Source organism: Chlorocebus sabaeus, chromosome 10, assembly GCF_047675955.1.
Source record: "Chlorocebus sabaeus isolate Y175 chromosome 10, mChlSab1.0.hap1, whole genome shotgun sequence".
NCBI classification, from domain to species: domain Eukaryota; kingdom Metazoa; phylum Chordata; class Mammalia; order Primates; family Cercopithecidae; genus Chlorocebus; species Chlorocebus sabaeus.
The window spans coordinates 118248186-118392364 of record NC_132913.1 but is presented as its reverse complement, the minus strand read 5'-3'; the positions used below and the strand labels follow the sequence as shown (position 1 = coordinate 118392364).

General features: G+C 42.4%; 1 protein-coding gene and 1 non-coding gene across 4 annotated transcripts; both read right to left on the bottom strand.

Moving 5' to 3' along the window:
- Positions 1 to 27683: 27683 nt before the first annotated feature.
- On the bottom strand, positions 27684 to 135278 carry CAB39 (calcium binding protein 39). 3 transcript variants are annotated; one of them, XM_007966597.3, is made up of 9 exons: positions 135172 to 135278; positions 88802 to 88958; positions 57689 to 57853; positions 55422 to 55540; positions 49823 to 49991; positions 38398 to 38457; positions 34629 to 34694; positions 30834 to 30977; positions 27684 to 30227 (listed from the first exon to the last, which is right to left on the bottom strand). In XM_007966597.3, exons 2-9 carry the CDS (start codon positions 88913 to 88915, stop codon positions 30039 to 30041), a joined length of 1026 nt encoding a protein of 341 aa, XP_007964788.1. In that variant the 5' UTR covers positions 88916 to 88958; positions 135172 to 135278; the 3' UTR covers positions 27684 to 30038. The 3 variants fall into 3 exon arrangements, with proteins under 3 accessions (XP_007964788.1, XP_037857328.1, XP_037857327.1); XM_038001400.2 differs by lacking the exon at positions 135172 to 135278 and adding an exon at positions 134600 to 135115; XM_038001399.2 differs by lacking the exon at positions 135172 to 135278 and adding an exon at positions 110786 to 110893.
- Positions 96585 to 96691, bottom strand: LOC119625395 (U6 spliceosomal RNA). The gene has a single exon (XR_005241603.2). It is a non-coding gene; the product is annotated as a U6 spliceosomal RNA (small nuclear RNA).
- Positions 135279 to 144179: the final 8901 nt, after the last annotated feature.

Genomic DNA, 144179 nt, shown 5'->3' with positions numbered 1-144179 from the left:
GCAACCGGGAACATCCTTTCCCGCACCTGTGCGTGGTTGACTGACGTCATCCAGGTCTGGGATCCCCCCGCACCCCTGCCTTCCCCCCCTCCCCATCGAATGGTAACCGCCTCAACTCTCTGCCCCTACCGCGTGATTTTTCTTTATAGCACGCATTGCCCGCTAGTGTGTGTTTGTGACGCATTATCTGTTTTGTCGCACATCTCCGCGTTCCCACCTTTGTCCCGGGAGTGTGGGCCCCAGGACAGCAGGAGCTTTGCTCAGCGTTTTCGCTGCGCGTCGCCCGCGCCTGGGAGCGAGCCCGACCGTGGGAGATGCGAGGTAGAAACTGGCTGGAGGAAGGTATCTCCCAGGTTCTGGGGCCATCTTTTTAGTTAATATTTGCCTGTTCGGTAGGCAGAAGAGAGCGTCATGGGTTTTTGGCGGGGGTGGGGGTGGGGGTGGGGGTATTGTTTTGTTTTGTTTTGAGACAGGGTGTCGCTCTACGGCCCAGGCTGGAGTGCAGTGGTGCAACCTTGGCTCACTGCATCCTTGACCTCCTGGGCTCAACCAATCCTCCCACTCCAGCCTCCTGAATAGCTGGGACTACAGGAGCATGCCACCACACCTGGCTAATTTTTGTTTGTTTGTTTTTGTTTTTTGAGACGAAATCTCCTTCTGTCGCCCAGGCTGGACTGCAGTGGCACGATCTTGGCCCACTGCAACCTCCACCTCCCGAGTTCAAGCGATCCTCCTGCCTCAGCCTCCAGGGTAGCTGGGATTACAGGCGCCCGCCTCCACCACGCCCAGCTAATTTTTGTATTTTTACTACAGGCAGGGTTTCACCATGTTGGCCAGGCCGGTCTCGATTTCCTGACCTCGGGTGATCTGCCTGCCTCGGCCTCCCAAAGTGCTGGATTACAGGCATGAGCCACCATGCCCGGCGTTTTTTATATTTGTTGTAGAGACGGGGTTTCTGCATGTTGCCCAGGCTGGGCTCGAACTCCTGGCCCCAAGTGATCCTTCCACTTCAGCCTCCCAGAGTGCTGGGATTACAGGCGTGAGCCCCTGCGCCCGGCCATCATGTTGTTTTAAATTGCACCTCTCTGATTACTGGGAGGTCTGGAATATTTTCCTATGTGTTTATTGGTCAAATAGTTCTTTCTGAATAGCCTGCCTGTGTCCTTTCCCAGTTTTCTATTTGTCTGTTGATCTTCACAAAAAAGAGAAGACCCCTGTGTATATTAAGAATATTACCTGTGTCCATCAGAAGTCACTGGTATTTTTCCATTTGGACATCTGCCTCTTCATTGCATTCATGGGCTCTTTTGATACATAAATCTATCAAACTTTTCTATTATGGTTTATTCCTTGCTTGTGCACGCAGAAAGTTCCTCTCCTCCTTATATACTGACCGATATTTCCTTCCAGCACTGATACACACACACAAACATCAAAATTATTGATCATTATTACTTTCTTTTTTTTAATGATCTTGACTATTGTCGTGTGTTGGTTTTTCAAGACAAATTTTAAAATGGTTTTGCTACTTGTTTGTAAAAACCTATTGGGATTTACATTGGATTTGCTTTAATTTGGGGGAGAATCAGTATCTTCATAATCTTCCCATCCAAGAATATGGTTTGTCTCTCCATTTACTTTAAGCTTTATGGTCCGTAGTAAAGCTTTGTGCCTTTCTTTAGGGGGATTATTAATTTCTTCCTAGGAATTCTGTATTTGTAGTTGCTGCGAAGGGAACGTTTTTGTAGCCAGCCTTCTTCCTGGGGACGCCTCGCGGGCCGGGCCTCTCTTCCCGCGGTTGGGGGAACCTGCAGAGGGCAAGAGGCATGTTCGGGGACCGCAGGCCTGGAGGTGGTGGCGCCCAGCTCAGGGCCTTTGAGGCCTCTGGGAGTCCCTGCCGGGCCTCGCTAGGGGCGAAAACCCCGAGAGAAACTGGGTTCCGGCGGCGCCCCCTTGTGGCAGTCTGCAGGGCCGCGCTTCTGCTACTGTTCCGTTCCACCCCGACCTCCCCGCCCCCGCGTTTCTTCCCGGCTACAAGTTTGAGTTACCGCCCAGAAGGAAGGCAAATGATTTTTAACCACTTTAGACTCAGAAAAAGACAAATACAGTTGGGAAGATGAATATGAAAAAGTCACTTGAGGCCAGGCGCGGTGGCTCAGCACTCTGGGAGGTAATCCCAGCACTTTGGAAGGTTGAGGCGGGCGGATCACTTGAGATCAGCAATTCGAGACCAGCCTGGCCAACATGGTGAAACCCCGTCTCCACGAAAAATACAAAAATTAGCCGGGTGTGGTGGCGCATGCCTGTAATCCCAGCTACTCAGGAGGCTGTAGTGAGAGGATCACTTGAACCTGGGAGGGAGAGGTTGCAATGAGCTGAGATCTCACCACTGCACTCCAGCCTGGGTGGCAAAGTAAGACCCTGTCTCAAAAAAAAAAAAAAAAAGAAGAGAGAGAGAGAGAGAGAGAGAGAGAGAGAGAGAGAAAGAAAGAAGAAAGAAAAAAGAAAAAGGAAAAAAAAGTCACCTGAAAGTCAAACCTATTCTTGAAAGTGCAGCAGCATCTTATTCATTCATTCAACGCCTATTGATTGAGTGAAGTGTCTCATGCACCAGGCCGTGGGGTTTCAGACCTGAACCAAGACAGACAAGGGCCCTACTATTCCCTTTCATCTATGCTCTAGTGAAAGGAGACAGGCAATAAGCAAGTAAGTGTGATTATTTCCAAGACTAAGTGCTTTGAAGAAAATAAAACAGTGATGTAAGCAGAATGAAGGGTGGGGGGTGGCCAGCATTGGCTAGGGTATTCAGGGTGGGCTTTTCTGGGGAGGCATCGCTGAAGTGATGAGCTGATGAACAGGAGTCAGCTGGGGCAAGATGGGTCAACTAGAGATCACCCACTCTTGTCAAATTCAGAGTCTATTTGTTGGAGAAGTGGAAATTCAATCAGGAAAAATCGTAGCATGTGCTGGGTTGCCTTGTCTGTTCTTTCACATTCATGTTTCACAATGTAGTTGTGTTTCACCCACAAGATTAAAGTTCAGGTTCGTCCACAGGGATAAGGGTATTTGGTTTCTCCTAGCAGTTTGTACTTGTTTAGGGAGTGTGGACCTCTTTGGCCTGGGTATGGGAGGCATTTCTTTTTAGAACTTGAGCTGTCTTTTGGACTATGCTTAAGGACATTTTTTCCTCTGTAATTATTGTTGTCAATAAAAAAAGTGTAAGTCTAGGAATTGGTGACAGTTTAGTGGGCTAAATTGTACCCTATCCTCAATTCATATGTTGAAGTCTTTATCTCCAATACCTTAGAATGGGACTGTATTTGGAGATAGGGTCTTTAAAGAGGTAATTAAATTAAAATGAGGTCATTAGAGTGGGTCCTAATCAAGTGCTGGCCACCCCCCTCCCTTCATTCCTTTTACGTCACTGTCCTTATAAGAAGAGGAGATTTGGACACAGACACACAAAAAAGCGGGACCATGGGACCCCTTGGGAGAAAATGGCATCTACAAGCCAGGGAGAGAGGCCTCTGGAGAAACCAACCCCGCAGACACCTTGGTCTTGGACTTCCAGCCACCCAGTCCATGGTACTTTGTTACAGCAACCTTAGCAAACTAACACACTTAGATAATGTGATCCTTAGAATGAAATTAAGAAAAATCAAAGTATAATGGTTGAAAGGAATGACCTACTCTAAGACATTATTTGTAAATAGGCCTTAGGCAAGCTGAGGCCTAACTAGTCATGCTGTACCTGGTGTGAGGAAAGAATGTGTTCAGAGAAGGAGGTGGAACAGGGAGCTCAAAGGATAGGGACTTGAAAGCTTTCAAAAACTCATTCATTCAACCAAAAGTGAATAAGCACCAGCTGCTTGCTAAGGGGTGGAGGTGAATCAAGCCCAAGGAAGGGACACATGAAGTTCAGAGCGAACCAAACAACAAATCGAGTCTGCAGGTCTGGGGAAAGTCATCGTGTATTTCCATCATCTGCTGAAACAGTCCTTGAGTCACCCCCTCCACTGTCCTGCCTGCTGCCCTATCAGATGTCTACTAGACAACCTTTTGGTTTCTAATTTCACTTGACTTAGGAGTGGGTGTTCACCACCCATCTGAAGTTTCATTTAATGAGCACCTACTGTGTGCCAGGCACTGGAGATACACAGTGAGGGATTGACCGGGTCCTTGCATTTAAGGGAGGCATTATATTCTGGGATACAGAGAGAAGTGGGTGGAGTTGCGCTATGTTTGTAAATAGAGTCAGAAGAACTTGGAAAAGAATTGGATGTGTGGGGAGGTAGGAAGGAAAGAGAGGATTCCAGGATGACTCCCAGGCTTTTGGTCTAAGGAACAGGGTAGATGGTTGTGAAATGGAAGCCCGTGGAGGGAGGAATAGGGGAGAATTATCTCAGTTGTGTTGGGTTTGAGATGTCCTTTAAAGTTTAAACATCCAGGAGACATTAAGTAGCAGTTTGATACGTGGATCTTGGGAGGAGGCTGGGCTGGAGATACAGATTTGGGATTCAGCTTACAGGGAATTGAAAGTCATGAGGCTGAACGAGGCCACCTGGGAATAACCCATAGAAGGAGCAGTCAAAGGCCAGCATGAAGCCTTGGGGCTTGCGCACATTTAGAGGTTGAGCAGAAGGCAGGAAGAAACCAGCATGGAGATGAGGAGGCCTCCTTCTATCAGGAATGTGTGGTGCACAGAAGCCAAGAGAGGATGATGCTCTAACAGGGGAGGTGTTGTCAACTGTGTCACATGCTGCAGAGAAGCAGGGTGGGATGAGGACAGAGACTGGAAGTCTTGGGTGTCCGCCTGGCAGCCACGGGGAGAGGTCTGTGGGGACGGTGCCACTCTCCACTGCAAACTGATTACCTTGTGAGATTCCGTAGTATCGGTCAGTCACTGGTCACTGGGATTCCCGCTCAAGAAATGGGGAATGTTTCTGGGTGTCTGTCTAGACAGACCCCCACCTGTCAATGCCAGTAGACGTATCCAGAGACCAAAGTACATTGTTAAGGTATTTTCTGTCTTTGAATAGCTAAATTATCTTCTTAGACATGAATGGGAAGGTATAAAACACCATTAAAGATTGGGATGGGGGCCTATGAGCAAACCTTACCTGTAGTCTTTCCAGGATGAACCACACAGTCATTAAGGTAAATACAGAAGGAATAAGTAGATAAAGGTATGCCTGGATGGTCAGATGGCTGGCTGGATGCAGAGTTTCACACCCTTGGGACCATTGGTATTTTAGGCCGAAGAACTCTCGTTGTATGGGCTGTCCTCTGCATTAGTAACATCCCTGGTCTCTAACTACTGGATGCCAGAAACGCCCTGCCCCCCACCACCAATTGCAATAACCAAGAATATCTATCTCTAGGCATTGCTGGAAGTTCCTTGCAAAATTGCCCCTGGTTGATAGATGTTTGAATGGCCACATGGATGGCTGAATGGATGGATGGATGGATGGATGGATGGATGGATGGATGGATGGATAGATGGATGAGGATGACAAAGGCAATAGAAACTAGAGATCCTCCAAGGGAAGGAGGAGGAAACCTGGGAGGTAGAATACAGTCTGCTTAGCCACTGGGGACCCTCTGCTCCTAGCAGTTCTTCAGTGCTAAACTTTTACATATTAATTGACTTGGTTACTTAGAAAGGAGATTGGACAGGGACAGGTATCTGGAAAGGAGGGTTGAGGAGTCCAGAATAATTAGTGAGTGGGAACAGCACAGGCACAGAAAATCTACTCATGCTTTCCTCTCAGCAGCTAGGACAGAACTGTTGTGAACGAAGTCTACCAGGAAATGACTTAAGATGATTTGGTTTCCCAGCATAAAACAGGGCGGACATGGTGAGGAAGGTGGTTCCCCTGAGGTATCTATAGTTATTCATATATCTAAATCTGTGTCATCTTGGAAGATAGAGATCTAGAACTATATTAAAAGCAGCAGCCACTAACATGTATTGAGTATTTACTACTTTCAATACAGGCATAGTGCTAAGCCCTTTATGTCCATTACTTAATTTCTCCCATCTCTATGAGGTAGTTATTACTATCATTACTATTGTCCCCATTTTATAGACCTGGAAACTGAGGCATTGAAGGTATTTAATTTTTGCAAAGTCACGAAGCTGCTAAGCGGTAGAACCAGGATTTGAACCCAAGCAGGCCACCTCCAGAATCTGTACTGTCTACTATCAGCATCTTTAATGATTTGTCTGTTCTGCTGTCTATATTCTCAACCTCATCTCCTTTAGCGACCTCGAGCCTTTAAAACAGCAATGCCTATTACCAATTGCTAGGGGTTCAGCCTAGGTCCTGCTGCTTGCCACACAGAAAGCCAGTCACTGAGACAATGAGTATGGCCAGGGAAAATGGCTTTATTACAGGTGACATCAGCTGGAGGGATGGGAGGCAAGCCTCAAATATGTCTTTCCCTCGCCAACTAAAGTTAGGGGTTTATATTATAGCAGGGGAAGGAAAACAGGTGGGGCAAGAAAGAAGAGTTGCTCAACAGGGAGCAGCAGGTAGTTAGATGAGGGGTCTAGTGCCTGTCTCATAACCACGTGCAGGAGAACAGGAGTTAGGAAGGGGCAAGGAAGAGGAGCTGGTCAACAGGCAGCAGGTGTGACTCACTGTACAAATGGAAGTTTCTCAAGCTTCTGTTCTATGGGCATCTGGCTTGTTGGAAAATTGAGCCTGTCTTTCCTCTGTTACTTCTGCCATAATGGCCTCCTTCTCTTCATGAATGACTGGGTCAGGGGTCTCTTACTGGACCCTGGAGAGAGCAGCTGCTGCTGAACCCTTACTTTATGATATGATGTTCCATTCCATCATATTGCTTATTGTTTTCTCATTTTTCTTCCTTTCTGCATGTAGAGACCCCAGTGACAGCAACCTTGTCTTCATTATCTTCATACACCCAGTGGTTGTTACAATGCCTAACTCAAGAAACAGTTGTTCAGTAACGAATAGGAGGTTATTGTGCTTTATCATCTTTAGTGCTTACTAAATTCAGTTGAATAAAACAGGTAGATACAGCAAGATTTATACGACAAGTATAAGAATACTTCCAAGTGTTTGACATACTATTTCTCTTAATTTGAACATATCCCTTATGTAAAGGTACCACTTTAATCACGGTTTTACAGACAAGGAAATTGATGTACAAAAGGTTAAGGTGGCTGGGCAAAGTGGCTCACACCTATAATCCCAGTACTTTGGGAGGCTGAGGCAGGTGGATCACCCGAGGTCAGGAGTTTGAGCCAACATGGCGAAACCCCATCTCTACTAAAAATACAAAAACTAGTGGGGCATGGTGGCGCACACCTGTAATCCCAGCTACTCAGGAGTCTGAGGCATGAGAATCGCTTGAACCCAGGAGGTGGAGGTTGTGTTGAGCTGAGATCATGCCACTGCACTGTAGCCTGGGTGACAGAGTGACACTGTGTCTCACACACACACACACGCACACACACACGGTTAAGGTACTTGCTCGAGATTACACATTTAGTATATCAGGCTGTCTGAATGCATAGCCTGGAGCTCTTACTGTGTAGGCAAGGACTGTGGGAAAGGAGCTGTGGAGGACAATTAGAAAGAAGGGAGGTAGAAAGTTGGGCAGAGATGGCTGGGCACGGTGGCTCATGCCTGTAATCCCAGCACTTTGGGAGGCCGAGGTGGGCAGATCACCTGAGGTAGGGAGTTTGAGACCAGCCTGACCAACATGGAGAAACCCCATCTCTACTAAAGAATTTTTTAAAATTTATATATATTTAGCTGGGCGTGGTGGCACATGCCTGTAATCCCAGCTACTCGGGAGGCTGAGGCAGAAGAATCGCTTGAACCTGGGAGGTGGAGGTTGTGGTGAGCTGAGATCCCGCCATTGCACTCCAGCCTGGGCAATGAGAAAACTCCCTCAAAAAAGAAAGAAAGAGAGAGAGAGAGAGAGAGAGAGAGAGAGAGAGGAGAGAGAGAGAGAGAGAAAGGAAAGAAAGAAAGAAAGAAAGAAAGAAAGAAAGAAAGAAAGAAAGAAAGAAAGAAAGAAAGAAAGAAAGAAAGAAAGAAAGAAAGAGAGAGAGAGAGAAAGAAAGGAAGGAAGGAAGGAAGGAAGGAAGGAAGGAAGGAAGGAAGGAAGGAAAGAAAAATTTGGGCAGAGATAACTAAAATCCAAATATGGATAAGTCTTTAAAGACAGCTTTAAAAGATAGTTAGGTTTTTTCAGTAAAGATCAGAAATAGCCCAGTGCAGTGGCTCACACCTGTAACCCCAGCACTTTGGGAGGCTGAGGCAGGAGGATTGCTTGAGCCCAGGAGTTCGACACCAGCCTTTACCACAAAGCGAGACCCCATCTCTAAATATAATTTTAAAAATTAGCTGGGTGTGGTGATGCCCGCCTGTAGTCCCAGCTACTCAGGAGGCTGAGGCAGGAGGATGACTTGAGCCCAGGAAGTTGAGGCTGCAGTGAGCTGTGATTGCACTACAGCACTCTGGCCTGGGTGACAGAATGAGACCCTGTCTCAAAGAATAAAATAATAATGATAATTTGTGTAGTATGAGTCTGTCAAATTTAGCTGGGTGTCCTGTGTTTAACGTGGCAGCCCTGCCTGGTGGTTCTCTCGGCCTTGGTCAAATGCCCATTTGGAACATCAGGGTTGCAGGCATACTCTTGAATGCATTAACATTCTTCTCCAATAATTTTTACTAAAGTATAATTTTTCTTAAGTTTCTAAGGCCTTTTTTTTTTTTTCCATCCAACAGAGCTCTCAGCCCATTATCGTGGGTTTTTTCTCTCACAGGAAATAGGCTAGCTTGAGTAATAGCTTATGATTCTTCTGCATTTTTCTGACAGAATTTGGGCTTGTACTTTATAAGTCTCCAGCATGCTTGATCTTGCTATCTGCTTCGGAAATAGTATCCTCTATCATTAAAGGGCAAATTCTCTCTAAATTGGCTATTTGGTGCACATTGATTTCTTTTTCTTGATGCAATTCAGGAAGGACTTGGCGTTCCTGCTGGAGCTGTTGCCTCCCCTTTCTGTGTTTGCCTGACTTCAGTGAGGCTGGCTCAGTTTGTAGACTTTACATATGAGGGCATCGATCATTTCTTCTCCTTCAGCTAATTTAGCATACATTTGATTTCTTTTAAGGTGTTTTAGCTGGGCTCAGTGGCTTATTGCCATCATCCCAACACTTCGGGAGGCTGAGGCAAGTGGATTACTTGAGCCCAGGGGTTGGAGACCAGCATGGGCAAGCTAAAAAGACCCTGTCTCTACAAAAAATACAAAATTAGCTGGGTGTAGTGGTGTGCGCCTGTAGTTCCAGCTACTTGGGAGGCTGAGGTGGGAGGATTGCTTGAGCCCAAGAGGTCCAAGCTGCAGTGAGCCATGTTTGTAGCACTGCACTGCAGCCAGGGCGATCCTGTCTCAAAAAAAAAAAATTAATTAATTAAAAAAATAAAGTGTTTTATAAGAATTCTTTGAGTTGTATTCCCTTCTTCAAAACTCCTTTTGAATAATCTAGGAGCCGTTGGTTTTCAAATGCAGTTGTTCTACCCAGTTCTGAGCTCCCACCATCCATGCTGCCTTCTCCCAGGAAGGCCATCCAATCACTCCTCTTTAAGCAAGTGGCCACTTAGAGGCTTGATCTGATCTCCTTTAGAGTTTTCTATATTTCATTCTACTTAATATGCTCACTCACTCTTCCTTCTCTTCTCGGGTTTCTTGCGAAAGCAGCCTCACGCACCCCTGAAGACCACCATGGTCATCCAGGCCATGCTTCACGCTGTCTCAAGGTACTCTGTTTCCTTTGATGTATTTTGAAGGCTGTTTTGGTTGCAGATACTTGATACTGGATATATTTGGTGCATCTTCTAAAGACCAAACGTTTCTTGCAATGCCAGCCGTCAACTCAACTTGTTCTGAATGTTTAAATTTCTCTTTATGTCCTCTTTTAAAAGCCTCTATTTTAAGCCCAAATAAAGAGTTGGCAGTTTCCAACTCTTGATTAATAGCCTCCAGTTTTTATATTTCCATGTGGTTGAGTTTCCAAAAATGTGATGTTTTCCCCCTAGAAGGATAGAAATGTCAGTGGCCAATCTGTCTCTACTTGCATAAAGTAGGCTCTCAACTAAACTCTGACTATGACTAAAACTGCCCTCTTGCCCAACAGTCTTTGGGGAGCTGGTCCTGGTCCTGAGCATTGCTCCCACCACCTGGCATGGGATCTCTAGGACCAGTGTGACACAGAGCATCATGGCCATAACAGACCCTACATGGCCCTGATGCCACCGTGAAATCCCTCAGGTTGTCAGGACCCTGCCAGCTACAACAAACTGAGGAAACCACAAAGACTGAACCAAACCAGCCTTGGCAACCAGGGCAGACTCCAGTGGAGATGGGGCAGGGGACAAGTTAGTGGACCTGGTTAAAGTTCTTTCTTCTCGTGAATAAACTTTTCATTCTGAGGCCCTGAAGGCTTCATCTTGCCCATAAAAAGTTACACAAAACTCCTGATGCTCAGTCCCTCCTTGGTCCGGGTCTGGCCACCCTTGAATGTGTGTAGGGAGGGGTTCAGGAGAGGTTACTGGGGGTCCTACAATGAGGTTTGGCTTACTTCACTAACTTCATCTTTAAATTATTAAAGTAAGTGGGATTTTTTGTCCTAATAGTATAACTGCCCAAGGGGTTCACCTTGCTTGCTGCCTAGACAGAGCCAATTTATCAAGACAGGGAATTGCAGTAGAGAAAGGGTAATTCACATAGAGCTGGCTGTGCAGGAGACCAGAGTTTTATCATCTCAAATCAGTCTCCCCCAGCATTCAGGGAGCAGAGATTTTAAGGACAACTTGGTGGGTGGGGGGAAGCCAGTGAGCCAGGAGTGCTGATTGGTCAGAGATGAAATCATAGGGAGTCGGAGCTGTCTTCTTGCATGGAGTCTGTTCCTAGGTGGGGGCTGCAAGATCAGATGAGTCAGTTTATCAGTCTGGGTGGGAGCAGCTGATCCATCAAGTGCAGGGTCTGCAAAATATCTCAAGCACTGATCTTTGGAGCAGTTTCAGGAGGGACAGAATCTTGTGGCCTCCAGTTGCATGACTCCTAAACCATAATTTCTAATCTCGTGGCTAATGTTAGTCCTACAAGGCAATTTCGTCCCCAGGGAAGAAGGAGGTCTGCTTTGGGAAAAGGCTGTTATCGTCCTTGTTTTAAGCTATAAACAATAAGTGAAGTTTCTCCCGAAGTTAGTTCAGCCTACGCCCAGGAATGAACAAGGATAGCTTGGAGGTTAGAAGTAAGATGAAGTCTATGAAGTTAGATCTCTTTCACTGTCTCAGTTATAATTTTGCAAAGGTGATTTCAATCGTTCAAGAAATGAGCCGGCCAACATGAGCAAAGAAGACATGACATTCAGCTCTTCTTATAGGAGTGAAGTGTTTGATGAGTCAGAAGCCGTTAGAAGGTATTAGATGCTGGATGGAATGTGTGGCAAGAGGTTTGGGCCACCTGAGCACTTCTGCAATGTAGAATCTGGTCCCTGGGCTATGGGGGAGCCCAGCCTTGTCTAGCTTAATGAGCAGCCGGGTGTTGATGATGAGGCTGCAGGTCAGCTGGAGGTTGGCTGATTTGGCCTGGGCATGGCTGGGAAGTTCTGCTGACCTTAGCTGAGCTCACTCTGGTGTCTCAGGGTCAGCTGAAGGTTGGCTGAGCTTGACAGTCCTCTGCCTGACTTGCTCATATGTCTCAGGGGCTGCTGGGGGTTGACCAATTCTGAGATTGAACCGTGGGGGACATTGGTGATCTTGGCTAGGCACGCTCATGTGTCTCAGGGTTGACTGGCTGTCTGTTGATGTAGGCTGGGCTTAGTGGGGTGCTCAGCTCTGCCCCACGTGTGTCTTTCCTTGGAAATGCCAGCGCTTGTTTTGATGACCGTTTCCTTTCTCTTCCTGAAGTCATCCTTGTCAGGAAGGCTGTAGGTTTCCACAACCAGGATCTAGAATAGGAGCAGGTGTAGTCATCTATTGCTTATTTTGTTTCTACGGCTCGCTTCACCTCACCAGCCACTGAATAATAGAAAATGTATGGGAAAAAAATCTCAAGTCTGGTAGGGCCCCATTTAGTGTGGACGGTGCATGCTTGGCAGAGCTGATGGAGCTAGCTTTCGACCTCTGTAGGGTTTTCATGAAAGAATAAACCAGAATCCATGTTGTATGGATGCACCAAGTTATTTCTCCTATGGCCTTGTTCAAAGGCCATGAGCTTTTAATTCTTGGTCTGGAAGAACAGCTGCAACCAAGAGCTCCAGAATCTCAGTCAACCTGGCATTTTGGTCTTTATCTCTCCTTTCCACCTCTGAGAACCACTGGCCCTCCTGCTCCTTGGGGACTTCCATGACTGACTTCCTTGGGCTGGGCAGTGGCAGCAAAATGTAGGGGGGTATCCAGATGAAGCTGCTGTCTTCACTAGGTTTTGTCTGCTTATTCCATCAATGACAGAGAAAGGCATGTTTCGTTGATAGATTGCTGCATAGCAAACCACCCCAAAACTTCATGGCTTAAAACAATTCATTATTCCCCATGAGTCTGTGAGTCCACTGGGTCATTCGGCTTGCTGAGGTCTCAGCTGGTATCATTTAAACAGCTGCAACCATCCGGAAGCTCAGCTACTGCTAGCTTCACTTACGTGTTGGGGCCTTGGCTTGGATGCATCAGTTCTAGTCCATGCGGATTCTCTGTCTCCATGTGATCTCCCAATTCTCAATAGTCTAGTCCAAGGTATTCTCCATGGAAACTGGCTTCCAAAAGAATGAAAAAGAATCTTCCAGCCTCTTAAGGGCCAGGCTGGAACTGGCCCAGAATCATTTCTGCTTCATTCTGTTAGTCAAAGCAAGTCATAAGGACCATGCTGATTTAAAGAGTAGGAAAATACAGCCGGGTGTGGTGGCTCACACCTGTAATCCCAACAATTTGGGAGGCCAAGACGGGTGGATCACTTGAGGTCAGGAGCTCGAGACTACCCTGGCCAATGCAGTGAAACCCCATCTCTACTGAAAATACAGAAATTAGCCAAGTGTGGTGGCACATGCCTGTAGTCCCAGCTACTCAGGAGGCTGAGGCAGGAGAGTCACTTGAACCCAGGAGGCAGAGGTTGCAGTGAACCAAGATCACACCACTGCACTCCAGTCTGGGCGACAGAGCAAGACTGTCTCAAAAACAAATAATAATAAAAATAAGTTAAATAAATAAAGAGTAGGAAAATAACTCTTGTTGGGAGGTGTAGTGCGTGATGGGATGATGGTGGCATTGCTGGTGGCCATCTTTGGAGACAATGTGACAATGATTACAGAGTCATCTATTTCTCTATTGAGTTCTGTCAATTTTTGTTTCATGTATTTTCAAACTGTCATTAGATACAGACACATTTAGGGTTGTTATCTTCTTGATAAATTGACTTGATTATCATTAAGAACTATCTCTCTTTATCTTTGGTAATGCCTCTTGCCTCAAAGTCTATTGATATTAATATGGTTATGCCAGCTTTCTTGTGATTAGTGTTTGCATGTTTTTCTTAATCCTTTTACTTTTTATCTTTGTATCTGTATCTTTATATTTAAAGTACATCTTTTGTAAACAGTATGTAGTCGGGGCTTGTTTTTTATTCAGTTCAACAGTGTTTTTTGTTTTTTCCTCTTGTTCTTGCTGTCATCTTAACAGCTTTTGTCTTTTAAATGGAGTGGTTACCCTGTTTACATTTAACGTAAGTATTGATATGGTTGAGTTTTAAGTCCATCATTTTGCTATTTGTTTTCAATTTATCCTATCTGTTATTTGTTTGTGGCTTCTGATTTTGTGTCTTGTTGAGGATTAACCAGGTACCTTTCGGTATTTTATCTTATCTCCTCTGTTGGTTTTTCAGATACATATCTTTGTTTCCTTTTATTTGATTTTTTCAAAGTGGTTGCTTCAGGCAGTCAATAAAGCATGTATCCTTAATTTATCACAATTAAACCACTTCTGTATAATACAAGAACCTTACATTAGTATAATTATTCCTCTGTTGTCTTTGATCTATCTGTGTCATAGACTTTGTTTCACATTTGTTATAAACTCCATAATATATTTTTGCCTTTTAAAGAAATGAAGAAAAGAGATAAAATCGTCTTTTATATTTACCCATAGATTTGAATTTCTGGCTCTCTTTATGCTTTCCTGTTTTCATCTGGATCTTTTCTCTTCAGCTAATGAGCTCCCTGTAACATCTCTTGTCTGGTGAGTCTACAGGCTATGAGGTTATAGTTATTATGAATAACACTGCTCTGAACATTCAGGTGGTGATTCTACCACCTCAGCCTCCCAAGTACCTGGGACTATAGACATGCACCACCATGCCTAGCTAATGTTTTATATTTTTAGCAGAGATGGGGTTTCGCCATGTTGCCCAGGCTGGTCTCAAACTCCTAGGCTCAAACGATCCATCTGCTTCGGCCTCCCAATATGCTGGGATTACAGGAATGGGCCACCGTGTCTAGCCTGGAAATTATTCTTTATTTCCATATTATAATGATATTTTACCACTACTTTGTGCTAAGAAAAATGCATTAGCAATTATTACTTTATTTATCAATAGATTATATTTATTCAATAAAAAGATACAAACTTTTTTTTTTAACAATAAAGTGTTTCTAAACTTTAAGATAGCTGGGACCAGGCACGGTGGCTCATGCCTGTAATCCCAGCACTTCGGGAGGCCGAGGCGGGCAGATCACTTGAGATCAGGAGTTTGAGACCAGCCTGGCCAACATATAGTGAAACCCTGTCTCTACTAAAAATATAAAAATTAGCTGGGCATAGTGGCACACACCTGTAGTCCCAGCTACCTGGGAGACTGAGGCAGGAGAATCGCTTGAACCTGGGAGGCAGAGGTTGCAGTGAGCCAAGATGGCGCCACTGCGCTCCAGCCTGGGTGACAGAGCAAGACTCTGTCTCAAAAAAAAAAAAAAAAAAAAAAAAAAAAAAAAAAAAAGATAGCTGGATAGAAATAAAACATTGTCAATTTTTTTTTTGGTTAAATTATACTTTTTTCATCACTTTGGTTAACTGCTACTTTTTCGTTATTTTGGTTAATTGCTACTTTTTTCAATTTAATGATTTTTAGTAAATTTATGGAATTGAGCAACTATCTTTATAATCTGGTATTTGTTAGAACATTTTAGTCACCCCAAAGTGTTCTCTCACGTCCATTTGGAATTAGTTTCTGCCCCATCCTCAGCCCTAAACCACCACAGATCTGCTTTCTGTTCTCATAAACTTGGCACAGTTCATGTAAATGGGATCATATAATAGGAAGTCTTTCGTGCCTGCATTCTTTCAGCTGGCATAATGCTTTTCAGGTTCACCCATGTTGTAGTGTGGACCAGTAGTCTCTTCTTTTCAATTGTTGAATGGTATTCCACCATATGAATCTATCAGACTTTGTTTTACATTAGCCTGTTGGACATTGGATGGTTTCAAGGTTATAGTTATTATGAATAACTCTGCTCTGAACATTCAGATACTGGCTCTGTGTGGCATAAGTTTTCACTTTTCTTGGGAAGATTCCTTAGAATGGAATTGCTAGGTCATATGGTAAGGTTTTTTTGGGTTGTTTTTGTTTTTGTTTTTGTTTTTTGAGACAGAGTCTTACTCTGTCACCAGGCTGGAGTGCAGTGGTAAGATCTCAGCTTACTGCAGCCTCCACCTCCCAGGTTCAAGCGATTCTCTTGCCTCAGCCTCCTGAGTAGCTGGGACTACAGGTGTGCGCCACCATGCCCAGCTGATTTTTTTTTTGTATTTTTAGTAGAGATGGGGTTTCACCATGTTGGCCAGGGTGGTCTTGAACTCCTGATCTGTGAGCCGCCTGCCTTGGCCTCCCAAAGTGCTGGGATTACAGGCGTGAGCCACCACACTCGGTGCTATTATTATCATTGATAGTAAATCTATATATTATAGACATAACACTACAGCTATACTTATTGCTTTATACAAACTTATGTCTTTTGGAAGTTAAAAGAAGAAATAAAAGCAAAACATGTTTATCTGTTATATGAATGTATATATGTATGATTTCTAGTACTATTTACTTGGATTTACCCTGTGGATTCAGCTTAACCTCTGGTGTCCTCTCCTTTCACCCTAAAGGAGTTTCTCTACTATTTCTTTTGAGTCAGACCAGCTAGCAATCAAGTCTCTCAGTCTTCATTTATCTGAAAATATCTTTATTCAGCCTTCATTTCTAAAGTGTGGTTTTGCTGGATATAGAATAGTTGATTGACAGTTTTTTCCTTAGCACTCAAAATATGTCATTCCACTGCCTTCTGGCTTCTATAGTTGCAGATGAGAGAAGCCAGCCAGTAATTGTATTATTGTTCCCCTGACGGATGGTCGTTTTTCTCTTGCTGCTTTCAAGATTTCCTCTGTTAAAAGAAAAACTTTGGCCGAATTAAATTGAAAGGAATTGAACTGAATAATGAATGATTCATGAATTGAGCAGCCCCCAGAATCACAGCAGATTCAGAGAGACTCCAGGGGTATCTCGTGGTCAGAACAAATTTATAGACCAAAAGCAAGTAAAGTGACGTACAGAAATCGGAAGTGAGGTACAGAAACAACTGCAGCTTAGCATTTGCCTTATTTCAACACAGTTCGAACACGCAGCCCTGTATGAGTGGTTGAAGTAGGGCCACTGGGATTGGCCAAGACTCAGCTATTGTTACAGGTGCATACTCCTAAGTTAGGTTATCAATCTTGTCTACCTGTTAAGTTAGGTTGCAGTTCATCCACAAGGGCTCAAACACGGAAGTACCGAGTCCTTCTCAGGCCATAGTTAGTTTGCTTTAACAATTCTTGGTATGGCCGGCGCGGTGGCTCACGCCTGTAATCCCAGCACTTTGGGAGGCTGAGGCGGGCAGAACACGAGGTCAAGAGTTCAAGACCAGCCTGGCCAACGTGGTGAAACCCCGTCTCTACTAAAAATACAAAAATTAGTTGGGCATGGTGGCATGCGCCTGTAATCCCAGCTACTTGTGAAGCTGAGGTAGGAGAATCGCTTAACCCTGGGAGGCGGAGATTGCAATGAGCCAAGATCGTGCCATTGCACTCCAGCCTGGGCAACAAGAGCAAAACTCCGTCTCCAAAACAACAACAACAACAACTCTTGGTAGGTTCAACATATTTGAGGACCTACCATGTGGATCTCTTTGCATTGATCATACTTGGGGTTCATTGAGTTTCTTGGATGTGTGGGATAATGTTATTTCACGTACAATCATATCGTCGATGGTAAGTCTTTCCCTCCATATGGTGCAGGGATGGATCTTTCAGATTCCTTCTAGGACAAGATAAGTTTGACTGGGCTGCAGCTTTAATCAGATGCATTCTCTATGGGGAGCCTAGTCCCCAATCTCCTGAGCCACTGCCTTTTGATCGTATAGACAGGGAGCTGATTGTCTTCAATTTCAGTTATTTTTGGTTCACCTTTGGATTCAAGGCTGGCAGAGCCCCAGGATCCAATCACTGCAAGAATGTTTCAGATTACACAGTTTCTTTCTAGTTATCATCCTCTGTCCTATTGCTGTTTTCTTAGCAAAACTCAGAGGAGGATATTTCTGGCCAAGTGACCTGTTCTTGTGTTTGAGGCTCGTCCAGAGTCCAGTCTGTCCCACAACCCTGTTTTCCAAGATCTGACTGATTTCCCCTAAAAGTCTCTCCATCCTCAGCAGGACTGCTCTCACCCAGAGGAGGCATCACCTCCAGGTATGGAAGCTGCCTCAGCTTCCCATTCACCTACAACAGCCTCAGGATGCTCCAGAATTTACTTCCTCCAGGTTCCTTGTTGCTACCACTTTTTGCTAGCTTCATAAGAAGCAAGCTGTTTCTTATTTTGCTTGTCGTCTTCTTGTCACCACAAGACTGAAGTCTCTTGTGACCTAAATCCTAGCTGGAAGCAGAGGCCAAATCGGGAGTGCTTTCTTGGGTGCCCTGAACTTCAGGGTGACTGCTCTTGAAATCACCATTACAAAATTATCACTGAGACACGGAAAGAGATCCGACCTGACCAACTCCATCTTGCTTCTAACCTCCAAGCTGTCCTTGTTCATTCCTGGGTGTAGGTGGAACTAACTTTGGGAGGAGCTTAGTTTATAGTTTATAGTTTAAAACCAAGATGGTAACAGCCCTTTCCCAACAAACCCCTTTCTTGCCTGGGGACTAGACTGCCAAAAGAATAGAAATTATGGTTTAGGAGTTATGCAGCTGGAGGCTACAAGATTCTGACCCTCCCCAAATCGCTCCTGGGGATAACATCAGTATTGTGAAACCTAGGATCAGTGCTAGAGCTGTCTTGCAGACCCTGCACCTGATGGATCAGCTGGCACCACACAGATCGATAAGCTGGCTCATCTGATCTTGTGGCCACCATCCAGGAACTGACTCAGAGCAAGAGGACAGGTTCGACTCCCCATGATTTCATCTCCTACCCAACCAATCAACACTCTCGACTCACTAACTGCCCACCCACCAAATTATCCTTAAAAACTCTGATCCCAGAATGCTCGGGGATACTGATTTGAGTAATAATAAAACTCTGGCTTTGTGTGAATTTACTCTTTCTCTGTTGCAATTCTCCTGTCTTGGTAAATTGGCTCTGTCTAGGCAGTGGACAGGGTGAACCCATTGGGCTCTTACCCACTGTGCTTCACTGTCCTGGCAGTCCTGACCTCACTGTGTGAGGGTGGAAGGACCAAGACACAGCCACACTCAGCACCGCCTGGGCTGGTAGCAGGGTTCAGCAGGCACTAGCTGTAACAGTGGCTACAAAGCACGGTGGCACAAGCAGGGAAGGTACCAGGATGTTTCTAGCACTGTAAATGCCAGTGAGTGGCTGTGCTTTCATCCATCAAACAGGGTGATGAGTCAAGACAAGCAGTGTCCTGAAGGTCATGCTACACATGTGACACCCAGTGGTTTTTCCAAGCAAGCATGTGTTAAGCCAGGCACTCTCCAAGGTTCTCACAAACCCTGGCTTATTTAGTGCTCACAGAAGGCCTAGGAGGTAGCTTTTACTCTCTCCCGCCTGCACAGAGACAAGGAAAGCAGGCTGGGGAGAGGGGGAAGCACATGTCCTGCCATTGCACTTGGCATCAATGCCTGCATGAACTTGACATTTCATCTCTCACATTTTCAGAATGTAGTAATATTTAAACTGACAGGTTCTTTCACTGAGACAGTCTTAAAGCTTTGTCCTTCACAATTGCAGGTCTGGGTCAAAGAGCCAACTCTTACATGAGGAATAAAGGATTTGCTGTCTTCCTGGCCTCAGCGACGTTCCCATGTATGTCAGGGAGAAACCATCCGTGGTGTCCATAGGGATAGCCACTCACCCAAGCTTCCTCCCTCGCACCTAGGGTGGTCTCAGGGACCCTTTCCTCAGGAACTGTGACAGGATGCAGGTGACAGAAGCCATGTGGCAGTGGCATGGGGTTCTCCTCACTTCACAAATGCTCCCAAGTGGGGAGTCCAAGCCTGGGCTGGGCTGTGTCCAGGTTGGCACCAAGCCTCTAGGACGCTTTCACCCGCACTCAGCAACCCCAGAGCCCAGCAGTTGTCCTCCTGGTCCTGTCTCCATGCCTGGCTGGTGGTGGTCTGGGGCAGACTGAGCAGGGTGACACCATGTGTATTGCTTCTTCCCTTGACTCTCTCCGGGGGGCCGGCCCCACCAGTCCCTGTACTGGTGTCCCTTAGAGTCGCCCAGTGAAGTGGAAGGAGTGGTCACCACCTCTCTGGGCACCAGGCTCAGCCAGTAGCTGCCTCTTGCAGAAGCGCTTCCCATTCTTTCCAGGGCTCAAGGAGTGCCTCCCTTTGCGATGCACCCCAAGCCAGGAAGACCTGAGTCCTGCACTCAGCGAGGGAGACAGAGGCTGCTGCCGCCATAGGAACAGAACAGCTTTCGGGCAGAGGGACCCCCAAACATCACCTAGGGACTCTCGAGTGTCCACTTTCCAGGCTGAGGCCCTGCGGCGGGGACAGGCCCTAGGGGCAGCAAGGACAGGCCCTCTGAGTGGCAGACAGGGCCTCAAGTCCTGCACAGGCCTTCGACACAGCAGGGACAGGCTCTGGGGCAGCAAGGGACAGGCTCTCAGGGCCGGGCCGCAGGGACAGGACCTCAGGGCAGCAGGGACAGGCTCTCAGGCCGCAGGGACAGGCCCCCTTGGGAGGTCTGAGGAGGTCTGGGCCACGGTCTTGGCCGTGGGCAGGCGCCTGCTCTCAGGACTCCCCAGGGACCCCTGGTTGCTTTCCCAGGCTCCAAGACCCCAGCCCTGGGGCGCCACCGCCTGGCTCCCGGAAAGTCCGAGGCTCTGGGGTCTCCTTTGGGTAGGGACAGCCTGGGGCAGTCGCGGGCAGGAAGGAAAGGGCGGCCTCCTCCCCAGCCGCCGGGGCCCTCTGCAGGGACGCGGCCCAGTGAAAGCCGCAGACCTGGGAGCCCGGGCCCGCCGCTGCGCTGGGCTGAGCCCTGGGTGGGGCCGTGGGTGAAAGGCGCCCTACGCAGGCTTCCAACCTGGCCACGCCCTACCTCGGGGTGCGGCGACGCGTGGACAGGCCGCGGGGATGCAGGCGAAGCCCACAGCCCAGGCTCCACGCGGGTGGCCATCGGCGTGGCCTCGGTGAGCTCCCCGGGACCTGGCAACCCAGCGACGCCGCCGTCCGTCCGGGCGCGCCCGGGAGAGGCCCACTTCGGCCGGGGCACACCTCGGCGCTGCGCGCCCCGGCCCCGCTACCCTCCAGGAGCGCGCGCTTGGCCCTTCTCCACCCCAGCGGCTGGGGTCGCCCGCCCCGCAGGGCGCCTCCCGGTGTGGTCCCTACGGCAGCCCCATCTGGAGTCTCGGGCCCCACCCTAGACCGCCGGACCCCCGATGGGTGGCGTGGACCCTGCAGTTTGAGAAGCCTGTTCCGAGCCTGGCCCTGGGCCCAGCAGGGAGGAACGTTCCGGTTCTAACCTGTCAGGGGACAGTGGCAAATCGCCAATTGGCGGTCCTGTGACTGTTGATCAGAGCAGATGGGATTCCAGGACCCTTGGCACTGCTCCTCGGGCCCCAACAACGTGCTCTGGAGGTTCTGGAGGAAGCCATGCATTTGGAAGAGGGCGCAGAGGGCTGGACTAATGAAAAGAGATGTCGGCTGGGCGAGGTGGCTCACGCCTGTACTCCCAGCACTTTGGGAGGCCGAGGGAGGGCGGATCACCTGAGGCAGGGAGTTCAAGACCAGCCTGGCCAACATGGAGAAACCCCATCTCTACTAAAAATACAAAATTTAGCTGGGCGTGGTGATGTACGCCTGAAATCCCAGCTACTCGGGAGGCTGAGGCAGGAGTGAACCCAGGAGGCGGATGTTGCGGTGAACTGAGATCGGGCCATTGCACTCCAGCCTGGGCAACAAGAGCGAAATTCAGTCTCAAAAAGAAAAGAAAGAAAAGAAAAGAAGGAAGAAAGAAAGAAAACAAGAAGGAAGGAAAAGAGATGTTGCAGCCATCTCTCTGCTACCTACTGCTGTGTGGTCTTGGCTTAATCTCTCTGTGCCTCTGGTTCCTCCTCTGCAAAATCAGAATAGAGTACCTGTGCTTCTGAGTGTCCTGAGGACAAGACCGCGAAGCCTTGGTAATCACTCACCAAGCATTAATGAAGATTTTTGGCTGTTAATGAAGAACTTGAATGAATGGGGAATGTGCTGTCATGGGTGCTTTAGGAAGATGTAGTTGGATTTCTCAGATGAATAAGGACAAGGTTAGCAAAGATTTACCTATCAGTTACCAGAACACTTAAATGAAATCTGTACGTATTCTGCATGGTTTCCTCAGAAAACTGCATTTCTGTTTCCTAAGAAGGGAAACGAGCTTTTTTGTAATTTTAGAAGGCTTGCTCTAATAGTTTCAAGGATGTTTGACTTGCAACCTTGAAACTAGAGTGTTTTAAGGCAGAACATGATTTGCTTTCAATTGGATGGGGGAGGAGCCCAGGTAAGGGTGATTCCCACATTGCTGGCTTAAGACACCAGGAGGCAGTGGCACCCTGAGCTTTGGGGTCCTGATGGGTGGGCCTCCATCTAGTTCTGTTTTGGACACAGTGCAGGTGAGATTGTTGTTGACATCTGTGTGCTGTGGCTGCTGGGCAGTTGGTGTATTAGTCTGTTCTCATGCTGCTAATAAAGACATACCTGAGACTGGGTAATTTATAAAGGAAAAGAGATTTAGTGGACTCACAGATCCACATGGCTGGGGAGGCCTCACAATCATGGCCAAAGGCGAAAGGCACATCTTACATGGTGGCAGACAAGAGAGAACTTGTGTAAGGGAACTCCCTTTTACAAAACCATCAGATCTTGTGAGACTTACTATCAGGAGAACAGCATAGGAAAGACCCACCCTCATGATTCAATTACCCCCCACTGGGTCTCTCCCACAACACATGGGAATTATGGGAGCTACAATTCAAGATGAGATTTGGGTGAGGACATAGTCAAACCATAACAGTTGGGAAGTGAATTCTGGAGAAGGTGCCGCGTGTGCTGCTGCATCCCCAGATGGCCCTGAAACCCCCGTGCCCTTGTACTTGGTAGCATGAGCAGGGTGTATATCATCACCCCCACCCCAGCCATTTTTTCCCACCTTTTCATTATGAAACATTTCAAGCATATAGAGAATTAAAAGAATTTTACAGGAAAAAAAAATAATGGAAAAGAACAAATCTTCATGAAGAAAAATTGTAAATAATTTATGTAGATACTCCATTCTCAGGAAGGTGGAGGATACCTCCCTACTTGGTAGGTGTGGGCTGCGTAGAGTGACTTCCTTCCTTACAGAACTGAAAGAGGGAAAATAAAAAGTAATTGTGGAGAAACCTGACCAACATAACCTTAGCCGGGCGATCAAGGTCAACATCAACAGGGAGAAGTCATGTCCATAGCGTGTACCCTTGATATGACGTGATGAAAACAGCACTTTAGGCCGGGTGCAGTGTATCACGCCTATAATCCCAGCACTTTGGGAAACTGAGGCGGGTGGATCACTTGAGCTCAAGAGTTTGAGACCAGCCTGGGCAACATGGCGAAATCCTGTCTCTACCAAAAGTACAAATAAGCCTGGAGTGGTGGCACGTGTCTGTAGTCCCAGCTATTCAAGAGGCTGAGGTGGGAGGATTGCTTGAGCCTGGGAGGCGGAGGTTGCAGTGCGCTGAGATCACACCACTGCACTGCAGCCTTGGTGACAGAGTGAGGCCCCATCTCAAAAAAAAAAAAAAAAAAAAGCACTTTATCTGTATGGTCTTCCTCCCAAACCCCATAATCTCATCCTAATCATGAGAAAAACAGCAGACAAATCCCAGTCGAGGGAGATTCCACAAATACCTGACCAGTACTTTTGAAAACTGTCAGCAAAAACCAAAGTCTGAGAAACTCTCAACTAAATAGAACATAGGACCTGGATGGGATCTGGAAACAGGAAAAGGACATCAGGGAAAACATAAGGAGCTCAGAATAAAGTATGGACTTTACCTAATAATAGTGTATCCATATTGGTTCCTTAATTTTAACAAATATACCACAGTCATGTGAGATGTTAATAACAGGGAAGATGGGGTGCAGAGTATATGGGATCTTTCTGTGTCATCTTTGCAATGTTTTCTGTAAATCTAAAACTCTTCCAAAAACTGAAGTTTATTAGCAACCAAAACAACCATATACCTACCACCTAAACTCTACCTTTCATATGTTACTCTCACACATCTGTCCCGCCCTGTGTCACTCTTTTCTTCTTTTTTTTTTCTTTTTTCTTTTTTTTTGAGATGAAGTTTCGCTTTTGTTTCCCAGGCCGGAGTGCAAAGGCACAATCCCGGCTCACTGCAACCTCCGCCTCCCAGGTTTAAGCGTATCTCCTGCCTCAGCCTCCCGAGTAGCTGGGATTACAGGCGTGCGCCAGCACGCCCGGCTAATTTTTTGTATTTTCAGTAGAGACGGGGTTTCTCCATGTTGGTCAGGCTGGTCTTGAACTCCCGATCTCAGGTGATATGCTTGACTCGCCCACCCAAAGTGCTGGCATTACAGGCTTGAACCACTGCGCCTGGCCTCTGTCATTCTTTTCATAACCCCCTTAGACTATCCCTGCCTTTTTGCTCAAAACGGCGTCCAGGAAGCTCAGGGTAGTTGGGTTCACGACATCCCAGGGTCTCTGTGGTTGCCCAGATTTGCCCTAGGAATGCTCCATTCCCTCCAGCTAGCTCAGTGCCCGCTAAAAACAAGGAGCTCTACTGCCACCCAGTGGGCTTTTAAAAAAATGAAAGCAAGTTGACTGCAGGAAAAGCTGAAGGGGACCCCGCAAGGCAGAGGGGCCGCTTCAGGTGTCTTTGAGCTGTGTCAGCACCATTAGGTGGGCTCTACCTCCACACAGACCCTCGCCCTCTCTCCACTATCCCCATCCAAATTCTTATCTCAACCAGGACGTTTCATAAAATTCTGGCACCAATTCCCAATTGTGCAATCATTTTGTTGGGCTAGACTATACCTTTCAAGTCTTTTTTTTTTTTTTTTTTAAGGGGGCAAAACGTGAGAAAATCTGGAGTTTTCCAGTTTTGCTAGCACGTTTATGACCATGAAGAACTATCTGGGAGCAGATGGTGTGTCTTATCCGGCTGCTTTTGAAAGGATACGAGTCAGGGGGCATTGGCTGACTGGGGAACAGCAAGCCTATGTCGAGGGTCTCAACAGCTTCTTCAGGCAGCAGGAGCTGTGGTCAAGAGTGGCTCTGCTGAGCTGGGCTTCTCCCTACCTGGTGTCAGGCTTTGATGCATACTTGGGGACCAGCCTCTCTTAAATATTGAGGCGAGAGACAAGAAGGATGCTTCCAGAAGGGCAGGCAGCCCTGTTTGTTGTCCCACTGGCCTCCTCTTTCAGGAGACACGCCTCTCACCTGGCTGACCACGGGAATGGCTGTGAGTTAGAAGAAACAAAACAAGCATGTCTTAGTTTGGGTTACCCCAAAAGCACACCCTCAGATAAGGGTTCCAATGTTGGTTATTATTTCAGACATGATCCCAGGAGACACTACAGAGTGGGATGTGAGCCGGGGATGGAAATCATCTGACGAAAGGTTTCTAACAAGTTGGTTAATGCAGTGGGCGTCAGAGCTCAGCCCTGCTGCAGGCGCTGGAAGGCAGGAGTGCAGCTGTCCCAGCTGGGGGCCAAGGACATTGGGGTATTTATCCACCAACCATTGTCATCTTCATCAGCTAAGGGCTGCTTCTGGGGACAGTCACTCCTTTATTTGGGGCCAGAGGAGAGCGCTGAGGCAGGGTCACAGGTATTCATAATAAGCAGAAGCGAGTGTCAACGACAGGGTGTGGGGCCCTGACGGGGCCCTCTTAGTGTTTAGATGACACAGGTTGGCACCCAACCCTACCTCATGCCCCGGATCTTCAAAGGAGCGAGATCCCAGAAACCAGCAGGTCCTCGATGTCTTAGATTGAGCCCAGGACCACACAGAGATTCAGCTAATCATGAAAAGGTGCTCCTTGGATTAGGAGGGGACTTGGTGCAGAGGGACCCTCACTTCCTTTTTCTCCACACAGGTGAGGACTTAGTTAAGATGATGGGGATATATGCAAAGGTCCCCACGAATGTGTGTAAGCAGTGTTTCCGGGGAGGGGTATTTGTTCCCTGGGACTGGTTTAGGCTAGAGGGGACTTGAGGTCTTCAAGCTGCAGCCCATGGGGAAGAAGGAGGGAGTCACCAGTGGTGCAGTCTTGCCTGGAAACTTCCTCTGGGCAGAAGCCTCTCCAGCTGGCCTGCGGCTCTTCCTGCCTTTGCACGCCCGTTGCACTTCAAAGAAACAAGACTCAGCTACCAAAACTTAGAGCTAGACCACGCTGTTTCCACAGAACACCAAGATTTAGGTGATAATAAATTATTACCAAGGGAAAGGGGTTCTTATGAGCTAAAGGTCATCTGTAAAACCTGTCAATCTTGTGCAGAATGTTGAAAAAATGTCAATCTTTTCCAGAAATCTCTGGGGTCTTACTACTGAAGTGCTACCTAGAAAAAATAAAGTTTTAACAAATTGCAAAGGATGAAGTCCTCTGCATAGCAACCAGGGGGTCACCGTCCTTGGCGATTTAGCTCCAGGTGAACGGGCCATCAGGTGGAACCTGCCCCACCTGCCAGCCACAGTGGGGACGGGCACTTGGCTGCCAGTTCTCAGACATGAGCAAGGTACACTGTAAGGGCACACACAGCATGAAGCCCTAATACAGCTGTGCAGTGACACAGCCTTGTGCAACCACCACCATCCTCTTCAGTGTGAACGCTGGCGGCAGGATTCCCGGAGGTTCGAAAGCTTAAGGTCCTTATTAGGCACTTCTTGGGTCTTCAGTGCTTGGTGGCAGAGGTGTGTTGGTTGACCGCAAGCGGACTGTCAGCGGGTGAAAGCGGACGGTATTAGCAGTGAAAAGCTCCAGTGGGTCTTTCTGCAGGACTGAGATTGCTGAGTGGGGAGAATCTTACCGTCCTTCATGTCTTCTGGAAACCAGCTGGTCAGTGAGGACACAGCCATGGCCAGGGAGAAGACTCCTGACACATCCCAGAGCACCTAAAGGGCGGTGTGTCCTGGGCCACCCACTCTTCCCGTAAAGGACAACTTTGGCACATCGGCAGGTGGGCTTTCTTCATGACCTCGAGCGGCTCTAGCCTCCAGCAAGAACAAGGTATTGGATACTTACTGCAGCCTCAGAGCACTCCCCGATCAGGACCTTGCTGGAGCCTAACTAGGAAGGCTGCGTGAGAACTGCACTCCTCCTGAACTGCCTGAAGCGCAATGTTCTGGGGCTTTTTTGGCAAGGGGAGGAGGGCATTTGATTGGTGATTGTGGTAGGAAGTGGAATTTGAGCTGAAGCATGAATCCAGTCCTCAGCCTGGTGATCCTTGGAAGTGAACAAGTCACAAGTTATGACTTAATGGGCCCTTGTCACCTTTGGGGAACTACAACATACAAGTAGACCAAACTACTTGGCAGAAATAACAAATAGGACACTGTTACTTAGATGAAGTGTTTTTGGCAAGAGCATGTCCCTTGCCTTCACTCCAGAAAATAAAGATTTCATTTACTGACAGGGGTTAAAGTCGAGGGCAGGGTTGTGCACTACGGATTACGAGCCACCCTGGAAGACAGACGAGGGACATTCTTTAAAGTGCCAGAGTTCTTGTTCCTGCTTCCATTGTCCCCTCGCCTTCATGATCATTTCACATCAGTAACCTGTGAATACTCCAGGTCGAGTGTTCTAGTTTAGCCTTGCAGTGTTGGTAACAGCGGGACACAGAATCAAAGAGAGGATCCACTCCTCAAAATGCTAGGGTCTAAGAAACAGTGCCATTAAAAGGTATAATTTTACTCAGGAAGGGTAAGGAAAACATGAGCATGAAGGTGGTTGGGGGGCAGGGGTGGCGGCGGAGTGAAGCCCCTGAACAGAGAAAAAGGCAGACAGGAATGGGTGTTAACTGTCCCTCCGCTTTCAGTTGGTGACAAAATTCAGGCTTGTGTGTCTCCTGATGAAGCTGTTCACAGTAACACAAATGCAACTGTCTACAATACATCATAAAGACAGACAATGCTGTTTCTCCAAAATTTTATTTTAATTTAAATTACAGGGCCAGCCAGATATTCTGATAAGAAATTCACTTTTCCTTAGGAGAAAGAAAATGCTTTCATGGCATTGTTAACAAATGTATACATCTCCACTTTTTTAAGGGTTAAAAATCACATTAAGTAACTGCCTTATGTAAAATTAAACCTTTATAACACAAAAAGAAACCACTTCCAGTATAATAGTCTTGGTAATATGAATATATTAAACGATCATAACTTCAAATGCAACATTACAACCTTAAATGTTTTCACATTGTTTTGCTTAAAAACAAAACCCAAGAAGTCTGAACTACCTTCAGATTCCAATGCAAGAGTAACACATTAATGTTGTCTCTGACACACTGCACCCCCTCACTGTCTTCCACCTAAAAGGCTACAACATCATTGCCAAAGTGGAAGCTGTTTTATTGTGTAAGTTCTAAGAATGAGCTTGGCAAGAAGACATTTCTTCCACTTGGTGTAATCCATGTTTTTACACTAACTCCATACACACAGCACTATACCACAAAAGCCAGGACACCACATCACGGCCAAGTCTGCCTTCCTAAACATCTAAGAGATTTTCTTTTCGAGAAGACTAGATTGCCTTATTTCACACAGATTCTGGTAAAGACAGTCTCAGAAAACGCCAATTATGATGCAGACTGCCATTTTAATAAAAATAAAATATATCTGTATTTTCTGGAGCTATTTTCCTAACTGATGTTCTTGAAGGTTTTAAAACCTGCTGAAACAGCAATTGGGAGGCCCATTTTACCGGCCAATATATAATTCCATTAGTAAGAGAGGCTAGCAAAGAATAATCATATCAATTTCTTCAGCTGCAGCCATGCTGAATTTGAACTGGCAAACTCTGATTTGTAAGTTGTTAGTTGTGATCTTCGTATCACTAAAATGAACAGATACCATTCTAATAACTTTACATAGATATAGTCTAGAAGACATTGTTCTGCCGTGGTCACAGTAACAAAAAAGTGGTGCAAAATCAGTTACTTTATAAATACTGATAATTTGCAGCATTAAGGAACAGGACATAAAAAAAATAAATTTCCCCATAGGACACCTATGACTAGGAAGTCTTCTTTTCCTAACAGAAGCCAAAGTTTTAATTATTCAGTTCACAACTATTGTACTGGATTACTTAGTCTAAGAAAGAAAAGGTGCTCTACAGAGGTTTCCCACACACACAAAGAATCAGCATTAATTTAGCATAATCTCTATCATTCACAGATCTGGCGGATTCATGAACTCATTTTAAATGAATAAGGCCAATAGGATGCAGGAAGGTGTGGCTGACAGCTCCAGGGCTGTCTCGCAGCTTACTGATGGCACCCCATTAGGTAACTGAATACAAAGGATTGGTTTACTTTTTTTTTCTTTTAATGCTGTGATACTTAAATGTTAAATCAGCATTTTCATGTGATCTGAAGTATTTCAATTACATATGAGCATTCATTGTTTTTTTGCAAAAACTCAGTATTAGGTAATAGTTACATACTACTACAGTAACATTCCTCTGCTGTACAAATTAAACCATTTAAAAGAAATGAGCATTCTAAGAATTATATACAAAAGAAACCTGTAAGCAGTGTTGAAATGAAATGCAAGGTGTCATTGCTAGCTCTACTTTTTAAAATATCTTCGAAAAGTAAAATTAACAAATACCCTTCAACATATCCAGGTTTACAAGTCTCAAGAAAATCAAATGTCAAAAAATTCTAGAAAGCTGTGAAAAGCATATATACATTTTCCTTATGATCTTATGAGGCTTCTTTACACTTTTGAGAAGTTGCTAAGTTTCAGTATCAATTTATTCGCATGTCAACTTTATCTGCCCCCAAACTCCCATTTTGGATACAGTTCCCCTCTGATTTCAGATAAAGCTCTGCGTCATTTTCCTTCAGCGAAGGGGTACGATCTGACGCAGGGATGCCAGGTGTGCACTTGCCACACTGCACTCAGATCGCCAACAAAGATGGGTGCAAACACATAGGTCTAATCTGGTATCAATGCCCTCTCTCCTAAACCACACTCTCATCCATACATTTGCCTTCATGAATCCAGCCATGTTCAGAACTCCCGTAGTACTCTGAATTCTGAAATGACACAAAGATCAAGAGAAAGCCCACATGTGCCCTAGTGTGCAAGCAGCAGCAGCTACGATCTCCAACCTGGACTGAAAAACAAAAGGGTAAAATGAAAAACCGTTCACTTAACAGCAGATTAGCAGTAATGTTCCTCATGAATCAGTAAGAGTGCCTGATGCTGAATAGCTAACAGCAAACGCTGAATTTGGATTTAACATAGATGTTTATTGGAGATTAAGCTTCTTGCTGAGCTGGTCTCTTCAAATCCCTGATCTGTTTAACTAAATAGGTCTTCTCGTCGTTAAACTGCTCATCCTCCGTCCTGTCATTCTGAAACTTGCTGAGGAACTCTATGAGTTTGGTCTGGTTCTTGAGGAGGATGTCTAGGATGGGCTGTGTCTTGTTAGGATTGGCTACAAACACCTGCATGGAGAGAAATGCACATGAGGCACAGAGAAAGAAGAAAACGCAGCCACACCTGAGCTGCAGCCACAGCGCAGGAAAGCACAGAGCTACGCTCTCCTGGGGTGGCGCTGAAGTCAGGGTCGTTAGGTTTTGCTTTAGAAGGCCTTATTTTACAACGGACAGAAATAATTACATGTTTTAACACTAATATGACTGATAAACTCATTCTGCCATCCCTGCAACACAGTGTTTAGTATTAAATAGACTCTGATTTTAGAATAAAACGGGCAGAAATTATTTCTCAGCACAAGAGGTCAGACTGGATTTTAAGAATGACACCTCCACAGCAAGCATTAAGAAAAGCTTTTGTTTTGCAGTTAATAATCTTCTAGGCCAAAGATAAATGACACTCCTCTATAAATAAACTTTCTTGTTCCCAAATCCAAATAGTAACCCCTGTTTCCAGGTCTACCTTTCTGTTTAAAAGTCATACACACAAATATGAAAAGTGACTGAATTTAGTCACCTGGATTACCAAAGTGAGGCTAATAATTTCCGTCATCTGCAAATGAAAGACGACGATCAATTCTAGCGGACAGTATCACTGATGGTTCTATACTCTACCTTAAAAACGTGAAAGGCCTCAAACTGGATGTTGCGACTTTTGTCTCGCAGCAGGTTCATCATTAATTTGAGGTTCTCAGGTTTACTGATGTATTTTGTCATAATTGTGAAGTTGTGTCTATCTAGTAGTAGTTCACCGAGAAGCTGAGAAGACATTTAAACAATTACTCTTACATTGTTATTAAAATTTAAGGAAAAATCAAAGTTTAAAAAAATAATTTATTTCATAATCATCATGAAGTATGGCATATTAGTAGGCACTCAAAAGACTGAAGAACTGAACTGAATTACAAACTAAAAGCTATCAAGGGCCTTCTCTCTGCCACCTGAATGCCTTCCTACCATTCCCTGAGGAGATGAAATCTACAGGATGCCTGACGCTGCTCTCTGCAGAGGATGTTCAAGATGTCCCCTTAGCCCTGAGTTGGAGACTCTCGGAGCCTCCCCTTTAAGCATGCATTTGTGTTAGAAACTATTCAGAAAATGGTCAAAAGCTATTGATTATTCCTGTTAACTAACCACAAACCTTAGCTTAATTTAAAATATCTATTTAAAAATTTTATTTAGCGGGACTTTCCAGGATAAAGGGTTTTGTGTCCCAAGTTTTCCATACATTAACCCTGCACATGCCACAGGTACCATTTTATCACAGCTAATTCAGAAAGGTTTACACAAGTGAGTATTTTTCTGCTCCTTCTTAAGTCTCCTGAAGATAATCCAGGGTTTTCTTACCGACCCTCATCATCACTAGTTATACCAATTACGCTAAAAAACATCTGTTTACTTCAGGGTTTACTAATTTCTGGAAAGTTGGTTGTATCATGTAAACTCACAACTTTTAAACTGTCATTGCTTACTCTTTCCTAAAACCAGTAGTCACTTCTTCAGGTTGTCAACATGCCAACAACCTGGCCAAAGCTGAGTGTGCAGAGCCAGCAGTGGGGCTGCCCAAGCTGCGGTCCTTGTGGGCAGAGGCAGAGCAGTGAAGAGCTTGGTCCCTGGTGCCAGCCTGCCTGGGTTCCAATCCTGGCTCCCTACTTCTTGTGAGCTCTGTAATCTTGAGCACATTTTATTGAACTCTTCTGTGCCTCGGTTCCATCATCTGTACAATGAGGGTGGGCAACAGTGCCTCTATCCCAGGAGTGCAGTGAGAATCGAGCGTCAGTATGTGCAAAGCACCCATCAGGCCTGCATCTGCAGAGACGTGAGTGAGTGAGGGCTAAGGGAAGAAAAGGTGCGAACAGCGCCGCTGTGTCTTTGCTTTAATTGCTTTTGTTGCTTCCTTTCTGGGTTTCTGGCTATGTTCTATATACTTGAAGTTTCCAGATAACTGATCTCTGGATAAGTAACTTGTCATTATATTAAATAAAAAATAAGGTGATGTGCAAGAAAACAAATCTATTTTACTTAGGCTTTATAAGGAACTCATAGGAAGAACTCAAAAGATTAGGTTTCATATCAACATGAATCACAAAATCTATTCTTACGGTGAGAAGCAACCAGCATCTACTCTTACAAAGACTGAAAAGTCAGTATTATGTGATTTATAGCTTTCGTGTTCTTTTTCTATCACAGAAACCAAAGAAAATCTGAAGGAAGATGACTTCAAACACGTAATTCTTTTATTTTTTGAGATAGTCTCACTCTGTCACGCAGGCTGGAGTGCAGTGGCACAATCTTGGCTCACTGCAACCTCCACCTCCCAAGCTCAAGTGATTCTCGTGCCTCAGTCTCCCAAGTAGCTGGGAATACAGGTTTGTGCCACCACAACTGGCTAATTAATTTTTGGGGGTCTTTTTAGTAGAGACAGGGTTTCACCATGTTGGCCAGGCTGGTCTCGAACTCCTGACCTCCATCCATCCACCTGCCTCGGCCTCCCAAAGTGCTGGGATTACAGGCGTGAGCTACCGTACTCCGCCCAAAGATGTAATTCTTTACTAAAAAACTTGGAGTCTTGCATAGGGAATATAAATTTGCTGGCAACATAAATATGGGAATAAATAAATGCCAATGTGGCTACAAAAAAGAGAGTATTAATTAAACTCATCTTTAAAGTACGGCTGGTGCTGAAGCTGCTCCATGTGTTCATGGGGCACTCACTGGCCCACCGCTAACATCAACTGCAGGAACCAGCGACTTGCTTTTACATTCATTCCTAGGGGCTTGGAAATGGCGGTCTCAGCCTTTTATGTTGGTAATTCTGAATGGCAGAAGGGTCTTGAAGGCCGTTCTCCTTACTTATCCAAACAGCCCAAGAATCCAACATTTGGTCAAAGTTTATGGATTTGCCAATAACCTCCCCAATACCTCCGCTTCCTCCCACAACGGCCCTAGAAGCTACTAACCAAGGCTATCCTGTCTGGCCTTTGTGGCCTTAGAAGATACTGACTCCAGTGAACTGTGCGCATCTGTGTAACCGCTGGCAAGAATAGTACACCTCAGCCCTTTTGAGAATCACAGAGCAGGAGAGGCCCCAGAAACCTCCACTCTCTCACACACTGATGTCCAGGGAAGAGAAACTCCTCCCACAGCTGCCAAGAAGTTCTGTCCAACCCCCTGAAGATAGCAAATGATCCTCTAGCCAGGGGAGGCGGGGAAAAGAATCATTAGGGATCCCTAACACTAGATGAAGAGGATGGCTGGGCCCAAGCAACAGCAATGAATGGAAAGCAAGGGGCCTGGCTGGATGGTGCCCATTCCCCAGCTGTGGCTGTCACGGATGCCCTGCTGTAGGAATTACAGCCTTACACGGAAAGAAGGAATATGCTGGTCTGAAAGAAAGTGCTGATTGAAAATGCGGATGCTGGAGTGTTCCTATCAAAGGACACAAAGTATTCCAGATGCTCCTGGTGTCCTTTAGTCTTTCCACAGAAAGATAAGGTCTTCAAGGGAGATTTCCCTACGGTAGGAAGGGGATGACTGGATGGAGTCTTGGTCATTATTGGTCCAGACACGTATGAGGGGAAGAACTCTGGGCAGAGTCAAATTTTAAATGGACCTGGCAAAAAACTGAATGGAATTATGATTTTTCCCCTCAAATCCTTTGTGATTTCATCTCCAGTTCCTGTCGGGACTGCTTACTGACAGAATGGAGGGTATGCACTTATTAACTGCTATAAGAATTTTCTTCAGCAGGGGTCAGCAAACTATCAAGGGCCAAACACTGAATATTTTAGACTTTGCAGGCCATAGGGTCTCTGGGGCATATATTTAATTCTGTTGCTGAAGCTCAAAATAGCCACAGACAATATGTAAATAAATAAGCATGTCTTTATTCCAGGCTGGATTTAGCCCATGGGTTGTAGTTTGCCAACCCTTGGTCTAGAATTTAAATCTTAAATTTAACATTCTAAACTTGCAAAGGATATCCTACTTTGATACAAAGCAGCCAACCCTGTCTGTGGTCCACAGCCTCACACGCACATCGCCTCCCTCCACCCTCACACACCTGCCTGTGCCACCCAGGCCACGGCCCAGGAGCAGAGCACCTGGGTGCCTTCATCTAGCTGGTATGACTACGGCCCAAAATCTCAAAGAAGGCACTGCTAGGAGATGAAGTCTTCTTCAAACTCCTGTTTATTCCCTTTCCATGTCTCCACCTTACTCGGAAGCTGGAAGGTACTCCACATGGATCACTGTCCAACTCCATCCCTTTCCGCAAAAATCTTGACCCTCGGCAAAGGTATTTATTTCCCCTAAAGGTCTATGACCCATCCTGCACATCTCCCTTTCCCCACATCCACATTTCAAACACAAGGTGCAGAGAAATAAGCTATATAAAATGGTATGTCGTACCTTCAGTGACTGTCTTTTTGTCACGTAATTTTCTGAATGAAGTAACTTCTCATATTCACTGAAAAACTAAGATAAGAAAATATGTATCAGGATTATTGCAAGAAAAAAAAAGACTGGTAGGTAACATTGTAAATTAGCTTAAGGACACACTTCTCACACCATGAAGGCCAACAGCTGCCCTGGCTCCCCTGCCATTCTCTTTCATGTCTTCCTCTGACATGTTTGCTCTAAGACCCTCAGGTGATCCCACCAATCCTCTCCATGAAGAGGGCTCCTGGTACTGAGCCCCTTCCCAGTTCCAGCCAGGACCGCAGAGAGAGCTGAAATCCAGGCCTCTCTGTCACCTCAAGCTCCCTATGCACAAAACCTAACTTCCTTACCCCTCACACTTCTGCTTATTGAGTCTGCTCTCATATCTTGATGTCAGATTGAAAAACTTGTATTTTATATAAACAAGAACTCAATTTGTTTAAAGCACAACCATAAAGAGAAAAGTTACCTGCTCTTTCAACGTATCAGGCAAAGAGAGAAAATAATTCAGAATAAAAATTAAGGGAGGAGAAATTCAGCATTGTGTTAACCAGGGCAACACTGAAGGTGGGGCTTAGGCTCAGACCCGGCGGATGGGAGGGATTTCACTCAGAAATGGAGGGGAGAACAGATTCCGGGCAGATAAAAAAGGAAGGGCATAGCATGAATGAAGCCCTGGGGAGAACAAAATGCCGCAAATTTAAGAACTGACAGGTCCACTAGATCTTCAAAACAGCGGTCACTGGCAAGAGTGGCACTGCTGGCATGGTAAGGGCTAGAAGTCCATTAAAGCAGAGAGTTAGAAAACCAAAATGACGGGAACTCAGGGGCCAAGGCTATCCTTCAAAAAACATAGTAGACAAGGCCAGCTAGCCTTAAGATTTTATTTTTTGTCTGTCTGTTTAAACCACATATGGGTTTAAAACATTCTAAAAGTCTGCAGCACTAGTATGACTGTTGGATCTTGGTGCTTTCCTGAGACTTTCCTTTGGTCCTGGCGAGTGCCAGGGGATGCCTGCTTTGTCATCTGTCCAAGAGAGAACTACTGGTGTCCATGCTTTATGATGGGTCCTTATTAGCCATATACCTGTGGTCTAGAGCAGGAGATAGCAAACTATGGCCTGCTGCCTGTTTGTGGAAAGTTTTTCTGGAACACATCCATGCTCATTTGTTTACTGAACATGAATTCATTGAAAAGTTTATGTATTATTTGCAGCTGCTTTCACAGAACAACAGACAGGAGAGTCAACAGAGACCACATGGCTTACAAAGCCTCAAAAATTTGCTTTCTGGCCTTCTTGGTTTAGAGCTAACACAGAATTATACATTATTTCTTTTGCCTACCTCTTGGCAGAGGTGAGCTGGCCATCTATTTAGTAAGTATTTGAGTTAGATTTCTCTCTTTTCAGAAAAAGTTGTTAACTCTACCTTCTCAAATGATGATCAAACTGATGACCAAAACAACTGGACCTGCTTTTAATCAGTAACAAAATAGACACATCTCAAGTTCTTGATAGAAAATGCAAGTTGATTTTCTGCTGCATCTTTGGATAAGTTTGGTTGCAAAAAATTTTTCATGGAGAACTGCCTGAAGAGTATGTATGTGGCCCCTGTTTCCTTCAGATTATGTTAGTTTTTTTTCTCTGAATTAGGACAGACAAAGGATAAGTAACAAATCTAGATACCTGTCCTCCCACCCACTTCTGGGCTCCTCAAAGACTTGCTTTCAGGGAACTGCATCGGAGTTGAGCATTTTCTTTACTGCAATGCCATGGCAATGACAGTCCACTACATGACACTGTAACTTGACTCTCCTTTAAGAATGCCAAGGAGAGAAATCTGTTTCAGGTCCCAGTGCTAGGAAAGCTATGTTTCTTTTGAGCAGCCAGTATATATTTTACTCTACAAATACTGTCATCTTTTAATTGCTTTTATTTCTTTCTACGCTTTGGTTATTAGAAAGCTCAGAGCCAAACTGCACCAGAATTTAGAGCATGCATTTTGGTGTAATAACCTCACCTGTGGCTTTGAATTACCCACATCCCCCACGGTTTCTCCCTCTGTAAGATCTGATTGCTTTCTATATATTTATTAATTGCCTCACATACATTTTTCTAAAATCCTGCTAACTGATGTCATCTATTAACAACATGTAGGAAGCTATTTTACTGCAAGATTAAATAGATTTCACTGTAGCAAATGTCTTGGAAATTAGCTGGTCTGTGTCTCTGGTAGGCCTTAAATTACTAGTATGTTGAAAAATCTTTGTGGTGATGATAAATGAGCTAACATTTACTAAATGCTTCCTGTGTTCCAGGCACTATGCCATGCATGTCACATATGCATTCTTATCTAATCCTCATGATGATCCCAGTAGACAGGTACTATGAAGAACCTTCTTCAGGGTGGAAGACCCTGAAGGCACAGAGGGTGCATGAAGGCAGTTGCTGAAGTCTTATTAGCCCATGGTAGGGCTGACACTTGCAGCCAGAATCCAGGCAGTCCAAGGCTCAAGTCCATGCTTCTGTCTACTGTAAGAACACCCTGATGATGACAGGGCTGCCATTTTAAAGCAATGAACATACAAGAAGAAACACACCCATATTGAAATATACATGAGCTGAAATAAAAACAAAGGACCAGCAATTTTTAAGCCATTTATGAGGCTACTTATGAAGGACTTGTGTCATCAGTGTTGTGTTATGTTCTTACTGGGAGTGGAGGGCAGGGGAAAAAGACAGGAAAAAAAAAAAAAAAAACCAAAACACAAAAGAATGAGAAAGCATAGATTTTTGCCTCTAAGAATCTCATAATGTATTTGAACAGCAAAGTGAATAATGAAGTGTTAATAATACGCAGGATTTCAAAAATTTGAATGAGTAGTAGAAAAATTAAAATCTAAACCAAATCTTGCAGGATAGATAGGAATTTTAAGTGGATTGTCATTCTTCCAACCTCTCTAAGGGCACCTATCAGAATCTTCAGTGATGTGTAGTTAAACCAGTACATCACAACAGTGCTTGTGGGTATTGCGGAAGATCCTCCCGAGGCTGGCAGAACTGGCAGTAGCGGAAGACATCATTTCACACGGCAGCCCTAGAGGCAGTTGTGGGCGTCTAGGGAAATCAAGCTATCAAGCACTCTGGAAATCATTGACAAATCTCTGGAGGACACTATTACCAGGAACATCTGACATTGACTCAGTGCTGGAAGGGACCTTACCGACAAGCTAGTCCAATGTCCTCATTTTACAATAAGGACGGACTTCTAAGTCCCCAAGCGGTTAACTGCCTTGGCCATGGCCACAAAGGAGTGAGCAGTAGAGCAGGAGCAGAGCCGGGCTCCCGTCCCCTCTGGCCAGTGCTGCTCTCATCCTATCAGCTGCTGCCTCCCTTTCTCTCTATTTGTATGCAGCAGAAATGTGGGGCAACTGATGGAAAAGGAAGGAAAAGTTAAAAAGTCAGATAATGTTCCCACTATCTTTACTATCATTTTAGCAGCAAAATGCTTTCTTTTCCTATTTTAAAGCAATAAAAGCTTCAAAGGGCAGTATGTCAATAAAAAATATCTACTTCTGACCAAGTAATATTCTATAAGCTGTTTAAGAAGAGAAATAACTACAGCACCATTTATAAACATTACATTTGCAAAATAAATATTCTAGTACAAAAACCTAATTTAAGTCTTTCTGGTAACAAGTTACAATTTATTATTTAAAAATAATATTTCATATACTTACTCTATCATAATGCTGTTCCAAAAATTCTGCACTGAGCAATTTATGTCTTGTAAGTAAATCCTAAAAAAAGAAAGTTGTTTATAGTTGTTTTCCAAGTTTTCAAGAAAGAGAATCCTAAAACATTCCACACCATTTTATCTAATAAAAACTGTTGTTAAAAATCACCATACTTAACATTTCAGCATGAACTGTATTAAAAACGTTGATTCTATAAAAGCAAAATAAAATCATTAATTATTTTGAACTGTAATTTTAGTGATTATGATGAGTCATGGATCTATAGCTCTTAGAAGGAAAAAATGATAAAGGCAATGGAAATATACGCTAAAGAAAAAGAATAAGGAATTGTAGTTAAATTAAAAGTTAACACTCCCCAAGTGGGCTGGTTATTAAAAATAAACACACAAAAACAAAGCTAACAGTAGTGGTAAAGTATCAAACAATTCTACGCCCACTTAGCGCTCCTAGTGGAGAAAGAGGAAATTTCTTTTATTAGAAAAAGGATTAGAGGCTCTATTTTCTTCCCCCTAAGTTCAATCACATTCAGGTTCATAGCTAATACAAATTTTTTAGAGGCAGAATGTGTTTTAGGTAAGCAGAATGTTGGCATGATAATGTAGAATTAACAATGACTGTGAACCTCCAGTCTGATTTAGAGTATTACCATGAAATAGAACCTATGCCTCACTCTACAGCTTTCCCAAGGAACAATCATCCAGATATATTTACTATGTGCCAGGTAAAATTCTAGGTGCTAGGGCTTCAAAGACAAAAAGATATGATCCCTGCCTTCCAGGACCTAGACGTTAGCAAAGGACTAGCCTTGGTCTCACTGGGTGGGAAAGAGAATGGGAACGAGTGACAGCAGGAAGGCCTGGCTAGTAGCTGGTAAACTAATGGATCAAGGTCCTTCATACCACTGCTACAGATAGTGTCAATAATCACCTTTCTCCCAACCAACTTTCCTAGTTTTTGCTCCTGTTTATGTTTGAAGGTTGCCCAAGTTACTACAAAGAACTAGTGTTTCCTGAAGTATGCTGAAATGAAACATTGGTTCTGAGAAATGCTTTTAAGAATGCCCCATAGTCAAGCAAACGAGGGAAGTGCCATAGCTCACTCCAGATGTCAGGTCCCAGACTCCACAGGGAGCTCTTTTGTCACCTACTTTCTGTGAAAGTCCTTCCCGAAAGGGCCTCTGTACAGGCTTTCCCCACTGCCTGGTAACCTACTGTTCATCCTTCGGCCCTCGACTCCTCTTGATTGGTCACCAGCACAAAAGCACCGGACATAGCTGTGACTTTACACTGGTTGTGGGATTATTTGATTCAAGTCTCTCTTATACTACACTGTAAGTTCCGTAAATACCAGGATCATGTCTATTTTTATTAATCTTTGAATCTCTAGCACCTATGCAGTGCCCAGCGCATAGTAAGAGCTTAATATTTAATAAATCAACGAATGAACCAATAAAATCAGGGAACATGTCTGGAAAAACATCACATTCAGCAATCTTCAAAGTATGCTTTTGAGAAGGTTTCTAACCCCACCCCAAAGATTTACAGTTGCTCAAACTGCTGGATAGGGTATAATCAGGTATTTCCTGATTATAACAGGGATGCCCAGGAAGGACCTACCCAATTTTTCCCAAATTCTCCTTGAGGATTCAACAGGACATATTAGAAAACGTGGAGTTTATTCTGAGTACCCTTGAGTTTGGCAAGAAGTGCTACGACGTTTCCCCTCCAGGTGAAGGAGAAGAGGAAAGTGGTAAGAGAATTTCTGTTATCTTCCTACTGGGGTCCATGGGGTCACAGATGCAAAGGAGAGAGGAACGTGAGGAGAATGTATCAAGTACGGACAGCACCATTTAACATACTATTGAGGTGTGTTTATGGCTGATGTCCTGCTTGTGGAGGTGCCACAAGGCAATGCCTGTCTATAGGGTTCACTGCTGAATCTCCCACACCTAAAGAATAGTGCACCTGGCTGAGGTGGGTGGATCACCTGAGGTCAGGAGTTCGAGACCAGCCTAACATGGTGAAACCCCATCTCTACTAAATACAAAAACTTAGTTGGGTGTGGTGGCGCATGCCTGCAATCCCAGCTACTCAGGAAGCTGAGGCAGAAAAATCGCTCGAACCCAGGAGGCAGGAGCTGTAGTGAGCCGAGATCGCACCACTGCACTCCAGCTTGGGCAACAAGAGTGAAACTTTCATCTCAAATAACATAACATAACATAACATAACATAACATAACATAACATAACATAACATAACGTAACATAAGTGCCTGGCACAGAGCAGGCACTGACAATCTTGGTGAATAACAAATGAGTATGTTAACTTAGGAATTCATGTGTCAGGATCCCTGTCAGACAGTGTTGCTTCTACCTTTTTGCGACTAAATCGTTCTGGAGGCCAGTGTGAGGAAGTACAGCAGAAGGAACCTGCTGCTCACTGTTTTGTCATGACATAATGAAGGGAATGCCAAGCAGGAGGGTCCTGAGAGACACGGCTCTCAACTGGGGTTGGATTCTTAGAAACAGGTAGGAAGACAGTATCTACTTTATAAAGCAAAGGCCCTCTAGGTGTTAACATGTTGCACAACAGATTTTTACTGAAAGTTTGAGTGAAGCGAGTATTCACTCTGCAAGGTATTTCAAAAGGAGCCAGAGGCTCACAGATGGGCCATGCAAAGGGGGACCTCTAACATCTTCCCATATAGGGGAGATTCTATGTGCTATCATCTGGAAACTCAGGACACTGCTGCCAACGAGAAATCAAATCTCAATGGCTTTGGGGTAGGAGAGATTGAAAGGGGGCACTCAGAGTCTGCCCAAGGACCAGTTGGACCCAGTACGTAACAGGATGAAAACCCTTTGTTAAAAAGGGTGATTCAAAGGCCTGGGGAGGGGGTTGGGGGGGTAAAACACTAGTAGGAAAAGAGCAACTGTTAAGAGCCAGCACAGAGAAAAAGGTGAATACTAAGCTGGGAAAAGGAGAAGATGAGGACAATCAGCAGTGCCTCTATCTACCGACAGATGAGAAGGAACCTTAGCCTAGTGACTGCAGCTAAAAACTTTGGACAGCTCAAACTGGTGTGAGTGTGGGTGGGAGGGGCTGCGTGTAGACCAACAGAATAGAACATAATGGGCAAAGGGCATGCAGACCTGCAAAGTTTAGGGTGCATGTGACCTCAGAACAGCAGAGTTGCAAGGTCAGTCAGCAGAGGTGAGAATAAAGGGATTCCTGATCTTCCATCTATCTGAATTCCAGTCTATGGCAGGCCCCTGCATAATGGAAGAAAGACTAGGGATCATTTCCCAAGTCCAGCAGACTGAGCAGCCAACTTTTAGGGGGGGCTGAATTTAAAAGCTTCCTAAAAGCTTGAGTTTGGGCCGAAACATCATGTGACTAAGACAGCCCTGGGATCCCTGAAGAAATCCTGCTAACCCAGGGGGTTTATTTTCACATTCATCTTGATAAACCATTTGGCCCCATTTCCTACTTGATGTTTGATTATGTCTAAGGACAAGGAACTCAATTCTCCCAGTTGTGTGGTTCACCTCTGGAGCTCTTACAATGAGAAAGTTCTTCCTGTGCTAGGGTCAGACCTATCCCCAAGTACTTTCCAGGAACCATCAGAGCGGACAGATGCATGTTTTGTCCATTTTCTATGGGACCCCACTTCAAATACAAGTAGCGCTCTCATGGCAGGTCCCTACCGAGTCTTCTCTTCTCCAGGCTAAATATGTCCAGTTCCTTTAACCACTCCTCGAATGACAGGGTTCTGAGTCTCCCTCACCAACTACTGTCTTCTGAAAGTCATCTATTTGTCTATGTGCCTCTTAAAGTGTAGCGCCTGGAATGGAACACATTTATGTGTTGTTACCTGATAAGCTCATAGCAGAGTGAGACTATCAGTTAGCTCCTTAGGTTACATACTACCTGGTCACATGGAGCTCTGGGGGATGCATTATCATACTGCTTAATTGTATTGGAGGTATTCAAAATTGTTTACTCAAAGTGGGCTCTAGTAGCCTGCCTGCCTGCCTGGGTCCAAAGTCTGACTTCCCCATTTATTGTCTGATTTCAGTCAAAATCTCTAGCCTTCACTTTCCTCATCTGTAAAGTCAGTAATAACAACACTTCCTTCCTAGGGTTGAGTATGATATGAAATTATCTACATTCTAGTAATTATTATACTGAGTATCTCATTTCCTATTATTGTTATTCCTCCATCCCATATTTTATACAGTTGAGTCCTCAAGTGGAAGACTTCAGTTACTGCATTTAACTTCATCCTGCTATATTCTGGTCTCTCTAACCTTTTTAAGTTTTGGGGTCCTCTGTTATCCGCTCTCCTTACCTTCATGGCTAACATCTACACATTTGATAAGTATGCCTTGTCACCCTTTACTTCAGTCACTAATAAAAACGTTCAGCTGGGTGGGGAAAGCCCCGTGGAAATTCACTAGAAGTTTCTCTGCAGGGTGACGGCAATTTACTTGCAAGTAGTGTATGGATATAACATACAACTGGTTGTGAATCACTATACCGAAACTCCATCTAGCTCAGCCTTTTTACTGTTTCCATGAAAACAGATTTGTAGAATTATACAACATCTAGCATATCCTTTATTGTGATGAAGGAGTAATTCTAACAGCTAATGTTTATTGCACAGATACTGTGTGAAGGCATAACAACTGATATGGTCATGTTATTACCTGCATCTGAACAGATGAAGAGACTGGAGGTTAAATCAGCAGCAGAGCTGGTGTGAACCCAGGCAGCCATGCCCTTTTACTCCCCCAATCCACCAGTACCTATGAGATCAATATGACTGAACTTCCTTTTAGTGAATCCATGATGGCTGTGGGTACAGTTTCCAAAATGCTCAGAAGCCATCTTTTTTTTTTTGATACTTTAAGTTCTAGGGTACATGTGCACAACTCGCAGGTTTGTTACATATGTATACATGTGTCCTGTTGGTTTGCTGCACCCATTAACTCATCATTTACGTTAGGATTTCTCCTAATGCCCCACCCCACGACAGGCCCTGGTGTGTGATGTTCCCCGTCCTGTGTCCAAGGGTTCTCATTGTTCAATTTGCACCTGTGAGTGAGAACATGTGGTGTTTGGTTTTCTGTCCTTGTGACAGTTTGCTCAGAATGATGGTTTCAAGCTTCATGCATGTCACTACAAAGGACACGAACGCATCCTTTTTTATGGCTGCACAGTATTCCATGGTGTATATGTGCCACATTTTCTTAATCCAGTCTATTATTGATGGACATTTGGGTTGGTTCCAAGTCTTTGCTATTGTGAATAGTGCCACAATAAACATACGTGTGCATGTGTCTTTATAGTAGCATGATTTATAATCCCTTGGGTATATACCCAGTAATGGGATCACTGGGTCAAATGGTACTTCTATTTCTAGAGCCTTGAGGAATCGCCACACTGTCTTCCACAATGGCTGAACTAGTTTACACTCCCACCAACAGTGTAAAAGTGTTCCTGTTTCACCACATCCTCTCCAGCACCTGTGGTTTCCTGACTTTTTAATGACTGTCTTTCTAACTGGTGTGAGATGGTATCTCATTGTGGTTTCGGTTGGCATTTCTCTGATGACCAGAGATGAGCATTTTTTCATGTGTCTGTTGGCTGCATAAATGTCTTCTTTTGAAAAGTGTCTGTTCATATCATTTGCCCACTTTTGATGGGGTTGATTTTTTTCTTGTAAATGTGTTTAAGTTCTTTGTAGATTCTGGATATTAGCCTTTTGTCAAATGGATAGATTGCAAACATTTTCTCCCATTCTGTAGGTTGCCTGTTCACTCTGATGGTAGTTTCTTTTCCTGTGCAGAAGCTCTTTAGTTTAATTAGATCCCATTTGTCTATTTTGGCTTTTGTTGCCATCGCTTTTGGTGTTTTAGTCATGAAGTCCTTGCCCATGCCTATGTCCTGAATGGTACTGCCTAGGTTGTCTTCTAGGGTTTTTATGGTTTTAGGTCTAACATTTAAGTCTTTAATCCATCTTGAATTAATTTTTGTATGAGGTGTAAGGAAGCGATCCAGTTTCCGCTTTCTACACATGGCTAGCCAGTTTTCCCAGCACCATTTATTAAATAGGGAATCCTTTCCCCCATTTCTTGTTTTTGTCAGGTTTGTCAAAAATCAGATGGTTGTAGGTGTGTGGTATTATTTGAGGCCTCTGCTCTGTTCCATTGGTCTATATCTCTATTTTGGTATTAGTGCCATGCTGTTTTGGTTACTGCAGCCTTGTAGTATAGTTTGAAGTCAGGTAGCATGATGCCCCCAACTTTGTTCTTTGTGCTTAGGATTGTTTTGGCAATGCAGGCTCTTTTTTGGTTCCATATGAACTTTAAAGTAGTTTTTTTCCAATTCTGTGAAGAAAGTCATTGGCAGCTTCATGGGGATGGCATTGAATCGATAAATTACCTTGGGCAGTATGGCCATTTTCATGATATTGATTTTTCCTATCCATGAGCATGGAATGTTCTTCCCTTTGTGTCCTCTTTTATTTCACTGAGCAGTGGTTTGTAGTTCTCCTTAAAGAGGTCCTTCACATCCCTTTAAGTTGGATTCTTAGGTATTTTATTCTCTTTGTATCAATTGTAAATGGGAGTTCCATTGGCTGTTTGTCTGTCACTGGTGTATAAGAATGCTTGTGATTTCTGCACATTGATTTTGTATCCTGAGACTCTGCTGAAGTTGCTTATCAGCTTAAGGAGATTTTGGGCTGCGATGATGGGGTTTTCTAAATATGTCATCTGTAAACAGGGACAATTTGACTTCCTCTTTTCCTAACTGAATATCCTTTATTTCTTTCTCTTGCCTGACTGCCCTGGCCAGAACTTCCAACACTATGTTGAACAGGAGTGGTGAGAGAGAGCATCCCTGTCTTGTGCCACTTTTCAAAGGAAATGCTTCCAGTTTTTGTCCATTCAGTATGATACTGGCTGTGGGTTTGTCATAAATAGCTCTTATTATTTTAAGATACATTCCATCAATACCTAGTTTATTGAGAGTTTTTAGCATGAAAAGCTGTTGAATTTTGTCAAAGGTCTTTTCTGCATCTATTGAGATAATCATGTGTTTTTTGTCTTTGGTTCTGTTTATGTGATGGATTACATTTATTGATTTGTGTATGTTGAACCAGCCTTGCATCCCAGGGATGAGGCCAACTCGATCTTGGTGGATAAGCTTTTTGATGTGCTGCTGGATTCAGTTTGCCAGTATTTCATTGAGAATTTTTGCATCAATGTTCATGAGGGATATTGGTCTAAAATTCTCTTTTTTTGTTGTGTCTCTACCAGGCTTTGGTATCAGGTGGCCTCATAAAATGAGTTAGGGAAGATTCCCTCTTTTTCTATTGACAGGACAGTTTCAGAAGGAACGGTATCAGCTCCTCTTTGTACCTCTGGTAAAATTTGGCTGTGAATCTGTCTGGTCCTGAACTTTTTTGGTTGATAGGCTATTAATTATTGCCTCAATTTCAGAGCCTGTTATTGGTCTATTCAGTGATTCAACTTCTTCCTGGTTTAGTCTTGGGAGAGTGTATGTGTCCAGGAATTTATCCATTTCTTCTAGATTTTCTAGTTTGTGTAGAGGTGTTTATAGTATTCTCTGATGGTAGTTTGTATTTCTGTGGGATCAGTGGTGATCTCCCCTTTATCATTTTTTATTGTGTTTATTTGATTCTTCTCTCTTTTCTTCTTTATTAGTCTTGCTAGCGGTCTATCCATTTTGTTGATCTTTTCAAAAAACCAGCTCCCTGGATTCAAGGGTTTTTTGAAGGGTTTTCTGTGTCTCTATCTCCTTCAGTTCTGCTCTGATCTTAGTTATGTCTTGCCTTCTGCTAGCTTTTGAATGTGTTTACTCTTGCTTCTATAGTTCTTTTAATTGTGATGTTACAGTGTCAATTTTAGATCTTTCCTGCTTTCTCTTGTGGGCATTTAGTGCTATAAATTTCCCTCTACACACTGCTTTAAATGTGTCCCAGCGATTCTGGTACGTTGTGTCTTTATTCTCATTAGTTTCAAAGAACATCTTTATTTCTGCCTTCATTTCATTATTTACCCAGCAGTCATTCAGGAGCAGGTTGTTCAGTTTCCATGTAGTTGTGCGGTTTTGAGTGGCAGAAACCATCTCTTTAGAAATACTTTCTAGAACGTTATACAGGCGCAGTTTGGGGAAGCTACCTTCATTTATTCTAGAACATTGGAAACATATTTTGGCTTTCTAATGCCCCTCCCCATCTCCTTAATTCCTCAAAAAAGAAAAAAAAATTAACAAATATTTGGCCATCTGGTTTACTGAGTAGGCATTTATTCAAGCTATGAATTTTGGACATATTTAGAGCATTTTTTTTTTTTTTTTTTTTTAACAGAGTCTCACTCTGTCGTTCAGGGTGGAATGCAGTGGCGTGATCTCTGCTCACTGCAACCTCTGCCTCCCGGGCTCAAGGGATTCTTACGCCTCAGCCTCCTGACTAGCTGAGACTATAGGCACACGCCACCACAACTAATTTTTGTATTTTTAGTAGAGATGTGGTTTCATCATGTTGGCCAGGCTGGTCGTGAACTCCTGACCTCAGGTGATCCACCCACCTCAGCCTCCCAAAGTGCTCGCATTACAGGTGTTAGCCACTGTGCCTGGCCTAGAGCAGTTTTAATTTCCTTTTAAGACTCAGCACCTGTTCCAGAGCTATGGATGAGCCACATGTATTTGGAAATTTTTGTGTGTAGAGCACATTTTCCGGGAGTGCGCTCTTGCCACATTCTCAAAGGAAAGCATGAACCATAGATCTATTCTCCTTTTCCATTATAAAAATATTCTCTGCAAAGAGGAGACTAGCAGCAAGGCAGGAGAGGAGCAGCTCTGCGTCCCTCCTTGTCAGCGCCTCTGGTGTATAGCTGTGAGGCTGTTCCTGCTGGTCTTCCTTTCTTCCCTGACTGGAATTTCTTTCAGGGAGGAGTAGGAAGGTGACTTTCACCTGTCTGCTAGTTTAGCCACCCTGAGATTACAATAGGAGGTCTGTCCTCTCTTTCATGTGTTGTGTTGGCTGTAGACTCTGCTTAATCTTGTTCCTTGGAGAAACCTCTTTTTGGGGGCCTCTCCTCTCAGCTCCTTCCTTTCCATGCAATCAAGAGGACCTGAGATGCACAGTCCAGGCCGGCTCCCCAGTGCTCTCTCTTCCAGAGCTCACCCTTAGGACACTACCTTGTTTTATGAAGCTTCCTCTTTATCAAGTAGGGGTGACCTGCCTGGCTGCCCAGTCTCCCACTCCGGCTACCATGACCTGAGAGGGCTGCTTTACCCATAGTGATCCCTCACTGCCATTTTCTCCTTGGTGAGAATTATCAAAAGAGGTAGCCCTAACTGAAATGAAATTATCAGCCAGGCCAGACAAGACTCACTGCAAATCCCATTTCCAGCACGTAGTCAGCACATCTCTCTCACCTCTGAGCCACCTTTGCCATCTGTGCCAGAAGAGGGTCAGGCGTCTTGCTGCATTCTCCCACACCACTGCTGCTCAGTCCTCTTCCCTCTCTTTCATGTGCCCAGAGTGCTGCCACCCTCAGGCTCCTGGCTGTCCTTCCACACAGGGGTATCTCTCCTTGACACATGGTGCTGCTACACTGCCCTTCATGGTGGGTCTGCTGCTTCTGAATGAGGCATAACCTTCCACTGATGTATTATAAGCATGAGTCCTAGCCCACCAACTGTGGTGACACCTAAGACATCATATTGACCATTCTATGTTATAATCTCAAATTCATTTTGTTTTGCTTTGTACACTTACATACAAGTATCTGGGGCCTCACCTGAGGCTTTTGATTCCCTCTTTTAAGAGTTTTGGGAAATAAATTCCTGGGGGTCTCTCACACTATCACCTGATTCTCATTCAATAAATCCCTGGGGGCCTCTCATACTATGACCTGATTCTCATTCAAGGTAAAACCCTAATGATCAATGATCAGGTCCCCAGGTTTCATCCTATCTTTAGGGCATTCATTCACTGAGGTGGGACATATTTCACCCAGAGACCAAAGTGTGTTCTCATTATTTCAGGGGCTCTTCAAAATCATGAAACTGAACCCTCCAAGAAAGGTGGCCACTTCTCACTGTGATAGTGTTCATGGTTTCTGAGCATGGTTGTCTGCATATCAGTATGCTAAATACTGGTGTGTGTGTGTGTGTGTGTGTGTATGTATATTCTTTGGTGTATGTATGTGTGTGTATATATATATATATATATATACACTCACATATATATATGTATTTTTGTTGTTGTTTTCGAGATGGAGTTTCACTGTTGTTGCTCAGGCAGGAGTGCAATGGCGTGATTCTTGGCTCACCACAACCTCCGCCTCCCGGTTTCAAGCGATTCTCCTGCCTCAGCCTCCCGAGTAGCTGGGATTATAGACATGCGATACCACGCCTGGCTAATTTTGTATTTTTAGTATAGACGGGGTTTCTCCATGTTGGTCAGACTGGTCTCGAACTCCCGACCTCAGGTGATCCCCCTGCCTCAGCCTCTTGAAGTGCTGGGATTACAGGCATGACCCACTGTGCCTGTCAAGTACTGGTTTATATTAAAATAGCTCTAAATATTTACTCATAAGGTTAGGCAACTTATATAAGGGAATGTAATCTACAAAGGCTTGCTCTCATTGTAAAAGACTCCTGCTTTATTCACAGATTGTAAACAGCACAGAACCTTGTAACTCAAAACAAGAATCTACACATTGTACAGTGCTATCACATCATGTATGTATTTAATTTATACAAATATACACCAAGGAAGGAAAGGTAGATGGGGGAGCAGGGAAGATACATTATGATTTGAATAGTGTAGGTGATTCTGTCCACGCACTACATTTAATAGACATGATCCAGTGTGAGCAGGAGATGGGAGAGGTGAATCCACTGTTTCCTTGGGCCTATCTACAATGTATCTCTGTCCTGAATGTGGTCCTAATATTTCATGAAGTGTATATTCCAAATTAACATAAACCTGAACAGAAGCCAACTACTTCATCTGGTGCTTAACCAAAGAAACTGCTACACAATGTTTCAACACAGGAGAAAACCTGGTTGTTACACATGCTGTACAGTATATCATACTTAATTATAATTTAACAGCAAAGTAAAATGTTGACCACACAGGACTTTTGCCTTTTAGATATATTTTAGAATCTAACTTTTCCACTCTTTTAAAGCTGTGACTTTACTGCATATACCTCTATCACACAGACACATATAAAATGTATCTTTCTCTTCCCACTAGAGGGCAGCCACGTGTAGATTTAGGAGGGCAACGAACGTTTAGAAAAACAGCACACCTGTTAATCTGACTTTCAAGCATATTTAGAATTCTACAGTTTTTATGTTACCTTGAATGTGGCAAATGCATCTGAAGCTATGTCAAATGTTGACATTTCGACATATCTGAAGAAATCATAAAACTGTTCCGACCACAAAATGATTTTTGCAAGTGGTTCATGTCTGATGCATTCTCTTAACATTATTCCACAATTTAGAGCTATTTCTGGAGATTCATACCTGCAAAAACAAAAAACCAAACAAACAAAAACAAACAAACAAACATGATTGCTCTTTCAAAACTCCAACACTGAACAGTTCAAACTTTTAGGGCAGAAAGTTTTCGGACATGTATCCTAACTAAATGACCATCGCAGATTATAGAAGGTATTTCTGTAGAGCATGTGCTCAGGTAAACTGATTCCAGAGTGCAAACACACAATAGTTGGTGATGACCACCTTAAACCAAAGAAAAATAGCCATATGAGTGACTGCGTGACTAAAGATTCATTATTTAAGCTGAAAGATTTCAAGAGAGGTATTTCGGGTCATACCATAACTCTATACAGGGGTTAGCTTTTACAGATGGTGCTCTTGACACTCAGAAAAACCAAAAGCTAAATCAAAACACAGAAGACAAAATATTTCCCCAAATTCAGAGTCTCTAAATAGGTCTATAAATATATAGAATTTATACCTTGTTGTTTTAATTCAATACTCAAGATAGTACTTGGAGACTTTCAGCCACATGTAAACACCACCAAGCTAGATAAACCTCCTCCTAAGGACTTCACTAACGGTCCCCATCAGAGCGCCCAGGGGTGACGAAGCAGGCGGCCCCCCTCGTCAGCTCTCCACACATTGCCTTCCCTATGCTCATCCCCATGTCTCTGGCTTCTCCTCCCCTGCCATTAGAGACACCTCTCAGCCAAGCAAGAGGCATTTCCCCTTCGGATGTGCACAAGCCCTCTGACTGGCCTCTTCCGCCCCCTCAAACACATCGCTCTCTTCTACTTCCTCTCAAGCTGCAAGCACTGGCTTTCTTTCCACCTCACATTCTCCTCTAGTTTCTTGTAGTCATATTCCATTTCCCAACACACTAGCGAAATAAATAACGGGCCAGCAAAGATTCCCTCTTGGCTAAATAGAGTCTTCTACTCAAGTGTCCTGACAGGCTGTAAAAAACCAAACCAAAATAAAACATTTCACGGTTCTCTCCTTTCTCTCTCTCTGACTGTTCCTATTTCTTGCCTGGCTGAGGTCTTTACCTGTAGCCTACAACCTGCTAATGAAAGCCCATACAATCTCATGGCTCCCACCACGACTACTAACCCCACCTCCATGTCTACTCCTGAATTAGGCACTTTCTGTTGCCTCTGGACAACTTCCGTTAAAGCGCTACCATAAACTCAACGTGTCTCAAATCAAATCTCATCCCCCTCCATAAAATCACCCCCATCCCGCCTGCTTCCTCATTTCTATAATTTGGCATCATTATTTTGTTTCAGTCATCCAGTTCTAAACCAGGTTTAACAGAAATTTCCATGTTCTGTATCTATGCTGTTCATTATGGAGAGATTGGCCATATACAGCTACTGACCACCTGAAATTTGTCTAGTGTGACTGTGGGGTTGAATCGTAAATATTATTTAATTTCAATTAATTATATGTGGTTAGAAGCTACTATATTGGACAGCCCAGTTCTAAACCTTTCCTTCTTTACTCCAAATCTTCCACCTTCAATGTTAGGCTTTGAAAGCCTTCAAAGGCTTTAAAAAATATTTCTCTGATTATCTTAGTTTCATTTGCTTTTATACATTCCCACTGCTACATTAATTCATACCCGGACAATTGCAAATGCTTCCTAGCCAGCATCTTTGTTCAAGCTCTGTCATAATAAATCTACCCAACACACAAGTGTATCAACAGCATTTCCAGCTTGGGAGCTTAAAATGATTTCTTCTAGCTAATCAAATAAACACAAACTTCTGGACTTAACTGTCCAGTCTTCCCCTCATTAGATCTCCTGTTATAGCACAATGTCACCTCCCACCCTGCCATACAACTTTCAAATTTTCTCCTTACTGCTGCCAATCATGTTATGTTCATTCCTGCCCCTATACCTTTGTTCCCAGTCATATGCCATTAGGATGCCTTCTCTCTCTTTTCTGCCTATGTAAATTCTAAACTACTAGGAACTCCCATCTTAAGTCCTATCCTTTTATCAATCCTTGCCTTATTAACTCAAACCACATTTTATCCTCTGAAATCCTGTAGTACTCATTTTTTATCTAGTAGTGGTGTCCTCTTACACATCATAGATCCTCAACAAGATAAAACCACACTCCTTGGCATCAGTGGAGGCATGCAGCTAGAATGCTGACTGGCTCTTACTTGATGGAAATATCTGCTCACAAAATGGCTGATCATACAATTCATCTTTGCTGAACTTTAGTAGGCAGGAAGGACAAGGGTAAGACAGTTTGGTACAACAAGTTGAGCAGGTTTTGATGGAGGCTTGTCAAGCTTGTCTAAATGATTAAACCATAAACAAGTACAAGGCAAACAGTTATGCTGTATAACCTGTGAGCACTAGAGTGAACAGCATATTAACATGTAAACTGCCAGTAAAAAAAAATCACCTCCAAATGCAGTCTAACACCAGCAATAAGACTTCAAATGCATGCTAATATTAGCAACAAGGCCCCCCAAATAAACATCTACCATAGAAGTACTTACAGCCTAAGAAGATAATCACACTGTATGGAAGCAGTTTAAATTAATCAACAAAGGTACAAAAATCTTAAAATGCAGTTCACAGTGCTCCTTGAAGAAATGGCTGTTTCCAGGTCTGGCAGGACTTGTACAAAACGAGCAAGATGGTCATCCTAAGCCAGAAAGCAAGGAAGCTATCACAGACTGATGGGGTCTTGCCAAAAGAACGCAGAAGCCAATTTGAAGGCGCTCCCAAGGGCCAAAGATGGGGCAATTTGGACACAAGAAAGTAATGACTGGAATCGATTGAGACATATCAAATGTAATTTTTAAAAAGACAAAAACTTGAGTGTATAATGATCCTTAAAACAACTCAATACTTATCTAAGGAAGTGGCCAGGTCACCAACTGATTATACTAAAAAATAATACCTGATTATACTAAAAAATGAGACTATTTTGGGATAACTAAGTCATCAAGGAGGAAAGGTTCTTCTTTATAAAAACAATTTAATTATATGAAGAAGAAATAACAGAATCAGGAAACTGCCATTCTGAATCTAGGCAATGATTCTCAATGGAAACTAAAACCAGGAGGCGAAAGGTCAATGAGAATTCTGTAATGGACAGATTACAGACTGAGAACACCTGCATCCACTGGTCAATCCCAACATCACCAGCAGTGGGATAACCAGTGCCACCCAACATGAAGCACACAGCACCATCCATGAACTTCTGTCCCCCTCAAAGTGAATCTGAATCTAATTTTTAAAAAGCCAGATCTAACTATCCACCACTTAAATCAATAGTGGGTAGTGGAACATGTTACAGAAGCAACAGGAATGCCAAGTCTAAAATACATGATTTTTCTACAAAACCACCAATCCAGGCTTCAACAAAGAAATGGCATAATATTAACTATTACACATTAAAAGAGAGCTCAGAGTTACATTAACCAAATTCAGTTTGTGGACCTTGTTTGTAACTTTTTTTTTTTTTTGGAGACCAAGTCTTGCTCTGTCACCCAGGCTAAAGCACAGTGGTGCAATCTCGGCTCACCGCAACCTCCACCTCCTGGGTTCAAGCTATTCTTGTGCCTCAGCCTCCCGAGTAGCTGGGATTACAGGTGTGTGCCACCACACCAGGCTAATTTTTGTATTTTTAGTAGAGGTGGGGTTTCACCATGTTGCCCAGGCTGGTCTCAAATTCCTGGACTCAAGTGATCCACCTGCCTTGGCCTCCCAAATGCTGGTATTACAGGCGTGAGCCACCATGTCCGGCCTGGAAGTAATATGAAATAAACTAACTGTAAAATGCCATTTTTGTGAAAATTGAGGAAATCTGCAAATCGGGCATTAGACATTAGGTTGGCAAATGGTATTGTAACTGTGTTATACTGTGTTTTGTACTGTGTACTAGGGATGCATACTGAGGTGATGTCATGTGTCAGAGGAAAAAGGGGGCAAGGACTAGAGGAACAAGAATGACAGAACTTTCGTTAACTGTTGAAGCTGGGTTTAGGGTAGGAACTGGTAAGTGTTGTATGTACATTCTTCACAACAAAGGAGGTGGAGGTGGGCAGGGGCTTCTGGTGGATCCACCAGTTGCATTCTCCATGGTACTTCCTGGCTGGAAGTGTCCGCTCTGGCCAGCACAGGTGAGAGCTCTAAACTATAAATTGTATCTCAAGTCTTTCTTTACAGGCCATTTAACAATATTCATATCATGCCTCTGATTACTCTGAAGTGAAAAATGTTGGCAGAGTTAACTAATGTATTGATTTTAATAATCCTTGGTTTCTACGGAAAAGGAAATATGGGCTTTAAAAACACACAAAGGCACCTGAAGGCTGCTCTAAGATCACCAAAATTTCACACTACTCACTGCATGTTTATACATACAACTCTGAATTGATACAACAAAAAATCAGATGCCAAAAGTTCTGTATCCCAAAATCTGAAGAAGTAACACAGATGGTTAGAAATAGAAAGAGGGAAACAGAATGCTGGCGTGCAACACAGGCACTGACTCACACTTTGTCTAAACAAGTTTGAACTTGGGGGAAGTGTTAAACCGCAGAGATGTGAATCAGACTGAGGCAAGCTATAAAGCCAGGAGGAGTAGAGCAAGCTGATTCACACCAACAGCCATGCCAGGAACATGCCTGCCCACCAACTTAATAGAACAGACCACCACCAAAGCTGGGACAAACAGATGCACACCATACCCGGGGCTGGCACACAATTCTGGTGTGAAACAGCAGGACATTACCTTGCCAGTCAATGAGGCTCAGGGATGAGGGAGAAGGGCATTTGGTTCTATGGTTCGGTTTTTAGGCTTTTTTTTTTTTTTTTTGCTTTTAAACTGACAAGACTACCCCCAAACATTAATGCCTGCTTAGACCAGTAGTAATTTCAGGAAGATGCACTGTGAAATACCAAATTATATGGATTAGTAAGTGGACACAGAGAGGTAAAAATCAAAGGGCACTACTTCATAAACATGTACTTTGCTGACTCAACAAAGTAAAGCTGTAGATAATCCATGCTCCATTTAAGAGGCAGCTTTTATTGCCTTACGGCGTGCATACTATGTCCAAAGGAGATGTCTTTCAATATATAACTTAACTGATACTTCAATGAAATCCAACTTTTTTAAGTTCTAGAGAACAGAAATAAGACCACAGAGAATTACTATTTTTTCCTTCAGTCATGCTGGATTTGTGAATTTAAAAGCTCAGAATTCACCTAATTTTAAACTCCCGCCTGTAGGGCATTTTTAAATTCAATTTTGCTCACAGGTTGGATTTCAAGGAGGGAGAGGTGTTCAAAATCTATGAAAAAATAATCTTAACTACAGAGAAAATGCCTCCCACATTCAGCATCCTGTTTTTTTCCCAAGGCAACCTTTCCTTTATGTTCAACTGAGAATACAAATTTTATTACATTGTACATACCCTTTCAATAACATGAACAAAATATTCTGTTGGGTGCAGATGTATTCAACAGTAGGAGTTCTTGTACCAATTTGTCTTCTGAGAATATTGTTGAAAATTTGAGCCACGTCTTTTTTGCCCTATTAGGAATACAATCGTTAACATATTGTCCTGACTAAACATCAAAATGCCCATTCACCCTCCCAAATGAACTCGAATAAGGCCATTGTACTTATTGTTACGACTGAGTATCTGACTTTAACACATTCATAGACATTAAATTATCTCTTCATTTGTAATTCTATATTCTAAGTTTATTAGTGTACTATTTTTAACATGAACAATGTGTTGACAAAAACAACAATGGGTTGACTATATTCCACATATAATTTCAACGATTTCTAAGTCTCAGGATCATGCTGACTCTGATATGAGAAACAAAACCCTGCAATATGTTAACAATCTAAGGGATCTGAATTCCACCCAAATGGAACAAGCAGCTTCAAATAAGATGCTTACATTGGGAACACTATATGTGCTTTCCTTTTATAGTGATGGAAGGAGAGGAAAATATACTCTGCCGCTATATTAAAAATGGAAGAATTCTGTATGAAACTGGGCTTTAATGGAAAGTAGACCTATCTTCTAATTAAATGAGGCCTATTTAGGGAAGACTTTATATAGATTAACAATGAAGGTACTAAGAATCACATGATACAGTAGTTCAGAGATCAGAACTTCATTACACTACTGTACAAAACAGATGGATCCTTCCAGTGAATCTTACAATCAGAAAGCTGCACAAGAAATCAACAAATGGAGAACTGGACTCCAAGCAGCATTTCTGAACAGTCACTTGTTATAAGACTAACAAGCCCACAGGAGAGTGAGTGAAATGCTTGCTTTCCAGGATATATCTAAAGCACAAACAGAGAGATAATCCTGGGCCCTGCACTAGCTCAGGAGCAGTAAAGGCAACCTCTAAGAACCAGCCTTTCTTTAAGAACCAGGCTTAAGGGCACAATTTTCTTTTAAGCTGATGTCTTTAAAGTTCCACATAAATATTAAATTCAGTGTCCAGGTCAGGTGGAGGCAGACAAAGGAGAAGGCACTTAGATGTTCCACTACATCCCAACTTTGCAGAGGAAATAAAAATTGTTGCTGTTGGAATTTGATATAATTATTAAAAACAGATGAAATCAGCTATAAAATGGAAACACTGCAGTTCTATCCGCTCTACAGGACAGAAATAAAATTTTACTTTATCATCAGTATTATACTCAACTTATGAACCATACCCTCTCATCCTTTTCCAAAATTTAATCTGACTATATGTCTGTCATTTTCTCCTCTGAAACATGTACCTGTCTTTCAAGCACCTGTACAGACATCCACTCATTCAGGCTGACAAACACTGGGGCTTAAAACAAAGCACACTGATGACAAAGAGCCACGGCGCTTCATTAGCTTCATTATCATATATGCATCGCGACTATTCAGATGGTCTCCAGGATCATTATTCTCACTGTTAAATTCACTAAATATTTAACATAGCATGATCCAACTGTATTAACTTGGGCAACAATGTCAAATGCCTACCAGGGCTGGGCAGGAGATGCAAATGGGCCTGAGACAGGAGAAGCAAACCCAGGTGTGGATGCCCTGTGATGCTACTCTGCCCTAGCTGAAGGGTCAAGTAGGACTATATACCCAGTATTGCTAGAATCAAATTTTTCAAGAGAAGCCAGAAATTCAGACTGTGTATAAATGTCCTGTCACTTAAATGTTATACTAATTTAAAATTTAAAAGCAGTGCTAAGCAAACAAAACACATATGGTCTCTGGTTGTAATGAATTAACAGGTAACAAAGAGACATAACTGGATAGTTCTCTGAGATTGTATTTTCCTCGAAATTCTAACATTCTATAGTTGTCTTTAGATTGTTTATTCTTTGAAAGTCAAGGGCCAGTGAATTATTAGAGTACTACAGTGCTCTAATGAGCAGTTGTTTTTTAAAACAACCTAAATGAAAGGGCATAATGAGCATCTAAGAAACTACATGTCCAATGTGATAAAACAGGGAAGAATCCTGTCCCAAGCCTGAAACACCCCTAGGTTCCTGCCTTTGCTCTGCTAATCAGGTAGGCAGCCCAGGCATGTTGACAGAGGTCAGTAACCGTGAGTCAGGAGCCCAAGAATAATCTTACAATGTTCCAAAAGAGAGAACGTATGGAGATGAATTATGTGTAGGGTACTGTTTTTTAAAAATAAGAAACTGATTTCTTACCTCAAAGTCAATGAGCTGTAAATCAGCTACCAGGGTGCTAAGGAGCCCACTATTATAGAGTTCTTGAGCAAGTTGAGCTACTGCTTCTGTCTGAGGCTCTTTTTCGTTTGTGCCATACAGAATTTCTTTCATGGCAACCAGATTTTTGGAAACTTCTTCTGTAGCCTAATTTTAGAGAGAGGAGTTGGGGAAGAGGAGAAAAAAACAATTCATTTTAACAAACATATAACACATCAAAATTTGTCAAATCACCTCTCTATATTACAGACCCATGGACCTATGAACAAGAAGCAAAGTGGGCAAGCTCCATCCTCGCCCTCAGGAGCTGGGCGCTATGTATGCGTGCACATGGGAACCAACATGCACACTCCACAGGAGCCAGCATGTGCACAATAGACACTCACATACTGAAAACCATGTTTATGTATGGCAGAAACAAAACAGGGAAAAGGTTCACTTCCTCAAGTGGGAGGGAAACATCACCAAAGAGGCAACTGGGCTGATTCCCAAGAATGAAGAGATTCTGTCAAGCAAGTATGGAGAATAAGGAATGGCATGAGCTAGGGATGAGGGAGAAGGGAAAGTACAAGTCGTATCACAGAAAAGGTGTGGAGGAAATAAGGGAGAGAGCAGAAAATGGCTGAATGCAAAGCTCAGGTGTTAGTGATAGATTAAAAAGTCACTAAAGACCTTCTACTTCCGCTCAAGAGACAGGAGGGCGAGATTTACCTTTTCCCATGAAAAAGACTAATAAAAATGACTTTTTTTTTTTTTTTTTGAGACAGGGTCTCGTGCTGTCACCCAGGCCTGGAGTGCAGTGGTGTGATCACAGCTCACTGCAGTCTCAACTTCCTGGATTTACGCAATCCTCCTGCCTTAGCCTCCTGCGTAACTGGGACCACAGGTATGTGCCACCATGCCAGGCCAATTTTTGTATTTTTAGTAGAGATGGGGTTTTGCCATCTTGCTCAGGCTGGTCTCAAACTCCTGGGCTCAAGTGATCTGCCCAGCTTGTGCTGGGATTACAGGTGTGAGCCACTGTGCCTGGCCAAAACAATGACTTTCAAACACTGGACTTCAGGCAGTACAGGACAGTGATCCCTGAAAGAAGGAAAACAAATGAGGGGAACTTCATAACTACCCTACCTTTTTGCTAGGCCACAGCACAGGGAGGGGGAAGCCAGCCAGAAGAGGTGGTAGTCTCCATGGGCAGAGCTGGCAACCCAGGGAGGCCAAGAAGACTAGAGTTTACAGGGCAGAGACGAGAGAGCTGCCCAGACAGAGCATGGCAGAGCCCTGCAGAGCCCACTCCTGTCTTCAACTGAGTACTGATAACCACATGTGGGTAAGGAAAGTAGCCAAGGCTAGGAACCAGAACCTTGGAGCTCACATGGGGCTGGAAATAGCTTTTGTTTCCTACCAGCCTAATGGAAAACCTCATATTCACTAGTCATCAAGCAAAGTATTCAGGGGATTTTGCCTCAGTAGGCATACAAAATTAATCCTAGGCCAAACTCTGATCTGGTCCTGCCCAACAAAGCTTAACAGAAATCCTGGAAAGGACCAAAATCGGAAAACACGACTAATAATAACTAATCAACAGAAACAGCTGTGGAAATGGCACAGACGGCAGAATTACTCAACAATGACATTAAAATAGTTACTACAACCGTATTCAATGTATTTAAGAAAAATGTACCATGATAAGGAGAGGAATGAAAGGCATAAAAAACACCTGAAACACTTAGAAATAAAACTACAAGGTCTAAGACAAAAATTATACCAGATGGGATTAACAGCAGATTAGACAGTAGATAATAGGTTAGTAAACACAAAGATAGAGCCTAAAATCTATCTAAAATGAAACTTAGGGGAAAGACGGGACATCTCATTAGTGAGCTAGGGGATAATTTTAAGCAATCTCACAGATGTGTAACTGCAGCCCTCAAAGGAGGTGGAAGGGCAGATAAAATATTTGAAAACATAATGGACGAATGTTTTCCAAATTTAATGAAAACTGAATTCCATAGAGCCAAAACATTAAAAAATCCCAAGCATGAGAAACAGGAAGACAATACCAAGGCACAGAATAATCAAACTGCTTAAATTCAGTGCTAAAGAAAGAATCTTAAAAGTAGCCAGAGGGAAAAAATATTATGGACAAAGAATCAAAGAATGACAACAGACTTCCTGACAGGAATGATGCAAGTCAAAAGATAGTGGAGGAACACTGTTAAAATACTGAAAAACACAACCAAATTGTCATCCTAAAATTTTATACCCCAGCAAAAATATTTTTCAAAAACAAAGGCAGAATAAAGAGTTTTTGACACATAGAAAACTAGAAATATTTCATCAGCAGAGACTTGTACTTTGTGAAATATTTAAGGAAGTTCTACTGGCTGAAGAAAAATGATTCTTCACAAAGGAATGAAAAGTAATGAAGACAGTAATGTGAGTAAATATTAAACAAAAATTTCCCTTTTATTTAAAAGAGAATTAGCTTTTTTTCTTTTCGAATCGGAGTCTTGTTCTGTCACCCAGGCTGGAGTGCAGTGGCGCAATCTCACCTCATTGCAACCTCCGCCTCTCAGGTTCAAGCGATTCTCCTGCCTCAGCCTCCTGAGTAGTTGGGACTACAGGCGCATGCCACCATGCCCAGCTAATTTTTGTATTTTTAGTAAAGACGGGGTATCACCATGTTGGCCAGGATGGTCTCAATCTCATGACGTTGTGATCCACCTGACTTGGCCTCCCAAAGTGCTGAGATTACAGGCGAGAGCCACTGCGTCCAGCGAGAACTGGCTCTTTAAAGCAAAAATAACAATGTATTCTGGGGTTATGTATATGTAGAATAAAAATGGCAACAACAGCTCAAAGAGGTGTAATGGAGGTAGATAGGTATACTGTTGTCAGGTTCTTATAACAACTGAAGCAGTATATTTCCTGAAGATAGACTATAGTAAGTTAAAAGTGTATACTATAAGCCCTAAAGCAACCAGTTAAAAAAAAAAAAAAAACCCAAAAACAAAATAAAAGATTTATAGTTAATAAACCAACAAAGGAGATCCAAGTAGAGTATTAAAGAGACATAACATAAAGGCTATAAAAACTTATATAAACTGAAGCAGTTATGATCAGAAATACACTTCAAGGAGATTACTTTGCACAGATTCACAAAACCTCAGCGTTCAACAGTACTTAGAGGATCATATAGTCTCACGGTACTCAGTTATGTAACCTTCTAACCTTCCTACCAAATCACATGACTTTACCTTAAATATTTCCAGTGTCCAGTAATGCAGGATTAGCAGAATTCAGAATCAGATATCTGTTAGACAAATTTATGAGACAAACATTGCTTCATTACACTGTCTGCTGGCCCTGGGTTTATACTGCAGATCAGGCAGTATTTTAACTTCTCTTCCACATAAATCTCTTGAGGGCAGCCTGCCTATGTTCCCTAAATTGTCATCTTCTCCAGAAAACCTCCCCTCAGGTTCTTTGATTAACCTTCTAAGAAAGGCAGAGCTAACATTCAGCCCTGTCCAGAACGGTGCAATGCAGAAGACACCAGACCACCACTCCTCCATTACAAATGTGAGTGCAGCCCAAGGCTACTTTTTAAGAATTTTTGCAATATGTTGTATAACTGACTCAGAGAGAGCTTACAGTGAACAAAACGTCTTTGGTTTTCACAGGTACTGCTTGATAAAGACAGGTCTTTCCAAATGTTAGTCTTAAACTGGGGTGAATTACACTGTAATGAAGACTTTAACTTTTCTATTTAATTTAATCTCATCAGCCCATCATTCAAGATTATGGCAGTAACTCTGGATTCTGATGGACATCCAATGTATTAGCTACCCGCTTTCACACTTGTATCATATGAAAATCTCATATGCATGTCTCCCATGACCTGCCTCAATCACTGACCAAAATGCTGGAAAGGAATGATACATGAATAGAGCCCCTCATGTCTCTGAATCATCATGCTCCTTTCAGTAATGATCTACGACAAATCTTGGGGCAGGGTTGCTCAGTCATGTATATATGCAAGTATTTCCAAGTTACATTCAAAAGGTTTTTTCTGTCAAATACCTTGATAAAATTAAATTATACGATTTCTTCCCTATTTCCTGACCATAAGAAAATGAAGTTATTTGGTCTGACCTTTTTACTATGCCTACACTAATATCTACTGACTACAACATTCTTTTCTAAATGCTTGTAAGTCATCCTCCTAATAATCCCATTATGAAACCATAATCAGTATCAATGTTAAGCCGAGTCTACCTTTTCCAGCCTGCTGTTACTACTTCATTCTCGGGAATGCCTTGGAAATCTCAAATTCAGTAACCCAGAATGTAATTTTTCCGGGCCAAGAGAAAAATCATTTAGCAATAGTAGGTGTTCTCTTACAATCTATCTGCATGCATTGCGTTTTCCACTCCATTTTACTATCTCTATTCTTCAGATAATTCTCTTTGACAGGAAGAATCTGATACCTAACAGGTTTTGTGAATGCATTATCTATTGATTCTATGTCAGTGACCCTAAGTAGGAGGCCTCAGCCTCCTTTGCTTCTCTGATTAGATCACAGTTTTAAAGCTCTTAACAATTCTTCATGTACCTCAGTTTATACTTTTCTTTGAAATCACTGTATGATTTTTAAATCTGAATTCAGACCATATTCTATTCTGACAGCAAAAGATGAATAAGAAAGAAGGGAGGTGAATAACTAAAGGGTACAGGTTTGTGAAGTGACAAAATGACCTAAAATTGACTTGTGGTTATGGTTACACATACCTGTGAATAAACAAAAAACCAGTGAATTGTACCCTTCAAATGGGTGAACTATATGGCATGTAAGTTATATCTCAATGAAGCTGTTCCCCCCTATGCCCCACCCCCCCAAAAAAAATAAGGAAGGAAGGAGAGAGGCAGGAACACAATTAGAAAGCTATTTACGGCTGGGTGTGGTGGCTCACGCCTGTGATCCTAGCACTCTGGGAGGCTGCAGCAGGTGGATCACTTGAGCCCAGGAGTTTGAGACCAGCCTGGGCAACATGGTGAGACTCCATCTCTTAAAAAAAAAACAAAAGTTAGTTAGCTAAGTGTGTGGTGGCATGCACCTATAGTCTCAGCTACTCAGGAGGCTGAGGCTGAGGTCAGGAGGTTGAGGCTGCAGTGAGCTATCATTGCACCACTGCACTCCAGTCTGGGTGACAGAGCGAGATCCTGTCTCAAAAAAAAAAAGAAGAGAAAGCTATATATTATACTTCTGAGTTGAATGGCATTGTGGACTGTGTATAAAGCCCCATTCCCTTTCAGAAGGAATTCCCTCACCAGCTGATACTGCACCCGCCACCTACATTAATCCTCACCTGCTTTTGGATCTCCCCACCCCCATGCCTTCTTAGGAACTCACCCTGCCTGTTACCTCATCTCCTCCTCACAGAGTCAATCTCCCCTCACCTAATTTCTTCCTATCCGTTTTAAACCTGATTAAAAGACTCCACTTGACAAAATCAAATAGGTACTCCTTAGATTCCACAATCAACCCCCGCCCCCCTGCCCCTGCCCAGCACCTCATAATGAAACCTCTCAAAACATTTGCCTGTATTTACTATAGTCCAAGTCTTTTTTTCTTACTCACTCTTCAGCCCAATCCTTTTGGCTAGTCACTGACCTGCATGTCATTAAATACAATTTTGTGTCTTTATTACTGTGAGAAATGGGAAAGTTCTTCTTCAAAGATTATGAAGTCACAATTTCTTACTATAAGATTGCTATCCACTATTAGTGTGTGTGTGTGTGTGTATATATGTATTCCAAATCAGCTCTCCTAGCTTGCTCCAGCATGCCTGGACAGAACTAGGCACACCGGAGCCCACAGTGCATGCCATTCCTTATTTGGAGATGCTTCCTTAACTGGCCCTGGGCAACTTCCTTTTCTTTGTTCTGTTCCCCTTACCTAATTAAGAAAGTTTTAAACTAATAGCCAATAGGATAAAGTGTAAAATGTGAGGTCCTATCCCAGCCAAAGGAAACTGGACACAGCAGTAGGGTAAACACGTCAGGTTCTAAGTAACTCTGTCTACTTTGTTTGGTGTGCTCTCGTGGCCAGACAACTATTGAGTAGCACCCTTTCTGCAGAAAGTAAAGCTCTCCTTGTTGAGAGATCATGTGTTCCTGTGTTCTTTTTTTTTTTTTCCTCGACACCAAAAACTTCATTCCCAACAATTACACCTGAACTTTCCACAGGATTCGGAACTGCTGATTACACCCTCCTCTGAAAAACATTCTTTGGGTCCTCTGTGACTCACCAACATCCTTATTTTCCCTCCTAACTCTCTGGTTGCTCCTCCTCTGTCTCCTTTTTGCCTCATTCACCTTGGCTAGGCCATTTAAACACGGAATCCCTCAAGGCAGGGTACTAGGGCTTCCTCTTCTTATTCCCTAGACTCTTAAGTGATCTCATCCACACCCACTGCTTTAATTAACAGTTAAATGCAGATGTCTCACAGATTCCTATCTCTAATCCAGTTCTTTTCTCCCAGGCCTTATCAGTATCACTGGGCAGTCTTCTCAAAATGCCTCCACTTGTAAGGTCTCAAGGTAGCTCAAACTGAATACATCTAAAATAGAACTCAAGATCTCGCCCTAGTGCCTGATATCCCCCTTTGTTCCCTGTTTCATGTAACGACACCACTGATGATGTTATTACATTTCAGAAACTCAGGAGTCATCTTCGACTCTCCCCTCTTCTTCACCTTGCCCCAGTATCTAACTCATCACCGACTCCCAAATCCATCCACTTATCCCCCTGTCTACCATCACTACACAAATCAAAGTTCCCCATAACACTTGCCTACATTAATACATCATGTACTGACTGGTTTCTGTGGATTGTAGGGGGCCTAATGGGGATGCATTCTCCACATCACACCTTGAATTATCTTTTCATAACATAAACATGATTAAGACATTGCTGTTGCTTAAAATGCTTCAGACATTATTGATGAATGGCTGAACATCAGCATTCCTGATAACAGGGTTATAAAATCCAGATTACAACTGGATGTAGAGAAATGTGATGTTATCATACCATAAAGTCAAGGGATTCCTTAAAAATGTTGAATTGAGGCAGACCACAGTGGCTCATGCCTGTAATCCCAGCACTTTGGGAGGCCAAGGCAGGTGGATGGCTCGAGCTTAGGAGTGCGAGACCAGCCTGGAAAACATGGTGAGACCCTATCTCTACTAAAAATACAGAAAATTCGCCGGGCATGGTGGTGCATGCCTATGGTCCCAGCTACTTGGGAGGCTGAGGTGGGAGGATAGATTGAGCCTGGGGGGTGGGGGTGGGGAGTGGTGCAGAGGTTGCACTGAGCCGAGATGGTGCTATTGCACTCCATCCACTGCCTGGATGGCAGAGCGAGAGCAAGACCCTGTCTCAAAACAAACAAACAAACAAAACAACAACAACAAAAATTGGACAAGAACAGACTTCCCTCTAAGAATGGGAAAAGAAATAAATCACTTGAGATGTGAAAAAATAACAGCAGTTCAAAGGAAGGAAGCCAGCTAAAGAATTACAAGCAGATGTCTTCCTAACAAAGAGTTACAGCAGTGAGCAAGGAAAGAGACTAGCTGAGTGACTCAATGCTGGCCATTTCACTTAATGAGGCATATGCCCCGAGCTTGGGTCTCAGTGTGCACGCACAGCTCATAGTGTGGACATGTTCCCAAGCTGAGCCCAATGAAAGCCAACTACTGCATCTGGTGCTCCGCTAAAGAAAGAGCAGTCTGGGCCAGGCACGGTGGCTCACGCCTGTAATCCCAACACTTTGGGAGGCCGAGGTGTGGGGATCACGAGGTCAGGAGATGTAGACCATCCTGGCTAACACGGTGAAACCCCGTCTCTACTAAAAAAACAAAACAAAAAAAACCCAAAAAATTAGCCAGGCATGGAGGTGGGCGCCTGTAGTCCCAGCAACTCAGAAGGCTAAGACAGGAGAATGGTGTGAACCTGGGAGGCAGCGCTTGCAGTGAGCTGAGATCACGCCACTGCACTCCAGCCTGGGCGACAGAGTGAGACTCCATCTCAAAAAAAAAAAAAAAGCAATCTGTTTCAATGTTGGAGGAAACACGGTGTTGGAAATCTTGAGTTACACTACGCCCACACTGTTTACTACTCTATATGGACAATTAAGGGGTTTTCTTTTTTGAGACGGAGTCTCGCTCTGTCCCCCAGGCTGGAATGCAGTGGCGCGATCTCCGCTCACTGCAAGCTCCGCCTCCCGGGTTCATGCCATTCTCCTGCCTCAGCCTCCCGAGTAGCTGGGACTACAGGTGCCCGCCACCACGCCCAGCTAATTTTTTGTATTTTTAGTAGAGACGGGGTTTCACTGTGGTCTCGATCTCCTGACCTTGCGATCCGCCCGCCTCGGCCTCCCAAAGTGCTAGGATTACAGGCGTGAGCCACTATGCCCAGCCCAATTAAGGGGTTTTCAAAGGTAAATTTGGTTGTGATTTGCCTTGTGCTCAATTTACAACGTAACTCCCTATGGTCTCACAGAGAAAATACTTTGGGAGAAGACACACCAAACTCAGTATGGTCATCTACCTGTGAGGGTGGAGTAAGAAGAGTATTTTCACTTGCTCCATTTCAGACTTGTCTGAATATTTTTTCTTATAATTCACATTCTACTTTTATTTAAAAAAAAAAAAAGATGAGACAAATTATACAGATCAAAATGATCATTATGTTGGTACTCATTGATTGATTTCTTCTTCCATTTCTCTTTTTTCAGCCCTCCCCACGAGACAGCCCCCTTCCAACATTTTAAAGATTTATTTCTAAAAAATAACCAAATAACCATGGACAATTATAAGCTGATTAAACAAAAAGCTTGAAAAATATATCCAAATACTATCAAAAGATGATCAGAAAATTTTAATAAGTGTTTCACAAGAGAAGGCAATTCAGCAAGTATTTACTAACTGAAGATGCCACACACAGAACAAATAAAACTTGGTTGTGGCCAGGTGTGGTGGTTCAGGTCTGTAATCGCAGCACTTTGAGAGGCCAAGGCGGGCAGATCACCTGAGGTCAGGAGTTCGAGACCAACCTGGCCAACTTGGCAAAACCCCGTCTCTACTAAAAAATACAAAAATTAGGTGGGTGCAGCGGTGTGCGCCTGTAGTCTGTAGTCCCGGCTACTTGGGAGGCTGAATATCTTGAACCTCAGAGGCAGAGGTTGCAGTGAGCCAAGATTGAGCCATTGCACTCCAGCCTGGGTGACAGAGCGAGACTGTGTTTCAAGAAAACAAAACAAAACAAAACAAAAAAACACAAAACTTTGGTTGTTCTTGTTTAGTTTTGACTTGGTTCCCTTCATAGGAGCTCGCATTAGGGACTATGCCTAGGGCCCCATCTCTGGCCTGCAGGCATTATGTCAATATGTTCTCTGCCCTTCTAACCACATCCTTCTAGCATCTCCCACCTCCCCGTCTGTCCCCTCACACCAACTGAGTAACATATTCACACTTACAGCTCCTCCAAACACTGTATCCTTTTCAAGCTGCTGAATCATCGTCACCTAATCCACTGACCCCTTAATGACCACATTCCCGGTCCTGCCAAGCCTGCACATTTCAGTGCCACTCATGCTAGCAGTTCAAGGTCTCTTGGCTCTCCTACACAATCTTAAATGTGCTTTATTCAAAACTTTCTCCACTTGAGCTCCCAAATTTCTGAGCACTGTAGAAAAAGTGATGGAACTTGTGCACATTCGGTTAACCAATACACCATGCCATTTGACTTCAAAGCAGCTCAGAAACAATCCTTTAAACCGGGCTGATTTCCAACCAGTAACTCCCAGCAGCACATATTTCAAGACGGCTCCACTTTCCTCAAGAGCTGTTAGTCTCTCTTTACTCCTTTATCTGAACATCTAGCTTCACTCCTCCTATATTACCATAAGACTTTCTAATTAAAACATTCTCAGCTTCTTCACTCCATCTTGATGTATTTCTGCATCTTATCTCGAACTTGTCAACATACTCAGAATCACTTGAGAAACTCAGAAGAAATGCTCAGTTCCCCCAAGATACTTTTTTTTTTTTTTTTTTTTTTTTTGCGATCAGGCCCAGCTCTGTTGCCCAGGCGGAATGCAGTGGTGCAATTATGTCTCACTGCAGCCTTAACTTCCCAGGCTCAAGTGATCCTCCCACCTCAGCCTCCTGAGTTACTGGGACTATAGGTATGCACCACCATGTCTGGCCAAGTTTTAAATTTTCTGCAGCAATGGGCTCTCACCATGTTGGTCAGGCTGGTCTCAAACTCCTGAGCTTGAGTTATCAGCCTACCTCAGCCTCTGAAAGTGTTGGGATTACAGGCATGAGCCACTACGCCTGGCTCCAAGATACTTACTAATGACAAAAGGAAAAACAGTAATTTTCCAGTAGACACCACCTTAACCAAATGATGTTACTGAACATCATCAGTAATGAGACTACTGACATCACTGCCTCCTGAAACGATACAATGAAGAGGGTACTTCACTTCTGTGGTATTCTTCCAAAGGCATAATCGACACTGAATCATGAAGAAACATCAGCCAAACCTAAATCAAGGGACATTCTACAAAATAGCTGGCTAGTATTTCTCAGAAGTACCAAGGTCATAAAAGTCCTAAGAAAGACTGAGGAACTGTTTCAGATTAAAGCAGACCTAGGGAGATGTTACGACTCCTTAAATGTAATGTGTGATCCTGAATTAAGATTTTGGTTCAGAAAAAGGACATTAGTAGGACAACTGATGAAACTTGAAAGAGGCCTGTGCATTAGTTAATATTATTATACCAATGTTATTTTTTGGATTTTGATCACTGCCCTGAGGTTATAAAAGATGTTAACATTTAGGGAGGCTGGGTGAAAGGAACCCTTCCAAACCATTTTGTAAGTCTGGTGAGTTCATCAATAATCTTTTTGCCTTTTCTTCACAGGTAAGGGGCATCCTACTTAGTTCCAAGGCTGATGGCTCTCTCTCTGTGCACTACAGAAAGGGCTTCCAAACAAAAAGGAGGTTAGCTTTGACTCATATACCCCTGTGTAATTGTGCCAGTGTGTGGCCTCATGGAAACCTGTTGGGTCTTACCGGACCATCCAATAATTAAAGGAACTGGACCAGAAGACTCCTGAGACCCATTCCATTTCTTTAAGATCTCAAATTCCAAATAAAGGTCTCTTCAATTCTCTCTTGCCCTGTCATCTACACTCCTTCTCTCACCCTGGACATCTCTGTCTCTACTCAAGCTAACATAAAAGCCTGAATGCTCACATTCCTTCTCTCCACTCTAAGAGCTCCTGCATCCAGGAAGACTTTCCTCCCTTGCATGACTCTCTCCTCCTCTGATGCCTACAGCAGCTGTGACCTTATTTCGGTTGCTGACCTTGTAGTGCTATAATCTCTCACATGTACCTCTCATCTCCCTAACACATTCAAGGGCTTTGGAAAGCACTTATGATGGCAATTTACATATGGAATGACTTGATGATTTTGTTAACTGACTGAATTGTCTGGGAAGTTTCCTCAGTTGAACAAGACACGGATGCTACATTTCTATAGATGGGCAGACTGCTTTATTAAAAGCAGCCAACTGTTTTATAGATCATGGTCAAGAAGAAAGACGTGAGAGAAAAGCCCCCCTTTACAACAAGCCCATTCACTTGCCTAGAAAGAGAGGTGGATCATCCCTTACTGCTGACTCCTCTGGGAGGGAGGTACAGAGTTTTGTTTCAATTCTTAGTTGTCTCCTTGTGGCTTCTGAGAAGTGCTTCATCCTGTGTGGCTGTACAGAGCTGCCGTAAGTGGTGGCAGTGTGGAGGCTCCAAAAGAGCACAGCACAGAGGAAAGAGTCTGGGGCTTGGCAGAGCTTCTCAGATCAGGGCTATGAGTTGAGAGGTGAAGTCCCTATGTCTGACGGGGCCAGGCATATTAATTCTAAACTATGGAGCCTGACTTCCACATATGACCAAATGATAACAACTTCATCTTTAATTACATTTAATACATTTTTAAAATTAAAATATTTAAGTGTTAGGATCAACTTCAGTAGTAACCAACATCCCAAAATTCACACCTAATGCTCACCTCGCTAGTGACAGTACCAGAAACTAAACTCCTTTCCCTCCCAGGGTGAGGACATAGTTAACTATAGTCACGTGCCGCATAATGTCTTGGTCAACAGCAGACCACACAGACAACTGTGGTCCCATAGATATAATATCATATTTTTGCTGTACCTTTTCTATGTTTAGACAAACAAATATTTGCCATTGTGCTCCAACTGCCTACAGTATTCAGTATAGTAACATGCTATACATATTTGTAGCCCAGGAGCAAGAGGCTGGAAGAAATCGCCTAATGATGCAATGTTTTGGAAGGTATCCCAGTTAAATAACGGGACTTTAAATTTTTAAGGATAGAGTCCATAATAACCTCTTCAAGTAGCACTAACGCTATGAGATTTTTCACTGCCTGCTTTCCCACTGAAAAATAGAACAGGATGGGAAAATAAGCAATTAGTAATCGAAACATTAGTACAAATGGCCTTTTTAGAGATCACCAAAAGCTCAGGAGGTTTCGTATGAACTCTCTTGACTTAAATTCAACATTCCCACGGTACCTATCAGTGCACTATTTTACTGTCACTAGAGGCAACTGCTGATAAAAAGTAGTGATACCGAAGTACAACTTCAGAAGACTTGAGAAGACAGCTCACATACCCATTAGTGCTTCTATGCCATGTCCCTGAAGTACTCAACAGCCCTTACCAACACCCCTCCTCTGGACCCAAGCACTCAGTAGATCCAAACTGGCTTTATGTTAGGAAACAAGGCGACAAGAAGGCTACTCCCAGATGAAGGAACAGGACTGTACCTGATGAGATACAAGACTAGGCTACCTTCTTCACTGTCCCCAATTTTTAGTAGTTAGTAGCAAGACTAACCTCAATATAGAAAGCACACTTAAAGACAAACACAGTAACATGCTGAAGTATAGAAATGGCTAAGTCAGACATTAAAAACCTCACAAAAGATTCTATTTCATAGTAATAGTAATAATCTTAAAAGGATAAAATATTCTTCCTTCTTATCAGAAGCAAAGGCTTTTAGATACACTGCTGGTAGGAAAATAAATTGGTACAACTTTACTGGACGGCAATTTGGCAAAATGTTACTGAAGAGCTTTAAAAGGTGCAAGGTCTCTGACTCATTTCTGCAACTTCCTGTGAATTACACTTTCAGGAATTTACCCTATGGAAACAGACAAGTACACAAAGGTAAGTACATGCAGTGTTACTTACAACAGCAAAGAATCAGAAGTTATCCCACTGAACTAGTTTAATCATGATGTACCCATGAAATGGAAGGCTTTAAAAATAATTCAGGGCCAGGTGCGGTGGCTCACACCTGTAATCCCAGCACTTTGGGAGGTCGGATCACTTGAGGTCAGGAGTTCAACACCAGCCTGGCCTACATGGTGAAACTCCATCTCAACTAAAAATATGAAAATCAGCCAGGTACCTGTAATCCCAGTTACTTGGGAGGCTGAGGCACAAGAATTGCTTGAACCTGGGAGGCAGAAGTTGCAGTGAGCTGAGATTATGCCACTGCACTCCAGGCTGGGTGACAAAGTAAGGCTCCGTATTTAAAAAAAAAAAAAAAAAAAAAAAAATGGAGATCTACATTAACATGAAAGGATGTTAAAATTTAAAAAACAAAATACAAAACAAAACAAAAAACAACCAATAGGTTACAGAGTAGCATGACCCCATACTCATTTACTTATCTGCCCCAAAGAGAGGGAGACAGCAACCTAGCATATGAATGAGAATCTCCACCAAGTTAACAGTAGTGATTTCACCTGGCATTGAATTAAGGATAAATTTTATTTTTTCTTTATAGTCTTGTATTTTCTGCTTTTTTGGGGAATGAACATATATCATTAGAACATGACTTTCTATAGATATAGAAATAAATTAGAATCTATGAAGCTGAGATTGTGTCACTGCACTCCAGCCCGGGTGACAGAGCAAGACTCCATCTCAAAAAAAAAAAAAAAAAAAAAAAAAAAAAGGGGGGGGGGTGAAGGGAGAGAAAGAGCACCTGGAACCATGACCTACTTGTTTCTCCAGAGCAATGAACTAGTGACACTCATAACCACTTGTGTGGATCTCATGGGAATGATGCTGAGTGGAAGAAAGCCCATCTCAAAAGTTTACACACTATATGATTCTATTTATTTAACATTCCTGAAGTAATAAAATGTATAGACTTGGAGAGCAGATTAGTGGTTGACAGCAGGGGTTAGGAATGGGGGGATGGGTCTGGCTATAAAGGGGTAGCAATAGAGATGCTGATGAAACAGTTCTGTATCATAAGTGTTAATGCTGGCTACAAAAGTGTGATGCAATTGCATACAGCTATATGCACATCCACACAAACTGTAAAACTGGTGAAATCTGAACAAGCCCTGTGGATTATACCAATGTCAATGTTCTGATTTTGATACTATATGTAGCTATGTGAGGGGTTACCACTGGGGATATGGTGAGAGGTACACGGGTTCTCCTGTACTCATTTCTGTAACTTCCTGTGAATTGATTAATTTCAAAATAAAACAAAGCAAGGCAACATAAGACTTCCATAGCGTAAGACCTCTTGCACTCCCCCTCAGTATACCCTTGGGTTGTCTATAAGTCCCTTTTCATTCCACCAAAGCTTGTTTCTCTAGTCTTACTTCCTACCATTCCTCTTTATCTCCACCTCTTAAAGTCACAGTGAACTTGTCGCTGTTTTCTGAACATGCCATAGTTTAGGTTGCTTCAAATTCTGTTCCCTTTTACACTTTGCCTGCCAAAAACCTTAAAAATCAGCTTAAATGTCACTTCAAACCTGTCATCTCTGTATCTGTCTCTGACAGATGTAGGAACTGCTTTATCCTCTTGGTTCCCACAGAATTTTATCTGCACCGCCAAGTCCCTCTATATTACTTACATGTGTATTTCCTCTACTAGATTGTATACTCTTTAAGAACGGGGACAAGGTTTGACTCCTATGCCTATCTGCCCACACAGAGAGGCACTAAAATGTCTGTGGATTCAATCAAACTGGGGATCTCTTGCAACAGATACTGATGCAAGTAAAGACAGCAGACGACAACAAAGGCCTCCATGCATGAGGGAAAACGTTAATTCCGATGCACACTACTGTTAAGTCATCTTTTTAGAGAGAATTTTGAAGGGATCTGTTCAGCAAAATTTTCCATGCCTGTGTTCATTAGTTTACATAACTGAATTGATTCTAACTTACATAAAACTAGTTATTATTAAGAAATGCCTCAAAGAGGCCAGGTGTGGTGGCTCATGCCTGTAATCCCAGTACTTTGGGAGGCCGAGGTGGGGGGATCACCAAGTCAGGAGATAAATACCATCCTGGCCAACACGGTGAAACCCCGTCTCTACTAAAAACACAAAAATTAGCTGGACATGGCAACGCATGCCTGTAATACCAGCTACTCAGGAGGCTGAGGCAGGAGAATCACTTGAACCCAGGAGCTGGAGTTTGCAATGAGCCGAGATCGCACCACTGCACTCCAGCCTTGCAACAGAGCTAGAGTCTGTCTCAAAAAAAAAAAAAAAAAAAAAGAAAAGCCTCAAAGAGCTCAGATTTGGAGGGAATGGTGAGGCTTAAATTATTTTTTTTGTTTTTTTGAGTTTCTTTAAACCCAATCTTTAGCAAAAGAATCATTTTAAACAAGAGTCCTCTACATATTTACCCATTTATATTTACTGCCTGAAATATCATTCCTTCTAAAAGAAGAGATTAAATGACCTTGTTGAAAAAAGAAAGTTCTGTATCAAAGTAAATAAAGACCAAGATGTGAAATGGAATCTAAAGGTGAACTGACAGATACCTGTTGGTGCCAAGTATTTGATAATAAGAATAATTCTATTATCACATTAATTCCAGTGACAAATGCTTTCTACCTCCCCCCACCCCCACCTCTTTACTAAAGAAAATGCGTATTCTTAAGCTGAATGATCACGGACTAAGAAAAGTCTATTAATAACCTTCTGGTGTCCAAGATTACTGTAAACAAGTTTAGTAACCATGAGTCACTGTTAAATGGACATGCTATGAAGAGGCTACTCCCTTTCCCCCTCTTAAAATATGTCAGCAAACTTACTCCTCTCATGAAATAAGTGAATATAGCTATTCAACCCTGTGAACACAAGCATTCATCGTGAGGAAGGGAACCACCTATAAGCTAAGTGAGGCAGCCATACCTCCTTTATACAGCATGTGGTGGGCAAAGAGTGTGTAAACAGTCATCACACACACCACATCTGTTTGGTTGTTGGCAGTGAAAGACTAAGTCCCACCCCACCCCTGTCCCCTAGTTACCTAAAAATAAAGACGGTAAGATTAACCGCTTTTTTAAAATGTAAGAAAATTAGTTTTGTCTGAATTCTTTAAAAAGAATTAGTCTCCTAAGAGACTAATCTATTTGTATCACACATAATTCTTAATGTGGTAACTGTGTACCATATAAAACAAATACAAATACCAACATATAACAAATAAAAGAATAAACACTCGAATGTTATATTTATCATTTTGTCTATGTGATCACAAGAAATGAATGGGAAAAGCCCAGGGATATAATGAATAAAGTGGAAAAAGACATAATTTTACCACGGATTTGGCAGAGCTAGGTGTGAATTCTGTCTTTGACTCGAATATAATGAGTCCAAGTAACGAGCCTAGTAAACAACAGCTTTCTTCATCTGGATCACGAGAAACTGGAACCAATTTTATCTCAAAATAAGATGGGGGACTCTACACAAAGACGTTTTGCAAAGTATGGCGGTGTATCGATGTAAGGATGTGTCAAAGGTGCAAAGCTTGAATTCCTTCTAGAGCACTTAACTAAGTGGTCACCTAGCTCATGCCAATACCTCTCCAGAAACAAAAAACTTGCTATCTTCTGAAAAAGTCAACTTCCACTTGCTGTTTTTCCTAGTATCAAGACAAAGTTGGACTTTCTGTTTTATTTCCACTCATGGGTCTGAATTCTACCTCCTGCCAAAATCAGTTCTAATCCTTTCGTTACGTTATATGGTCTCCCAAATACATTTTACTAAGAGCTACTCCGCCCTACAACATTACTCTGCTCAAATCTTCTCCCTAGGCTGCACCTCACATCTTCAGGTCATTCAACTGTTCCTCACGGTAGAGTTTTGAATTTCTACGTCGGCCTGGTCACCCCTCTCTCAGCACACTGCAGTTTCTCTAACATCCTCAAGTGTGGACTTGCCCACACAGAGTAGAAGATAATCACCGAATTTCAATAGTGTATTTTAAGTATTGCAATCTAGCCTTCCAATGGCCTTTCTGGGTGCTTTATGGTTTCTAAGCCACATCTGCCCAGTTGGTACATGAACAGTCTTCTCTTATTCACCATTGAGTTATAAATGACATACAATGAACGCCACATATTTAAAGTACCTAATGTAACACACACATATATATACACACACCCACAAAACCATCAAAATAGTGAACATATCCTTAACCACCAAAACCGAAACCACCAAAAGCTTCTTTATGCCCCTTTGTGGTTCCCTCCCTCTACCCTGCCACCATTCCCCTACGTATCTTTAACAACTCTAAAGCAACCACTGATCTGCTTTCTGTAATTATGGATTAGCTTTGTTTTCTAGAGTTTTGTGCAAATAGAATCATATACTGCACACTCTTTATAGTCTGGCTTCTTTTGCTCAACATAATCACTTTGCGATTCAACCATGCTGTTGTGTACAGAAATAGTTTTTTTTTTTTTTTTAAATTGCTGAGTAGTATGCTGTTACATGGATGTACTACAATTTGTTTATCCACACATCTGAGCTATTTACAGATAAGGCCGCTATGAACATTTAGGCAAAAGTATTTTCACGAACATACATTTCTTGTTCTCTTGGGTAAATATTTAAATGGCTAGATCATACAGTTGGTTCGAGTTTGGTTTAAAAAGCTGCCAAACTAGGCCAGGTGCGGGGTCTCATGCCTGTAATCCCAGCACTTTGGGAGGCCGAGGCGGGCAGATCACGAGGTCAGGAGATCGAGACCATCCTGGCTAACACAGTGAAACCCCATCTCTACTAAAAAATACAAAAAATTAGCCAGCTGTGCTGGTGGGAACCTGCAGTCCCAGCTACTTGGGAGGCTGAGGCAGGAGAATGGTGTGAACCAGGGAGGTGGAGCTTGCAGTGAGCTGAGATTGCACCACTGCACTCCAGCCTGGGCAACAGAGTGAGACTTTGCCTCCCACCCCCCCAACACACACAGCCAAACTATATCCCACAGCAGTTCCAGCTGCTCTGTATCCTCGCCAACATTTGGTATAGTCAATATTTTCCATTTTAGCCACTCTAACAGCTGTGTAGTGGAATCTCCTTATGGTTTTACTACGCAATTTCCTAATGATTAATAACTTTTCGAGGGCTTATTTGACATCTGCCTATCTCCTTTGGTGAAATGCATATATGAATATCTTGCCCACTCTTAACTGGATTGTTTCTTACTGTTAAATGCTGAAAATTCTTCATATATTCTAGATGCAGTCTTTTATCAGATAAATGCTTTGCAGACTTTCTTCCAGTTTGTGGTTTGTCTTTTTCATTCTTCTAACAGTGTCTTCTGAAGAGCAGGTTTTAATTTTTATGAACTCCAATTTATCAACTTTTTTAATGAATTGTGCTTTGGCATAACATCCAAAAATTATTTGCCTAACCCAAGGTCACAAAGATTTTCTTCTGGCAACTTTATAATTTTAGGTCTTACATTTGCCTATGTGATCCATTTTGACTTAATTTTTAAATATGGTATGAGGTCTGAGTCCTATCTTTCTGCCCTACTAAATAGTTTCAGCAACAATTGCTGAAACAACCACCTTCTTTCTGCACAATTGCATTTATGCCTTTGTCAAAAATTAATGCTCCACATATGTGTAGGTCTATTTCTGCACTCTGCAATCTGTTCCATTAATATATTTGTCTGTCTATGCACTGACACCACACTGTTTTAACAACTGTAGCTTTTTAAGTCTTGAAATCAGACAGTGTGAGCCCTCCAACATTGTTTTAATTAGTTACTTTGATTACTCAGGTCTTTTGCACTTCAATTCAAATTTTAGAACAAACTCTTTGATTTAAAAATCCTGCTGGAATTGCACAGAATCTCTAGATACATCTGGAGAGAAGTGACATTTTAACAATACTGAGTTTTCCGACCTATGAACAACATGAATCTCCCGCTTATTTGGGTCAATTTCTCTTAGTATCTTGCAGGTTTCAGTGTACAACTCTTTCACTTTGTCAGATTTATCCCTATTTCATGTTTTTAATGCTATTCTAAAAGGTATTTAGCATTTCATATTTTTTGATGCTATTCTAAATGCTAGTTTCTTTTTCTTTTTTTCCATTCTTTTTTCCCAATTACACCTAATACTCTCGAATACAAAATATTTTTAAATTTCAATTTTGGACTGTTTATTGCTACTATACAGAAATAAAACTGATTTTTGTATATTGACCTTATAACCTGTGACCTGCTAAACTCACTTACTAGTCTACTAGTTTCATAGATTCCTTCAGTTTTTCTATGTAGATGATCATGTCATTTACAAATTACAAGTTTTACTGCTTTCTTTCCAATCTGAATGCCTTTAATTTAGTTTTCTTGTCTGATTGCATAGGCTCTAGAACCTCCAAATACAAAGTTGAATAGTTGTGGTGAAAGTAGATATCCCTGTTGTCTTCTTAATCTCAGAGATAACATGATTTAGCCTTTCACCATACGTATAATGCTAGCTGTAGGATTTTTGCAGATGCCCTTTATCAGCTGAGAAAGTTCCCTTCCTCTATTTCCAGTTTGCTGAGATTTTTTTTTTTTTAATCAGGAATAGATGCTGGGTTTTTTCCCCTTTTCATCAACCGACATGTACTTTTTCAATATAGTGAATTATATTGATTAACTTTGTAATGTTATACCAGCTCTGCATTCTAGGAATAAACCCCACTTGGTCTATTATTCAATTTGCTAAAACAGAGAAATTCTGCATATATGTTCGTGAGACATATTAGTCTGTGGGTTTTATTTTATTGTAATACCTTTGTCTGATTTGGCGATATTATAATTCTGACCTCATAGAATGAGTTAAGAATGACTTCTCTTAACTTTTCTAGAAAGGTTTACATAGAAATTGTATTATTTCTTCCTTAAACATTTGGTAGAAATCTCTAACGATGCCATCTGGGCCTAGAGTTTTCACTGTGGTAAGGAAGGGTATTAACTATATAGGGCTATCAGGTTATCCATTTTTTCTTGAGTTAGCTTTGGCAATTTCTATCTTTGGAGTTTGTCCATTTCATCTAAGCTGTTGAGTTTAATGGCATGAAGTTTATTCCCTATTAACTTGTACAATCTGTGGTAATGTCACTACAAGAATCTCTCCCTCGAGATAATGGAATTTGTGTTTTCTTCTGCCTCAGTCTTAGCTAGAGTTTATCAATTTTATTGATTTTTTAATTTATTTTTCTATTTAACTGATTTGTTTTGATAGCTATTTCCTTTCTCCTGCTTACTTTGTATTTAATTTGCTCTTCTTTTTCTAGTTTTTAGGGTAGAAACTCAGACATTTCTTCTTTTTAAATATATTTTAACATAAATATTTAGTGCTAGAAATTTCCCTGAGTAAAGCTTAGCAGCATCCCACTAATTCTGAGATGTGTTTTTGCTTTTATTCCACTCCAATTACCTTCTTTTTTTTGAGACAGGGTCTCACTCTGTCAGCCAGGCTGGAGTGCAGTGGTGTGATCTCAGTTCACTGCAGCCTCTACCCCCGGGGCTCAGGCGATCCTGCCACCTCAGCCTCCCGAGTAGCTGGGACTACAGGCGCACACTACCATGCCCAGCTTTTATTTTGTTTTATTTTTTATTTTTAGTAGAGACAGGGTTTTGCCATGTTGGCCAGGCTGGTCTCTTAACTCCTGAGCTCAAGTGATTTGCCCACCTCACTCTCCCAAAGTGCTAGGATTACAGGCATGAGCCACCATGTCCAGCCTCAAACTACTTTCTAATATCTTCTTTGATCCATGAGTTATCTAGAAGAATGATATTTAGCTCCTAAATATTTTGGGATTTTCCAAGGATTTTTCTGTTATTCATTTCTAATTTAATTCTATTGCAGTCTTGGAACATCCATTGTATAACTTTATCCTTTAAAATATACTAAGACCTTTTTATTTGACCCAGAATATGGTCTACCTTGGTAGATCTTCCATGTGAACTTCAAAAGAATGTGTAGGTATGTTCCACAGTTGTTGAGTGTTCTATAAATGTCAATCAGGACAAGTTGGTTGACGGTATCATTCTAGTCTACCTAGAAAATCCTTGCTGATTTTCTGCTTGCTTGTTTTATCAATTATTGACAGCGGGGTATTGAAATCTCCAACTATTAATTGTATATTTGACTATTTCTTACAGTTCTAACAGGTTTTATTTTGCTTTAATTTGAAACTCTGTTATTAAGTGCATAAATGTTTAGAGTTATTATATATGTTGGAACATTTCACCCCTACTTTATCATAAAATGACTTTCTTTACCCCGGTAATATTCTTCACTCTGAAGTCCATTTTGTCTGCTATTAGTAGAGCCACTCCAGCTTTCTTTTGATGAGTATTAACAAAGTTTATGTTTTTCCATTCTTCTTTTAACCTATTTAAGTTGCTAGCTGTACATTTTTTAATAGGCACCATATAATAGGGATTCTTTCACCCAATCTGACAACTGCTGTTTTTTAAATGGGTTATTCAGACCATTTATATGTAATGTGATTACTGATACAGTATATCTCAGTCTATCATCTTACTACTTGTTTTCTATACCCCAACTGTTATTTAATTCCCTTCATCTTTTCTCTGCCTTCTTTTAAATTAATCAAGCGTTTTTAATGATTCTATTTTCTTTTTGATGCACGGTCTTTTTTTTTTTTTTTTTTTTTTTTTTTTTTTTTTACAAAGAGTATAGAGTCATACTTGTATTTATACTGTGTTTTGTCAATTAGTATCAACCATTCCCTCTAACCATTAACGCTTTTTTGGTGCTTAATTCAGTCACCCATAGAATGTGCTATTCTCCTCCAATTTTTGTCTTTCACAAAATTGGCTAATTAAACCCTTTAATTCTCTTCACATAAGTTAATCACAATGAATGTCAGCTTACACTTGAGAACTGTTATCTTATAGATTACCAAAACTCTGCCAACAAGCTCACAGTGATTCTATCATCACATCCATTAGGTATGTTTATTTATCTAATCGGGAAAAATGTCCCCGGATCATCCTTAACTACAGGGAACATGATGAATATAAACCTACAAGGACAATACCAGGACCACCAGTAAAGATCTCTTGAGAAAGGACATTTATCTTACTACTTCTGTGGGCAGTAGCACTGAAAAGAAATATAATACAGTAGTCGGCCAACATCACAGAATCCAGAGAGAACATATCTAGCTATGGTACTCTCCTCAGTCACAAATTCAATATATAAACTGTTGTAACAGTCTTAGCAATATTTAACTAATTCAGATAAGATTAAGAATTCAGAAGAGAACAAGATGACTGTGTTCTGTGTTATTAGTAACCCTGTTTTTTATTCCATTTTCAACAAATACAGCTATTTGTTGAGCTCTATCTTTGAAAGGCTGACGGTCTAACATGGGGAAAATGGCATGTATCATTAAGTATAGTGCACAGGAAAACAGAGCAAGATAAGGGGGAAGAGGAATGCCATAGGGTAGGGCTGCATTTTAAATAGAGGGCTGGGTGAAAAATGGCACTTGAGCAAAGACTGGAAAAAGATAGGAGGTAAGCCAAATAGAGCACTAGGCAAAGAACCTTCCAGGTAAAGGACCTTCCAGGCAAAGGAAAAAGCCAAATGCAAAGGTCTACAACAGGTAGGAGTTATGACTGGAGTGCATGAGGAAAGGAGACCAATGTGGTGAAGAGTATTAGGAGACAAGATCACTAAAGGTCATGTGCCTCACTGTTCAGGGCAGGAGTTGGCATTTATTCTTCTGCAAAGGAACAGACAGTAAATATTTTAGGCTTTGCAGGCCATATAAGGTCTCTGCCTCATATACTTTGCTTTTTTAACCAACTCTGTAAATGTAAAAACCATTCTTAGCTCACGAGATTGATAAAAATAGGCCTTACAAGATTTGCCTGCAGAACTAATTTTAGGCCCCTGTAAGGACTTTGACTTTTACTCTAAGGAATATATTATTTGACTAATGTTTTGAAAGAATCACTATGGTCATAGGGAAACCAACGGAGACCAGTGAGACAGTGAGCAGGACACTACAGTAATCCAGGGCAGAGAAAAGGACAGCTCAGGGGGAACAAGGAAAATGGGGAGATGGGATTAGATTCTGGACCTTTTTTTTTTTTCCCCCCCAGATAAAATGGATAGATCTGGGGAGTGAGAAAGTAGTCGTGGGTGAGCCTTAAGATTTTGAACTGAAAAACTGAAAGGACAGTTCTGCTAATGATGAGCGTGAAGAATGTGAGTGGAACAGGTTTTAAAGTATGCATTTTGCTTCAAAACAGAGTAGAACTTGTATTTGTCAAGTTTCAAAATGATTCTGCTGTGATCTGAATAGAATTGCTTTAAGCATGATTTGGGAAGAAATGGCATTTTAACTATATTCCATATTTACATCTGATAACAGACCAGGTAATTCTTGTACCTCTGAACAAGGTCCTCGAGCTTTCTTCATACAGGTTCAGAGTATTTCCTGATGAAAATGTTCCTGGACATCTTATACTTTTTTTTTTTTTTTTTTTTTTTTTGCTGCTATAGTGAAAGAGCTACTTTTTTGTAAAATTACATTTTCTAGATATGGTTGGTGATATGATTGGGGTATCTGTCCCCTCCAAATCTCATGCTGAAATGTAACCCCCAGGCCAGGCATGGCAGCTCATACCTGCAATCCCAGCAGTTTGGGAGGCCAATCTGGGTGAAGCTTAAGCCCAGGAGTTCAAGGCTAGCCTGGGCAACATTGTGAGACTCAGTCTCTACAAAAAATAGAAAAATTTGCCAAACACGGTGGCACATGCTTGTAGTCCCAGCTACTTGGCAGGCTGAGGACTGACTGAGCCCGGGAGGTGGAGGCTGCAGTAAGCTATGATTGTGCCACCACACTCCAGTCTAAGTGACAGAGTGAGACCCTGTCCCAAGAAAACACATAACCCTAGTACTGGAGGTAGGGCCTGGTGGGAGGTATTTGGATCATGGAGGTGGATCCCTCATGAATGGCTTAGTGCCCTCCCCATGGTAATGACAGAGTTCTCGCTGTGAGTTCATGCAAGATCTGGTTGTTTTAAAGACTGTAGCACTTCCTAGCCTCTTTCTCTCTCTCCTAATAAACTCTCATTTTCCCATTAATTATCTTGTATTTTATAAATGTTTATAAATATCTCTACACTAATTTTCCCTCTTTATTTGCAATAGGTATATTCTTTATTTCTAAACCACATCTTTATGCATTGATTAGAATTTCCAGAACAACGCTGAACAAGTCGCAAGCACCTGGGTTTAAAGTCATCAGATTTTCAGTATGACATCAGTTGTTTTTCACTGTTTTCAATTTAGTGATTCAATTTTCACCTTTCCATTGTTTTCAGGTCTTGGTACCCTCTTCATCATTTGCCTTAGTACCCTCTTCATCATTTGCATTAGTTGCTACTTCCTTTTGAACCCTGATAAGAAAGTGAACTGGAAATTCCAGGGTTTTTCCCTCCTACGCTATTTCAGCATAAGTAATTTGCATGGATTGCTCTTCAGAAATGCCTCCTTCCTTTGAACTAAAATTTATTTTTAATAAATTCAAATGTTTGTCTTTGTTTTGTTTATCCTAATAGTGAAAAGTCGATTCTTGTTCAATGCTGGTTTAGGGCAGGAGTTCTCAATCTCAGCACTGTTAACAGTTTTGGCTGGATAACCCTTTGTTGTGGGGGGCTATTCATTCCATGTTTAGTAGCATCTCTAGCCTGTACTAAGTAGATGCCAGTAGCAGTATTCCCCTAGTGTTACAACTTGTAATGTCTCCTGACATTACAGGAGTCCCCTTCAGGGCAAAATTGCCCCTGGTTGAAAATCACTCATTTAGTCAAGCAGATGATATGGATTCCATCAGAGACTAAACTTGCTTCTATCATTGAAGACTCATTTTCAATGTCACCTTCTCAACAAGACTTTCCCTACATAACCGACCTAAATTAGGACATTCTCCCTACCTGCAGCCACTCTCAAACACAGTCTTTTAACTATCATAGTACCTTTCAAAGTGCGGACACTTGACGTCCTCAAGACCCTTTCAAAGGGTCTGTAAGGTCAAGGCTGTTTTCATGTAAGACATGCACTTCCTTCCTCTGTACTGCTATTTATACTGATGGTGCTGACACCTTGGCATGAACCAAGGCAGTGACACCAAACTATTATGGCAGTTATTGCAGTCTTCATCACCGTGCACTCAGTTAAAAAAATGTCAGTCCAGTGGGAGGCTGAGGTGGGTGGATCACCAGGGCAGGAGATTGAGACCATCCTGGCCAACATGGTGAAACCCTGTCTCTACTAAAAATACAAAAAAAAAAAAAAAACTAGCTGAATATGGTGGTGCACGCCTGTAATCCCACCTACTTCGGAGGCTGAGGCAGGAGAATCTCTTGAACCCAGGAGGTGGCGGTTGCAGTGAGCCAAGATTGTGCCACGGCACACCAGCCTGGCGACAGAGCGAGACTCTGTCTCAAGAAAGAAACAAAAAACAAGTCCAACTTAAGAATGCTCATGAAGCAGTAAAAAATTAATTTTATTAAATCTTGACCTTTGAATATACACACAATATTTTTAACACTTGAGTTAACAACTGGGATGTACATATAAAGTACTTTTGGCTCCTTATAGAATGACTGGTTATCTTAAAGAAAAGTCCTTGTGTGATTATTTCAGCTGTAAGTTTAACTAACTGCTTTTGTTATTGGAAGAAAGACAAATTATTCAGACTTGAATTATTTGGCAGATATTTTCTCTAAAATGAATAAAATGAACCTGTCATTTCAAGGAAAACGACGAACTGTATTTGTTACCAAATCTGAATTCTGAAATTTGAATAGATCATGAATAAGTCTGACCACATCCCAATATTCAAGACTCTTCTAATGAGATCAGTGGTGTTTTTTTTTTTTTTGGAGACAGAGTCTCGCTTTGTCGCCCAGGCTGGAGTACAGTGGCACGATTTTGGCTCATTACAAGCTCCGCCTCCTGGGTTCACGCCATTCTCCTGCCTCAGCCTCCCAAGTAGCTGGGACTACAGGCGTCCGCCACCACGCCCGGCTGATTTTTTGTATTTTTAGTAGAGACAGGTTTCACTGTGTGAGCCAGGATGGTCTCAATCTCCTGACCTTGTGATCCGCCCGCCTCAGCCTCCCAAAGTGCTGGGATTACAGGCGTGAGCCACTGCGCCCAGCTAGATCAGTAGCGTTATTTTAAAATGTTAATCTTAATAATAATCTTAATGATCTGTATAATGTGTCAACATCTGGGAGATCTGTATTATGTCAGTGATCCAACACAGATGCTCCTCATTAACTGATGATGGAGCTACATGCAGATATACCCATCAAAAGATGAAAATATTGTTAAGTCAAAAGTGCATGTACTACACACCCAATTCACAGAACATCACAGCTTAGCATGGCTTACCTGAAATGTGCTCGGAATACAATAGCCTATCATTGGGCAAAGTCCTCTTACACAAAGCCTATTTTATAATAAAGTGTGGAATAGCTCATGTAATTTATTGAATATTGTTATGAAAGTGAAAAAGAGAATGGTTGTATGGGTACTCAAAGTATGGTTTCTACTGAATGTACACCTATTTTGCAACATTGTAAAGTTGAAAAATTTTAAGTGGGGGACCAATTGTACTTTCTTTTTTTTTATGAGACAGAGTCTTACTCTGTCACCCAGGCTGGAGTACAGTGACACGATCTTGGCTCCCTGCAACCTCTGCTTCCCCCGTTCAAGCAATTCTTATGCCTCAGCCTCCTGAGCAGCTGGGACTATAGGAGCACGCCACCACGCCCGGCTAATTTTTGTATTTTTAGTAGAGATGGGGTTTCACTATGTTGATCATGCTAGTCTCGAACTCCTGAACTCCAGTGATCCACTCGACTCGGCCTCCCAAAGTGCTGGGATTACAGGCATGAGCCATCATGCCCAGCCACCATTTGTACTTTCTAAATGACCAAAACATGTTATAAAATCATGTACTGGTAAAAGTTTCTTTCAAAGTACCGAATATAAAAAGTTGATTCATATAGTTTAATGTTCTGTAACCAAATCAAGAAACCACCTATTGTGTGGTATTAAATATGTTACAGTATCTGAAAGGCTATTAAAATACTGCTCTTTTTTCTAACTACACAGCTATGAGACCAGGTTTTCTTTTTCTTTTTTTGAGACAGAATCTCACTTGTCATCCATGCTGGAGTGCAGTGGCACCATCTCGGCTCACTGCAACCTCTGCCTCCCAGGTTTAAGAAGCTTCTGTGCCTCAGGCTCTTGAGTAGCTGGGACTACAGGCGTGTGCCACCGTGCCCGGCTAATTTTTGTATTTCTAGTAGAGACAAGGTTTTGCCATGTTGGCCAGGCTGGTCTTGAACTCCTGGCCTCAAGTGATCCACCCACCTCGGCCTCCCAGGGTGTTAAAGTTACAGGTGTGAGCCACCAAGCCCAACTTTAGGTATACATTTTCTTTATATGCTTAAAGCAAATGTTTGAGCAGTTTGACTACAAATGTAGCTAAGATAATCCAGCTGTTTTCTATTAAGCCAGACACTGAGATTTTCAAAACTTAAAACAATGCTAACACTTCTCACTAAATTTTTTGTTTTGGACAGTATGGTTATTTTTCATAAAAACATATTATAACTTATAATGAGCTTATTACTTTTAAATGTATTAATAAATATTTTTAAGTTTTTCAGTTTTAATTTATAATAGCGTAGCATCAATAGATAACACACCTATACTTACACGAATCACATTTCGGTCTTCAATAATTTAAGAGTGTAAAGGGGGTCCTGAGACCCAAAAGTTTAAGAAATGTCTCTATCATCACATCAGTACATTCGATTGCTTTTGTGGCACTTGCTGCCAACTGAAATTCTTACTCAGTTATGTTTACTTATTTACTGTACAGCTTTCCTTAATTAGAACGGAAGCTACAAAAGAGCAGAGACCTTGTCCATCTTATTGAGTATTATATCCCCAGTGACTAAAATCTGACCCAGCATTTAGTAAGTGTTCAGTATGATTCTGATGAATAGAACGAATGTAATGAGTAGACAACATATTTAGCCACAGACGAAAGATGAACCATTTTAAATTTATAGGACATACACATTACCCTTTCATCAATTTGCAGTTTTAGGATAAGGATTAAGAAATAGGCACTGAGGGCAGTTCCAGCAGACATGTATCATGTCTACTCTGTGGGGTCTGCTCTCTCCCGACTGCCTCTAGAGCCTAGTCATGCTCTCTGCTGGCTGTAGCTGCCTCCAACTTGTGCAAAGCCCGTGGGCTACTAGGACTGCTGAGTGCTTCCTGAAGTTGAAGATGTCCAGCCATGAGAGGGAGGCCAAGTTATGTGCTATCACCCTCTGAGTGAGTAGATGTTAATGTGGTTCAGTCAAAAGTCCCCTCTAACTTCTCGAGGTCACTTTGTTTCTAGTTTCTGGAGCTAAACTTTTTGTATTTTTATATCCCATTGACTGATAAAATGAGAAATGTACTTGAATCCTGTGCTGACAATACCACTTGCCAGCAGGGCACGGTGGTTCACACCTGTAAACCCAGCACTTTGGGAGGCTGAGGTGGGTGGAACACCTGAGATGAGGAGTTCAAGACCAGCCTGACCAATATCGTGAAACCCCGTCTCTACTAAAACTACAAAAATTAGCCGGACATGGTGGCAGGCACCTGTAGTCCCCAGCTACTCTGGAGGCTGAGACAGGAGAATTGCTTGAACCCGGAGGTAAAGGTTGCAGTGAGTTGAGATCGTGCCATTACACTCCAGCCTGGCCGACAGAGCGAGACTCCATCTCAGAAAACAACAACAACAACAACAACAACAAAAACAAAAAAGAAAAAACAAAAAACAGTACCACTTACCTTACCCAAGGAAGTTATCTTAGAATCTATATTCTCTTATTATAAATTGTTTCAATTAATCTAGTTTCCTAGTCCAAAGGGCATTAGAAACATTGAACAGAATGAGAAAATGAAAGGAAGCTGGGTAAGCTTAAGATCAGCCAGCAGCACATACCAAAAGGTAATAATAAGCAACAAAGGAAAATACAGACAGAACAGAAATGATAACTCATAGGTACCGAAGCTAGGACCATTTAGAGCAGGAATAATTAGTTGTATACTCCTCCAACTCACCTGAAAGCATCCATTCTACACTGCAGTATAATCCTTATAACAGAAATCCCAAATCAAATAATGATTATGACATTCTATCTAAGAGGTTAGAACAGATACAAGTGATACAACTACTATGCTGCTTAGTTACCCTGAACTAAGGTACCACCTTAGTTCTAGTACCATCGCACTCCAGCCTGGTATTATTAATGGTATGTCATATTTTTTTACTGTTAAGTACTTACATGTGAATAAGTGTAAGAAAATGGCTGCTTATCGGTAGCATATAAATTCAGAGTCAGGAATGATGATGATGCCACAGAACCAGAGACTGTGACACTGGTGCCTGAAAGAGTAACATCTGTGCCTTTTGATACTTCAATGTACACAAACTTCATTTAATGCAAATTTTAAATACTGTACAAAATTACCTTCAATCTATGTATATAAGGTGTATATAAAACATAAATGAATTTCATACTTAGACATGGGTCCCATCCCCAAGATCTCATTACGTACATGCAAATATTCCTTAAAACAAAAAAAATCCAAACACTGAAACACTTCTGATCCCAAGCATTTTGGGTAAGTGACACTAAACCTCTACAATTTACTCAGAGAAACAAAGACCAGATCACGAAGGTCTTGTGTGTTACAAGAAGAATCTACACTGAAGATGTAAAGTAGAGATGATTTTTAGAAAGTGCAGTAAGAAGGCTACTGCTAAAATCACAAAGAGTATGAACATCTTCTTCTAGAAGGAATGGAAGTCAGAATTGATTCATAAACAATTTAGGGAGTTGAACAAGATTTAGTGAACAATTATGTTTTAGGGAAGAGAGGGCAAGACACAAGTGGGATGAAAGCTGGGTTTTGGACTGGGGTGACTGGGTAGCTGGAGGCACTTGGCACGGACACAGTAAATATAGGAAGAAAACCAGGAGGGGTGTCCTCCCAGGAAGATTGTGGGGGAACCACTGATTTCAAGAATCAGGTAACTGTGGCACTTATATCTCTCAAGTTGCCTGCTTGGCCTTCTTTCAAGTGTACTTTTACTTCCTTCTGTTCTTGCTCTAAAACTTTTACAAACAAACCAAGCAGATAACTGATAACTGTAATTCTAGCACTTTGGGAGGCAGAGGTGGAAAGATCGCTTGAGGCTAGGTGTTTGAGACTAGCCTGGGCAACATAGCACAACCCTGTCTCTACAAAAGTAATTAGTAATAATAAATAAGAATCAAACACTTCAAGAATGAAATAAACACAATTTAAGTAAACTTGAAAACCTGAGAGAACAGTTAGAAATCTATTTGTTAGATGAAAGTACAGAATTTTAGTATGTTGCAACAGCAGGATATGCTGCTTTTCGATGTTATTTTTAAAATCCAAAATAAACCCAAATTGGGACTTACTGATTTCTCACGTAAGGTGTCTTGCATTTGTTAATTAAGAGATTTCAAATATAAATAAAGCCAAATCCATACCTTTTCTGCTTTTTTATCAGAAATGTCTTGCTTTTCCAGAACAGCCATGCTCTCCTTCAGATTCTTCACAATGTCTGCTGGAGATTTGTGAGACTTTCCGAACGGGAACGGCATGACGGCAGCGGGAGGGGCCTCCGCTGCACTCCACCTGTGCTACCTAGAACACAGCACAAGGTTCATGTGAGCAAACACTGGGATCAATGGAAGACAGACTTTCTAAATCCTAATCTGGGAAGAAAACCCGTGTTTAGGAAAGTCATTTTACATAACTTTCAAAATCAGTAGGAACAGGGAAATCCACAAATATATACAAGAAATGATAATACACAGATGTCTTAGAATTACAGAACACTGTATTTTTCAAAACACTTTGTTTTTCTTTCCTTCAAATCAACTGCTCTCCTAACCACCCAAATGGGGATGAATACACTGCCTGATGCTACTGAGGTAGAGAGCAGCAGCTCCCACTCACAGGGCAACTGTTACTGCCAGGCCTGATGCTGAGCACTAGAATTCATCATTTCATGAAACCCTTTCTAACAATCTCCTGCTCCTGTTTACTGGTGAAGTTTAGCAAGGTTGAGAGTCAGGCTCAAGGTACTAAGTGGTCGAACAAGCTCAGATCTGTCTTGATCCAAAGTATCCTTTATCACTACACTGTACATCAAAATGACAGTTATCTATTTTATAGCTGAGGCAACTGAGGCAAAAACTTAGGTAGTGTGTTTAGCCAAACAGCACTAGCAACAGCCTACTATCTAGGTCTCTCCAGACGCTCTTTTCCCGGTGTTCATGCTGCTCCTCCTAAGCACCCAGTGGGTTGCCCCGAATATGACACACACTTCCTCGGCATACCCGTCCCTCTTATTCAGGCAGTCACAGGGTCTCAGAGCTAGAGAGAAGGCTGGATGGGGGAAAAATCTCCCATTAAATCTTCTAATCCCCTATGTGACAGTTGTCAACATGTATTTGCCTGGATTTGACCATCTCCTATGAAAGAACTCGCTGGATAAAACCCTGGGGATGATGAACTTCTAGAAGTTCTTAATTTTGGGGGTGTAGTAGAAAACAACATTTCAACCACATAAACCACAGTATTACATCATCCAAAAGGAGGACATGAAACTATTCCAAGAAGGCACTATGAAGAAACAAAGTTAACAAGACAAACAATGGAAGTGACTGGGGAACATGTTGGAAGTTAACCATTTTTCAGTAAAAAAAAAAACTAGAAGTTAAACTCATAGGCACTAAACAGTCTCGTATCACACACCAAAAGATGACACTTTTTAGAAAAACCTTATGGATCATTTAGGTCAGTGGTTTTCTAAGTTTCAAAATCCTATATTTAACTGCCCAAGGTGCTCCCCACATACACCCAAGTAAGAAAAGTTGGCTCTCAGACACCCCAACCCTACGGTTTTCCTTCTATATAAACACAAAAATACATCCATTGCATACTATAACACTTCTTCTGAGCTTTGCCTAATATTTCATTTGATGAACAAACTTGCGTGCTTTTCCCTTAAGTTTGAAAGAGTGACTTACATATTTGTTTATAAAGAATGTTTAAAACATGTAAATGAATGCTAATGTCAAGCCTACAACTAAATCATAAACGAGTATGTTATTTCTCAACATGTTCTGATGTGAACTGTTCCGACCCATCTCTAACCCCAAATATTGCCTATCTCACCTTCTGTCACCTTGTAAATCCTTTTTTGATAAAATTAAAACCACATTTTCATTAACCAAAGAGAAACAGTTTAATGCATGTCCTTTGTCATAGGTTCTTAAATATCCAAGAATTTTTTTTTTTTTTGAGAGTCTCGCTGTGTCACCCAGGTTGGAGTACAGTAGCACAATCTTGGCTCACTGTAACCTCCATCTCCCAGGTTCAAGCGATTTTTGGGCTTCAGCGTTAGCCTCCCAAGTAGCTGGGACTATAGGTGTGAGCAACCAACTCAGCTAATTTTTGTATTTTTAGTAGAGATGGGTTTTCACCATATTGGCTACACTGGTCTCAACTCCTGGCCTCAAGGTATCCACCCACCTTGGCCTCCCAAAGTGCTGGGATTACAGGTGTGAGCCACCATGCCCAGCCATAAAATCCAAAGATGTTTAAGTCCACTTCTAAATAACTTTCCTATGCCTAAAAATTTGAACTGATGTTAGGGGAGTCACTCTCAACTAGCTGTCATATGATTGCTCTACAAGCTAGACGGGACAAAAAGCCTGGGTCGTTCTTTTCCTTTTCCTGGATCATTACTTTTTCCTTTGGGCAGGGGAGTGGGCGTGGAGGGGGGGGCATGCAGGTTGCTTCTCCATAAACAGTGTATCACACTCACAACATGTCCTCCGAAAATATTATCTTTCCTATCTGTAACTCTGCAAATAATAGCAGTGATGTGGAGGGTGGGAATGTTTAAATGGTATTTTGCAGGAAGTGTTACGGTGCTATGCAACAGAGATATTTTCAGCTCTGGCTCAATGGTGAAAGATGTGACTTTCCAGGGTAACAGAGGTTTACAAGTCCTACCACACATCAAAAGTTGGTTATAGCAGAAAGAGTACAGCCACCAAAAAGAACACATATATAAAATACTTCTGTGTGGGCAAGGGGAGGCACGACACAATTATTTCTGTTAATTAATATACCAGGCAGCTAAGATTTTACAGAACATATGAACAAGTAAGACTGTATTCTATAGAAATACAGGCCAGGTGAGGTGGCTCACAACTGTAATCTCAGCACTTTGGGAGTCTGAGGTGGAGGGACTGCCTGAGGTCAGGAGTTTGAGACCAGCCTAGGCAACATAGCGAGACCCTGTCTCTACAAAAAATTTAAAAATTAGCTGGGCATGGTGGTGCATACGTGTGAGCCCAGCCAGCTAACTGGAAGGCTGAGGTTGGAGCATCACTTGAGCCTAAGAGGTGGTGACCGTACCACTGCACTCCAGCCTGAGTGACAGAGTAAGACCCTGACTTAAATTTAAATAAGAAGGAAAAGAAACACAGTAACAACTACCCAAAACAAGAAGTGACATTCCTCAGTAGGATCCAATACATTGGTAAATAAATCATTTTTCATGATTTAGTTTTAAAAATACAGTTAAAGGCCGGGCGTGGTGGTTCACACCTGTAATCCTAGCACTCTGGGAGGACGAGGCCAGCAGATCACGAGGTCAGGAGTTCAAGACCACCCTGACCAACATATTGAAACCCCATCTCTACTAAAAATATGAAAATCAGCTGGGCGTGGTGGCGTGCACCTGTAATCCCAGCTACTCACGAGGCTGAGGCAGGAGAATCGCTTGAACCAGGAGGGGGAGGTTGCAGTGAGTTGAGATCACACCACTGCACTCCAGCCTGGGTGACAGAGCAAAACTCTATCTCAAAAATAATAAATAAATAAATAAATAAATAAAACAGTTAAAAACTATCCTCTTTAAAGTATGAGTGTAATAATTCTCAAAAATCATGTATGTCCTTAGGCTCATCAACTCTTAATATAATTACCCAAGATTTTGGTAGGCAAAAACCAGGAAATAACACTCCCCAAAACTTCTGCATTACAGAATTTGTTTCTTATGTTCAGGTTTGCTAAGTATCAAGCTTAATTATCTTACACAGTCATGTAGCTGCCTGATAAGGTTTCAGTCAATGATTGACTGCATTACATGACAGTGGTCCCATAAGATTACAATGGAGCTGAAAAGTTCCTATCACTTAGTGCTTTGTGCTACAAATATCTACTGTATTCAACACAGTAACATGCTATACAGGTTTACAGCCTAGGAGCAACAGGCTATATCACATAGATTACTAGGTAGCTGACTATACCATCTAGGTTTATGTAAGTACTGTACACTCTATGACATTTGCACGACGACGAAACTGCCTGATGCATTTCTTAGAATCCATCCCAGCTGTTAAGCAACACAGGAGTTAATTCCTTCACAGGATCGTGTGTGACCTTCAGACAATGCTCAAGTGATAGCAAAGGCACCTTTAAGAGTGGACTCCAGTTGGTACTGCTTTATCCCGGGGGGGACGCTGCCTTCCAAAGGGCCTGGTCCACCATCAAGCCATTTGGAGTGTTCTGTGACCTTGAAGGATGTGAAGCACATGGGCACATGTCTGAGTTTTGAAACTGACAATCCCTAGAGTATGGAGATGCCCAAGTTGGAAGTAGCAATGGTTCGAGAAGGGTCCCAGCAGTTTAAAGATACATTTCACCATAACAATCCACCTACCTTTCTCATCTCCCCTTTATCATCAGCAATATTTCCTTTACTACATATTTGGAGGAATTTAAGGGAATAACACGAATCCACTGGTTAAGATCTTCAATAATTTTTCACTGCCCTTAGAATAAAATCCAAATTCCATGACAAAAAACCCAAAAGCAAATGTAATAAAAGCAAAGATAAATAGCTGGAGCTTAAAGTGCTTTTGCATGGCAAAAGAACAGTTAGCAGAGTAAATAGACAACCCAGAGTGGGAGAAAATCTTCACAATATACATCCGAGACAAAGGACTAATACCCAGAATCTACAACAAACTCAAACAAATCAGTAAGAAAAAAATAAACAATCCCATCAAAAAGTGGGCTAAGGACATAGACAGACAATTCTCAAAAGAAGATATACAAATGGCCAATGAACATACGAAAAAATGCTCAGCATCACTAATGATAAGGGAAATGCAAACCAAAACCACAATACGATACCACCTCACTCCTGCAAGAATGGCCATAATCAAAAAATCAATAAACAAATACATGTTGGCATGGATGTGGTAATCAGAGAACACCTCTACACTCCTGGTGGGAATGTAAACTAGTACAGCCACTGTGGAAAACAATGTGGAGATTCCTTAAAGAACTAAAGGTAGAACTACCACTTAATCCAGCAATCCCACTATTGGGCATCTACCCAGAGGAAAATCATGGAACCAATCCAAATGCCCATCAATCAATGAGTGGATAAAGAAACTGTGGGGTGTGCGTGTGTATGTGTGTGTGTATATATATATATATATGACGGACTACTAAGCCATAAACAGGAATGAATTAACAGCATTTGCAGCAATCTAGATGAGACTGGAGACTATTATTCTAAGTGAAGTAACTCAAGAATGGAAAACCAAGCATGTTCTCACTGATATGTGGGAGCTAAGCTTTGACAACGCAAAGGCATTAAGAATGATACAATGGACTTTGGGGACTTGTGGGGAAGGGGGCGAGGGATAGAAGACTACGAACAGGCCGGAAGCGGCGGCTCGCGGCTGTAATCCCACCATTTTGGAGGCCAAGGCAGGTGGATCACCTGAGGTCAGGAGTTTGAGACCAGCCTGGCCAACATGGCAAAACCCCGTCTCTACTAAAAATACAAAAATTAGCCAGGCATGGTGGCACGTGCCTGTAATCCCAGCTATTAGGGGGACTGAGGCAGGAGGATTGCTTGAACCTGGGAGGCGTAGGTTGCAGTGAGCTGAGATGATGCCACTGCACTCCAGGCTGAGCAACAGAGGGAGAAGGAGGAGGAGGGGAAGGAGAAGGAGGGGAAAGCGAAGGAGGAGGATGGGAAAGCGAAGGAGGAGGAGGGGAAGGAGGGCGGGGGGGGGGGGAGGGGAAAGGGAAGGAAGAGGAAAAGGGGAAGGAGGGGAAGGGGAAGAAGGAGGGAAAGGGGAAGGAGGAGGGAAAGGGGAAGAAGAGGAAAGGGAAAAGGAAGAGGAAGAGGAAGAAGATGACGACTACAAATATGGTACAGTCTATACTGCTTGGATGGTGCGTGCACCAAAACCTCACAAACCACTAAAGAACTTATGTAACCAAATACTATCCGTATCTCAATAACCTATGGGAAAAAAATTTAAAAATAAAATCCAAATTCCTTACCATGGCCCTCTAGGTTTTACCTATCTGCAACTCACAGCACAGCCTCTAGCCTTGATCCTAGAGGTCCAGACACACTGATGTCCTTTCTGCTCCCCAAACTACTTCTAAGCCAGAGTACCAAATTTGCAAATATAGTAAAATTGCAATTTTAAAATTTGGATGGTTGGTGGGTGTGTGGGTTTTCATTGTTAGTTAACTTTTCTGTATGTTCTATGTTTTTCTTAATATTGCTTTAAAACAGCCTTAACTATGTTTTGGACATAACTGAAGTTCATGAAGAAAATGAACAGAAACAGATTTTTAATTAAAAAATTCATTTGGCTTTCAAATACAATTCTCTTGTCCATTAATTTTTTTTTTGAGATGGAGTCTTGCTCTGTTGCCCAGGATGGAGTGCAGTGGCGCAATCTCGGCTCACTATAACTTTCACCTACTGGGTTCAAGCAATTCTGCCTCAGTCTCCCCAGTAGCTGGGACAAGAGACTTGTGCCACCACACCTGGCTAATTTTTGTATTTTTAGTAGAGACGGGTTTTCACCATGTTGGCCAGGCTGGTCTAGAACTCCTGATGTCAGGATCCACCCACCTCAGCCTCCCAAAGTGCTGGGATTACAGGCGTAAGCCACCACGCCCGGCCAAAAAATGGTTTATAATAAACCTCAGCAGGATTCTGTGGGCTAAGCCAAAATTATTAATGTGACTGGGACAAAGCCGGACACTGACAGGATTCTAAAGTGGGCTGTGGCAATCCATACCTACTATGGGGATAGGCTTCCTTCTAATGGTAATTATTGGTATATGCTTGAATCCCAAAGTGGTGGTGTCGGGGAATGTTAACATATTACTTTCATATAAAATGAACACTTACGACACTGCAAGCTGAATCTGCATGGACATTTAGCTTCCCCCTTTCGCATTCATGCATTGCTCTCCGCTAATTGTTTTATTCTCTCTCCCGATGCCCTTTCCTTTCCTGCGTCCATCCATCCATTTATTTATTTTCCTTTCTGCATTTAATTCATGACTCATCTCTACTCCAATGTTGTTGTCCTTTAAGGTTCCACTCTTGGCTGTCACCTTACCCTATATTCTCTCTGGGTGATCTCATCTATGGTTTCAACAATCTGAACTCCATTTCCGACCAGACCAATGGCCTACCTTTCCAACTGCTGCTCCTTATAGATGTCCTCCAAATCTCATCTAAGTCCTTCTTCTTTTTCAATGTTCCCCTTCAGAGTGAATGGATCCAGTGTTCACCCCATCACTAAACTTGGTTGTCATAGCAAACTCTACTCAACTCTTCCACGTATATTCAGTTCATGATTTCAGTCAACTCTGTTTTCTAAATCTATCTTTACAGACATCAAGGGTAGACTCTTGCCATTCTCCACAAAGGCCAGGAGTTGTCAATAGGGTCAGTATCACCTCTAGGGGATACTATGGTCTGAATATACCTCAAAATTCATGGGTTGGAAATTTAATTCCCAATGCAAGTGTTGGCAAGTGGAAACTAATGGGAGGTGTTTAGGTCATGAGGACTCTGCCCTCCTGTCACTATAACGAAGGCTTACAGGAGTGGATTGCTCTCTTCTGTCATTGTGAAGACATGGCACTTATCCCTATTTTGACCTTTTGCCTTTCGTCATGTGAGATGCAGCCCTCCTCAGACTCCGAATGCCAGCACCTTGATCTTGGACTTAGCCTTCAGAACTGTGAGAAATAAATTTCTGTTCTTTACAAATCACCCAGACTCATGTATTTTGTTACAGCAGCACAAATGGACTAAGACAGAGATGTTGCGGGAGATCTGATTGTCCGTGCTTGGGACATTTACTGACCACTGAAATTTATTTATTTATTTATTTATTTACTTTTTGGGGGGTAAATATGTAACGTTTCACAAGTTTGTGTGTCATCTTTGTGCAGGGGCCATGCTAATCTTCTCTGTATCGTTCCAATTTTAGGGTATGTGCCACCAAAGCGAGCACTGAAATCACTTTTAAAAAGGCATTGCTTTTTAAAAGCACATAAGCAAATCCTTCTGCTAGTTTCCATATCCTTTGAGGTTGGGGGTGTGTGTGTGGGGGTGGGGGGTCAGAATATGAAAGTCTTTCCATCTACTCCTGCATCTAAGTCCATCACAGAGAGTTAAAATTCTAGCTTTTAAAAAACGGTTATACTGCTCATTATGCAAAATTCAAACATTACAGGATTACATAAGGTAGAAAGTGAAAGTCACCTGAAAAGCCTGTAAGAGACAGCATTATTAGTTTGATATATATTATCCTTTTTATTACTTGCTTTGTATTTGTGGGGGTTTTTGGTACTGAAGTCTACTCTCTTTTCCAAAACAGATGGAGACCAGATGACACTAGAAATGGCCACTTCTATCTTACGAAGAACAAAGACACCAAATCACTGCTCTATTACATTAATATTCTCAAGAATATTTTCAAGAGTACAAAGCAACATCCCAAGAAAGTGCTAGAGAATATACAGGATACCCATTAGGAAAACAAAAGCCCACACCATTAAAGTTAGGCCTGTTAGGTACTGCGCATCTTTGGAGATCTGACTGCTTTTGGGTTATGTGACACACTCCTATTCACCTATGTATTGACAAATACTGAAAAGAACTCAAAAGGTCCATAAGCCAGTCAGCAGAACATTCATTCACTCCAATACTGTGTAATTACTATATGCCACAAACTTAAGCATCAAGAGTGCCTGCTCTCAAGACAACATTCTGGTGTGTATGGATGTGGGCGTATGTGTTTAGAGACAATAATGAAAAGCTGCTGAATGACAACACATTCCTAGACAGCTGAGCTCACAAGACTCTACACTAACATATGTGTTAGATCTGACTCACGAACTTCGTGGTCAAATACAAAAAGCACAAAGAAAAAACCCCACACACCATAAGATAGTTGCCTACAAGGATTATTAAGGTTCTTAAGCAGTCATGGAGAGTGAAATGCAGTACACGCATGAACACATTCTTTTTAGACAGCTGGCTCTAAGACTTAATCCCCTGCTTCCAGTGTTAATGTTACTTAGTTAAAACAGTAACTATTTACAGATACTGTGTTAGATGCTAGACTTACCTATCTGGTAGTACAGAACAATTATTTAAAGCACAGTAGTTAATTACACGGGCTTTAAAGATAGCCTGGGTTCAAATCCTGACTTTGTTATGCCTCAACTGACTTAGACATTTCTAAGCCCCCTTTTCCTTATCTCTAAAATGGGAAAAGCAATAGCTACTTCACAATATGGTATAAGAATTAAAAAGTGCTTAGCAACTGTATCTGCATATCTATTATATAAACTGGATAGCAATATAAAATGGAATAAAATGAATGACCTTATTGTTCTATTTAAGCCTACATCTAAAAGTCTTGATTTAGCTTTTGGACGAATGGGAAGCAAGCCTTTCTTAGCTGCAACTAAGTTGTGATAACTAAAAAAAAATTTTTTTATTTTTATTTTTTATTTTTTGAGATAGAGTCTGGCTCTGTCGCCCAGGCTGAAGTGCAGTGGCCGGATCTCAGCTCACTGCAAGCTCCGCCTCCCAGGTTTACGCCATTCTCCTGCCTCAGCCTCCTGAGTAGCTGGGACTACAGGCACCCGCCACCTCGCCCGGCTAGTTTTTTGTGTTTTTTAGTAGAGACGGGGTTTCACCGTGTTAGCCAGGATGGTCTCCATCTCCTGACCTAGTGATCCGCCCGTCTTGGCCTCCCAAAGTGCTGGGATTACAGGCTTGAGCCACCGCACCGGGCCTAAAAATTTTTTAAATAAAAATAAAATTGAGAACTACATACGGAGAAGTTAAAAAAAAAAAAAGGTGGTAACTTAGGTTCCATTAAAATAAATCGAGAGTAGCTTTAAGAAGCAGTTGAAATTTGGGGTAATTTATAAAGGAAAGAGATTTATTTAGCTCACAATTCTAGAGGCTGAGAGGTACAAGATCAGGTGGCAGCGTCTGGTCAGCTTCTGGTGAGGGTTTTGTGCTGTATCTTAACATGGTGGAGAAGAAGAGGTGGACGTATGTGAAGAGACCAAACAGCAGAGGTGGCCTCACTTTATTAAAACCTGCTTTGGCATTAACTAATCCAGTCCCAAAACACTGAGAACTCAATCATGGGAGAAAGGCATTACTTCCTCTTAATGACCTAATCAGCTCTTAAAGATATCTCCTCCCAACACTGCCACATTAGGGACCAAGCCTCAGCATAAGTTTTGATGGAAACAAACAACACTGAAACCACAGAAGGCACACATTTGTAGAATATCTGTAGAATGAACTATTATTTATTTTGATCCTGAAAGTAACCGTGGGATTTTCCATTCGTTCATTACTACAAGAAGTTCTATTATTTCCATTCTACAGATGAGTAAACTAAGTCTTAAAATTATTGGCTAGTTTGTTCAAGTATCATGAAGCTAGCTAGTAAAGCGAAAAAGCTGGGACTTCAAAGCAGGTTTTTATCAACTCTTAGGCAGTGTCTGTCAGGTTGTCCAGTATCTTTCATACTATAATCAATATATTCATATGTATCAGTAACCTTAAAAATGTTTCTAAGCCCGCAATTACACTTCTACGAGTGTATCCTCATAATCTATTACTTCTTTAAGATTTATATACAAAGATGGCCACTGAATAGTTATTTAATACAGTACGAAAAGGAAAACCAACCGGATTTCTCAGCGAATAGAACTGAACATTCAGAAGTAATTTAAAATCAATGCTTCTGAGGATTTCTATTGACATGAAAAAATGTTTACAACTCCTCTTAAGTGAAAACACTTTGAATATAAGTTTGCATACATATAATTCCATCTTTATATATGCAGAGGGATATGCTAAGGGAAAAAATATCAAAGGTTAATAACGGGTAGTGAGAACATGACTTGATATTTATATTTTTCTTAAGGTTAAGCATTTACAATGTGCATTTTTTTTTCCTAATATAAAAGTGTATTTTAAAAAAATCAGCACATGATCATTTCCTACTAAAAGAAACCAAGATTTCATGAAAGAGTAGGAAATACTCAAGATGAGCCAGGGATATGCTACTCCAGAGAGCAAATACTGTACTTATGAGGTCATGCTAAAAAAGGCACAGGAGCTAAGTTGAAAAGTGCTGCAAAGGCCTAAGATGGTAGAATTTGAGATAAAAAAATAATTATTACAATGCATTAACGTGGAAATCAAGAATTTGCATACATTAAAATATTGTATATTTAATAGTAACATGTATATATAAGAATATATGTAAAACATTAGAGCCCATTACAATTATAATAATACTAGAAATAATTTTCACTGGTTACCTTGGAGGTTGTGAAGGCAACAATGCAATACTCAAAAAAAAGAGGGAGGGATGCACATTTATCCTGCTTTTTTATGTACAGACTATATTTCAGGATAACCAAATAGATGACAAGGGAAAGTTCTTTATAGGAGATTCATAACTAGTAAGTGTGGAAAGAAAAAAATTACCATTTTGTTATATATATATATTTTTTTTTCTTTCTTTCTTTTTGGAAACAGTCTCACTCTACTGCCCAGGCTGGAGCACAGTAGCATGATCTCAGCTCACTGCAAACTCTGTCTCTCAGGTTCAAACGATTCTTGTGCCTCAGCCTCCCTATGTAGCTTGGACTACAAGTGTGTGTCACCATGCCCAGCTAATTTTTGTATTTTTAGTAGAGACAGCGTTTCGCCATGCTGGCCAGGCTGGTCTCGAACTCCTGGCCTCAAGTGATCGACCTGCCTTGGCCTCCCAAAGTGCTGGGATTACAGGTGTGAGCCACCGCACCAAGCCCATTTTGTAATTCTTGATGAAATAATGAAACTAGGCAACAATCACCAATGGCCTTAACCATTAGGTGAAAGGCTGATGGGGAATTTCATAGAGGATACACAGGCTAAGTACATGGACAACACTAATCCATTAGGACAACCATACACCAGTGTGACTCATGATACGACACAATAGGAAGCACAAAGCATCATCTATCAAAATCTGATTCTCCCCTCCCACCCCAGCCCAACTACAATTCTGAATCAAATCAAGCTTCTAGATCTAGTGGTCAGTCTACAAGCAACAAGAGGAAGGAACAAGTTTAACATCACCACAGGGAAGCAGTAAATTAAACCCAGAAAATGGGACACTTCACAAGACAGACGTTAGGTTTCTCCAAAAAAGCAAATAACGTGAGAAAAAGGAAAAAAAAAAAAAAGACAGCAGAGACTAAAATAATAAAAGCCTCATATAGTCAAATACAATGCATGGGCCCTCCCTGGATCCTGATTCAAATAAACCAATTGAAAAAAAGATACGGTGGCAATCAGGGAAATTATACACTGGGTATGACAATTAAGGAATTACTGTTAATTTTGTTAGGTATTATGATGAAACATAGTAATGTATATAAAAAATATCCTTATCAGTTAGACATACATGTGGAAGTATGAGTGATTTGGGATTTCCTTTAAAATACTTTAGTTTCACCTCTCTGAGAGAACAAAGCGGGGGAGAGATGAAACAGCAAGCAAAGTATTAACTGTTGAAGCTGGAAATTCATTATACTGCAGCCTATATGTATATACTTACATATTTCATAATTTAAAAAATAGTAATAAAAGGTAAACTATCATCCATTGTATTATGCGCTAATTTTCCCCCTTATTTGCCAAGAAGTTCAAAGTTAGATTTATGCCTAACTACAAAATGACCACTGTAATCCATGTTTCAGACATAAACACTACCTTTTCCTTCTACAGGGTCTCAAAGCTTTCTTACTTAACTGCTCCAATCTACATGTGTTTTCATTTTGTCCACTGCAATTCAATTAAACTCACCTTGTTGATGGCAGGTAAGAGGAAGAATATCTATAGAGGACACAGTTCCACGGGCACTGCCATCAACAAGTGGTTCATAGTGCTCCTCTCCCCTTCTCTCCCTGAAGTAATTTTTGGAAACTACAGCAATGCCAATGTGGGTAATCCCTCCTCAGAAATGCCCTCACTCCTCTACTTGTCAAAATGCTGCCCATATCTAGACCACTTTTTTCTTTTTCTTTTTGAGACAGAGTCTCACTCTGTTGCCCACACTGGAGTGCAGTGACGTGATCTCAGCTCACTGCAACTTCTATCTCCCAGATTTAAGCGATTCTCCTGCACCTGCCTCGGCCTCCCCAAAGTGCTGGGATTACAGGCATGAGCTACCACGCCAGGCCTCTAGACCACTTTCAAACACCAGCTTCTCCATAAAGATCTCCACAGTAAAAGTGTAAGACCCTCCTTATACCTGTAAGATTTTAAAAATCTTGATTATGTGTTATTATGTTATGTATGTATCACTCCCAATTAATCTGGAAGCCTCTTGAGAGCAAAGTTGTATATTAACAGTCATTTTATATTCTTATAACATTTGGCATGCTGCTTTGCATAAGACCCCAGATACATTTGCAGAGTGGGACTGAGTAACATTTCTCAAAACAAAAATCACACCAACCAAAAAAAAAAAAAAACCCACAGAAATGATACATAAATAACCAAGAGTTAACTAGAAAAATTTCACCTGAAACCTATGCAGAAAGGAGTTACAGGCCAGAACCAAGATGCTCTTGGAGGGTAAGTGAGCAGGAAATCTAGCAAAGTGCCTATAATTTCTCTATTGCTACCCCAAAGCTGGACTCACAACCTTTGCTGAGCAACTCTAATTTGTCTGCCTGAATATTGTTTATGCCATGAATATAAACCTGGCAATATTGTGACTAAAGTGTGATGGCTTCATGTAATACCCAAGATGGAATATTTAGAGGGTTGATCTGGGTTCCTAAGAGTGCAACACTATTTATAGAGCCATCCTGCTATGGAGCGTCACAGCTTTTTTGGATTGACTGTTTTTATCAGTGTTAAACTGGAATGAGTAACTGACTAAGGCATGTTATATACTGTGATGTGTACTCCCTAACCCAATGTCTGTGAACACTTTCCATCCATGAAACCACCCTGCACCCTTTCTCTAGCTCCCATGGTAACTAATTGCTGTATACCTTTAAAGCCACATAAAAAGCTGGCCGTGACATTACACACTGAATGTAGGTGTCAGGATTCAAGGCAAGTCTTCTGATTCCAGATTCTACTTTTTGTACTTACTTGTTCCATCATCTTACACATAAATCAAGTATTACAAAAAAAAAGTAAAACATAAAAATATAATTTTAAACAGTAATCACAAATAAATGTTTGCTGAATGATTTTGTTAAATCCCGACCAAATAGGCAAAGGGCAATTTCTAAGATTATGAGTCAATAAATATGAAAAGGGTACCCCTGAATGCCCCTATCCTTAAGAAAAAAAGTTGTTTTTTTTTTTAAGATTTTGGTCTGGCACGGTGGCTCATGCCTGTAATCCCAGCACTTTGGGGGAGGCCAAAGTAGGCGGATCACAAGGTCAGGAGATAGAGAATATCTTGGCCAACGTAGTGAAACCCTGTCTCTACTAAAAATACAAAAATTAGCCAGGTGTGCTGGCATGTACCTGTAGTACCAGCTACTCTGGAGGCTGAGGCAGGAGAATCGCTTGAACCCGGGAGGTTGCAGCGAGCCCAGATGGCACCACTGTACTCCAGCCTGGGCAACAAGAGTGAAACTCTGTCCCACCACCACCACTCCCCGCCAAAAAAAAACAGAAAAAGAAAAAAGAAAAAAATTTCAAAAAGCTTGGCCCATACCCCAGCTTCATCTGCTTTTAAGAGGATTATTGCTCATCATTGATAAAGTTCCTTTTCTATTAAAGTTCCTATTCTATAAAATAATCATTGATAAAGTTCCTTTTCTATTAAATCTCAGATATATGCTGCATAGAGAGTACCTTCCAGTCCCAACCAAATCTCCGGAGTGCAAGCATAGCTCTGAGGACCATGAGCTTCTCTACATGCTCATCGTCCTTTGGGAAAATAGCATCTTAACTAAAACAAGGTTCCTTTAGGCACATGTCTACATTTTTCTCAGAACGCTTAAAAAGATTTTTCAAAGAGTTCAACTTTTTTAACCTTCCCAGAATAGAGAAGCAAGGGTAAAGGCAGACCATTGTTAGCAGAACATTCTCTATGATCCTAAAGCTAGATAGATATACCTATTACATATGTCAAGTAGACCATTAATTCCATTTTGGTAATCTAAAGTACTAAATAATTCTTATGCTAACCTATCTTTAATGAATGAATGAATTATAGAATGAGTACTTAATGAAATGGGCTTAGTGAATGTATTGTTTAAAAATACTTACGTTCCTCTTAAAAAAGGCTTTCTGTTAATCCTTAAAAATTTCCTTTATAGTAAACGAGAAATGTCAAATTATGAATGTTTATGAAATATGCTGTAACGGTAAGGTTCATTCTTCATTGGAGCAACAAAATATATTCGCTTAGAGAAAACAGAGGGCTTTGTTTTAGTAGCTCATTTTTTAGAGAAAAACCATTTTACAAAGTACCAACACCTCTTGCAGAAAGCTATGTGTTAATTTTACAAACAGGAACTTCATGTTAAACCTCAAATACTTACTAAGAGACTCATACTACTATTATCAAATTTTACTGTGGTGATTTCAGTGTACCATGCAGTTGTTACAGATTTCAAAAACCAAAGTTATGATAAATACAACAGACTGTTACAAGCTCCCTTAAATTCTCTCTGGAACAAGGTAAGACATGTATAAACATCCACTGTAACATCTAAACACAGTTATAGAATACACTTCAAAACATGGTTGGAGGCCAGGCGTGGTGGCTCACGCCTGTAATCCTAGCACTGTGGAAGGCTGAGGCGAGCGGATCACGGGGTCAAAGATCAAGACCAACCTGGCCAACATGGTGAAACCCCATCTCCACTAAAGATACAAAAATTAGCGAGGCATGGTAGTGCGTGCTTGTAGTCCCAGTTACTCAGGAGGCTTGCTTGAACCTGGGAGGTGGAGGCTGCAGTGAGCCGAGATCATGCCACTGCACTCCAGCCTGGGCGACACAGTAAGACTCTGTCTCCAAAAAACAAAAAGTATATATAATACGGCTGGAAGTTTAACCAAACTGACTACAACTAAGTAGCTCTTCGAAGTTAAGAATGTATCATGGGGCTGGGCACTGTGGCTCATGCCTGTAATCCCAGCACTTTGGGAGGCTAAGGCAGGTGGATCACTTGAGGTCAGGAGTTCCAGATCAGTCTGGTCAAAATGGTGAACCCCGTTTCTACTAAAAATTAAAAAATTAGCCAGGCATGGTGGCAGATGCCTGTAATTCCAGCTACCAGGGAGACTGAGGCAGGAGAAACACTTGAATCCAGGAGGCGAAGTTTGCAGTGAGCTGAGATCGTGCCACTGCACTCCAGCCTAGGTGATAGAGCGAGACTCCGCCTCAAAAAAAAAAAAAACTATCATGTAGCAGAGCTCTGTGACTTTATTCTTCTAAGTTCTAATAACCATATATACACACACACACACACACATATACCTGATTTTTGCGGACAAAAGGTTTCTTTTTTATATTAATATTTATTTTTTGCCCTAACTTAATACTGGCCCCAATTAGCAGTTTTCAAATGTCTTTTGTTGTTTACAAGAAAGGCAGTTTGCTCAGTACTGAAACAAGCTGCCATCAAAGTGAGTACTCTTCTAAATGAGTTTCTTCTAGTTGTGATTAAATGACTATCAAGTTCTAAAGTAGCTTAATAACATCACAAAAAAAAACAAGTTTAAAAATTAAGATCTACATCCCTATGTTTAAATTTTCTATATTAATGTAGCTTGGCAAAACTTCTAATATTTTTATCAATAACTCCACACAAAACTATCTTTAATAATGTCCTTTAGATTAATTATAAAAGTAAATACATATTTTCTTCACACTTGAAACTGTCAGATGAACACAACTCTTTCTAGAGTCAGTAGGGCGTCATCACAGCATTTTTCCAAACGACAGACTGCTCTGTAACTATTTCAGCAAAAACATTCGTCTTTGGGGGGTCTTATTTTTAATGAGTTACTCTATCTGTTCCTTCCTTTCTGTGCAGATGTAGCCAGCCTTACTGTGTCTTAGAGTGCCAGCCTAGTTGTCTGTGGAAGTCCTATAGAGTGAGAGAAGGGAAAGAAACCGCAACTCCTTGTCTTCCTCTCTACTAACCAGACCCAGGACAGTCACTGAGCTCAAATGCCAGTTTCCTCATCGTTATAAAGCTTGAGGTAATTAGACCTGTCCTGCCCACCTTAGAAAGCTATTCATAAGGACTAGCTAAACAAAGGGCTAACCCGGCCACAAAGAGACCACACAATGTTCTCTGCAGTTATGTACACCAGATATGAGAGTAAAATGCAGCCAAGGAAGACTCTGAGTGACTCAGATAAGGCAGCAGCAGTCTGAGAGTCAAAACACAAAGATTCTTAACTCATACCAAAAACTTAGGCCAGTTTACACAGTCATCAAAAGTCCATGATGGCAGCCATTTCTTTGCCAGCTAATCAACACTAGGACCTATTAACCTTTTCAATTTGCCAGATTAAAAATGCTGTCTTCTTGACTTCCTCTTCTTTCCACCCCTCTGATCAATTCTTTAATTTGAATTGCCAATCATTAATGACAATGAACATACTTCCATTTCTATTTTCTTACTGAAACTGTACATCTCTATTGCCCAATTTGGAATCCTTTTCTTATTGACTTGTAGGATATTGAATAATTACGAACATTATCCCTTTGGCTGTTTACATTTTTTTTTTTTTTTGCAAATATGTTCTCCTAGTTTGCCATTTGCATTTCAACTTTGTCACTTAATATAAAAAGTTTTTATTTTCTTATAAGATTTACCTGTAAATCTTTTTATTTAGAAATTTTGGATTTCCTACTAGGTTTGGAACTGCATCCTGAATATGAATCCAAAATTTCATATTTATAGACATCAAACATTTATGGTCAAGCAATGGTATCTTTCTGAAATAAGCCATTCTAGTAGAGTCTCATTTAATGAATCTCACTATACTATCCAGTTTGAGAAAGGGTGGCTGCTTTCATTATGGCAATGCTTAGTTATAGACAAAAAAGTAAATCAAGAAATCCACTGTAAGAATTTGTGACTTTTCTCCACTTAGCCAGCAACTAATTAAGTTAATTTGGGGGAGGCAAAACATATTCTTTATATGGTAAGTATATCTAAATACATGTTGAATAAGTATAACATTACATAAACTTATTTAAATTTGATATATTGTTCAAAATTATAGCCTTATGATTTGAGGATATTTTAAGAACTGAATGTATACACATACCTTTTAGAATCAGATTCCAACTCATGATGTGATCAAATTCCCATTCCTAGAGTTGGGCATGGACGCCTGTAATCCCAGCTACTCGGGAGACTGAGGCAGGAGGACTGCTTGAGGCTAGGAATTAGAGACCAGCCTGGGCAAAAAATGAGGCCTCATCTTTTAAGGAAAAAGATAAATTCCCATTCCTAGATCTTATCCCAGTCCAAGTCAAGCCAGAGGCAAATATAGAAGTAAACTGACAAAATATCAAATCTGAGCAACCATTTCCATGGGTATCAGGTAGAAATAGTCTGAAGTAGACCTGTATCCTTGTGTCTTAAGCATGGTGACATCCAGAATTGGGATTAAAATGAAAGAGATGTCATGAAGAAAGAGCTGAAAGCATTTTCAACAGTCTAATAAGACATGTTAATATGTAAATAACCATCTCAAAACTATCCTGTGAGCTGTCTGGGAACGAGAACCACATATTCACATTGAATCTGCACCACCATTAGCATAGTCAGCAAACCAAATTCCCATAAAATTTGTCCAGCTGTGGTTTTGTTACAGAGGGAGATAAACCTTGGGGGAATTAACTCTATCAGGGGACCATCTGAATTATTCTCCAGACATTCCTATTTGTCACTGCTCCTCTCAGAGTGTGGTGCTCCAAACTGGATCCCATACTCCCCATATGTTAGCTAACCAGGCAAGACTACCTTTCCATATATTTCATAAATGTGATCTTAAATTACGTTAAGTTTTAACAGTCACACCACACAGCTAAAACGCTTTCTACTGAGCAATTTAATTGACCCAAGTCTTTTGTACATGTTGCATAGGAAGCCCCACCTTCATCCATTGTATACTACTGCAGAGGTCCCCAGCCCCTGGACTGCAGACTGGTATGGGTCCAGTGGACTGCTAGTAACAGCAGAAGGTGAGCAGTGGGCAAGACAGCATTACTGCCTGAGCTCTGCCTACTGTCAGATCAGCAGCAGCATTGGATCTCATAGGAGTGTGAACCCTATTGTGAACTGCGCATTTGAGGGATCTAGGTTGTCTGCACTTTATGAGAACCTAATGCCTGATGATCTAAGGTGGCACAGTTTTATCCCGAAACCATCGCCCACCCTGCACACCCCACCAGCCCTAGTCGAAAAACTGTATTCCACGAAACTGTCCCTCGTGCCAAAAAGGTTGGGGTCCGCTGTATTACTGCATTTTGGGACATGCCAGCAGGATTGAACAATTATTCCTATTTAATTCCTTCTGATTTAGACTCAGTATGTAGTATGGCATTTAAATTCTTTTTCCTGGATCTTAATGCTGTTATCCAGTATACATTAGCTTCCCCTACCAGATTCCTGTCAACTACAAATCTGATTAGCAAGTCGCACAAGTTTTCCTTTACTTCCTATTAAAAGTATGAATAGGTCAGGGAAGACAGTACTGGAGTTTTCCAATAAAGCCTCTCATCAATCTGTATGTTGTGTAGAGTCATTAAATAACCACGAGGCCACCAGGCCACCTAACTGCATTATAGTATCACTGGTGGCATATAGAGACTTCTTTGACCTCATGACCCATGATGTACATATATTCACACAAGGAAAACAAGAGTCACCAAATAGCACTTATACTTACTATGTAAAATTATACTGACATTCTTTATTCTATTTTGTTCTATCCTAGCTCCCTACTCCTTCCCTTCCTTGTAAATGCTACTCATAACCCACTAAGGTGATTTTATAACTCACTGATAAGATTGAACCTGCAGTTAGTAGAAGATTTAAAATCAATTTGAATAGCTCTTTTATACTAATGATAGCAATCATATTCACAATGCTTAACTTCTCAAATTATGGCAAAGCACAAAGACTTTATCATGATTTAAGACATCAAATTAGAGGCTGGATGTCGGGGCTCACACCTGTAATCCCAGCATTTTGGGAGGCCAAGTTGGGCAGATCACCTGAGGTCGGGAGTTCAAGACCAGCCTGACCAACATGCAGAAACCCCATCTCTACTAAAAATACAAAGTGAGCCGGGTGTAGTGGCGCATGCCTGTAATCCCAGCTACTCGGGAGGCTGAGGCAGGAGAATTGCTTGAACCTGGGAGGTAGAGGTTGTGGTAAGCAGAGATCGCGCTGTTCCACTCCAGCCTGGGAAACAGAACTAAACTCCATCTCAAAAAAAAAAAGACTTCAAATTATAGTTTCATATTACAAAGCATCATTTAAGAAACATCTGTAATACATGACTGATTTCTATGAATATGTTAGTCTTTTATCAATATAGATCTGCCATCTTTAGTTTTACTTACAATGATTTAGTCACAGATACCCTAAGAAATTAAGAGTTACATTATCATATTTTTAGAACTAGTTTCAGAAAATGGGAACTTTAGCTATTTCTAGACAAATAAGTACTGTATTTTAAAATACAAAAGGTTAATCAATGTCTACATTTTTAAAATATCTATTTTCCTTCTGGTTAAATTTACTCTCACTTGGCTGTATAAACATAGTCCATATGATCATAGGCAAACATCACAGCCTCACCCACGTTTCGGTAAATAAGAAAAGTAAATAGCGAATCCTGCTCTTTTATGAAGATAACTCATTTAAAAGAATACCTAAACAAATGAGAAAACTTGAAAGTTCAAGTATGGGGAAAAGGCCTTCCATAAAATTATTTTTGTGTCAAAGAATTACGGAAGATTAGAAATGCTATGGTTCTAAAAAGTCATACCTGAGAGTGGTGAAATGGTTTTTAGTTTTTCCTTTTAGTCATTCCAATGAATAACTATTTTGAAAAAAAGTTTTATTTGCAAAATTTATAACCTTAAACTTATTTCTACAGCATCAGATATAAACCTGGAAAACCACTCTCCTTCAAGGTCTAAGCATTGCTATTTCTGTTCTGGCCAAATGCCCACAAAAACACAAACATGCCACAAAACCAGCCTGAGCTGAACCACCATAGTAGGAGATTGGAAGGTTTCTTTTTAAACTGCTCAAAGGCTGCCGTATGGTGGTATTTAGTGTAAACAGACTTTTTCCAGCAGCAGCATTTAGAATCACAGAGAATGCACAAGTACACAGCCCTGTAGAGGATCACACAGAACATTCTACCCAAGGATAATTTCTGTTGAGAATTTTCCTAACCAATCAACATATTCTTTCCACTCCACTCCTCCACATCAACACACTAACTGGCATATGAAGTCTTGATCCTGATGAGATGATGAGGCTAAACAACACTGAACTTCAGAGCAAGTAACCAAACCTCATTTGCCAACTGACTGGCATGATCAAATATAAAAGTTCTTGCTTGTGTTTTTGGAGGAAAAAAGTTCCCATTCATACAGTCTAAACTCAGCTCATAAACCAAAAGATGAGAACTAAATGGCACGAATGATAAGTGGTACATACTCGTTAGGTGTTCCAGGACTTAGAATACAGCTGGGGAGAAAGGCATAAATACAGAAGACTGAAATTCATGGAAGATTAATATGCAGAGACAGGGCACTCTGTGCTGAAGGTCCCAGACTTCAGCAGAGACGTTTCTTGAACTGCATTGCGTAGAATGAAAAATTTGGATAAGGGTCAGAAAATGTTTGACTGGAAGACTTTATGCAACAGTCTGAAGTATGATAAGGCAAGAAAAATGACTTTGTAATTTCGTCAAGCTCTGATGGGTAATGAAGTGAAAAGGCAGGCAGAAGGTGAAAAACCCAAGTGCTGTTTACAGAATAACCACATACCTTTTTTTATTGCTCAAAGAACATTCCACACTTTATGGAGTGGTGCTTTCCAGGTAAGTGTTGACATCATAATATAGTCAAACTGGAAAACTTGCTTTTTAATCTCAAAGCAGTATCTAAAATGCACAACAAAAGCATCTTACATCCAAAGGAACATAAACATTTAAGTTTTAGTGAGAGGCCTAAAACCACTCAGGAAGAGCTACAATGGATACATTTACTTACATTAAAAACTTATTTTCCTCTACAAAAATGGGATTTCATTTTTCCTTTACTATTTCAGAAGAATATTACTAACATAAGTCAACGTGAGAACTAAACAAAATATTTGTGACAGCGCTCTGTAACCTCTAACAGAGAGAGATGATCATTTCCGTGCAGGCCTCAAAAATCTATCCTCTGGATTTTTCTCTCCCCCTAAATGCTGGGGTCATTGTTAACCATATTGCCAATCTCTCAGACTCATAGTGGCTTGAAAAGGAAGTTATATTGTTTAAAATTAGATGTTCTGCAGGTGTCCTAAGAGGGTAGTGGGGAGACAGGGTGAACTTGTTCCATAACAGTGGGAGAACAGCGATCCAGGCACTGAAGTCTTGTCAAACTAAAATGACAGTAGCCATGATTCTGACAGTGGCTTTTAAGCCTTATTCTAAGATCTGGAGCAGGTGAGGGTCTATCTCCTCTTCAGCCCAAACACCTCACTCTTAACAGTTTTATATATTGGGTTTCAGTGTCATCAATTTAAAAAATTTTTTCTAAAAATTACTTTAAAACAGTGTCTATTAAAAATGTCTGCATGTTGGGTGCATAACCAGTTTCTAAGGAAAACACTAACCTGGCCTCCAAGTCAACTTACAGAACTAGATTTGAAATCAAGTCCTGGTTAAGTTTTGAAAGGCAGATACTAGTGTTGGTTGCTATTTGAGCCAACTGTTAAAGTCAGAGCAGCTACCAGACACTAACCTTGGACCTCTCTGGTACTCAATTTTAATTAAAAGGTAGGCAGCATGAATAATTATAGAGGGCCACTTCCACAGCTCCAGAGCATCAGAAAAATGATTTAATTAAACTGCACTCTGGCCTAATACTACGTCTTTTATGTCTTGTACTAATATACCTTAAACTTGAACTCAGGTACTTCATTTTTACAGACACTGTTGAGATTTGAGCAATGTCAAATTACTGAGATTTTTTTGACTCCCCTCCTTTCCTCCTCCTGACTGAGATTTGAGAAGTATATTAAGGACCCAGAGCTCGCATTAATAAAGGATGCACAGGGTCTCAATTACAGAAAATTACGCTTCTCCTAAGTGGTTGGCTTTCTTTTTACCTCATAAACTGTCTTGGATTTGCTCGCTCTTTCTTTGTTCTGGCTACTCAAATTCAAAGCCAAATGTGTAGGCTTCATCCAGCTAGTGTAAAAGACACGCATTTGATACTAACCTTGCCCTCAGAGTAATTTCGTCTCTCTTTACTTTTCCATTGCTTTTTATCTAATTCCTTGTGGTGAAGTGGAAGATGAGACAGAAGGGGAGAAAAAAAAAAAAAAAAAGAAAAAACGAGAGAAGGAAACATGTCCCTAATTTTCTCCATTTCCCTAAAATGGCAGGCAAAGAACATGAAAAAGTCTATAATTTTAGCATGAGGGTGTAGCTTTTAACCTTACCACCACGATAAATTTGTTAAATACTGTTAAGATCTAGCATGTCAATATTCTCACTGTGGTAGAAATAGGTAACAACGTGACAGGGACATCCTGTCTGGGAAGAGATCACTACATTAAGTCAAACAGAGAAAATGTGTTAAAGCCATCAACATGTACAATGTGCAGCAAAAAAGGAAACTTACACCATTTTTCTTGAGAGTCAAATACGTTCTATCCATGAGTAACAGCAAACCAGCCCACTCGAACGTGAGAGATGGTCGGCATAACTCTTCCATCTCTGGAAGAGCCCCTATGCAGTGTGTAGTAACTGCTTAGTTCCTGTTGTTCTCCTTTCTGGTAAGTAAAGATGAATAAAAATACTTCCAAGTTTCTTCGACATACTTTTCAAGCCCCTATTACATGCAAGTCATTATTAAAGTCTAAATGGTCTTTACAGAAAAATATTTGTTGTTGTTGGGCATGGTAGTTCATGCCTATAATCTCAGCACTTTGGGAGGCTGAGGCAGGTGGACTGGTTGAGCACAGGAGTTCAAGACCAGCCTGGGCACCACAGTGAGCTCTGGTCTCTACAAAAAAGTTCAAAAATTAGCTGAGTGTGGTGGTGCACACCTAGGGTTCAATTACTTGGGAGCCTGGGGTAGGGGGACTGCTTGAGCTGGCAAGGTCAAGGCTGCAGTGAGCCGTGACTGCACTACTGCACTCCAGCCTGGGTGACAGAAGGAGACTCTGTTCCCCCCACAACCCCCCCAAAAAATTAATTTTTAACCAGGTATACAAACCATTCATAAATTAAAATAATGGCTGAGCTGGGAGTGGAGGCTCATGCCTATAATCCCAGCATTTGGGGAGGCCGAGGCGGGCGGATCACTTGAGGCCAGGAGTTGAAGACCAGCCTGGCTAACATGGTGAAACCCCATCTCTACTAAAAATACAAAAATTAGCCAGGTGTGGTGGCGCATGCCTGTAATCCCAGCTGCTCAGGAAGCTGAGGCAGGGGAACTGCTTGAACCCGGGAGGCAGAGGTTGCAGTGAGCCGAGATTGCACGACTGCACTCCAGCCTGGGTGACACAGCAACAACTCTCTCTCAAGAATAAAAAAATAAATAAAATAATAGCTGAGCTCTACCTGTAAACTGCGATTCCACATTCTACTCCAAACTCTCTGAGGAAATTAAGGAAAACAACAAGGATTCGAAGGGTATCAGGGGAGGTGACCAGCAAAGAGCACAATGTAAATGGAAAACAGGCCGATGAGATAAACCAAATGCTACCCAATCCACAAGTATTGGTCACTTGATGCTTTCCTATGACTCAACAGAAAACACAACCCCACCACCGTTGCCAAATATTGGCAGTTTAGACCAGAAGACTAATAATGCAGAAGAGTGTTCCACCTGGGTGGGGCACATATTCCATTTCCTCCCTCCGCAGTTGAGTGAATGTAAGTGCAGTGGCTCCTCAGTCAGGGTGGAATGCCTCTGGGATCCTGTGGGCCAGCCCTTTTAGACTCCCTCAGGCCTTCATGATACCTGCGGCCAAAAGCCCTAAAACAGGGCCTACCTTTTAAGACTAACGAGAGATAAAGGGCAAAATAACAGGAATGAAGATGTGGTCTGGGTCAAATAACCAAGAAGTCTACGGAATTTGATTCTGGACGCCTAAACAAATGGGAGGGGAAGACGACAGACTCCACCAATCCTCGGAAAGGTCACAGGGTCATTCTATATCACCCCCAGCACCATTTATTTCTGGCAACTCGCCCACTCGCACATACCACTCACATAGCTCCAGTGGGTGGTACTAAGGCCTTACATGACCACACCCCTGCTAGCCTCAACCTAACCGAGAGGTTAGGGAGGGGCAAGCTAGACACTGAACAGGAAGTCAGTCTATCCAAGGGCTGAAGTTCCATGATACATACTTAAGAAATGCAGGTGGCCAGATTTTCTATCAGGTAGAAAAATCTAGTCTGCACAGAGATCATGGGGCGAATAAGCAAGGAAATGCAGTAGGAAATGGACAGTCTTAAAGGTGCCTGTATTCTTGGTTCCAGCTTTTGAGACCCAGATGCACCTCCTTCCTTTTCCCCAAAATAAAATTTTACTAAATCCCTGTTTTGTTGGAAGAAACATGAGAGTTCCAATTAATACAAAGGGCTACCTCTAAGGGCAGGGGTCAGATCTTTCTTCTCTTCACCTTTTAGAGGGCCAAACTGGCTTAGTGCAGGCTGAGAGTGGCACTGTCTTTTATTCTTCCACATACTCTCCATTTTGGGGATGGAGATCTGAAATGTGTCATTAACAGGGGAAGAAACAAAGAAAAAATTAAAAGTGTAAAAACAGTATGTCTTATTTTCACAAATTGAGAATAAAGTTCAAGATTATACAAGCAAATGCAAATTAAATGTAATTTTTTCCCCTGGCCATCCTAAACTCAACTCCCCAAACGATCTTGTGAAACTCCTGGTATTTCCCTTGGAAACATTTGCTCTAAAACTTGGAAGGGATATGGAAAATAAAGAATTAAACATTATATAAATATGTAAGTATAGGAATACTGCCACACTGTCTCCTTAAACAGTCCTTTTTTAGAGTTATAAGGCATCCAGTAACGACCATTTAAAATCTGCAACTCCCTAATTTCTCTTTCAGTAGTTCCTGAGAAGCTACTTATGGGAGAGTGAAGGAAGAGAGAATTTGGGCAAAAACAGTGTTTACATTCAGAGTCTCCTTTCAAGCAAAGTCGAATACTTTAGAGCCAGAAGTGCTAATAGCATACAGCTCTCATTGAGAAGGAAGAAAAGTCAAGGCAATCTACTGAAACCCCTTTCAGTTTCAAAGAAGGAATGCTACAGCTCCAGAAGCAACACTTGAGAATCAAACTACCTTGGGGGTACGTCAGGGGGACACCCTAGGACCTGATACAATAATCTTGCATCCTTAACAGCAAAAAAATGAGAGGAGGCGGTCAAGAAACAGCTAGTCTTACAACTGCTGAATGGTAAGATGACAATTTATCATCCAAACCAGGGCAAATTGGAGAATGAAGCAGGGCACAATGAATAAATACATCAGGACAACAGGCATAAACGTGTGCTGTCTGGGAAGTCAGGACATTTGTTCACCCCTATAATCTGTGACTATTTGGATTCCCTATGACTAGTCAACTTTCCTGCACACGTCCATTTCTCAATCTAGCAAAGACAGAGAACCCTCTACTTACAGTAGGGTGCAGCAGGGTAACCTGCACATAAATATTTGTTAGTCCTGGTTGAAAAAAATTCCATTATTTAAAATTCTCTTTGTCAGTGATGACGTAAAGAAGTCTCTCTTGGCAGTTTTTAATACCTCAAATTAGTAAGTATCTATAATTCTCGAGATTTACTGGGAACTCTGCCTATGTCATGAAATAAATAACTTTTCAACTTCCCACTAACCACACTGACCCAGGCCAGGTGGGCAACTAGTTGCCATTTCTCCTACAGGCACATACTTCATCATCATCATCATGCATCCCATCCTGCTCTCACTGCTGAATAATCAGAACAGGCTGATCTAACTGGTCTCATTCCCCCAGCAGCCAGCATCTCAACATGAGTTTTTTTTTTTTTCCTCCCCACTGAACCTTTGAGCGATTTTACCCTGATTTATGCACCCCTGTATTTGAAAATTAACAATAAATGCATTTACATGTATACATGCCCCTAGACAGCAAGGGCCATCTTCATGTACTCCTCACAAGGTGAGATACAACTGAAAATCAACAGAGATTATGTTTGTATGCACACATTAGTTTTAAAAAAATCTGAGGTAGAAGATGTTTCCTAAAACCCAAGTAAGTGGTCTTAAAACTGACTGATAAACCTGAAACTGAGTTCTCCTGTTAAGAGATAATTTCGGCCAGGCACGGTGGCTCATGCCTGTAATTCCAGCACTTTGGGAGGTCGAGGTGGGTGGATCATGAGGTCAGGAGATTGAGACCATCGTGGCTAATACAGTGAAACCCTGTCTCTACTAAAAAATATAATAAATTAGCCAGGTGTGGTCCCAGCTACCTGGGACCTGAGGCTGAGGCAGAAGAATGGCGTGAACCTGGGAGGCAGAGTTTGCAGTGAGCCGAGATAGCCCCACTGCACTCCAGCCTGGGCGACAGCAAGACTCTGTCTCAAAAAAAAAAAAAAAAAGAGGTAATTTCACCAAGCTCTCAGCTCTGTCTCCTTTGACCACTCACTAAGACAGTCTTAGACCTAATTCCACTTTCTGTAGATTTAGGATACTCCATTAAATGGGGTGTACCAATAAAATCAGTGCAGGATGAACCGGAAGGCTCTAACTTGTTGGAACATTTTTAACAACACAAAGTTCGAAAAAGCTAACTATTTTCTTCTCCACTCAATAGCTAAAATAGCTAGGTATTTTAAATATTGGCTTTATTGAGATAAAATTCATACACCATACAATTTACCTATTTAAAGCATACAATTCAGCTGGGCATGGTGGCTCACATCATAATCTCAGCACTTTGGGAGGCCTAGGCAGGAGAATTGCCTGAGACCCATTCAAGACTAGGCTGGGCAACATAGCAAGACCCTGTCTCTACAAGAAATTTAAAAATTAGGTGTGGAGGTGCTCGTCTGTAGCCCTAGCTACTTGAAAAGCTGAGGAGAGACGATTACTTGAGCCCTGAAGTTTGAGGCTACAGTGAGCTATGATCACATTACTGTACTCACAGCCTCGGTGACAGAGTGAGACTTTGTCTCAAAAAAAGTATTTTGAAGCATAAAATCCAATAGTTTTCAGTATATTCAGAGTTAAGCAACCACCACCATCATCAATAAAACAGCTAGATTTTTTAAGACACTGAAGATCACTTGTAGTAAGAATGAAAAAGGAATTTTATTTTTTCCTGGTTTATTTACATGAGTATCTTAACAATCTGGCTATATCCCGGACCAAACTCTTGCCCAGAAAGGCCCTACCAGCAGTATATGAGATCATCTTGCCTTATGCATCTCAATGCAACCCTACTTGCATTAAGCATTACTACTTGTTAAAATCTCTAACAGCACCGCCCATTGTTTTACTTACATTTACTTTATTTAGCCACTATCTGATCTGGCTGTTCACTTGTCCAGTGTTTTAGCTTTTAACTTACTTGAAAGGCAGCATGCTTTAAGGATTAAGACCATCTCTTATCAGACCCCAGTTTAAATCCCAGCTCTGCTGTTTAGTAGCGGTGTGAACGAAAATCTGGGGATAAAACACTGACCTTCTGTATCTCAATTAGTTATAAAATTTTAACATGAATAAAATGCCTAGGGCAGCATTTGAAACATAAAAGGAGTTTACTAATAAATGACAGTTATCAGTTTATATAAGCTTTTACTATACTGAGGTAAATGTCAACACTTTGGCCATCATTGCATAAATTTTCACGCATTTTTCTTAGTTCTTTTCTTCTGTCACTCGACAGCAATGAAAATAAGCCTGCTTTTTCCTCCAATTGATATTCACATAAGTTTTCTTGGCCAGAAGCTCATGCCTGTAATCCCAGCACGCTGGGAGGTTGAGGTGGGTGGATCACCTGAAGTCAGGAGTTCAAGACCAGCGTGGCGAAACCCCGTCTTTACTAAAAACACAAAAATTAGCTGGCGGTGGTGGCAGGTGCCTGTAATCCCAGCTACTCGGGAGGCTGAGGCAAAAGATCACTTGAACCTGGGAGGCGGAGGTTGCAGTGAGCCAAGATCACGCCACTGCACTCCAGCCTGGGGGACAAGCGCAAGACTTGGTCTCAAACAACAAAAAGTTTTCTTCTAATGTATGGTTTTTATACATTCTCCCATCTGATATATTTTCATATAAAGGGTACCTTAATTATCACAATTGATTTTCCCAAAGAATAACCAAACATTTAAAAATGTTTTGCTCTAGCCTGGGCAACATGGTGAAACCTGCAAAAACTACAAAAATTAACCGAGTGTGGTGGCGTGCACCTGTAGTCCCAGCTACTCGGGAGGCTGAGGTGGGAGATCACTTGAGCCCAGGAAGTAGAGGCTGAAGTGAACCGTGATCGCACCACCGAAACTCTAGCCTGGGTGACAGAGCAAGATTCTGCCTCAAAAACTATAAGAAAAAATTTTTTCTAAATAATCCTTTATTTTTCTCCACTAATGTGTGAGGTTGCTTATGTAGTAGGCTCGTATGTATCTTTTACTGTGTTCCGTAAGTCAACTTCTTAAAAGATCTGACAGTATTATCTGGCCAATACTACACTGATTCAACTTGGAAAAAATTTCTCATTTGTTCTTATTTAAGTCTTTTTTCACTTAATTAAATTTATACTTTTCTTGTAAAAATCTCAAATATTTATAGATTCCCTCACCTTGGGCATTTCATTCTTTTATTGCTATAATGAATGAGGTTTTTGGTCAAGATTTTTCATAACCAAATGGTACCAATTACTAAATATCTTTATGTGTTATAAAACCACCTTATTAAACTTTTTTTTTTTTCTTTTTTAGACAGTTTTGCTCTTGTTGCCCAAGTTGGAGATCTCGGCTCACTGCAACCTCCACCTCCCGGGTTCAAGCCATTCTCCTGCCTCAGCCTCCTGAATAGCTTGGATTACAGGCACACGCCACCACGCCCGGCTAATTTTTTGTATTTTTAGTGGAAACGGGGTTTCACCACGTTAGCCAGGCTGGTCTCGAACTCCTGACATCAGGTGATACACCCGCCTCGGCCTCCCAAAGTGCTGGGATTAAAGACATGAGCCAACACACCAGGCACTAAACTCTTATTTTTAACTCTTGATTTGATTCTCTTGGTTTTCCCAGGTTTAAAATTGTGACCATCTGCAAATACTGCTATATTCCACCATTTTTTCCAATAGTTAAGTCTTTTATTTGATGTATTCTTTTTTTTTTTTTTTTTTTTTTTGAGACGGAGTCTTGCTCTGTCGCCCAGGCTGGAGTGCAGTGGCCAGATCTCAACTCACTGCAAGCTCCATCTCCTGGGTTTACGCCATTCTCCTGCCTCAGCCTCCCGTGTAGCTGGGACTACAGGCGACCGCCACCTCGCCCAGCTAGTTTTTTTTGTATTTTTTTTTTAGTAGAGACGGGGTTTCACCGTGTTAGCCAGGATGGTCTCGATCTCCTGACCTTGTGATCCGCCCATCTCGGCCTCCCAAAGTGCTGGGATTATAGGCTTGAGCCACCGTGCCCGGCCAAGATATTATCAAACATCAGTGTTACTGGGCATCCTTGTTTTGTTTTCTGATTTCAAGAGTTCATAAAACAAGAAGAACTGTTTAACATTGCTATCCTGGCACATATTGGGACAATATAGCCAGAGGTTAAATACTAGCTGGTGCAAACCTCCCAAGGTTCAAAATCAGGCTCTGTGTCTTATTTGCAACTTATCTTTGAGCAGACTATTTAACCTTTTGGCCTATATTTCATAATGTGTAAAATAAGCATAGTAATCTCAAAGCTGCAGGGATTAACTGAGATCATGTTAGTGCTTAAAACACTTACTTGGCACATAGTAAATACCAGGTTTTGTCTTTAACAATTTCATATTTAATTAGTTTTGCTGGTGTTTTACTTAGAATGTTCATTGTTTCTGTAAGTGAAACTGGGGCCAGGTGCAATGGTTCATGCTTGTCATTCTACCACTTTGGGAGGCCAAGGCAGGAGGATTGCTTGAGCCCAGGAGTTGGAGACCAATCTAGGAGACAAAATGAGATCCCGTCTCCACAAAAAGTTTAAAAAATTATAGCTGGGTGTGGTGGCACATGCCTGTAGTCCTAGCTACTCAGGAGGCCAAGGCAGGAGGATTGCTTAGGCCTAGGGGTTCCGGGCTACAGTAAACTAGGACTGCGCCACTGTACTCCAGAATGGGTGATAAAGCAAAACCCTGTCTCAAAAACACATATAAAAGATAAACTGGGACAGGGTGCAGTGGCTCACGCCTGTAATCCCAGCACTTTCAACATGGCAAAACACCATTTCTACAAAAATTAGCTGGGAGTGGTGGCTCACCCCTGTAACCCCGGCTACTCGGGAGACTGAGGCTGGAGAATCACTTGAGCTTGGGCGGAAGAGCTGCAGTGAGCAGAAAAAAAAAAAAGATAAATTGGAATACAATTTTCGTCCTTTGTAATGTCTTATCAGGTTGTTGTTCTTATATTTTATATTTGATTAGGTTTTTAAGAGTTTAGGCTAGTTTTTATTTGTCTTGTTCTGTCGCCCAGCCTGGAGTGCAGTGGTGTAATCTCAGCTCACTGCAACCTCCCCCGCCAGGTTCAAGCAATTCTCCTGTCTCAGCCCCCAAGTAGCTGGGACCATAGGCACATGCCACCACACCCAGCTAACTTTTGCATTTTTAGTAGAGACTGGGTTTTACCATGTTGGCTAGGCTGGTCTTGAACTCCTGACCTCAGGTGATCTTCCTGCCTCGGCCTCCCAAAGTGCTGGGATTCCAGGCATGAGCCACCGCACCTGGCCTAGGCTAGTTTTGTAACATGAATTTGGTATCTTTTGGTATCCTAGGATCTAGAATAAATCTAGTTTATATTTTTTGAAACTTTTAAGAGAACATATAATTTCTACACAGGTATATATGTTAGGTATATCATTTATATAAGAGTATATAATTTCTATGCTAACTGGGTCTGGAGTACTCCTTCCCCTATCTGGTTGGGAGGCTACAACCTTTAATATATATTTAATATATTCCATAAGTTAAGGCCAGGCACAGTGCTTACACCTGTAATCCCAGCACTTGGCCACTTAGGGAGGCCAAGGCAAATGGATCACTGGCGCCCAGTTCTAGACCAGCCTGGGCAACATAATGAAACCCCATCTCCACAAAAAATACAAAAAAATTATCTGGGCATGGTGGTGCACACCTGTAGTCCCAGTCACTCAGGAGGCTGAGGTAGGAGGATCACTCAAGCCCAGGTTGAGGCTACAGTGAGCCAAGACTGCACCACTGCACTCCAGCCTGGGTGATAGAGCGAGACACTGTCGCAAAAAAAAAAAAAAAAAAAAAAAAGAAAAAAGAAAAAAAAATATATATACACACACACATGCACACACACACATATAGTTAACAATCTATTCAAGTGCTCTACTTCTTAAATACATACATATTTAAATATTCACATACATTTAAAATATCCCCCACCCCTCCCTTTTAGCTCCCATGAGGAAGGCTTGCCCTCTTCCAATTTATATATATTTAAATATTTACATATATTATTAAATATGGTTAACAATCTATTCAAGTGCTCTACTTCTTAAGACAATTCTGAAAAGCAATCAGTTCCATCTTCATTATTAGCTCTTTCAAAGTTGTGTATGACACACAAATTTAGACCCAGTGTCTATGGTTACTTGGTCACTTTCTTCTGGATATACTCCTGTCTTGTTCCTCTTCCCTCTCTGTATTTCGTATTATTCCTTCCTCTTCTCAATAACAAAAGCCTCCATAAAAGACAGTCTTTTGACCTTTTCAAACACCTGAAGGGCATCAGCATACAATCTCGTATGCTAAGCACACTGATTCCTTCTGTCTTCCTTTCACTATGTTTAAAAAGTTGGGGACCTTCTGTAAGACTAAAAAAGAAAAAACATTCCCTGCCCCTCCCTTTCAGCTTCTGTGGGGAAGGGGCAATGCCCTCTTTCCATCAACTCAGTTTCCAATCACTATGTGAACAAGACCAAGACTAGCTTCTGAGTAAACGAATAGGTTAGCAACGATCTTCAAGAACAGAAATGGATTATTTTAACAATATAAAAACAGAAAGTATTTACTTTGCTGTGTTTACACACTGGAAGATACTAACAGTTCCTAGTTCCTTCCTGCCTACATGGGAAGGTTAAGGCATAGGGGTGCAGGCCACCATACCTGTGACTAATGTGCCATGAGACTCCCCCAAAGCATATTAGATAGCTATAATGAACACAAGTAAAAGGATCCTATAAAGACATCAAAATGAGGCCAGGCGCAGTGGCTCATGCCTGTAATCCCAGCACTTTGGGAGTCCAAGGTGGGCAGCTCACTTGAGGCCAGGAGTTCGAGACCAGCCTGGCCACCTGTAATCCCAGCTACTCAGGAGGCTGAGGCACGAGAATCACTTGAATCCAGGAGGCAGAGGTTGCAGTGAGCCAAGATCGTGCCACTGCATTCCAGCCCAAGTAACAGAGAGAGACTCCATCTAAAAAAAAATTAATTAAATTAAAAAGCAAAAACATCAAAATGACTTTAAGTCCTAGAAAAATATTCCAATTTAAACTGTACGATTTAATATTTTCAGATAATCTCAAATATGGAAGAACCATGCATTCTTTCAGCAATCCTATCCTGCCCCATCCTTATCTAAGACATTTAATAGAATCCTACTAAAAAAGGAAATAGTTAATAAATGGATGGGAGCTTCTAGAAATCAACACATAGCTCGGACTCTGGCAATCAACACCAAGCGCAGTCTCATGATTTGTAGATTCCATCTTTTCCTTTTATGGAAAAATCGTACTTTTAACTTTCCTAATTTTCTTGCATGGCTCCATTTCATCACAACTCCTCAAAGATCATTGACAGCAACTCAGTCATGAGAAATGAAAGTTCTCTGTGTCCTGAGACATCAAACATCCTGACCAGGAGACTTGATCTCATCTGTTTCTGTATCAGAAATGTCCTACGTTCCAGGATGATGCTACATTCCAGTATCCTGCGGTAGAGGCAGCATAGTAGGTTGCAAGTTCAAGCTCTGTGACCTGGGTTTCAAATCTAGGACCACTTTCTACATGTATAACTTCAGGCCAATTACATAATTTGTTTGTTTCTCTCCATTACCCACCTAAAAGTATGAGGACAAAATTTGATATTAAAAAGGGCTATTAAAAGATTAAACGAGGTAAACTATTCACAGAGGTCTTAAACAATTTATCAGCAGCTAACATACATGTACTATGTTAGCAATTATTTATTCTTTTTATCACATTCCTCCTGTTCACACAAGTAGAAAATCTGTATGCCTTTATGTTATTTTTTCCTTTTTTTTTTTTTTTTTGGAGACAGTCTCGGTCTGTCACCCAGGCTGGAGTGCAGTGGTGCAATCTCGGCTCACTGCAACCTCCACCTCCCAGGTTCAAGCGATTCTCATGCCTCAGCCTCCCAAGTAGCTGGGATTACAGGTGTGCGTCACCACACTCAGCTAATTTTTGTATTTTTAGTAGAGACAGTGTTTCACCGTTTTGCCCAGGCTGGTCTCAAACTCCTAAAAGCCCCAAGGGATCCACCCACGTCAGCCTCCCAAAGTGCTGGAATTAAGGTGTGAGCCACACCACCAGGCCCTCTATGTTATTTTCATACTGAATTGGTATGTGGTGGTGATGCTGATTGGAACCTCTTATTTCAGCAACTTCAGGTCACACTGAAGACAAACTGGAGGATAAAATAAACAAACTGAGAAACAATCCATGGCTAGAAAACTCAAATGCCTCAGTAATGCCATTAATATACGAAGTAGCGAGCTATGTTTAAGATAATGGGAACCCCTGGCCAAACAATGCCACGAGGGCACGAACAGGGCAGGGCAAGACATACGCTGAGTTCTTTTTCTTCCTACCCTCTAATCTCCTGCCCAGTGCTTCTACTGGCCAGACCCAACCAAAGCCCAATCAGCAGGCAGGGGGTTCTGGGTGCCCCAGTGATAGTGCGGCTCTCCAAGGACAGTGTGGGGTGGGGCACTAAAAGGAGGCGAAGGGTCTGGGAGGTGAGACAACTGGAGGATCAACTCAAAGACAACACACTGCAGGAATGTACAGATGAGGACACACCTGCTGCAGAAGGGGCAGCAGGATTTCTGTGATGTGGCTTTGGAGAGTAAAACTTACTCCTCCAAGAATGTTGAATCAGAGACTTGCTTGTCTTCCTGTTTTTGGGGGAGGTTCAACCTTAAAATTTAAGTGGGGGGGGGGGGGGGGTTCAGGAAGCCCAAAGCAGAAAAATGAAAATAAAGTGTCTAAACCAGAAAGGAAAAAAAAAAAAAAAGATAATGGGAAATCAGGCTCCAACTATTGTAAATCCCCTGTAAATGTCCCTTTTCTTAGGCCAGGACACAAAACTAAACCCCCAAAGGCAATATAATACATTGAGAATGGGCAAACTCACTATACCTGCAGAAACGTGGATAAAACAGGAAACAGTAACTTTTTAATTTTAATGAATTAAAACTACAAGAAAGCTAAATTAATAGGTTACAGGTATCGATATATTTGTATTTAATTACAAGCTTATAAAGAATAAAAAAAACAGCTTGAATAGCCGCTAAAGTATTCATTCTTTTCTTTAACAAAACTAAAAATTAAGAAAGTTAAAAAAGAACAGTTTTAAAACTATACAATAATATACTATAAAGCTCGGCAACCAAGAGTCCACTTGCAACCAATACAAAACAACTTTAAGTGGCTCCTTTTTGCTATTTTTAAAACTTACTATTTCAGAGGGCTGAGATCACAACAAATGATACATCCAACTAGAGATCAAGAGTCTAGCTTTACTTGGAGGTTACTTAAACACTTCCACAGTCTTAAAATAGTTTTCAAAGTACGTATAGTACAGCAGAAAGAATGTGAGACTTCAACCATCATAAAAGCTAAAATGTATTGGGCACTTAGAGCACACTAGCAGACACACTATGCATGGCATTCTTACTGAATCCTCACAGCTACTTTATGTATAGGTTCTATTATTGCTCTGTTACAAATGAGAAAGCTGAGGAAGAACAGGCATTAAACACCCTGCCCAACAACACACAACCAGGATTTAAATCCACAATGGCCAGAGCCCCTCGCATCTCATTTCTACACTGAGCTTTAGTTTTCTCACTTATACAACAGTTTGGAGCTGGGCAAGGTGGCTCATGCCTGTAATCCCAGCATTCTGGGATGCTGGTGCAGGAGGATCGCTTCAGCCCAGGAGTTTAAGGCCAGCCTGGGCAATATAGTGAGATCCCATCTCTACAAAACATATTTTTTAAATAGAAAAACGAAAGTTTGTATCGTATATTTTCACTCTAACGTAAGTTTATAAATTCATGTAACCTTGTAGTGTCTCTCAAATTGCATGCTGAATTATTTTCGTAGTTCATAAAAAGCATTAAGAAATAAAACAGAAAATATCAGAATGCATTATATGTAGTAAGACCTAAGTACTGTTTCATGAAATTTCTTTTTCAGTTTTGAGAGTGTGTGTATATGTCTTGGGTCACTGATCAAAAATATAATTTCTCACTGCAGGCTGGAAAAAAAAAAAAAAAAAGGCTTGGAAAGCCACTACAATCTTGTTGAATTTCAACTGATAAAAAATCATCATCCCAATTAGCAAGTAAATGCTTTGAATGCCATACTAATAAGTATGCAAATAAGAGGGTTTCTCAAACTGTTCCAGTAGAACCTTTCTTCATGATGTTTGTGGGTATTTCCTGGGGGGAGGGGGTGTTCTTTCGACCAAATACACTTGAAGGAAGGAAATATAAGCTGCAGTATTTCTCAACTTGCCAATACACACTACTAAAAACTCTGACAAGCTCTGCAGAAAAACAGTAACACAATCACCATCAAAAATAAAAATCTGTTTAACTACGTTTAACCCAGTGTTCTCCCAAGTTAAAATCTCACCCTGGAAGCTCTCCTATAAACAATCTCTCATAAGACTGGCATTCTACAAAACACAATTTGGGAAACACGGCTTTATGTGGAACTTATCTGGGAAAAGGGGATCCTCATAACCTTCAATTATCATAGTATGTAAATCACTTTCAAATAAGCACAAATATAGCTGAAATAAAAAGATAAACAGAAAAAAACTGTACTTTGGTTAAGTATTTCATCTCTGCTAAGCAAATTTTCTTTTTCTTTTTTCTTGAGATGGAGTTTCCTTGTTGCCCAGGCTGGAGTGCAGTGGCAGGATCCTGGCTCACTGCAACCTCCACCCCCAGGGCTCAAGCAATTCTCCCGCCTCAGCCTTCTAAGTAGCTGGGATTACAGGCACCTGACACCATGCCAGGCTAATTTTTGTATTTTTAGTAGAGACAGGGTTTCGCCATGTTGGCCAGGCAGGTCTTGAACTCCTGACCTTAAGTGATCTGCCCATCTTGGCCTCCCAAAGTGCTGGGATTACAGGCATGAGCCACCATGCTGACTACCAAAGTTTTCTCATACTCTATCCTGGCTAACATGGTGAAACCCTGACTCTACTAAAAATACAAAAAAATTAGCCAGGTGTGGTGGTGGGTGCCTGTAGTCCCAGCTACTCGGCAGACTGAGGCAGGAGAACGGCGTAAACCCGGGAGGTGGAGGTTGCAGTGAGCCGAGATCGCGCCACTGCACTTGAGCCTGGGCGACAGAGCAAGAATCCTTCTCAAAAAAAAAAAAATGTTTTATCATACTACCACATAGCTGTATCATTTAGTATTTATAGAAAGAACGTATTACTATACTCTGAAAACATGAGGTGGGGAAAAGGGAAGAGAAGATAAATTTTAAAAGGTAAAAAACAAAAAACCTCTATTCAAATAAATTACAATCTAGAGACATGAAACTTATATACATATGAAAAACCTGTAACTCACCAATGCTGAACAGCGATGAAACCATACTGTAACTAGAGAGATGGAAGCCAAAAGAGTATCTACATGGGTCATGTTAACAGCCTGAGTTTCTGTCTCCCTGCTATAGAATTCAAAAGTAAATGAACTGGCTGGCTGATCACATGCCATCAAAGCAGGAAAAAACTTGTTTACCGAGAGCTCCTTGAGGCCCGGTCTTTAGAACACTACCTAGCACAAGGGGCATTAAAAACTGCTTAAGCCTGGTGCGGTGGCTCACGCCTGTAATCCCAGCACTTTGGGAGGCAGAGGTAGGCGGATCACAAGGTCAGGAGTTTGAGACCAGCCTGGCCAAGATGATGACACCCCGTCTAAAATTAGCTGTGCATGGTGGTGCACACCTGCAATCCCAGCTACTCGGGAAGTTGAGGTGGGAGAATCACTTGAACCTGGGAGGCGGAGGCTGCAGTGAGCCGAGATCACGCCACTGTACTCCAGCCTGGGCAACAGAGTGAGACTCCGTCCCGAGGAAAAAAACAAACTACTTGTGGACCAAATAAATAACAGACATTTGAGGAATTATGAATGCTAATGGGTGGTGAATATCACCTTTATGTCTTACCAGTGACAGAATCCCGAGCTGCAAAGAACCCTGTGATCTAAGCCAGGATGCCACTTTTACATAGGTAGGGGATTAATACCAACTACAGCCAAAGCATGTTCTTTACATCCCCAAATTTGATTCCACATTTTTGGTCCTTTCTTTCCCACTCTCACTGCCTTCGGTTAACACCTTTCCTTCCCCTAAAACAAACAGCTCGCAGAACTTTACAACACAGTTGTGACAACAAAACTGATGTGAGCCTTGAGGATTTGTTAATAAATAGCCTGACTTATTAAGCTTGTACTTTACAAACATAAAACATTTAGTTCTACAACTACTTATTCATAAGCACAAAGGTAGAAAATTTGAAAATACACATTTTGATGTTACTCTCTTTACCCTAAGCAGAGAACTTCAGTACTATGAAATAACACTAGGCATCTGACCAACTGGGAGAAAAAAGGTTAAAGCACAGTCACATGCCATGAAGTACTCAGACAGACTGTAAGACCACCAGCAAAAGGGGAGGGAACCAGTGCAGGAGAAAAAGGCAAGTCAGAAGCCTACATACAAATCACTGAAAATAAGGGCAAGAGAACTTGAGGGGTTTTCAATCTGGGACCCTTGGTGTAATAATGGGATGACTGAAGCCCAGAGAGATGGAGTTACTTGTCCAGAGTGACAACATAATTAGTCACAGAGTCAGGACCCAGCCCAGAGCTTTTGATTCCCAGGCTTCTGTGTTTCCCACTGTAACACAGGCCTCCCATCTTCTCTACAAGAATAATGTGGAAATTAAATACTATCTACTGGCCTAACTAAACTATAAGCCACTAATCAAATTATGACTATACAACTAAAGCATCTGTAATAAACCATCTCTTTTAGATTATAACATGTGGTTACTGCTTGGAAATCTATTAAAATCCAAATTAGGATCTATTTATAAACCTTCATTCTAAAATACTAATTCAAAACTGCTCAGCAAGGAAAATAAAATGATTTCATATGAGGGAGTCATACCCTATTTCAGGGAGCACATATTTTGAAGTGAGGCAGACCTGAGTTCAAATTCTGGCTCAACTGTGCAATGTCTGTGTTATCCTGGACAAACCCCTCACTTTGGTTTCCCATCAATAATGATGTTGGGGACAATACTACCTAAGAGGTTTGCCCAACATTTAGTGTACCTAAATGGTAATTTGTTCCCCCAAGCTAACTAATTTTTGTTAATTTCCCTTGATTCTTTGCCTATTTCAACTTTTAACTTCATACACCCCTCCCAAATGATTTGCCAGCTACATCACAAATATTATGAATATTAGTATATTAAACCTTAAAAAAGAATTATATGACAAAGAGCATTTAATATATTTTGAATACAACCTTTGTAAATGTTAGTGAAAAGATTCAAAAGGAGACATTATTGCATAAAGTATGATACTTAATTCAAGTAAACTGGACAAAGAATGAAGAAAACCAGGCTCCAGATTCAGTCCTGTGGCTAACAGGCCATACAACCCTAGGAAAGAGACTTCACTTTGCAGAAAGCTACACCTGTTACCGCTCAAAGTGAACCAAACTCTGCTCTAGTTATGGTGGGCCTCAGTGTTCCCACCTGCAGAAAGAACCATTCTGCCCAGGTTGTCTCTGAAGTTCTAAAGTTTCTCCCACCTGGAAAAGCCTATCCTCGGCATCACACAACTTATGTCTAGGCATCTGATATATGGCAGCACATCAGATGTAGCAACTCATTTAATCGTCCTCCAACCCTCTCAGATATTGTCTATTATTACCATTCAAGGAATTCAAGCTAGACAGAAGGAACTTAAGGTTATAGAGCCCACAGCAGAGGAATGAGGGTTCAAAATCTAGGCAGTCTGGCTGCACCTGTGCTTTTAACCACTAGCTAACACTGCCTCTCCAAATTCTATAAATCTAAGAGTGGGCCTTAACTACAGACATGTAAACAGAAACCTGTTCAAGTATTTCTTCCTAGTGCCTCAATACAGCTGACATATAATCTACTGTGAAGGGAGGCAACAGTGACTAACATGTTAACAGTCCGTACCCTGTAAAGAGCAAGTTACAGTTCATTAGACAAGGTCAAAGTAGGAACTTAATTAAGATAAAGCTACACAATGTATGTTCTGTTTCTCAAACATATTACCAAAATAAAGTGTGTGATTTTTTTTAACAGTATCGTACTTTCTTGGTCCTCAACAATTTTTGCTAGATAATGCTCCCAAAGAATAATTACCATATAAAACCAAACTGCCACTAAATAATGGCTAGATTTTCTCCATCTTTGAAAATATGCATATGAACACACACACACGAACAAGCAAACACAATCTATAACTTAAAACACTATATTCTGAGTACCAAGACAAAAGCTATTAAAGATCATACAAATAGGTATGCACTGGTTATGGTCAACATAAATGGCCAAGGCAGGATTTACCTCCCTCCTTTGGAGCCACTTCACACCCGAATGACCTCTTGCAATTCTCTGCATGCCATTCTCCCTTCCTCTGCAGGCTTGACATCACAGCTGCTATAAACCACAATTCTGCTGTCCCCTCACCCCTTCTGTTTTAAAAGTTAAAAGCACTGTGGGACTGGGAAGCTCAGTGAAACAGAAATGGCACAATGAAGGACTAAAACGCACCCCACCCGCCAAAAATGCAGATGGCAACAAGCTGTTAACCTGATTTCATCACCACCAGTCTATGATCTGCCACCTAGGTCCGCAGTAACTCTTCTCATAATCCTTGGAGGGCCTGAGAAACAGGCAGAACACTGATCATTTTATTCACAGACTGGTCTACTCTACAAATGGTGATGGCAGAAATATTTGCTTCACTTTACTCTGCCCCCATATTCTGGACTGTAGAGATTAGGGGAGTTGAGGACAGTCTCTCTTTCTCACTGCAAGACTCCCTTGCAGGAGAATTTTTAAAAAAGTGGTTGGGATCTGGTCAGAGAGTCAGTAAGAGCACATAATGTAAGAACTCTCACACAGTTCAATTCCATCTGTAATTAAAGAAGGCTCTAATACAAGTCTTCTCACAATAGCCAAAAGATACTGATGACTAAATCGCTACGCAATTTTAGATTACTTGACTTCATAATAATGCCAGATCTTTACACCTCAGTAATAACAAGTCACAAGTAATTTAACCCAGAGATTAGGAGATTTGATCTTTTTTCACACAATTTTATCACACAACAAAGTGTGTACAAAAAAATGTCTACCAAAGTTTTTCTGTTATCCATATTAATCCACCTTCCACAGTCCCATTTCTGTAACATGTAAAGACATTCATAAAACCAAATGCCCAATTAAAAGGAGCAATGAAAAAGAGGAAAATGGGACGGGCGCGGTGGCTCAAGCCTGTAATCCCAGCACTTTGGGAGGCCGAGACGGGCGGATCACAAGGTCAGGAGATCGAGACCATCCTGGCTAACATGGTGAAACGCCGTCTCTACTAAAAATACAAAAAACTAGCCGGGCGAGGTGGCAGGCGCCTGTAGTCCCAGCTACGTGGGAGGCTGAGGCAGGAGAAATGGCGTGAACCTGGGAGGCGGAGCTTGCAGTGAGCTGAGATCCGGCCACTGTACTCTAGCCTGGGTGACAAAGCGAGACTCTGTCTCAAAAAAAAAAAAAAAAGAAAAGAAAAAGAGGAAAATGAATTTTTATTTTTATTATTTTTATTTTATGTATATGTCTTTTAAGATGGGATATCACTCTGTCACCCAAGCTGGAATGCCATGATCATAGTGCACTGAGGCTGCAAATTCCCAGACTCAGGCAATCCCTCCTGCCTCAGCCTCTTGAGTAGCTAAGACAACAGGCACACACACCACCATGCCCAGCTAATTTTTTCATTTTTGTAGATATGGGGTCTTGCTATGTTGCTCAGGTCAGCCTCCACCTCTTGGGCTCAAGCAATCCTCCCACCTTGGCCTCCCAAAGCATTGAGATTATAGGAGTAAGCTACACCCCTCGCCCTGAACTTTAAAAATAGGGCTGGAGGTCGGTGTGGTGGCTCACGCCTATAATCCCAGTGCTTTGGGAGGCTGGGGCAGGAGGATGGCATAAGACCAGGAGTTCAAGACCAGCCTGGGCAACAGAACAAGACCCCATCTCTTTTAATTAAAACATTTTTTTAAATTAAAAAATAAAATAGACCTGGAATAGAAACAATGCCAGAAACGTAACCAAAAGACAATACCTAAAACGAAATTCCATCCCACTATTCAATTTTATTTTGGGGGCTGGGGGTGGGGTTGGGGAAGTTGGATTTGTGCATTTTCATGGCAGATGGCAAAACTGTGAGTGATTAGTCATCAATCTGGAAAAAAGGCTCTTGGGAAAGTATGGCAGTAACTAAAGAAATCTATAATCCCACAAAAGTTGATCAAAACAGAACACTTTAGTAAATATTCCAAGATAATAAAGACCCTGTGTGGCATACACATTTGCAATATACAAATATTCAAAAAAAATCAAGTTACCAAACCCTATACTTACACTGGACTTTATTGGCAGTTTTTCTATATTAACTTTAGGAAACGTACAGAGCCTTACTCAGCATCTCACTTTATACGTGATGAAACAGAAACAGAGATCTTATTAATACACCTTAGAATGCAAAATACATGGGAAAAAACTGACTTAGTACAAGAACCTGAAGTAGAAAATGTTAATGAAGGGAAGTAAGCTGCCTTGAAATTACAATACAAATATTCAGGCCGGCTTGGACGCTCACACCCGTAATCCGTGCACTTTGGGAGAGGATTACTTGAGCCCAGCAGTTCAAGACCAGTCTGGGCAACATGGCAAGATCCAGTCTCTATAAAAATACAAAAATTAGCCGGATGTGATGGTACAAGCCTGTGGTCCCATCTACGGGAGGCTGAAGTTGGAGGATGGCTTGAGCCTAGGAGGTTGAGGTTGCAGTGAGCCGTGTTCGCACCACTGCACTTCAGCCTGAGCAACAGAGAACCTGTCTCAAAAACCAAAACCAAGAAAGCAAATACCATCCATTTGTTATAGTAGCAAACCATTTCATGAAATATTCTATGCTGATATCCAGCCTGAATCTTCGTGTTATCATGGTCAAAAAATAGTTACCCTATATGGATGGCCCTAGTGTAGAGACTATTTTTCAGGAGCGAAGTGGGGGGTGGGAAGGGACACTGCATCGCCGTCTGTGGGGGATGGTATACCAGCCATGATCGTAATCTTTTGACAGCATCCTTTTAGAAGTCCATTCACCCCTATAGCAGAGATCTGTGTGCTTTCTTCCTCTTCCATACCTCATGACAACACACATCCTGCCAATAAAAACTTTATTCAACAAGCAAGAGGATCCAAGTCTTACAGAGAAAGCAATAAATGTACTTCAAACAAGAAGCTTTTAGAAAAAGTTCTGTCCACACTAGTAGTTATTAAGCGTAACTACTGCATTTCATCTGAGGTAAATAATACAACCTTGTCAGGAAAACATAACACACTTAAAAGATTTCCATTGCTGAGTAAAAATTTTTTATCTAAAGATATTTAATGATAAGAAAAGCTTAGGGATATGTGTGTGTATACATATGCATACAATATACTTCATTATGCAGAGAAAAAATACACAGAAAAAGACTGGAAAGAAAATACGCGAAAATGTTAACAGTAACCAAATCTAAGTGGTAAGATTATAGAAAATGTTATAAAGATTTTCTAGTACTCCCTGAATTTCGCAAGCTTTGACAAAGATCATGTATTATTTTGAAATGTAGAAAATTTTTAAACTGCAAAAAGGTGGCATTCACTTGTCATACACGCAAACAAGTGCATGCTTACAAAACTTAGACCCTAAGCTGCTTTCACAGATTGTATATTCTAGATTTCAAATACAGCTGCTAATTACTTCCTAGCAATTTGAAGAAACTACAAAATAAAGCTAAACACTTTCCCTTCTGGCTCTACTATAAAGATCTCGCAATAAAATAAAAATAAAAACAAAGTTTTACCTTTCTACAAAAAGGTCTACGTCCGGTTTTCTACAGATTATTAGTAACTATTTTTTTAAAATCATCAATTTGTTATTTTACACAAATGCCACCTCAAAGAACGTATAGGTTTAACTTAGTAATTCCAAAGTACAGACGCCTAATACAAAGTGCGATAAGTTTTTACGCATTTTAGCGAACGCACAAACAGAAACACCTTCTGTGTGCAGATGAGCTTATTTTATATACACCTTTTCATTACCTCTTAAGAGCCTACATCTAATGAAGCTTTCTGCAAAGGTACTTTGCTTAGCTTGGGCATGAATTTACTTGAATATCTGGGAAGCTGTCAAAATCGATCTGAAACTGCATTATATTCAAGGCACAGAATGTCAACTCCTGACTGGGCCTCCTTCTCTCTTCTTTCACAAGAGCGCCTTTAATATCCCCTAGCCTACATTTCCGGGCTCATGAGTCACTGAGAAATGAGCTCTAAGTTTCTCTTAGAATGCTGCTCAAATAGCTCCTCTACAGCATTCAAGGATCTGGCCCCAAAATACCTCTTTAGTCCCATACCCCCCGCCCCCTGCACCACGCCAACAAACGGAATTATCCATGATTTCCAGGCTTTGTCTTCTCGTTTTTGCTGCCCCTTCCACACATCTTTTCTGCAACCCTCCTCTCCTAAATCCCATCAGGCCTTCAAGACTCTGCTCAGCACCCCCCGCCCAGGACGCCTTCCAGGTTTCTGCTAGGCAGAAGTGATCGGTTCGGTTTTTCCGGGTGCCCTTCCAGCACTCTGTCGTTCTTTCACAGGACTTATCACCTCCTTCCCGGTATCGCAGTTATTTGTGTACTCGTCTTATCTCCCACACCAGAGCCTAAGCTCCTCGGGGGAGGGGACCGGGGCCCGCTTCACCTTTGAATCCCTCAGGCGCGGGTCGACTACGGCGCCTGCACGCAGTCTGCGCTCCGGCTGATTCCACTGAACTCGAGACCGCTCCGACCGCACAATTCCTAACCAGAAATCAGTTAGGCATTTTCCTGAATTGATCACAACGCTGGTATCTGCCTCCCGACAACAGGAAGTTTACCAGGGGCGGGAGCGAGGCGCCGGAGCCCGGGTGCAGCCGGTGACAGTTGACCCGGCCCGCACTTCCCCGCCCTCCCGACTCCGGCCCGGACCACCCCGAGCCGCCAGCCCCGCCTGAGAACCACGGAGGGGGCGGCAGGAGCGCCTGGACCGCAGGCCCCCGGGAGCCCCACGCCGGCGAAGGCAAAGTGAGCGTCTCAGCGAGGGCTGGGGCCGAGCCGGGAGGAGAGGGCAGGCCGGGCCCGGCTGCTCCCGCTAGCTCCGGGGCCCAGCTGGGCCGGGGCCGCCGCCACCCAAGAAAATGGAGGCAACCCCGGGGCCGGTGAGGGCCCGGCGGGGCAGGCGGAAGCCGGGCAGCCGTCCGCACCACGAGCAGGGCCGGGCCGGGGGTCACTCACGGGGCTGGGCCAGGCGTTCCCTTCTCTGCCTCCGCGTCGTCGCCGTCGCCGTCCTCGGCCGCCGCCGCCTCGGGCTGCTCGTTCGGTCCCCGCGGCGTGGCTCGGACGCTCGGCCCCTCCGTTGTCTTCCGCCCGCTCCTGCTCCCAGCGACGGGCTCCCGCGGCGGCAGCGGCGGCTGCGCGGGCGGACGGCGGCCCAGGGGCTCCCGCGGCTGCCGCCGCGCTGCTGCGTTCACTTGGGTTGCGGCTGCTGCTGTGGGGCCCGGCGCCGCCTTAGTCTTCGTCTGTGCCCCCGCCCCGGCGCCTGAAGGTTCTGTGTCTCCCAGGCCGCGCCGCTCCCCGATCCCCTCGCCCCGCTCGCGGCCCGAGCCCGGCTTTGACGTGCGCACTGCGCAGCCGCCGAGGACGCGACGTCGGGCGGCGCCGCAACGCCCCCTTCCGCCTTGGGCGCCCCCGAGCGGCTGGCGGACTCAGGGCGCCGCGAGTTGGCGCGAGGCCCGAACAGGAGGGGCCGCAGAGAAAAGCACAAGTCAACCCCGCAGTTCCTCTTCCTCCGCCGCAGCTTCCAAGGCGGGGCTTATCCCCTTCTCTTCCGCCTGAGCGCTCTTCCAGCGGGAATCGCACGCCCACTTTGAACGACGACTTCCTCAACTCTTCAGGCTTAATTCTGCAAAAGGCCTGGATCCCACTTTGTGCAGACCGATTCTTTCTTGCTTGCGAGGAGCAGATCACTTCATTTTAGCTTCCAGGGGCACACAGCATAGAAAGTGCCGGAACGTTCCAGATTAATGGGAACATTCCTATTTAAATCAGCAACCTGGATTTACATCCTGCTCCACCATTTGCTATCTATGGGCTGTTTCACGTCCTTGTGCCTGGATTTCCTCACACGTTGGAAAAAAAAGAAGTATATAATAATATAGTGGTACCAGCCACGGGCTTCTGAGGATGAACGGGACAGTGCATTGCAAAGCTCTGACAACGGAGCCCGGCACATACAAATGCCATACGTGTGTATTTTTGTTTCTTTATTTTTAATGTGTAATGAACTAATTTTTAATGTTTAATGAACTATTTTTTTTAGCGCCTCCTGTACGCCAGGGGTTGGGGCAGTGAGCGAAACAGTCCCTGCTCCTAGCGCAAACAGTTGACAAATAATTGACTAATAAACCTACAGGTATGTATAATACTGGACAGTTAGGCCAGGCGCGGTGGTTCACGCCTGTAATCCCAGCACTTTGAGAGGCCGAGGTGGGCGGATCACGAGGTCAGGAGTTCAAGACCAGCCTGGGCAACACGGTGAAACGCTGTCTCTACTAAAAGTACAAAAAAAAAATTAGCCGGACGTGGTGGCGGGCGTCTGTAATCCCAGGTACTTGGGAGGCTGAGGCAGGAGAATCACTTGAACCCGGGAGGCGAAGGTTGCAGTGAGTCGAGACCGCGCCGTTGCAGCGAGACTGTCTCCAAAAAGGAAGCAAAAAAATACTGGACAGTTAAAAACACCACTGGGTGAGGAGGGGAGAGAAAGTGGGGTATTGTTATTTACAGCGCTCCTTCGAGGAGCGGCTTCCTGGAGAGAGAGAGCCTAGGAGCTTTCTGCATGGAAAGGCAGAGGGAATAGCAGGACCAAGGCCCTGAGGCCAGAATGTGCTGGCTCCAGGCCCCAGAGAGGACAGGAGATAAGGAAGGAGTGCGGTCCTACCAATCAAAGTTAGGACTTCCTGTTTTTACTCTCAAGGAGATGGGAAGCAATTTGAAGGGTTTTGAGCAAAGAAAGGACATGGACTGACATTTCAGAAGGATCCCTGTGGTTGTGGTATGAGGACCAGACTGAAAACCCTGAGGATTTCAGCAGGGGGACCAGTGAGAAGGCTGGTGAAATCAGCCAGCCAAAAGATAAGCCTCGGTTCAGCCCGGCGTGGTGGCTCACGCCAGCAATCCCAGCGCTTTGGAAGGCCAAGGTGGGTGGATCACCTGAGGTCAGGAGTTCGAGACCAGCCTGACCAGTATGGTGAAACTCGCCTCCACTAAAAATACAAAAATAACCCCAGCTACTTGGGAGGGTGAGGCTGGAGAAGTGCTTGAACCCGGGAAGCGGAGGTTGCAGTGATCCAAGATCGTGCCACTGCACTCCAGCTTGAGTGATAGAAGGAGACTCCGGGCAGGGCGCGGTTTCTCACGCCTGTAATCCCAGCACTTTGGGAGGCCGAGACGGGCGGATCATGAGGTCAGGAGATCGAGACCATCCTGGCTAACACGGTGAAACCCCGTCTTTACTAAAATCCAAAAAAAACATTAGCTGGGCGTGGTGGCGGGCGTCTGTAGTCCCAGCTACTCAGGAGGCTGAGGCAGGAGAATAGCGTGAACCCAGGAGGCGGAGCTTGCAGTGAGCGGAGATTGTGCCACCGCACTCCAGCCTGGGCGACAGAGCGAGACTACGCCTCAAAAAAAAAAAAAAAAAACCTCGGTTCAGGGTGGTGGCAGTAGAAGAGTAAAATGGTCACTTCTAGACACATTTAAAAGGTGGCTCACGCCCATAATCCCAACACTTTGGGAGGCCAAGGTGGGAGGATCATTTGAGGTCAGGAGTTAGAGATCAATCAGCATGCTCAACATGGTGAAACCCTGTCTCTATTAAAAACAGAAAAATTAGCCAGACGTGGTGGCTGGCACCTGTAATCCCAGCTACTTGGGAGGCTGAGACAGGAGAATCGCTTGAACCCCAGGGGCAAAGGGAGGCAAAGGTTGCAGTGAGGGGCAATTGCAGTGAGCCAAGATCGTGCCACTGCACTCCAGACTGGGCAATAGAGTGGTACTCAGCCTCAATAATAAGAATAATAATAAAAGGTGGCTCACACCTGTAATGCCAACACTTCGGGAGACAGAGGCAGAAGGATTACTTGAGGCAAGGAGTTGAAGACCAGTCTGGGCCACATAGACTCCTGTTTCTAGAAAAAAATAAAATTAGCCAGGCATGGTGGCATATGCCTGTAGTCCCAGCTACTCCAGAGGCTGAGGAGGGAGGATCACTTAAGCCTGGAGAGGCGAGGCTACAGTGAGCTGTGACTGTGCCCCTGTCACTCCAGCCTGGGCCACAGAGTGAGACCTTGACTCAAGTAAATAAATAAATAAATAAAGGGTAAAGCTAAAAGGATTTTCCTGACTTCTAATTTTTTTTTTCTCAAGCAACTGGAAAATACAATTTGGTGATATGGTGAAAATTTAAGCAGAAACAGATGTGAAGGGAGGAACTTGGGAATTTATTTAGGGACATATAAAGTTTGAGCTGCCTGTTGGACATCCAAGTTGGAAGCTGGACTTAAGAGTTCAGAGGAGAAGGCCAGGCGCGGTGGCTCACGCCTGTAATCTTAGCACTTTGGGAGGCCAAGGCGGGTGGATCACGAAGTCAGGAGTTGGAGACCAGCCTGACCAACATAGTGAAACCTTGTCTGTACCGTCTCTAATAAAAATACAAAAATTAGTCGGGTGCGGCGGCTTGCGTCTGTGGTCCGTACTACTCTGGAGACTGAGGCAGGAGAATTGCTTGAACCTGGGAGGCAGTGGTTGCAGTGAGCTGAGATCGCGCCACTGCACTCCAGCCTGGGTGACAGAGCGAGACACGGCTTAAAAAAAAAAGTTCAGGGGAGAAGTCTCGACCAGAGACAGAATTTAGGTAGTTCTCAGAGTAGGCAAAACCTCTGGACTCAGTGAGATCCTTTAGGATGTGAGTGTTTGTACTAAGCCCAGTCCCCCAACAATGACAGGTCATGGAATGATAAAGAACCAGTTCCTGAGAGGGAGGAGCCAGTGCGGTAGGAAGAGATCCAGGAAAATATGGCCAGGTGCGGTGGCTCATGCCTATAATCCCGGCACCTTGAGAAGCGGAGGCAGGCGGATCACTTGAGGCCAGGAGGTCAAGACTAGTCTGGCCAACGTGAAACCCCATCTCTACTAAAAATACAAAAATTAGTGGGGCATAGTGTTGCACGGCTGTAATCAGGAAGGTGAGGCAGGAGAATCCCTTGAACCCGGGAGGTGGAGGTTTCGGTGAGCTGAGATCACACCACTGCACTCCAGCCTGGGTGACACAGCAAGACTATGTTTAAAAACAAAAAAACGGAAAGAGAGAAAGAGAAGAAAGGAAGGAAAAGAAAAAGAAAAAAAGAAAAGGAGGGGGAGAAAGAAAAGAGAATAGAAGAGAAGAGAAAGGAAATGAGTAAAAAAAAAATCATCTGGGAAATAAGGGACACCTTTCAGTGGGGAGGCTGGATCTCTGCTGCCAAATGTGGCTTATAGTTAAGTAAGGTTACTATTGGTCATTGATCTCAGCTCCACCAAGGCCACTCAGAGGCCACTCCTTGGTAAGAGCTGTTTCGGTGGCGAGGTAAGCGGCAAGGCCTGATTGGCGTAGTCTTTAGAAAGAATGAGAGTAGTCAGGCACGGTGGCTTGCGCCTGTATTCCCAACACTTTGGGAGGCCGAGATGGGTGGATCACCTGAGGTCAGGAGTTTGAGACCAGCCTGACCAACATAGTGAAACCCCATCTCTGCTAAATAAAAAAATTAGCCAGGCGTGGTAGCGCATGCCTGTAATCCCAGCTACTTGGGAGGCTGAGGCAGGAGAATCACTTGAACCTGGGAGGTGGAGGTTGCAGTGAGCCGAGATTGTGCCATTGCACTCCAGCCTGGGCAACGAGAGTGAAACTCTGTCTGAAAAAAAAAAAAAAAAAGACCAGGCACGGTGGCTTACGCCTGTAATCCCAGTTACTCGGGAGGCTGAGGCAGGAGAATTGCTTGAACTCTCTAAAAAAAGTAAAAAATAAAAAAAATAAAAAATAAATCGCCGGGCACAGTGGCTAATGCCTGTAATCCCAGCACTTTGGGAGGCTGAGGTGGGCAGATCACCTGAGGTCAGAAGTTTGAGACCAGTCTGACCAACATGGAGAAACCCTGTCTCTACTAAAAATACAAAATCAGCCATGCGTGGTGGCGCATGCCTGTCATCCCAGCTACTTGGGAAGCGGAGGCAGGAGAATCACTTGAACCCAGGAGATGGAGGTTGCAGTGAGCCAAGATTGCGCCATTGCACTCCAGCCTGGGCAACAAGAGCAAAACTCCATCTCAAAAGCAGGAGGGGAGGGGAGGGGAGTCCCTAGAAAGAATGGGGGCTCTAGAAAGAGAGACCATTGGTGTAGACCAATGGTGTAGACCATTTTCATGAAGTTTTATTTCTTAAATGCTGGTGGGAATGATTCAGTTGTGAGGGAAAATGTGATGATGAGGGTTGGGGGGTGTTTTCTGGAGAGCTGTCCCTGAGTGAGTGAGAAGAGAAAGATGCAGAGTGCACTGGAAGGTCTGGCCTTGAATAGGAGCAAGACAGGTGAGGTCACGGTACCAGGAGGGCAGGCAGAATGTGGGCAGAGGCAGGGAGCCAGGTAGACGAGGTTCCTGGAACTTGTGGATAGTCCCTTCCGAGGGCTTCGATTTCCTCAGGGAAACAGGAAGAAGTCATTCATTCGCTCAGTGCAGAGAGGGAGGAGGTGTTGGAAGTTCCAGGGGAAAGGAGCAGGTGTCAAGGACCAGTTGGCAGGGTTGTTCCATGTTTTTCAGCAGCCACATTTTGCTGGGAAGGTGGGGAATTCGATTCCACCAGAGTTGTTTTTGCTAGATAATTCCATGGAGGGAGACAGGGGAAAGGAAGGTGAAGGTACCATAAGGAAGTAATAATTATGGTGGACTGTTGAATCCACGCCTGTCCAGGAGGTAGTGAGGAGGGGTTGTGGGCGGTGGGAGGAGAGATGCCCATGGAGAAGTGGCAGGATCAATGGATGGTTGGAATCAGCACAGTAAGGGAGTGAGCTGGAAAGAAGAACATGCTGGTTGGACAGCCAGGTCGCTTGCTCCTGAGATTATGGAAGGAGTGGTTTTCAGGAATGATAAGGCCTGGGGCAACTTCTCGAACTATGTGAATTTATAATGTGCATCTCCAGGGGATCTTGCAGAAATGTAGATAGTGGTTTTAGTGGTCTGGAGTGGACCCCTGATTCTGCATTTTTAACAAGCTGAGATGGGGAGGAGTGGAGGAAGATACTGATTTTTTGTTTGTTCATTTGAAATGGAGTCTCTCTCTGTCACCCAAGCTGGAGTGCAGTGGCGCGATCTCAGCTCACTGCAACCTCCGCCTCTCGGGTTCCAGTGATTCTCTTCCCTCAGCCTCCCAAGTAGCTGGAATTACAGGCACCCGCCACCACGCCAGGCTAATTTTTGTATCTTTAGTAGAGACGGGGTTTCACCATGTTGGCCAGGCTAATCTCGAACTCCTGACCTCAGGTGATCCACCTGCCTCGGCCTCCCAAAGTGCTGGGAATACGGGAGTGAGCCACTGCACCCTGCCAGATACTGATGTTATTCTGATTATTGGCATGATACCAAAACCTCAATAAATGCAACACACAAAAAAAGAAAACTAGACTAACCTTGCTCATGAACCTAGATAGGCAGATAGATGGAAAACCTAACTACAAAATATGAAATATAAGGAAAATGTCAGCATGTTTAAAGTCCATCCCAACCAAGCACAGTTTATCTCAAGCATATTGGACGCTGTTAGAGAAACCAGCCGTTCTCGCCGAGAAGGAGGCCCACAGGGGCTGCGGGGCTGGACTCAGAGAGAAATCAGCTGAGGAAACATCTTACCGCTCTGGAAGTGAGGAGGTGCAAGTCTGCTAATGTCCCTCGGTTTCTCTTTGCTAACCGAGAAAGGGTGGAAGGAAGGTGACCAGCCCTCACACATGAGACTGTAAGTGATGTCGAATTTTGAAACTTTGTTCATTAGGACGTTTTTTTAATTTTTAAGATGAGAATTCTTTGTAATTGTAGTCCTCAAGAGAGGCTTTTACTATCCTGACACTCCACAAAAACAAGTGTGGACCCAATTGCCCACAGAAAACAAAGTGCACGGGGATGGATAATCCCATATACAGGCTTTCAATTGCTTTGCTTTAAGGGTCACAGTAAGATTCCACATTAATGCCTTAACTGGGAGACACAGCTGAGAATTGTAGCAGCAAGACAGTAGACATTTCTGATACACGGGTTTGTAACAAACTCCAAAACCAAACTGGAAGGAATCATGTCATTTGGCCACTTTAATGTACACTGGGAGACATCTTCTAAACCCTTCTATTGGGAAGACCTTTCTATTAAAATACTTCTCTGTAGGCACAACCACTTTCTAGAAAATTCTCCCACCTGTTCCTCATGAAATCCTTTTGAACAGAGGCCCTTCATTCTCTAATGAGGGCCCACAGATCTCAGGGTTATAAGGCAGTGCCATGATTCTCCTTGAGTCAATGCTGGCTCTCTGTGAACCTTCCATCACTTTCATTTCCCTTCCTCTCCCCCTACAGCTTGGAGGTAGGATGAAGGCCCCTCCCTGCCTTGATCAGATCATCTATGAAAGGACTTTGGAGGCTGACTCACAGCTTCCCTCCCCACCCCACCTGGTGCCTGACCTGACTTCTCCTGGGCAACACAAGTGCCACTCATGCCATCTTTGGGGTCATAGTTCCCTTGTATTCTCTGCCCCAGTGACCTTCACTTCCACTCCACTTCAAAAACCACTTGTTTAGCCCCACCCTGGATACTGCGCCAGAAAGACTCTGCCTTCAAAGCGTGAACTGTAGTTATCTCTTCCTCTTCCCATCGTCCTGCCCTACCCACACCCTCAGACTCACCAAACCTGCTGTAAATCTCAATGAAACGTTGTTTATTCAACAAATACTTACTGAGAGTAAATAATTACTGAGCACAAACAGTGAGAATGAGACATTGAACAATATGTGGTCCTTGCTCTCAGTGAGCTTATAGTCCAGGAAAGACACACAAGAAAATAAGCAACTACGAAAGAGTGAGATAGGAAGCATGAATAAGATTTAGACAAGTGAAGATGGGGGTAAATGTTCAAGGAAAATCATGCAAATAACACCAAAAGCATGGTGAACTTAGGGAACTTCATATGAGTAGTTAATTATATAGAGCTTAGAGTTTGAGGAAGGGAATTGGCACCAATAAAGTTGGAGCAATAAGCAAAGGGCCAGTCTTGAAGAGCCATATCATCCATGTTAAGGAGATTGGGTTTCAACATGAAGATAGTGGGAGCGGGTTAGGTAGGCGGGCATTGAAACTTTAAGCCATTGAGTGACACACTCAAATGTGTACTATAGATTTGGAAACACCACTCTGATCCTGGTGTGTGCTGTGACTGAGAGGAAGGCCAGATTGAAGGCTGTGAGACCAGCAGGGAGCTGTTCTCGTTCTGGGAAGGGGTCATGAGGGCCTGAGCTAGGATTGCAGCAATGGGCATAGGTAAAAGTGAATCCATTAGAAAAAAAAATATTTAGGAGGTAAGTACTTGGTGTTCTGATAAATGTAGAAGTCTAGGATGTGAGGTCAGGAGTTCGAGACCAACACGGCCAACCAACAGGGTGAAACCCTGTCTCTACTAAAAATACAAAAATTTGCTGGGTGTGGTGGTGTGCGCCTGTCATCCCAGCTACTTGGGAGGCTGAGGCAGGAGAATCGGTTGAACCCGGGAGGCAGAGGTTGCGGTGAGCCAAGATCGCACCATTGCACTCCAGCCTGGACAACAGAGTGAGACTCCTTCTCAAAGAAAAAAAAAAGAAGTCAAGGATGAAAACCAGGCTTTGCCAGGCACAGTGGCTCACGCCTGCAATCCCAGCACTTTGGGAGGCTGAGGCAGGTGGATCACCTGAGGTCAGGAGTTTGAGACCAGCCTGATCAACATGGTGAAACCCCGTCTCTACTAAAAATACAAAATTAGTCATGTGTGGTGGCATGTGCCTGTAATCCCAGCTACTTGGGATGCTGAGGCAGGAGAATCACTTGAATCCAGGAGCCAGAGATTGCAGTGAGCTGAGATCATGCCATTGCACTCCAGCCTGGGCAACAAGAGGGAAACTCCGTCTAAAAAAAAGAAAGAAAGAAAAA

Coding starts and splice junctions, on each gene's coding strand:
- CAB39 (XM_007966597.3), bottom strand. CDS start 88,915: ATGCCGTTCCCGTTCGGAAAGTCTCACAAATCTCCAGCAGACATTGTG. Junction 55,541..57,688: donor TACAGCTCATTGACTTTGAG/GTAAGAAATCAG, acceptor TATTCCTAATAG/GGCAAAAAAGACGTGGCTCA. Junction 49,992..55,421: donor TTGTTCATGTTATTGAAAGG/GTATGTACAATG, acceptor TTGTTTTTGCAG/GTATGAATCTCCAGAAATAG.